The sequence below is a fragment of the Aptenodytes patagonicus genome, chromosome 6 (assembly GCF_965638725.1).
Source record: "Aptenodytes patagonicus chromosome 6, bAptPat1.pri.cur, whole genome shotgun sequence".
NCBI lineage: Eukaryota > Metazoa > Chordata > Aves > Sphenisciformes > Spheniscidae > Aptenodytes > Aptenodytes patagonicus.
In genome coordinates, this window is record NC_134954.1 from 37746692 (window position 1) to 37885617 (window position 138926).

Genomic DNA, 138926 nt, shown 5'->3' on the forward strand with positions numbered 1-138926 from the left:
GATTTAGGAAGAAAACAAAATCTCTTTCTACAGCTTCATCAACAAGGGCAACATTAAACCTTTCGGGGTGGGTGGTGACAATAATCGGATTCCTAATCTTGTACAACTCCAAAAGGGGTTAGTCAAATTATTGTATTATCATTACATCAGCTCGGTGTCATGTATGACTATCAGGAATTTCTTAATAAACGCGTGCCCAGGCAGCGGTCTGGGATCATCAGCACTGCCTGCCCGTGAGTTTCCTGGTGGGCTTTGAGGGTACAGACCTGGAAATTTAAAGAAAAATATTACAAGCCCATAGTATCACACAAAGTCACTTCCTAGAATAAGTAAGCCCTCAGTGGGGCTGAGGCCTAAGGCGAGGATTTGCCCCTGGAGTAGCTCATACGAAAATTACAGAAAAAGTTTATTATTGTTATTACACGCAAGAATCACGGTAACCCACAACAGTGCAAAACGCAGCCTGAGGCCAAACTGCCCTCAGTTACTCATCTATAACCCCATTAAAAAAACCCCAAACAAAACCTCAGTGGCCTCGCAGTGCCGCGAGGGTGAATTTCAGCGGGAGGTGGCTGGATAACCCTCCCAGCTCTGGGGATGGCAGAGTGGCTTTATTTGGGTGCAGAAATGTAGCAGCATGATGAGAGCTGCAAAGAACATGAAAAGGGATTGAGGGCTTTGTTCCTGCACACTTCCCCAAAAGGAAGCTGAGTAAGGAACTGCTTCCAGACGGCTGGCATTAATTTATTCCTTTGTTGGTTCTTTCCTTACGCAGTGTCTATTCCCCCCTGCCCTGGCTTGTTTTTCTCTCGTGGGAGTCAGATAAACAGCAACGAGCTTAAGAAGCAAGAGCTGGCTTTCTGAGATGCTCTGACGTCCCGCTCAGCTGTTAGAACTGTACATTAGCAAAACTTCGTGGCTTAAAATAGGTGAATGTATATATTTTAAGTTTAAGCTGGAAGAACTAAATGACTGAATAGAAGTTTTACCTTATTAAAAATAAAATTGAAATTTGAAGCCTTCTTTGCAACAGTAAGAAATGCACAGGGGTTTGGCCAAGACGAACGGGTTGTAGCCAAGGCACTCCCGAGTGCATTTGTTAGCATCAGTTCTATCCTCAAGTGCTATAGTCTCCCTTTAGGTATGTAAAACATCCCCATATATACATCCCAGCAGCTTACCTCTATGAGGCAGGGGATGTTTAGAGGCCAGAGGAGACACAGGGAGGACGAGAGCCCAGCTCAAACCGGGTAGCATCTTCTCTGGCTTGGGGCAGTGTTCAGCAGATCAACAAGTCTGTACTTACATTTCTGAGAGGAATGATATTAAGTAGATATTGTGGATGCATATAACTCTATAGTTTGTTACGACCTGTTGAGAAATGAGTACGTGTCTAAAACGAACAAGGAAGAGGTGAAATTCAGAAAGGGAAAATTAAAGCAAAGATCAGGAAAAAAAATGCGGAACAGATGTCATTTTTCCTGGTCTAACAACTACCCTGATGATGAAGGGCCCATGTTGCATGGCACATTTATATTTTAGATACCATAAACCCCATTGGCACTGTAGGGAACAGCTTGCGTTAGGCTGCAAGCTCTAGGTGACATTATTATAAGTCACCTTTTCCCTTTCAGTTTGCATGTTCTGCCAGACCCTTCAGACCAGCAACCTGCGGCAGTGTTCAGAGAAGACGCAAGCCCATCCTCTGCTTGGTGGGCTTCCCATCGTCTTACTGGTTCAGGCTGCCCAAGTGCCCCGTGGGCTGCTGTTTGTAAACGAGGTACTATGTTTTATGGTCTGCTCCTGCCCATTCCAACCGAAAAAAAGTGCAAGCATGACCATATCTATTCAGGCTGTTCCTAAGAAGAAAACTGGCTGAGATAAAAATACTTCTTCAGAACAGGTTTTTGCTTTCCTGAACCTTTCTGTAGCAATCTCAGGATTACATACAATTTAATTTGCTTACATATACTGCCTTAAAAAAACAAACACAAAATCACAAACCAAAAACGATGAAGAAACTCACCAAAAACAAACCCCTAAAATACTTCTTACACGGCTGTTACTAAAACCATAAAACCATTGACTTAGAGAGTCATAAAAATGGGATTTATTGTACATTTCCTGTTCCAGCCTTGTTTCAGTTCCTTCAGGTAGACAAAACACAGGGGACTATTTACTTATTTTAATAATCTTTCAAGCCTCTACATAGATGACTTGGAAGTAGCAAGGAAGAAGAAAAGGTTCTTTTAATGCAGTCTCTTTCAGACTTGTAATTTTTGGGGCTGTTTTTATGAGAGAGTTCATCAACAACTATCCCGTGCCCTCGGGGTCTGCATGCCTCCTAGAGTAAATTTTTTTCGTATTAATATTTGCTCACATTACCTGTCTTCTTGAGGTCCCAGCAAAAAAACCTGTTCACCCAGTGTTTTGCATCCTATGTTACTGGTAAAATTAAGAGTATGGCTAGGAAAATATGCCGCTTTATCTTTAAAGCCCCACTAACATGCATTTGAAAGACAACATTATGCCAATAGCAATTCTGTTTAATATTGCCTATCGTAGGCTTTCAATCTATTGACATAGACATACACTCATATGCACCTCCCCTGTAAGTCTCATTTTGCAGGGTGAATTTGTTTGCTGCTTGGGATTTTCGCAGATTTTTGTGGCCATGTCAGGGCTCACAGCTTCTCGATACTGAAGTTTCCTACCTGCAATGCTGATTTTCCACCTGGACATTGGAACTTGTATTGCTGTTCCTGCAGAAAAGCACAGCCAGATTTATTGCAAGCGATTTATTGCTTTTCAAAGCACTCAGCCATGCTGAAGAGACTTAGAGCAGAAGACAAAAAAGCTGAACCTCCTGACGTGCCTTTGCAATCCTCCTCTCACAATCCTCGCAGCTCATTTTAAGTGCAATAGTGGTGGATATATTGTGCAAATCTGAGCACAAGAGATGCCAGTGGAAAGAGAAATGCTCCCGTTTCTTGTTTAGCTGGAATTGTGACGTCCACAACTTTCCTCATCCCCGGGTTGTACACGCATTAAGTACACATTTGAGTAAAGCAACGGATGGAACTTCCATCTTTTCCTCTGGGAGAGCACATCTTCAATTCAGAGGCAATAAATGCTTTCTATCTATATTCTATAGCTGCTCAAATTCGCGACCACTGCACAAAACTAAAAATTAGTATCGGAGAACTTTTTATTGTTCCAAATCTTTAAAATCATCTAAGTATCATGTCCACTGTAATTCTCTTTTCTTTGTAAATGAATAGCCTAAAGCCTGTGATCACATTCAGAACGTTTTCACATTTCACAATACAGAAAAGCGGAAGTACTTCTTCTGATGTATCACCATACATACAGCTCTGTTTCCATTGAAGAGCTTCTATGAAGATATCTGAATGTTTTCACAGTCATGCAAGTTTATCACTAAAAGTATAGGAAAATAAGGCAAAAGCATCCGACAGGTACTTAAAACTAAGAAATGTGAGAAGAGCCTATTTTTCAGAGGCATTAAGAACAGAAATTTTGGCCCCAGTTCCACAAAGGTGCCCCTTCAGGTAACAGTACTGCGAGTGCTGTAAGACTACCATGTTTGTCTAAATACTTGCAAAATAATTTACATTGTGGAAAATACTAAGAAAACGGCAAAAGGGAGCTGAGCTGATCACACACCCAAAGCAGTCGGCTTGGATAGCACTTGGGCTTGCAGACTTAAGACTGGGAAAGCATTTGCCTGCGTTTCAGAGCAAAGTAGCTCCATTTTCATTCCATTCCACCGTTCCTCATCAGTCTGTGTTAATACAGCAATTCCCCAGTGCAGAGATGAGGAGCAACCATCTACAGCCACTTAACTGTACTGACTGAAACACAGTTAAGTGTCCTGAAGACAGTTCTTGCTCCGGTGGCAGAAACCTGCTGCTGCACCAGAGGGGACACCGGGGAAGATGCTCCTCTGCTTCACTTCCTGGCATACATATTTTTCTTTCTTTTTTTTTTTTTCTTAAACTATTGCTCAAGTATTTATGAATGCTAGATAGCCTCTGTGGTAGTATTATGTACAGACGTTCAATTTAAATATGCATTTAGTTCGTTATTCTAATGCGACAAATTGCTATACCTTATTACGATGACCATGCAGATAATGAAAAATACATCCTTCCCTCCCACTGTGGGCCATACTAGAGACACAACAGAATCCACTGAACCCTCTCTGAGTTATAATCGGCTCCAGATGGAGCGCTTAAGGCAAAAAACCCTGCAAAGCTCTCTAATACCATATACATTACGCAGCATTTCTAGTCTGGCCCCTGCAGAAATAACTTGAGATGCCTAGCTTAAAGGCCATAACCACTCAGAATTTAATTTTGTTAAACCATAAATTTACTATTTCAGATTTACAGCCTCTCCGGTTGCACAGCCCGAGTCTGCCTCTGCTCCCGCTTACCCAGATTTATTAGCAGCACCCAGCAGTATTAAGTACCAAAATCACACCCGTGCCTAAAAATAAGCCCTGCACAAACAGCTGAGTTTTACAGTAACAGCCTAATATAGCCAGGTGCTGAAACTCAGACTCACCGCTGATTTCAGTGGGAGCTGATTGGGTTTGACATGCCCTAGGATCAAGTATTACCTATAAATAGAAGCCAACACAGTTCGTGTGTGTTTTACTCATGTTTTTAGCAATTACTGGTGGGATCACAAAGGGCTCTGTATGGGAACCTCAGCAAGTTTAGGAAAAGAAACATCACCTTTCCTGAGAGCATTTACTAACACACCTGCGAGCCACACAAACAGCAGATGCTCTAGAAAGCCGAAATCTATGACATCTAATCCTGTAAAAGCAATTTCATTTTAAGAAGTCAACCCACGCACACAGACGTTTTTAACTCTACCGGGTTAAGATTCCCAGCTGCCTTACGCGTGCGCCTCGATTGCACCCTTGCTCCATCAGACCCCTTACAGCAGTAAGCATGCACAGCCGACGATGCTTTCCAGATGAGTAGCTCTGTGATGCCTATTTTTAACTTCACAACTCAGTTTCTTGTCCCAGTTCTGACTTACTGAAAAGCTTTAAAATCAGGCAGTTGCTGAGGCTGCAGCCGCTGCTGTGACTTCGCGAGGGTGTTCATGTTTTGCCACTTTATTTTTACTTCTGTGAGAGATAGTAATGAAGGTAAAAAATAGGTATAGAAAGATTCACAAAAATTAAGGAAGAACTGGTGGTCTATAAGCACAAATACCACAACGTTACTTAAGTGTGAAGCCATTACCCAATAACATAATCCACAGCCTAGCCTAAAGCAAGTGCCCAGTCTCTTCGAAAAATCTTGTTTTTCTGCGGAACCCTTTCCTTGCTCACCGGATCTTTTAGCCCTTTGCTGCAGTCCACAGCATTCAGTATGTCCGGTGATTTACAATCACTTCAAAGTAGGCACTGGGCCATGCTAAAGTTCTTCCCCCCCAAAAAAAAGTGATTTGGGGGATATTTGGGGAACTTTGGGACTTTCAGATCATAGTTCTTAATCCCACACATACTTTGGTGGTGGCAGAAGAAAAATCACGCCCAGGAAATTATTAACAAGTTTATCTTCCTCCAGCTCCCTGATATAAAGAATGTTTTTTTAACCAAAAAATTGGAGGAAAAAAAAAGGAAAAAAAGGTGAAATAATGGGATGACAGTGTTGATTACTAAGTGTTTTACAGTTGCTTTACTTCTCTACTCAACAAACTTCCATAGCTCAACTAATACCAAGGGAAAAAGCTAGTGGCATTTTTCCAGAAAATATTTACAGGTTTTAATATTAATAGGTTTTAAGTGTGGCCATTTCACTATCCCTCCCCTAGCATTTCTTTCACAAGATCCATAAAACTAACCTCCCAACAAGCTTTTCTCAGGCTAGTTTTTGGTGTTTTATTTTTCTCCGCACATTTATAGATTGTTCATACAACAATGCTGCTTTTTTCCTCTCCTCAAAGCCACAGGCTTGCTCACTAAAATTGGAAACACAAATCCTTTTTTAGCAGTATAGCTCACAAGCATACACACAAATACTAACTGGACAGGAATAAACTTGATCAAGGTTTTGTGACTTAGAAGAGGTTGAGTATTTTACCTGCTCACTAAGGACTAAATACCCAGTGAGCCCGTCCTCTGTTCACAGGGCTGTCAGTCACCATGCTGGAATCATTAGAATACAAGTTTAGAAAGAGATGTTTTCCAGTACGACAGGATTTTTTATTGGTAGCTTTCCTTAGGGAGAAGGCAGCAGGGGTTTCATCTGCTTTGCATCTCAGCTCCAATGCTTTTGCAGACTACCCACACCCTCACAGCCCCGTCCCACTTAAATCAAGCAGCGTATATGGTGGTTTTAAAACGGTCCTCAGTGGTTATCACTGGCTTTAATTTCATTCTCCCCCTTCACACTAGGGTCACCGAGTGCTTAACGGCACATAGACCTAGAAATTGAGGTCTGGGCATGTCAACGTTATGCCAGAGGCTGCGTCCTTACTTGCTGCTCTCCGTCCCCATCACCTACTTGCAAAATTACAATATTGAGGCACAACTTCTCTTTTTTGCTGCTTGGATCTTCTGCCAGTAACTAGGATTTTGAAAAGCTCTACGGTGATGTTGGTTTGAAATGCTCCAGGATCCTTCTTTAAAGGCATGGGATACCTACTGCAACTATGCTAAGTGTCAGCTCGACCACCAAAATCCACGGGACGGTGTTCATTTCCACCAGCTGAAGAGACACGTTTAAAACCAAATGAACTCTGATTCCACACACCCCTTAGCAAATGATTGTAACCACTTTCAACCGGCGCCTGTGCCACCATGGGTTTAGCCAGCAAACAGTTAGTATTATATGATAGAATTCAAATGCATTATTACTGCCTTGTTGCTATGGTTTCCCTCTGAGCTTTTACTAGATAAAAGTTGACATATTTTCTTGGCATTCAAACAAAAATCGTTATGAAAATAGTGGTGCAATTATTTCCCTAATAAAGTTACCTCTAAAGCAAGTGTCACAGGCTCAGCCCGTTTTCTCAGCTGCTTTTCAGCAGTGCTTTTTCAAGTGCTTTGTTATCCAAAGTAATAAACTGCCAAGATGAAATCTTTCACTTACCTGATCTCATTGTAACACTGAACATCATTCCTGACATCTTCCACTTTAAAGACATAAATGGAACTGAATCCAAATGGCACAGACCATCTTTAGCGTTTCACTGTAACAGGCATGAGAGAGATGTTCCTATCCAGTTCTGCTGGCTCGGTCTTGGCAAACACATGCTCATACTGAAATGCCTCGAAGTTTTACACTTTCAAGCATCCTTTATTTACAAATGATCCTAAAGCTGGACAAGCTTGCTTCATGTACAGAGTGGAAAACAGAGGACACCTCAGTTGAAATTTTTAAATGCAATTCTGAAGTCTGAGAGATACAATCTAGATTTAATCCATGAAGTGTCAAGTAAGACTTCAGAGTTACATACTGGACTCAGAGTCACTGAGCAACGACTTTCCCAACTTCTCTGAGCACTCTGTGATCACCACTTTCAACTCCCCTCTTACCTCCCTTTTCTTTTCACTCTTTTGTATCACCATAATTAGCATAAGATTAATTTACAGTGCATGCTTAGTTTTACTTCTCTTTCCTTTGTGTGCCTATGCAAGGAATGGTTTCATTGTTGTTGCTATTGTGTCCTTTCTATTATTAAAAAGATTATCGTTTAATTTGTATTCAGAAATAATACTGCTCTTGCCAAATGCAAGTCTTCCGTTCTCTGCACTGGCTGCCCATCGAGTTTACCTCAAATTTAGCCAAACTCAAAGGCTAGTGACAAGGGCAGGGAGGGCAAAGGCAGAAGAGTTTGCAGGTAACCTGCGATAATGCCTTCCCCATCTTCCGCTCGCAACCTGAAGTGAGTACTAACAACATATGAAATTATGTTGTTAATGGACGATGAACTGGATTTACTAGCATCAGGGTTTTAAACATTCAGCTGTAATAGCTTTGCAGCTTGCATCTGTACTCACACAGGTGTCAGTATAATCTTTTTATTATTTACCTTCATTATTTGTGAGAAGGCACTTTTTGATTACTATTATCATGAACAAGGCAATAGCCTGAAAGTCTACACAAGAAACTATTCAAATCCCCTTGCTTTACGCTAAGCTCAACATACGCTTTTCATTCTGATTTTAATACCAACATTTGCTATTACTGAACTGTGTAAGACACACTGACGCTATCTCCAGTGAGCAGGTCGTTTTGACCTAGTAGTACTAGAAACAGCATGACTAATAGCAAATTAGATATGGTTTTGGACACAGGTCAGGGGGCCATTTTGATTTTGTTATGTGTTAGTACAAATATTTACAGACTTTATAACATGACGAATAGCAAAAGCATACAAGGAGTGATCAATTCAAGTAAAAAACTTCTGTTATTTCAGGGGAAGATTTACCTTTATCATAAAAACGATTCAAAAAATTGCACTTAAAGAAAAAAATAGGCAGAACTTCAGTATTTTGAAAACTGGTTATTTGACAACACTGAAAACGGTGGTCCTCAACCATGAAACCAAATCAAATGTGTGTAACTGTCATTTAAATTACCTTGCTTTGCACAGCCAGCCGTGTCAGTGTTTCAGGGCTAGCCACAAGGATTGAAATGTATTCATACCAGTTTCCCTGTATTCATACCAGCCAAGTTTAGCAGTGACTATAACTAAAATAAATTACTTCTATAGTATCCAAAATGTATTATGGAGTTAAAAGAGGCTTGAATTTGAATATGAAAACAAGTTGAAACCTATGTCTAAAAAACTCTTTTATTGATTCAACAAGATAACTGGCTACACCTATAAACCTAGCTTTGAGTTTGGTTCAGCTTGACGGAGCGGTTCACCAAAAAAATGTTACAGCATTAGTTCAGACATACCCGAACTTACAGAATTTATAATAGTTACTGGTAAGTAACTGAGAGCTCACTCTTTAGTATGAGTCACAGTGCTGAATCCCAGGACCAGGGAAACTTTTGGCAAAAATACAGTTTAGAGGCAAGGCATATTTACATATGGTCGAGAATTCTTGAATCTGGAATGAGTAAGCTCTGAAGTCATACAAGCCCATGATGACCTGCTGAAGAAGGCTCATATCTTTCCTCAAATCACCGGCCTCATTTCAACATTTTCTGGGGAGAATGCCATTCTCCAGTGCATCAAAACTAGTATACTCCAAGTGTCAAGTTTGGTTACCAATTCCTTTTCCTATCTAGAAAACAAATTGCTACAGCAAAAAAGGATTAACAGTAGCTCTTGTTTTCAATGGTAATCTTTTGTCCTGATGGACACGTCTTTTTAAATTATAAAAATAGTTTTCTGGGCAGCAACAGGACATTCTTCTTCCATGCTCTTTCTCACATGGGGCAGAGCCCTCCCCCGTGAGTTAGACACTTGATCCAAACTGGCTGCATATGGGACCAGCTCAGTCATCTGTGCTTCGTGCTCCAGGAATTACAAACATATCTGGAAATGCACAAAAGGCCACCTGAGATGACTCAATATACAATGTCAACAGTTGAACTTACTAAGTTGTGGACATGGTGTTGCCAGCTCCAGAGGAAGAATTCCTTCTCTACCTTCTTCCCCAACAAACTTGGTTTGACAGGCTTATTACGGTTTGTGTAGGGCATGGACACAGGTTGCCTTGAGGACTATGCTTGATGTGCTCTGCCTTCCACAAGCAGGCTGAACCCTAAATAGCTTTGTGGTAGCTCAGCTGAAACCAGAAATAATAGAAATACAGCAAGCAAGAACAAAGCAAGGACACCCTCCCACCCCCACCCAGAAAGCCTCCAAAGCCCAACCGATACGTGGATGAGTCCACGTAATTCTTCCCCAATTTTCCCGTTCTTCGGTTTGGTTCTGAGCTTGCTCTGAGCTCTTGCAGGCAGGGTAGTTAAAAAGGCATCATCTCAGGCATTTGTGTGCCGGACGGTACAGCACAATCATGTAAGGGCTCCCACAGAAACTACTGAGTCTAAAAGGTTCATGGCTAAATCTAATCTGACTGCGTCAGAAGTAGCTTCTTGCAGAGATACTGCACTCGTCATCTGTTTGTCAGAGATTACCTATTTTCTAGGCCTAGTTCAGTAACACCTCAGACAGTGGAAAGCTGACAGGGATCCGAGGTAAACAACCGAGTACAAGTGCTTTGTACCTAAAAAGATTAAAGTCACAAAACAGGTCATTTCTTAAACTTGAGTTTTTCAAGAGTCAGTCTTGAAAATAGGCATTATTTTTCCACAAAAGGCTACATTACAATCAAAATCTTAATTAAAATCAAGACATTTAAACGTATTAGATTATAAATATTACAGAATAGAACTCTTAAGTCTCGCATTCGACTTAACTTCTTTATGAACAAACTTATTCGTTATGGTACTACGTTATCAATTTAAAAACAGTTCCATGGTTATAACATAAAATGCATAATTAGGAAAAATATAGATGTACTGTCTTACTTCCTTAGGACAATTTTATTCCAGTACTTTTTTCCTCTGGACAGAGGAAGCTATTGTAACTGAGCACAGAGCAGCTCTTTCATAATAGGAAAAGTTACCAGCATGCACATAAGTTGCATCAAGAACAGGGGCTCTATACAATGTCCAGAGCCTGTTGAGAAACACATAGCTTTTATATGCTGTGGATTAAAGAGCACAACCATCTGGTCAGCTTTCAGGCTAAATGAGCTGATGCTATCCTGCATGCCAATTTGCACGATTGATAAAAAAGGCCTATTATACATCTGTCTCAGTAATGGCTGATGTTACCGTTTTAGCAACACTCTCCTGTTTTATAATTATTTCAAGTTTTATACTTTAACAATACACTTATTTCTATGGGTACAACTGGCATCGCTACGTACTATATAAATGCTTTTCTTGCTTTATCATGTAAAATTAAGATTTAAAGGATAATGGCACTAAACTGACACTTTTTACCTTGTTTTTAATTTCTTCTTCCAACTTTTTACAAGATTCACTATTGCAGAAGCCAAAAGGTGAAGGATTAAAAGAAGTCTTCACATAAAAGCTCTAAGGATTGATATTTAATGAACTGTGAGATGTAAATCAATGCACAACAGCACAGTTTAAGCTTAAAATACTAGGATAACATTTATATTAAAAATAATTCACCTACAGATAATACAGTCTAGTGTTTATTGTATGTTATGGAAGGTACACTTGAATTTCAAAAATTTAAAACATATAAAAAGTGGTTAAGGGCTAACATTTTATCAACATGTGATAAATGTGTAAGAATGTTTATTATACAGCAGGGTACAATGGTAGTGTTAATGCCAACAGGGCACCACAGAAGTTAGTTTAAAAAAAATTTCCACTATGCTTTATACAAACAACACCACTTGCTGTTGTTTAAGAATATCGGGAGAGGTTTGCTGTCTGAAGGATAAGCAGTCCTATAACATTTTTAATGTTAGATAGTGTCACAGTATGTAGATTGGTGAATGTTTCAAAATAAAACTAGAAATGCTGTAATTACTTCACAGAAATGCACATCCAATATTTGTTTTCAATAAGAACAATAGGTACAAGATTATAACTCTCCCTATATGAAATAATTTACACACAGATGAAAGCTACACTATCTAAAATAATCACTAAATACATTTTTCTTCTGGGAAATAAACAAGCAATTTTTGTTTTGCATGTTCAATATCAAAAAACATATAGCAGAAGTAGTATTTTTTAAACATAACTGATGCTCTAAAGTAAAAAAAAAAAAAAAAGGAAGAAATGAGAAAAAAGATTTTCCATGAATGTGCAACCTAAAATCAACCAAGCTTATATTGTAGTACAACCATATTAAGAAACCACTGATCAGAAATACAACTTTATGGAAAAAGTTTATAATCCACAAAACTGTTCATCAGGCCATAAAGTAAAATAGCTCCACAGTTTACAGATAAAACTGAGGCCACATAGATGCGTGCTATGTCTTATCTCCAGTAAGTAGATACTTAGGCAGAGGATGTGACACTTTGTTTGTAGACAGCATGGTATGCATTTCTCAGCAAGACGTAAGGGAAACAAGACTCCAAGAGATCCATTGTCAGGAATGGAGACTCCTGCACAATCTGAAAAATACCAGAAACACAAGGTTTTGCAGAACACCTTCTACTGGCTGCTGCTGCTAATCTATTTCATGGAGATACTTCTGGTCTGCACCACACCACCACTCGCATATTTCATAGCAAAAAGTAATAATACAAAGTTTAGACATCGGGGAGAAACACATTACTATAAACTCACTGCTTCTCAAAGCTAGTCATACAGCTTTCCTATACTTGTAGTCATATAGCACTCCTGCCACTTCCAAAAGACACAGAATACTGCAAGGAGAACCTCTTAGCAGAGAGGATTTCCCCCCCCACTCTGAACAGTACTTCTTTAAAGTGAAATTTCCTTTTAGTATCGCATGAACTAAGTGAACAATTAAAACGATCTGAACAATGTGATACAATGTTGTAGGCAACAAAGGACAATGATAAAAATGTGTGTGTGTGTTTGTGTTGGGGGAATGAAAAAAAATTAATTCCCAACATTAGAATGCCAGGAAGAATGACATAAAAAATTATTTCCACTGGCTGATGAGCTGCAACACCCAATGTGACACCCAAAACTCCCTTGCTGAATGACACATTGTGGAGCCTATTCCTTAAGTTAGTAACACAAATAGACAAAAGCTTACCATGTCTAGTAGTAGGTAAACAGATTCTCTGTTCCTTGTAGTAGTTTTGTCCGTCTCCTGGCCAATCTTCAGTAGACTAGACGATGCAAGCTACATAAAATGAGTATTTCAAAGCAATAAATAAAACAATGCATTGATCGGCTTCTGCTATTTCGCTATACACACACACAAAACCTTTCTGAAAAAATCAGTATCCTAGCCAATGGACACTGTGTTGTACTAGTAACTACAAAGGTAAGTTAAGTAATCCTGAGCACATGAATCATCACTGGGCTTTAGTCTCAGGGAGCCATTTTTGTTTATTTCTAGTAGTGTTTAATAAGTGATATGTGATATTTTAATACAAAAAGTGAATTCATTTATTGCAAAGAACTTTTAGTTGTAATCCTTGGTTGACCATTATAACAGTCTACTGAAATCAATGACAGAACTCCCATAGGATCAAGATCCCACTTTCTCTGTCCTTCCCAATACATATGTAACTTACTGCATTTTTGTAAGATTTAAAGTGATTGAGGTTTCTATCGTTTGAAGTTATACCCATTTTGCAATAGACGAAAAAGTTGAGTTTTACTTCCTGAGCTGTATTTTTAATTGAAGAAATGTCATCCTAAATGTAAATGAATAATATTTTATCAGACCATGAGCAACCCTACAATACTAGTTTTAGAAGATATCCAGAAACTTCTAACATGGACTTAGATATTTACAAGCTCAGGATGACAGAACACAGTAAAATACTTAATTTGCAGATGCATTGATAACCCATGTTTTCATACGTTACAGAAATTTGAGAAGACCCCCCTTCAACTTTCAGATGTACAATCATCATTTCTGTCCTCACATCAAGCAATAGCAACGTGCCTAAACCACCTGTTTACCAGCAATGGATTTCAACTTAAAATACTAACTTTAAAAATCTAAATCAATATTCCTCTTGACCAAATTCTGTCATGAATCAACCTGTAATGTAAAGTGACTATGCATACTTCAAAAGAATCTTAGTACATACTAGGTTATTTAATACTGATGAGTAAGTTTTTTCCATATTTAATTAACTTTGACAGGAAAGCAGATCATCTCCAGCAGTATATTTTCTTCTTGAGAGAAATGTTTTTCTTTCAGGCTAACAGTAAGTGATATACAAAAGGTGTTAGAAAAGAAAGATTAACAAAATATCCGAACCATCAAGTCATGGTCTGTGCAGTAAAAGCAGTGGTCTGAAACCAGTTCGTAAACACTGAAAAAATGCAAACCTCATACCAAAAGTGTTTTTATCACATGAAACTATACTGGTTTCCTTCACTTGTCAAATGTATGCAACTTGACACAACCATTTCTCTTTCATCTTTTACAGCCAGCCGTTGCATTAGACAAGGTCAATGGCCAAAGGTTTTTTCTGTTTTACAAAACGCAATGAATTTCCAGAAGTGAAAGATCCTTCTAAGAAAAAAAAGAAAAATTGTTTCTGTAGACTTCTAGTTACAGAAAGTTACCATTATCTCACCCCCATAAGTGAGTAAGGCACCTAAAATAAGGGGAGGAAGGGATATTTTTTCACATTTCAAGGCCAAACAGCAAAAATCACGAATCACTCAAAATCAGTAGTAATTTTTAGAAATTAAAGTGAAGCTGCTGTTTTAGCCTTTAGTTTCCCTTCAAGTATTGACTAATTAAGAGCCACTTTAAAAATTCTGTTTCTACTTAAGCAGCGCACCAAAATGTATTTAAAGTGCATCACCACCACCTAAAGGCTTTTCATTTTTTTTTCTAAGCATCGCTAAGGATTTCAGAAGCTTTGATCTTCAACCTACGCTGAAGCATAAAAATCCCTCTTCCCAAATATCCCTGTAACATACCGCTATCAGACAGTTACTGTGCTTAAGAAGGGCAGACATTTCGAAAGGTACAACTCAAAAGCCACTCTGGAGTTACCTTCTTTGAAAAAGTAAAATAAACTAGAGAGTCCAACACATCATGGAAAAAGTCTGCTAGACAGAATCTTGACTCTATATGCATTGCACAGTTCTTTTTCCAGTCATGGGCCACACAATGTAGGAGATGGTATCTACTAAAATACTACGGATTATACTGAAAAAAAATTATGACACTTGTACTGATTTGCTGCTGTTACTTTCCAACATCACACAAAGCTGACTATTGCTAAAGGACTACTACTAAATTTAATCTACATATAGACTTGTCTTAACGATACGCTTTTTTCTCTTGTGCACCAAAACCAGATTTATATGAAATCAATTGCATTGCATCCCAAATTAATACTACATTTTCTACCTGAATTTGAAAATACTTCCTGAAGTCAACAGATACTTTTCTTGTTAAGGTACGAATTTTAACCTATTGCTAGACTTCAAAAAGTAACTTACCCACACGTGACCTTCTCCTAATCAAAATCACCACTGTATTATACAATAATATTAGTTTCTCTGCAATCTATTACTACAGGAAAATAAGTAACATTACAAGCATTATGAAGCAATATTGCAATTGGAATAGATGTTGGTTAATCAATACTCATCCATACTAATCTAAATGTTTATAGTATGCCCTTGTGATTAAGATTACTCATGGCTGATTGCCACTGTAAAGGTAACACTTGCAATGACAAACACCTTGATAATTTAATGACAGCAATGCGCAAGCAACACTATGTATCAAACGGATTGAGGGGCATTAGGGGGTGAGAGTTCCCCTCTTTTTAGAGGAGCTAGCTCTAGAAATGAAGTTATACATACAGCCAAAAATTCTTTAAGACGATCTTCAATGCTTCCCTTATGGATGGTAAACAAAGCTGCAGCAATCTGGTTGATAGCTTTTGCCAAGCAATGAATGTTGTTGCAATGCCCTAAACAAAAACATACACAAATTACCTCAGCATCACGTTTGAAAATTATATTTTCCAAAGAATACTTTGGAATACATCACCAAAGACTAAACAGACTTGTCACAATGAAAGATCAACTTTTAGCATCTTACACAACAGCAAAGTACTCTTTCACACTGAACTTGGTATCAGGGAAGCCACCAGAAATACAGATCTCCCTTCTGAATGCTGTAATGGCCACAACAACCTGACAAAGATCCCTGTGGCTTTTAGAAATAAGGAAAAAGAATATAGTAGAAGTTTATTTGGTTTCTACAAAACTTGAGAGTATTACCACTTGACTAGGCTAAAAAGACACGTGCAAGCAGGATTTTTTCAAGCTAATTGGCTGTCTTTCTCCCCTTTGTGTAAATGAACAAGTCGTCATGGCCGGACAGCATTCACCCAAGAGATCTACAGGAACTCAAGAACAAAACTGTCTAATTGCTAATTGCTGTACATAACATCTTGCCTAAAATTCACCCAGGCTTCAGAGGCCTGGAAGGTGATTAAATGACACCAGTTTTCAAAGAGAGCAGAAGAACTGTTCCTCAGTAAGCCTGGTATCTATTCTAGGCAAATTAAGTCAAATCTACCACTCTAAAACAAAATTAATAGACACCTGGGCAACTATCTTGGGAAAGTCCTACCATACGAAAAGGAGGTGGTCTCTGAAGGACTTAACAAGCATTCAAGCATGCAAACACTGCTGATTCTTACCAATTTTTTTTGACCATTGCTGAGCACTGAGCTCATTTTTTCATTCAGTCATTTATTGTAACTCCAAGATCATGCTTGAATAGCGAGGTCAACTAGACCCCATCACTCCACATGTGAAAAATTAACCTTTTTCCCCATGCGTATCACTGTTGTTACTTAAAATGCATTTTATCTGTCATTTTATTGCCCAATTTACTCAGCGTCATAATATCTATCTGCAGATCTTCACTCCTCTAATACCCTCAATAACTTCACATGATATGAAAATTTTCTCACCTCACTCTTCAGCCCCCCTTTTGGGTGTTCTGTGAATGTGCTGACTAGTAGGTCCCAGCAAAGATCCCTGTGGATCTCCACCAGCAGGCCCCCCGGAGTTGATACTCCTACTACATCTCCTATTTTTTAATGAAATATTGCTGCATGAATATGCTAGTCCAAAAAAGAATAATCACCACTTTTCTTGAACATCAGTCAAGAACATCTGTTCTGCTTAATTCTGCTGACTTAAGTTTATATTTGTTTTTGAACTGGCTTGATTTTTTGAAGTGACTTCATTTTTATGTCTGAGACTGTAGAAAAAGCATCAGCAAGGGAATTCAACTGACGAATTGTCCTCCAACCTGCGACAGGTTTCAAGTATTAGAAAAGGCTACGTCTCTTGCAGACTAGTGTTCTATTCTAGCCTCTAGACAACAAATGAGTCCTTTAGCCTGATATTTCACTAGCAGTTCAGGTTTCTTACCGGGAACAAAAGTAAAGGTCTGTTAAGAGTCTGGGCCTTTATCTGGAGCTAGTGGAAGAAACCGGCTTGATCTTGAAGTAGGCAGAGAGAACGCAGACATTGCTAAAGCTGTCCAAGAACTGTCTGTATTTGGGAGGTATGTCTTGCCAGATTAGAAAGCTGAAACTCCTTCAAATCTGTGACTTGTTGATGGATAAATTCAGGATTTGTCCAGGGAATTTACTTCATAAAAAGCAGCATTTATTAAGTTCTCATTCTGGAAATAGCATCTATATTAAGTGTCTAAAACCAGGTATTCTACAGTAAGGGCAGAACACAGGAAAAAGTAATATGCAAGGAAGGCAGGACTGACAAGGTCTATTCTGTTTGTTCAGTTATTTCTGTAGAGCGAACATATTTTATATATTCCTTTTGCCAGACTCTTTCTCTCAATAAAAAAGAGCCCACTCAGTAAAGAATTACATAATACAGAGGCCACATCTCAAAATCAGTAGCAACTCTTAATACAGGCTTTATTTAAGTTCTAGATGTAACTTCTCTCCAGTCACAGTTTTATGAGACCGTATTAACTGTACTTACTTTAAGAACCCACTTTGAAACTGACTGACTTCATGTTAAGAGTTACTGAATGTAAATGAAATCACAGAAACTGGAATATTTAAGCTACGTGATATAAAACAGGCAGAAGATAAGAATTATCTGTTGTTTCAGCCTGCTAAGAACCTGAGGACTAAGAGGGTCCTTGGAAGAGAGGGGAGTTTGAGGAAGGCAAACCCGCATGAGCTCTAACCTGCTGGAGAACCTCTAGCTAGCTTGACTGATGCTCTTAGAAATAAATTTGCAGAGGGGCGAATGTGAAAATACAATCACCGTTAAAAACTTTTAGTTCTGTCCCCCTGGCAAGTAGTATAAGTTTTGAGATTCTGCAGTAGGTAAGATGCTTTTGAAGGAGAAACTGGTAGCAGAAAGTGCTTCCAGAGGATTTCTTTTATGAAACTATAAACAAGTCATATTTAAGAAATGTGGTCTTAAACACACATAAGCAAGTTCATTTGGACTGAGTTAAGAGAACTTGCTTCTTTAACAAGCAAGTTACTAGCCGTGCCCCTTGCCAATCACATTTGATGTTCCCCGTTTTTGCCTATATTCTGAGATTTTCATTCGGCCATCATGACTTTGAAAAAGCTCACAAAAAGCCGTAGAAATACTGTAAGCGTACAGATAACATGAAACAACTCTGTGGGTTACAGATTATTCTCCCTCTTCATCAGAAAAAGCTGTTAGCTTTAAAATTCATAACTTTTCAAATACATGTTCAAGTTCTACTCATTGCATCAGAGATTTATCCAACTTTTTCACAATTGGCAAAAGGCTACACTATCTGTTTAAAATGAAACTGGAGTTAACAAATCCCTAATCTCTCAAAACTGAAGAAAACGTTGATTAACCCCATTTAAAACAAGAATCTCGGGTCTCTCAAAAAAAGTGATTTGCATACTACGCTAAGTGATAAAGGTGGCTTTCAGAATTTTTGGTCTTTTCCCGATACTTTAAATTTTCAGAAGTCAGTTTAGACATTCTTTGTGAGTTAAATTTTGACCAGGTTAAAAATAATGCAACTTTTAAAAAAATAGAAAACACACGCTGTACCCAATAAATGGATGCAGAATAAACATGGTCTTTTATGTAAGCCATGCTACACATCACAAAGGAAATAGCTTGAACAGCTGAAAGGTGACTTTTGTATGTGTTGGAACAGTTTTGTCAGTCATTTTTTTTTTCAACTTAATTTTGTCTGAAAGAGAACTTTTTTTTTGTGGATTACCTGCAAAGAATTTCCTCGAGGCAAAGGTTTTTATTTTTTTTTTTAAATAAGACAGTTGAACTACTGCATAGGATGTAATTCTGTTCACAGCTTACACCTTCCAGATTCTGTTTTCAAAATTTTTATGCTGTTCATGTTACTGAGCATATTAAATATAGAAAAGACACCTTGTATAAGTGGCCCAAAGCCAACGTAAAGATTACTAAAACATCTATACTATTACATAGTAAGTCTCACGCTAATTAATGTAGAATATATGCTCTAGCAATTCCACATATTGGCACAAGATTGCCCCCTACAGTATCTGAACTGCTCTTAAAATCTCAAGTAGAAGACTCATTTTTCATAGAAAGTAATCTCAAACAAGAGTTAAGTAAATGCTTTTTAAAGCAACTTTCAGAAGAACCTTCCTGGATTAGGGCTAACTGATTTTTAAATTTTAGTTACTTAAATGTTCACTATAAAATGTAAAACAAACGTATTCAGGAAACTACCAGGACTATTATGAAGAAAGCATTCACAGCAAATATTTAGCTGACTCTACATTACCTTCAATGGCGGGGCTATACTGAGACATCACATTACTAGCCAAAGTCGGCAAGGAGACTGCCACGAAGACCATGAGAAGGCAAGCAATTTTATATTCTTCTTCTGGACTAATGTTTTCTAAAAACAAAACCAAAGTTCTTTAATTAAAGAAGTAATCTTAAAATATTTCCTTTCAACTGCAGGTAGTTTAGAGTATAAAATGTTTGACCAAACTGAAATTTAAACCCAACAACAATAAACTTGTGAAAGGAGGAATATTATGGCAGCCTTGCCAAAAGACACAGGGTGGAGCTTCAAAATGTCCAGTTTGTTATCTACAAGAATGAAGGCAAGCCGCTGCCACTTTATCACTTCTAACCATTTAGTTACTAAGACTAATATGCTGAGCAGAATAGTATTTTTACATGCTGGTGTAGATCCAGTTATTGCTTTGAGGTGAGGAGAACTTCTCTTGCACTCTTCTTTTGATGAACAAACAGAAGGTGATGTGCGCTCACCTCAATTCACACTAAAACCTTGTGTTTTCAAAAATAGCAGCATCACCACACATTAGCATAAGATTAGTTTAAAAAAAAGTCAACAGTTGGTGAAATACAGTACTTGTATCTATAAAAACTGAATTACTAAAAGCAAAATACCACAAACTGCAAAGGTGAGAATCAAAATACAAGATCCTAACCAATCATGAAAATACACAGAAATTCCGTCTTGTTCACCCAGCTTCAACATTTCACAGCTGCGCCACAATGAAAATAATCTATTTAAAATGCCATTTCAGATACTAGCTATCTTCCAAAGATATACCTACGTATATTATACATATAATGTATATAAAACAAATAAACTTTTTTTTTTTAAGGGATACAAAGAAATTGTGCTTGACATTTAAGTTTGAATATTAAAATGCCCCTTGGAATTAGCTGTATTTTCCCTTCCCAAAATAACTACTATTAAAGCAAGAAAAAACAACTTAGGCAGCATTTAAAATATTCACGATCTGATTATAACATTAACTATCCATTACACACAGGCAAAAAAGCAATAAAGCGCTCAGCAAGGAAGACAGGGAACAAAGCTGAAGACTGTCAAAAAGCACTTAAGAGTCTTAATTCATGCCTTCGAACCTGCCAGAGTAAACAAAACTGAAAAGCTTAGACAGTGTTGCTTTAAAGCAAATAAGAGGAAGCACTTTACATGTTAGAACATTAACATGTTTATTTTACCATGTTTCCCCTTGTAAGCTTCATGTTAACACTTGTATAACACACCAGTAACACAATGTTGTGAAATTCATGAAGAGCATTCAGCTGGCATTTCAGCTCCTAATGCCTCTTACGTGACACAGATTTGTTAAAGATCTGTACAACAGCACTGATCGTGTCTGTAGTCGTTCACAATAGAGTCCTATTTTCATTGTCCTTAAATTACAGCAGTTTTCACCATTAGCTATTAAACTCCTTCAACATCTACTCGTTATCCTTTTCTAGGTCAACAAGTTAATTCATATGTGGTTGAAAAGACTCTCAAGCTAACACATCAGTAGGCAGCAGGCACAAATAATACATGTTCTTATGCTATTTATGAAGTTCATCGAAGGAATACAAAGGACCCAAGATATAAAAGTCTCCTCCTAGCACTTCAAACACTTCCATGCCTGGGTGCATTTATTTTTTTGCGCGCCCCCCCCCCCCCCTTTTTTTTTTTAAAAAAAAAACACTTGTAGTTTTTAAGTTGTAACTTCTTACCTGATTTTTGGGAAGACAGTGCTACAACCAAGGCAGGATCAATCTCACAAGGTAATCCAGCAGCTGATGACAGTTCATATACATTCATTGCCACCTGAGGACCAGAAGAAAGATAATTACAAAAAAGACAACATTGAATGCTTTTTGCATAAACATGATGAAGCACAGTTTTGCTGTCATGTTTAAAATGTTTATACTAGAGTCTGAGGCACTAAGGAATTTCAGAGACTTGGCTAAAACAAGATAGAGACACTCTAGATTTTTGTTTGTTTCTAACCTACATTGAACAGCTGGGTCAGTACTTTGTGTGCTAGATTATAATTTCTTTTTGTCAAGCCAAACAAAGCTTGTATTCTACACTACCTCCAAAGCAAACATCCTGACTTCCAATTAGCTGTTTCTACATCTTTACTGTTCAAAAGAAACTAACAGATTTTCTCTACTAGATCTAAAGTATCAGCTAACATCTGCAAATATAGCATTTTTAGACAAAAGCCAAAAGTCGCAAGCTGGTGAAATACCAGAGTAAGGCAGAAAAGAAATCTTGCAACAGCCAAATTTGATACAGATTCAGTGTCCTGTGATTCCAAGTGCCAAGAATTAGACTCTAAGTGGCCCTAACACTTGGAGGAACTAAGAACATTTTGAAACGTATTCTATTTTCCAGCCTGTCCCAGGCTGTATCTTTTATTGCCATTAACAAACTTGCAACACAGTTCTCTCTTTCCCCAGTTTATATTCTGGACGAAAGTATCTGAAGCTGTAGTTCAGATGACTCTCTACAAAAGCAGGTTTATACCAAGTACAAAGGAGTACGGGAAATGCTAGCAACGTGTCTTACTGCCATTAACATTTGAGAAGTTTTACACTTTGCCCATAAATTCTCACATATAGTTGGTCAGCTGCACGTAGGGGATATTGTGCAAGATTATCCTTATTCGTGTGCTCCAGCCTGGCTACCCGAGGGCAAGTTCTGATATGAAAAGCATACAATTTTGTTCACACAGTGCTATGCTGTCAGCAAGACATATGATATTAGCTTGAGTACAGTCCTGCATTAAAAGAATTACAGAGCATCTGGACGGGAGCTGGTTCACAACAAACTGGTTAAGGAGCAACAGTGGAACAAACGCAAGCCTGTTTAGAAACAAAGCCTGTATAGACAGCCCAACAATTTAATATTAAAAAAAAACAACAAAAACAAATAAAAGGAGAACAAATCCCCATTTTGTCGGTCACCCCAAACCATAAGTTTCATGGATACTAAAATAAAAATAACATTTCATAACAAGTATTTATTTCATCAACAGCTTTAAAGCTATTTATGCTTTGTGTTGTAAACTCAATACGTAGGAAATTACTATGTTACTATGTCCTAAAATATGCCCAATTGGACAATTATCCCAACCCATTGTACAAAGCCTTGTAAAGATCTGTCTGTTGACATGCCTTCATTTAAGAAAAAGTAGTCTGCCTTACTGTCCCAAAAGAAGTCTTTGTTGCCTACAATTGCACTGCTGTATGTGACAAGGCCAGGAGAAAGCTCAGACAGTGCACTGCTGATTGTCCACAGGGCTTAATTGTTAGCAGGCTCACAGCACAGCTCTGGCCCTTCCAACAAGCTGTTTTCAAGACAAAGCTCTGGCAGAGTTGCGGGTAGCACATGTCAGAGTTCCCAGTATTCCCAGTAGGCACTATGGACAAGACTACACTGGTCTGGCTCTTTCTCCATGCAGAGTCCTCCAACATTATCCAGGCAAGCTATGTACTCTCAAACAAGCCTACATGGCATCACGTCACACCACAAAATGTGACATCTGCAGTTGGTATCACGTGAACACCAGCACGGTGGACTGTACCACAGCACTTAGAATTTATTCCAGACACTTTGAACTAGAAAAAAAACCCACACACAAAGTAAGTATATTCAAGAATCACAGTGGAACTACAGCAGGCTCAGAGAAGGCCAACAGCCAAATATTACGTGAAGCATGGGCAACCAGGTGGTGCTACGTGGCATAAGCCAGAGAACAGTCCTCAGCCTGGTTTTATTTAGCAGTAGATAGCTTTTTTTGCCATCCAATTATTCCAGTGACTCCAAATTACTCCAGTGACTTTCAGAAGAGAAGCAACAAGTACTATGCTTTCTTGTATCTGCTGACACAAATGAGTTCAATGATGTCTTTAGAGATCCACTGAGATGTTTAAAATGATCTGTTATCATCAGCTTAAAAATATCAATGGTAAAATACTGTCTTCAATGATTACTGTTGCAGCCTTTATCCTACCCTATTTTTCAGGACCCCTTTGATACCAGAGGCTGTAAGGTGCTTTCTGAAAAGATCAGGCAAAGTAAGGAGTGAACTTCCCTTCTCACCTCTTCTGCATGCTGACTCAAGTCCAATAATGGAACGTGATGCTTTGGTGACCAATGATTTTCTCTGTAACTATAGGTGAGAATTTTAGAAAGGCTTTTCCTGAGAAGTGCGAAGGCACTTGCACTTTGATGTGCAAAATGATACTACTTGCATCGTTTTGATGTAATTTTTATCATGAGCCGGTATCCTTGATGGTAATTTTCCATAGCATTTTCACAGAATTCCTCTATTGTGGTATGAATTTCAATGTTTTCTGGGACATCAAACATTCATGGCTTGTTTATCAGCATTGCAAGTTTCAGAGAGCATGTGATTATATTTTGGAGTGAAATAGCATACATGTGAAATTTCAGTAACTTATCTTACTCATGCAACCTCTGACTCATTTTTAGACAGACTGCTAAACCGTGTCTTCTGAAATCATGAGGCCCACCATAATGGACTCTGAACTGTTCTTGTAATGTATTTTTAAAAAGGAGAAGGATTTTTTTTAATTTAGTGAATCTTCATACACAACAGAACTTAAGTTTCTTTCCTCAAGAGTAAACAGCAAAACATAAGCTTCAAATTCAGGAACAACAACATATTGTGGCCCTCAGAAACCATACTTTGCTCAAGAGCGGATTTCTAAAAATTGTTTCTGTAAAAGTGAATCAAGAGTTGCACAATGTATATACCACTACACATTTTCTGCAAATCAGATTGCCACAATACCATTAAGAAGCTTGCAAACCTTCATAGGCTCCAAGCTGCAATGAGAGATTAAAAAAACAGCTAGGCTGCAGCAACTGTGCATACATGTCCAGAAGCCACGTGATGTACCGACAAGGGTTTTTGGATGGAAAGGTACTACCATTCAGAAGCAAGGCACCTTATTTAAGCTGCTAGCTTTTTTCCAAGCATTTCAGACGGTGGGTTCACAAGAATTTACAATTTAAAGTCAGAATCAGACTTGTAGCTATTGCACGCACAGAGCTCCAACCACGTACAGAGTCCTCGAAACATTTAGTTTTACCAATTATACTGCTCACACTACGAAGCAGCTCAGTATTCTTCCCTTTATTGCTTAGTCATGTTTTAACACTCGATAAATTTCACTCTTAATTCTTTCCATGAAGGTTCTCAAATGCGATCACTGGCAGATAGAGACTTGTGCTTATCCTATCAGTTGGTTGGTTGTTCCCCCCACACCCCAGAACATTAGGAGGCTGCAGATACACAACTACTTAGCTCTCTGGGAAAAAAGGGTGTTCTTTGTTTCTGGATTTTTCACACTAAGCATGAGTCTTGCCCCTTACATATTTTCAGTAAGCTCCAAAAAATGACTCCATCACCCTTTGGGCCAAACATTACCTTCATGTCAGTCTCTCTTGGAATGTGATCTTTAAAGTCCTCGATGGAACTTACAAGGAAAGGAATGTGGTAGGATAAGACCTAAGAGACACAAACACATACAAAATGAGAAAAAACACTTCCCATATTAATGATCAATTAGACACTACCATTATTTTACTGGATGACTTAATTTTTTTAAAATGAGTTTTTATTTTATGCATATGAATTAGGTTGCAGATTTAAGACATTAAAACCTAATAAACTTAAAATCACGCTGTTTGCAGACAAAGTGAAATGAAAGCTTTTGAAATGTACTAAACACAGAAAACATTCAGAGGCATGCTCAAATTAAAACCTGTATGTTTTTATGTAACATTTCTCTGAACAGTACTCAAAAAGGATGAGTATTGCCATTTTACCCACATACCAATCTTTTAAGAGGTAGCATTTCTAAATAGTGAAGCTTCAAATACCTTATCATTCCATTAAATTAAATACAAAGAAAATTATTCAGAAGATATTCAGTTATTTCTTACATCTCTAAGTGCTTCCTGTGCCAACGACCGAAAAGACAAGATAACACCAATAATCGTCATTCTCTTCAAAACACTGTCAACAGCTGAAGAGAAATGAGAACAATAGTGAACAAGAACCTGTTTACAAGCTCAATTCTTCAAAAAAAGAGAAAGAAAACATTTAGCAAAATACTGAAAAACGCAAGGTACTGAAACAATGGCATTCCTTAAAAAAGCCAAAATAAACAGTGCTTAAGTAGGTTTTTATAGCTGAGTTGACAATCGGATTTTCAGTATCCTGTTAACCACTTCATGGAATGAACTCATTACACACAGCTGACAATACTGGATGCTAACACTAGTTCTGTGTTTTCCTGAGGCCAAAAATGTCTATAATAGTTATTTTTAACAAAAATAATTACTTATGTTAATTACATGTAAAAATCCTTCCAAAGAATGCAATAACTTACACTGTGATGGAATCAATTCAGAAACGTGTGTCAAAAAAGCCTGTGTTTTCTTTTCTATGGCTACATGCCTGGTTGTTATAGCTATGTGTTATCATCCCTGAAGAGAAATGATGCTCAAAGCTCATCACTACTATAGTGCCCATGCACTAATTAACACCAAAATCTCATTTTGTCTGTACATGAGAAGACTGGAAAATTTTGAAAAGACGCATCAGTTTATACGAGCTCACATACATTTTGCTGCTTCTGTATACTTAATACAGAGAAATTAATTTTTCTCATTTCCTTTACAAAGATAAAAAACAATTCTAAATCTTTAGTAGGACCTTGCTAGTTACCCACATGATAATCTTTTAAAGAGTGCTGCCATCTGGTCTGGCTTGTCAAAGCTGGTCCTCATTTGTGTTAGAACTTCAACATTCTCCACCACAAGTTTCTAAAAAGAAGCAAGGATTCAGGTCAGCTATAGATTTCAGTATGTTAAGAGGATAAATGCATGGTTTAGGATATTTCAGTCTGGCAGAGAGGCAACTAAACTCGTGGAATACAGATGTACCCACTGTGTTCTTAATGGGACTACAATATCAGTATTATCATCAGGCACTGCTCTACACAAAAGCAAGCTCTGAATCAAAAAGCAGAGGATTAGATACCCCTTGGAACATGATTTTTATATTCAGCAACACATACAATTTCTTAAAAACAAGGGAATGAAACTCAGTAAAATCAGACAATAGCTCCTCATGCTATTCAGCTTTTTAAAGAAAAGTATACATATATCAATAAAAATGCAGATTCACAGAGTAATCCATTCTTTTGGGTTGCTCCTTTCACTAGTTATGCTGTAAGGATTATAAATTTAATGTTGGTAAAATTGAAAAATGGAATGAAGAGTATAAGAGTCAGATTGTTAAATCTTGGTGCAGTTTACTTGAAATTTTCTTCCATTATAATATAAAATAAAAACAAAGACATTCATTCAAGTCCCAACACTTTAGCCTGAAACAGTTAAACTCGAGTGCAATATTTTTCATGTCAGTTTGACCAAAAGAAAAGAAAATGTGTGTCTGTTTCTAATTTGTAACAGCTCTCATACATGCAACTTGTAGCATTAGGGTAAATGTAATAACTTTCCTGAAATCATTCTCCAAATATGTATCAGATTTAAGTTACAGAGATTGCATAATCACATCTATAAAATGTCAGATCCAAAAAGGGTTTCTTGCTAGCTGAGGAACTTATGTTATGCCAAGTAGTATTTTTAAACTCTCTTCAAGCAAGAAATAGGTACTTTATTTTACAAAAATATTTTTGCAGTTTGAATGCACAGTACCCTATTTCAGAAATGGAAAATATGATTCTCTCTCTTTAGGTAGAAGACAACCAGCAGCTAAGAAAATTTAGATATCTTGTGTGCTTCTGAACATTAAATGAAGAAAGCATTTCCCTTCTTTTAAAGATGACTTAATTTAGTGCTTTGTATACTAAACAATATCAACGTAGAAAAGAACTGAAAGATGAAGGAAGAACACAAGATATTCTGGATTGGGGGTGGTCTTCCAAAGTGATTATTAGTAGTTTTATTTTTCAAGTGGATGCATTCCAGACCCCTCATTTACTAGGCAGCACAAACAAAAGGAGCAATGAGGAGAGAGCAGGAAAAACTACTATTCATCAAACATGTAGACCATTGTAAACCTGCAACATAATTTAAGATATATCACATAAAATCTAAGAAGAGACACACCTGCAGGAATATAATGCTAGGGATCCGAGAACATTTCACCTTTGATGGTTCTGGTAACTGCTTTAATAGTTTTATTTTACTTCACTTCAACCCATGCTGAAAACAGGGCAAAACATAGCAACTGACAAGCAGGGAAATTAAATTTCAGAGTAGATATTCCTGTGACCACAGGAGGAGAAAAAAACAACACAACTTAAACTATAATGCTGCTATGAAATAAATGGTGGTCTGTGTTTACTCCCACCCAGTCAAGTAGCCTGTGCAAAGCAGATCTGTCCAACAGCTTAGACCTCTCAGATTCAATTACATTGTGTCATTGGTCATGCTATTTCCACAATCTCAAGTCTATCCATAATCCACTCGGTCTTCTCACTTTCATTCTTATCTTCAGTGAAAAGCAATGAAAGAAATAAGCTATACAAGATGTAGCAAACTAACCACCTCCAAGAATGTGTGCGCATGTGCACGCACATAGACACACAAGATGTACTTCTATGCTGAAAGCCAAAGCGAGACTGGTTTGCGCTGAAATCAAGATTGGCAATTTTAAACCAACCGACGAATCAGAACTTGGCAGATGTGTGACATTTTAATTTAAATCCCTCAAAGCTCTCCAGAATGCAAGATTGAAGGCAATAGCCCACGCACATTGTTACTGAGTCAAGCTTTCAGCTTTACGAAAAATAACCAGCATATTAGTTTAAGATTTAAAAGGAACTGGCTGGAATACAGTTCAAATAGTTACTTAAATGAGGCAAACTTCCCCTCCTCGCCCCAGTCTTAAACTTCAGATATAAACCCAACACCTGGTCCCATTGCGGGAAGCAAAGCAAGCACGTTGAAGCCTACTCTTAATAAATTCCCCATTCTATCCCTCTTGTTGCTTCCTTCACCAAAACGCAGATGTTTCTCAGTGCTCTCTTGCTAAGCCAACTGCATCTCAGCCAAAGGGATGAACATTTTATTACTTTATTTTTTTCCTCCAAACATGTGGTCATGTGCATGTGGATCTACACTATGTTCTGCTTATCCTTAGCAGTATCAGAAAATAACAAATCTCAGAGACAATTTAAAGTTGCTTTTTAAAAAAACACACAGAGCTACAATATCAATCGCGCTGATTTTGAGGAAGTATGACAACTCCACAGTAAGTGGACAAAGACAGCAGCGGCCAACAAACATCTGCCCAGCAGCTTTGTGTTTTACTTGAAATGTGACAGATGTCACTTTGTGCATAGCCAAGAGTTACATAATTTAACCTTAAAATCACAGCATTCTCACCTGGAAAATCTCATCCTAAAACTCAAAAATTGGAATGGGCATAAGGAATCAACTACCCTGTCTGGCTGGTCACTCAGGTCAGGGTTGCTGCATGCTCTTGCGGCAGCTGGGAAAGCATGAGCAGCCCCTCTCCTTAAGCTGTAACATTGAATAAAAGGCTTCAAATCTTTTAGGGCATCATACGTCCTAGCAACTCAGCAGCACCAAAATTCACAATGTTTACAGGGAGAACAAGACCTTCGAAATTGTAACATGGGATATATTAAAAACACACATTTTTAAAGGCCTGGTATGCTAATAATAATAAATTGTTGTTGAAGAAAAAAAATGAAAGTTCCTTAGATCTCTTAAGTATTCATGTGCATTTCTGAAAACACAGCATGCATGAATAGTTACCAAAAAATCCTTATTGTAATTAGCGGTTAAATAAATTGAAGATGATGCGATGTAATAACAACTTGGAATTAAATTTGGAAATGACACTAAAAGAGTAAGTCATATGAAAAGCAAATATATGCCAATTAGTGGCATTTTAATAGTATGACTATCCTGGGAAAGTAGTACACGTTATTAAATTTGTTAAAACCTCTTTCCGGAAAAAAGAGTTAATTACATAGGCACCAAGTGCTTCCCCCTGTCATTGTTCTGAATATACATGCAACCAGCTTCCTTGAGATGCCCATGTTTCTAACTTTCTTCATGGCACCAACTTTATTGTTTGTTTGTGTTGCTGTAGGTAGCAGGTTTATTTATCAGAATAGAGACATTTATAATAAATGGATACTGTTCAGCCAGAGGGAAAGATATGTCTAAAACCAAAGAAAACTGGCAAAGAAAAAAGACCTGAAGTCTCCCATCCATGTAAACTGAACAATAGATGCTAACACACGTGGTGAAGAAAGTAAGTCCTTATAGATGACTAAGATACATTTGAGATTTTCATGCTAAGTTTTGAGAGTCAACAGACTTTGGTAAGCACTTTGCAAGCACCTGGAGATCTTGAAAAACATTGCTCCCACTGATGATAAGAAGAGACTTGACTCCTAACTTGGGGTATCTAACATAGAAATCAGAGCCTGCATAAAGTCCTGCCCATTCAGCTGTTGAAGAATGTGGGATACACACATACTACATGTGCAAATGTACTACAAAATAAGAGTAAAATTCACAGCTTTGTCAGTTTGTTTGACGCAGTCATTTCAAAAAGATGGCATGCAGAAGCACAGCTATTAAATATCCTAAAGGAAGCTTAAACAGAAAACAACCCGTCTTCCCACCCACCAGTTTCCCAAGGTTACCTTAAGCTCAGCAACCTGTGAAGAAATGTGCCACATCAGACTTTCACTTAGGAACTTCATGCCATATGGTCCCAGAAGTTCAGAAAGGGCTCTCATTTCTGAGAAATAAAACAAACTGTTCTACTTCAAACATTCCTTCTTCGGTTATTTGATGCCCATCATGTATCTAGCAATAGTGTTTTAATTGCAAAAATATTGTATCATAATAGAACTGAAGCAGCAGTCACCAACACATTATACTCCTATCTCTGTAGCTTAAATGCAACAACCCTGCTTTGACCAAAAATAGGAAAAGCAAGCTCTCTCAAGGCATATTCAAAACATGAATAAAAAGTACTTAAAACACTACTGAAGGTTAACAAATGCTGTCTATAATAGAACACTCTAAGAGTTGCTGTTATTCCAACTACTCAAGCGTACAATAACTATCCCTCACAAATATTCAGTAGAAACATCAAAGTCTACCTGATATGTCAGAGTACTCCTCAGCATTAAATGTCAATTCACTTTCTGTAGGCAAATTCACAAATGCCTTCATGGCTGGAAAATAGGCTATGTGACCATTGCTGACTTGCCGTAGCAAAGTTTCCAAATACCTTATCAGAAAGGGAAAAAGTTTTAGATTACAAGACACGTGTTCATAGATACTCTATACAACTGAAGTACACTTGTGTGACAAGGGACAGCAAAGCCTATAGACTAAAGTTTTACTTTCATAGTTCAACTGATATCTGTATCTTACCCTACATCTCCCCCCTATAAAAAGTGAATTTCACAATAAGCAAACTTTAAAGTGCTTTTAACAGAAACAGGGAGAAGTAAACTTGAAGTGGGAAACTTAACGAAAATTTCAAACAACTCCACTTCTCCAATTCCAGATTTTTAATTAAATAAAAATAATATAAAAAACTTGCAACAAGTGTTCATATAATTACTTACCAATTTGTATACAGACTGGTAATGGTTGGCTCACCATGACTATCTAAATGCTGGGTTTGCTGAAGCAGAACATTGTTAAATACTCGTGTAATGTCGATCTGTACATAATTTTCTATTGACTGGAGGACTGTCATATAGGCTCTTACACTGGTTAACAGCTCTGAAGGCTTTGCAATCTCTTGTGTTGCCTGATTATACATAGTCATTCCAACAATTGACCTTGTAGAAACAAAAAAATTGGAAACAAATAAATTGCATTTATTAGTAAAATTAAACAGAGACAAAGATGCAGCTATAAAAATGATTTTATATTCAAAACTTTTCTCTGAACACTTTTCCAATCTGCAAGTATAAAACTCTAATCAATGAATATACTACACCAGCACTTTTAAAAATAGTTCTAGATGCCAATGACAACCGTATTCATGGTTCCAGCAAAAATTTCATGAGACTATAACAATACTCACTGAATATTTTTAAAATAACACTTTTTTCCCCTCATATAAATAAGGGCAATCCACAATGTGGAAGACTTATATTACAGCTACTTTGGTAAATAAATTAATGTTAAAGTCTTAAAATGAAAAACTTCTGGGAAATGCAAGAGCAATGATGTGTTAAAAGTGTTCAAAGCATACTAACTAAGGCAAAAATTCTTTGACTAAAGTTGCTGTCACAGTTTTAAATATCTGTAAAAAAAAATCATATAGCAATAATTAAGTACGAATTAAAATATTCAAAGCAAAACTTCTATCTTGTGTTGTTTTGCTTAAGTATTTAAAGGCACATCTGATTATCTTAACTACGCCTACTGTATTTGAGTGCATAAATTTTGCAAGACAGACCATACCATTTAATCTCTTCTTTCTGCCTCAGCTCACGTAGTATTAAAAAAAAAAATCTGTTACCTTGAAAGATCTTATCTCTTTTGCAATACGGATAGCTTTCCTAGAGCATACTTTTTTTTTTAAAAATTACACTTTAACTGTTTTAAGTAACTTTTCAAGAAAGTTATCAGAAGCTCTGCTTTCAACAGCTAATGCCTCTCAGCAATTATCGTCGTGTAAGTAGATGAAAGGGAGTATTTTTACATCATTTGGTAGGTAGGCTGCAGTTATATTTGTACACCTAATTTTAAAATTTTGGGTATATGTTAAGTAAATAAATAGGAATTTCATTAATGAAAAACAAATCTCCCTTTAGCTGACACAGTGATTTCTATCTTTAATCAAAAAGCCAAGAAATTGCAGGACATACTTTGATTTGCCCAAATTCTCACTATAAATAAAAACAGGCTCCTCATAGCAGATCTCCTATACATCAGGCTACCTTTCAAGCTAGATCAGAACTGCACAAAGGACTGCATATTCCCTTTTAACACAAATGGACATTAACTTTACCCAGTATCTCACTGAAACCAGGCCCTCAAGCAAACTGTATCATGGGGTCCTTAAAGCAAACAAAGTCTTCTTAGTAAACAAATACTTGTTGTATTCATTTTAGGCTTATAATGGTCTCAGACTTTCAGAGCTAAGCTTTTGAGCAGTATGTACTTTTCAAAGGCAGAACAGCAACAAAACAAAAAAGTAAGAAATTGGTAGATTACTACCTTCATCAGAGGTGAAGGGGATGAGTTATTCTAGAGGAGAACATCAGCTTATTTAAGTAACATTTTTGTTGTTGCTTGGAAATGTGCAAATAAGCCTATTTTCACAAGTTTACTTCTGAGACAGACTCTCTCATTTTAAAACCAATTCAAAATTGGTATTATTACAAGACTAAGTGGCATAATAATAAGCTTTAGTCCAATCATATGTGGAAACAGAGCTGGTTAAAACAGTAAACAAAAAACCTCCTAACACTGGAACACTAACACTTTATTTAAAGGTAAACTGCAAACCTCTGGAAGAAATGCCACTTCAATATCTGAAAAATAATTATAAATTGAACATTTATTCTCTTTGGGTAACAAGCCTCATTTCTTTCATGAGGCAAGAAATAGGAAAGCATCTGCCTGTGGCTTCAGCTCCAATCCACAAGCCAACCCCCCCTGCCCCCCAGTGAAAAAAAAATAAGCAAATATGACCTTCACTGGTCTAGGTTCATAAACCTGAAGATTACAGCTGACTTCTTATAAAGTCATGAAGTTATCTTTACTTTTATGCCACCTTGTCTTACTTTAAAGATGGAGGGCTCGAGACACCTAATATTATGTCTTGATGAGTAGAAGTTTTAAGTCTTTATACCTTGTATGGAATACATAATAAGTAATCCTTGGCATAAAATACAACCAGGATAGCTGGCTGTTTTAATATGAAGTCCTCTCCAGAAGTTGCCATTTGCCTATTTCTGTAAACAACGATGGGAAGATCAAGGTAGGAACAGACAGGAATATCAAGTGGCAATACTTTTTTTTTTTTTTTTTTTTTTTTTAAGAAAAAAGGTAATTAAAATATCTTTTCAGTTGGCTTTGTCAGGTCTTGAGTTCTGATTTTTAGATTTCCCTTTCAGCAAGCCAGTAAACTCAAACACTTGAAACAATCCAGCACGTGCAAAAGAACGGTGGGAAGACAGTCTTTATAAATGCCTAAAAATAGGCGTCACGAACTCCTACCAAATACATAGGAATGCAGGATCAGGATATTGTATAGGTGATATTAATTTCCAATATATTTTGTTTTAAAGTAGGAACTAACAATTGTGTATGTCTGCACATATAACTTGTCATTTCAATCAGAATTTGACTTACGGGTTTCACAATCCACCCCTTTAAAAACTAGTTTTCCATAGTAAGTATACAATACTTTCAACATCAAATCAACAAAGACTTATCTTGCATATGAATACTTCTAACTTTACAATATTTCTTACTTGGTAAAGCGGATTTCCAGGTGAGACGTTAAATATTCTCTTGGGGTAAACGTGTGTTCCCAAACCACCATGTTTGGTACGTAATTGATTGAGAAGCAGAGCTCAGAAAGTGCAGTGTGCAGTTTGTCCAGGCTTTAAGAACAGGCAACAGGAAATTAAGAAAAACATTTAACGCAATGTAAGTATGCATTATCATGGAAAGCACATGCTGGATGGAAGACGCCTCAAGAGCAGGTACAGCTCTAACTCTTCCTTTCATTATCTTTTTCTGCTTTGAGACACTCTTCTAGCTTATTTTAAAAACAGTATTTTGGGTAAGAACACATCCTACAACTGCATACTGATCTGCATCACATACAGTGATGTGAGAGATATACATATTTTTTATAGATAGATATAAGGTGTGTGTGTGTGTCCCGAAAAAAGAACAGTGTTAAAGTGTTTTTTTCCTAACTGAACTAAGCAACACAAGTCACATTTGCTACTAGCCAGTACTAAAAACCTGAAAATATTGGGAGAGGGAATCTTAAGCTACAAGTAAGTTCTTTTCCCTCTACTTCTCTGATTGTTACAGTTTTCTGATGTTTGGTTGTTGCAACTGTAGCAAAACCACTTCCCCTTCAGCAGTGTGTGTGTTTAGCCACTCCCAGCCACAACACTAAACATTTATTGTTTCCTTTTCTTAGCTTCCTTCCTCTTCATACTTTTATCATTCTACCATCTTGTCCTGTGATCTTTCCCAAGAATTATCTTCTACCTTCTCCTCCCCTACCATCTCTTATATCCCAAACTGTATTTATTAATCTTTGTTATTTCTTTCAGGTGGGTTTTTTGGTTTTGTTTTTTATTTGCTGGCACTTTCAATTTTTCTATAGCCACTAACAAGGACACCTTCCCCAGTTGGTACAGGCACTGGAGCCTCAACTCCATCCCAGCAGCTGAAGGCAGCAAACAGCCTTTTGGCAGCAAGAACTTCCAGCCCAGCCTGTACGTTATCTAGTTAAGTGTTAAAGCAAGGCAGAATTGAAGACGCCGTCCAGTCCTCGGACTCCCACTTCCACAACAATTAATATGACTATACAGAAAACCTAGCTACAGAACAGGGATCCTTTCTGCTCAAGAAAGGAAACAGCCGAGAAGATAAATTCGAGATACACATTCCTATTGCTCTACATAACAGAATTCAGTCTCTATACAAGCTACAGAAGTATCATATGCTCACAAACTACAGAGTCGTCGTATTTAGAGTGAATTAAACTTACTCAGACAGATTAAGCAAGAAGCATTCAATATGTAAAACACACGTTTTGACTTGGGATTTTAGGTGAAAGGAATATAAGAGGCTTACTTTGTCACAACCAATCTGTTTTTCCTCATGCTTTCTACTCCTGGTTTCTCCCTTTCAGGTTCTCCTTTCTTTCCAGTCTGTTTTTTTGACTTTTTGTTCACTGCTTGACTGATGGTTTTGGCACAATGCTTTGGCAGCAACTAGTAGAGGAAAAAAATAGCTCCCTAAATTAAAATCCAACTTCTTAGCAGTCATGAGATACAAAATAAGTGTGATGAAGTCTCCACCTGGACCATAAACAAGTAACACATTCTTCCTTTGACTACTAACTACACAATTCTAATATAAAAGGTTTTCCTCAAACCACCTCCATTTTATAAACAGAAAACTTTCCCAAAACGGGGGGGGGGGAAGGTGAACAGGAAATAGAACCATAAAAATTCAGAAAGTCCAACAACCTAGAAAATCTCAAAGGAGAATTAAAAGAATAGACACAACCACACCCACCTGATCGCTCAGCGTACATTGTTCTGTGCAAATGTCTGTGATAAGATTTCGAGCTTGCTTTGCCATTTCATCCAAGAACATGTTACACAAGGAAAGACTACGATCTCCAATATGATGTCGCTGTTAAAGAGGAAAAAAAAGAAAGTCTTATCTTCAGTTTCCTGTTAGTCCTGCAATATTCAAACAACACACACACTGCACTGCAGTTAATGGTTCACTAAATCATAGAAGTAGGGTACGAGAAATAATAAATTAATTAGTCCTTAATAATCTCAGCTCCAGGATTTTTTTTTTTTTTGGAAGCAACTTGAACCATGAAATGTTCAAAGTCAAAGTGGCCTATTATCATTAAAAATACATTGCTTACTGTATTTTGTAAAACATTTTCTGTAAAAGGAGGCAAAATAAATTTTAAAAAGTAGGTTTTCATGTTTCATTTTGGAATGAATCTACTTTAAAGTGTCCAATACTCAAGGTTTCTGTGAATCTCCTCTTCATTAATTTGTACCAGTACTAAATCTAAGAGAAAAAAAACCATGCAACTCAAGCTATAGAGAAAGCACAGGGTCATTCACACCACAAAGTCAGTAGTGAAGCTCTACTGCATTAATTTCTGGATTCAGTTCCTTTGTCACTGGATCTGCACAAGCACAGCCTTCTGTCTCAGTGAAATCCTTCTTTCACCACTAATGTTTACTTTCTAACAGCCACACTACCACACGTTGTACACAGTACAAAGATTATTTTTCCAAAATGATAACAGTTACCAAGTCATACAATTCAGATATTGAATTCAAAGTTCTGCTGGCTGTGGCAAAACGTGCTTGCTGCAGCTGAATTCACAGTAACTAGCGTACAGTGGACTTTGGCTACTGATTCCTTACTGTTACTATAATTGTTCTGAAAGACATCTCTTGTCCTCAAGGGAAGCTTTCCTGGAAACTTTTTAGTGGTTGTCTAGTATAAATAGAGTTTGCAGCTGTTTAAAGCAAAGTATACAGGGAAAATAATGATACAGACATATATTGAGATGAAGTTTAATGGATTTAATGTTTAAATAAGAACCCACATCGTGCATATTACAACAGATCTTATTCATCTAATTGTTTCAGATGAGCACTGTTAAGAATGAAAATACACTTTCATAAGCACTACACAAAATTGGCCAAGTTAACCCCCGGAGTAATTCCAAAGTCAATGGACGTACAGGAAATGTACTAAAGATTCTATTTCATTACGACAAAAATAGAAAGAATTTCCTCAGAATCAAACTACTTCCTTTAACAAAGGGTCCATTTCTTTAAGCAACATTCTGCATTTTTTCGTTTCTAATTCTAACCAAAGAGGGCTTACATTACCCAGTTCTGACCAAAACGAATGCTTGCATTATACTGTATATCACTTAAGTTTTTTTTTAATCTTACTCAAGAAGCACTATTTATAACAAGCCATACAGAACTGCCAACTTCCTATTTCCTTTTTCTAACTATGGGCTTATAAACCATTTGAAAGAAACACTGTTGCTTGTGAATTTTAATAGGCATACAGGATTTATTAGCATCTAAGCCTGAATGACCCCAGAAAAGTCATCTTATCTTTGTACCTTAGTTTAATCTCTCTTTAAAGCAAAGATAGTAATACTTACTCACTTGAGAAAAAGATTTTGAGATCTATGGGTGAAGAATCACCTAAGAAGGTTATCTATTTGGTTTACTTCCCTTTTTACCACTCTCCTCCCTCAAAGCTTGTATTGCTATAACAAACACTTTCTTGCAGTGTTCAGCTCTAGTCCTCCCTACTTTAAACGAGAGACGAAAATAACTAAGACAATATATTTAAAAATTACCTCTTCTGGGCATAGTTCATGGGTGCAGCTCATAAAATGAGTACAAAGCAGTGGGAATGCAATTGAGTATCTTGACTGAGAGGGAAGCTCCAAACACTGCTGAAACATCTTCTCAAAAGCACGACTATAAAAACTGATCAGAAATAGACATTTAAATGGAATACATACATAATTTTGCCGCAAATAAAGTCTACTTCACACAATCAAATACGCTATTAGTGTCAGATTTGTAGTTATAACTTATACCAAAAATTGCATCATGCTTTCAAAGAAGTTTGTTGTCTGCATTCACTTCTTACGCATTTTATTTGCATCTCTCTACTATTACCATATTTATATTCTGATGTTTGCCACATAGGCACTGGAAAAACTTGCACCTTTTGCAAAAATGTATTAAGGAAGAATCTGCAAATGACCTCAGATCAATTATGTGACTGAAGAATCTCTCTGACGGTTCTTCAGAAATACCTTTATCAAACTAATTCATACAGAAACCAGAAATTCTAATTGATTCTCCCACTGGCCTATCTTCCTACAAAGTTTGCTATTTAAAAATTACACTTGCAAGGGCAAACCAAACAATAAATAAGAAAAAGCTTCTACAGTCAGGTTAGTAACATACCAAAATATAGAAAGATCCGAGGTTTCAACCAACATCTCCACCAAGGAATCTACCATTTTTGTGTGGAAAATGATTGTGTTCATCATTTTTCCTAGTTCTCTATGGTCTGCAAGACTAAGCGAAGCTTTAGAAACACTGGTATAGGCCTGAAAAGACACAAGAAAAAAATTTATGCTATATCTACAGCTGCTTTTTTGCAAATTTGGCTACTGCCCAATATAAAGGTTAAATACTGATTATTGCTATACATAGGAGTACACGAGTACACGTATACCTGTGTACTTAAAGACTGGGGATAGACTATTTTATCTTTCCAATATGGCTTAAGAAAAGCAAATTGCCTTTCAATGAAGTCTCCATATGTCATTTGAATACGATACCAATTCACAGATAAACTGTAGAACAAATGTATTGACAAAGCACAGACACGCACTTGTGAGCCCCCCCTTTAACAATCAAGTTTTGGAAAGCAAGAAAAAGAACGCATATTTTGAAAATATAAAAATAACATGTCTATCTAATTTTGAGACAATTGATTTAGAGTCTAAACAGTACTCCCCCCTTTATTAAGTCAATTGAAGATACTGTTATTGCAATGCACAGAAGCGATCTCACTGAACATTATTTTCTTGCTGAACAGCCTCTACCTTCCCTTGGCTGGGCAGGCTGAATCACACCCCACACAGTGCACAGCTGCCAATAAACTGCTCATCCTCAACACATTCTATTTCCGAACTGTTATAAACACCCCGAAGAATGATTTGCAAAAAGTATGCAATGCAGACAAAGTTACATCAAAATGTAGCAAATTATCAGCTTAAGTATTTGTTTGATTTTAAAAGAGTAGTTTATCCTTAGATAGCCTGTCATCCACTTGCAGTGAGAGAGTAATCTAGAAGAGCAGTAATTTATTAAACATTTTGGTTTTAAGTTAGTAAAATGTCACACATATTTACAAAGCCTTACCTGCAATCTAAACCAGTCTAATCTCATTCCTCTGAAGTCAAACACCTCTCCATCTTCAACTGCATCAGGGAAAAATACAGAACATAAAACCTTTAGGAAAACAACTACAAATTCGGATATAGTATATCAGACCTTCTAAAAAAAATCCCAAAGTTCTCAAGAATTACTTGGGTGTTGAACTTCATGCATTTACCTAAGAATTTCAATCCAGCACAGCCACGCTAATAGGAATTAAAATATCTAGATGAAAATATGCATAATACACTTTCTAAATTAAAAGGTAGGATTACTTCCCAATAGCATTCTTCAAAAGCTCTATCGGTATAGAGCTGCCCTGGAAAAGGGACATACAATAAGATGCAGATACCGTAACGAAAGAGAAACAAGGGAACAAATTCAGATTATGCACGTTATCTGCTTCTACCGATTGCATGAAACAAAAAGCAATGAAGCTTTCCAGAGGAATCTGTCATTCTGTTACCATTTTCCCAAGTTCATTTAAACTTACCTTGTTTCACGCTTAGTGAAGTCATTGTGTTTACAAAAGAGGACATGATGATTGATTCATCCTCTGGGCACACTGAAAGATTCTAAAATAAACGTTGTTGCTATTATTATTTCAAGCTTGGTTTACGAAACAACGTCAATACCCATGCGCAATTTATCAGCTATACTCTGAAATGTACGAAAATTTACAGAAGGTAACTTAATCGATGGAATCTCTCAGATAGTGCTATTTAACAGCTGTCACTTTTTACTTCATTGCTTGATGACAAATACCTAGAAAAGCTTGCTTCCAAACAAACATCTGCTCAAAATGGAAAAATCTGTCAGTAAGTGCCCATGCATTTTCAGGCGGTAGTCATTTACAAAATGGACACCAAACATTTTTCTGTTATATATCAGAAACCAAACATTTTTCTGACTGCTACAGGCATCTGATCTGTCTACAAAGAAAATTTGGCCATGGCAGGACATAATGGAGCCCACATCAGCATCACTTTGCTTCCCACAAAACCCCCTCTCAACAGTTTTTTTTACTAACATTGATTTGAATGATTTATACCACCTGAAAGATGGACTATCAAGTTTTCAAATTTTACAAAATGGAACAGTTCATGAAAAAAGCAGTTTCAGCAATTGATAAGATCATATTTCTATTAAATAATACAACACAGAAGTTTCTCATAATTCCAGCTATGACTGACGTTGACATTTTAACCTAAAGGTTGAAAAAATCCAAATTATCACTCAATCATTTGTCTAGTTTTGTGCTTGATACCTGTTATGAATTAATTACAACTAAAATTCAAGCCAATTTTTTTTTCCTCTTTCAGTTTGATGCTAAGGATTATCCTATCTAAACACAGAACACTTGTGCCACTTGTACAGCATTTAGAAGTCATTCACTAAATCTAGGAAATAATTTCCCAGGAATCAATGACATACGCCAAAAACATTTAATTCTGTCACTCTAAAAAAAAATAAGTCTGTTTAACATGTAAGTATATAGAGTTATAAGCAAAAAAAGACCCCAAATACATTCATTTTGGTATTGAAAGTAAACCAAAGGATTCAGTTACATTTAATAATTTGAACAGTGATACAAACTGGTATTTAAACTGTTTAAATAGTTCGTTTAAATAAACAGTAGAGTATGTAAGTTCCACCTTCTGGTAGTTGATGTAATGCTGGGAGTGTGAATTTTTGAACACAACAAAAAAGCTTACAGTACAAACTTGTCAAGTTTGAGTAGCTGACCTAGTCACGAAATTTGGGCTCCATCTAGTGGTCACTAGGGAACAAAACCAAAACAGTTCAGAAAGCCTATCCTTCTTTGTCAGGCTAAATAAGAAAAAGTTTCTACAACGCTCCTTCAGTGGCAGTACTCATTTCATTGTCTCTAAACATAACATTGCTTAATAACATTTAAGTATTCATATAACAACCAAAAGTACAACTCTAAATCCCAGAATTAAACAGCAAGTTAAGTTAATTTGCCTTACTCCATAATGTTCATCAAAATCCACAAACCAGGATGAGTTTCATAAAGACATTTTGGACAAAAAGCCCTTTTTAAACTTTGCATTTGAGAACCCAAAACCACAGTCTTGCCGTACCTGAACAAGCTCATTTAAGACCACTGCATCAAAGCCGGAGAGATACTGTACGTAGTATCTCTGCATCACGGGTCCGTATTTTCGCACATGTGCTCTGAGCTCCTCCATGTAGAATATTAGCTCAGCTATGTGTCTAGGCAAGAAGACAAGGAAAAGCTTACAAATAAGAAAACATCAAAAAATATTAAAAACAATTTCTACCGGTGGAATGCTTCTCAAGGGGATTTCCTCCTATACCTTGCTTTTAAAACTATTACTAATAGGCAATTTCTGTATGAAAGTATTTGTTCACATTGTAAAATGAGTTTACATAGGTAATTTTCTCTGCAAGGTAAAATCCACTCAACAGGACATAAATTAGCAGGATGCCCTCACGATAATCCTCAAAGATCTGTATAACTATCCACTTATTTTTTGAAGAAGCCCTTCTATAATGCTGAATTTGAAAAAAAATTTTTTTTCTCAAGAAGTGGTTAAATCTGAAAAATACAATGGTAATAACTGCCTTTTTGTTGGGTTGGTTTTGGTTTGTTTGTTTTTTAAAACCATGAGGATGGTTAAATACTTGCACAGGTTGATTCAGAGAGGCTGTGGTACCTCCATCCCTAGCACCTAGTCCAGTGAAGAAAACCCAAGGTTTTCCTACTCCAGCTGTAGAAATAGCCTTGTGATTGTCACTTGTTGTTTAAACTCCGGCAGTCAATACACAGACTTTCAGTTCAATCTTGTGTTCAATAATCTCGAGAACAACTCAAAAGACAACTAGTACCCTTCTGCCTATCCATATTCATACATCTCTTAAACCCATTTCTCATTTTTACCTTCTGTTTATGATGACACTAATGCTGTATTATATAAATAAATCTTATCTGATTTAAAAGACAGTGTTGCTACAGTACAGGAGACATTCTACAAATCAACAAATCAAGCTTTTTGACAGGTTCCTTCCCACCACCACTGACTTGTTCAATGCAAATCAATAACACTGAAGACACATGATGAAGCTTTTTTTGTTGTTTTGCTTTCTCAAAGGAAAAAAAAAATGCATAAAACTTTTATAAAATATTTTTATTTTATAAATACATTTGCTAGAGAAAACAAACTTTCACTGATGTGCTTCAGTTTCTGGGATTCCCAGGTAAAGATTTTCTGAACTGTCCCAACTCTTCCATATAGCCATCCTTTCCCAAGATTCCCTTGCCTTCAAATGCATTCCATCTGTGAAATTCTCAAATATTTAAGGTATCACACTAAAAACTGTTAACATACTTATCTATGAAATCATCTGCACTCTTCTTTGGCATATTATCTGCATGACGAAGAAGCCAAATAATTTCATCACGAGCAAAGGATAATGCCATAAATACAAAAAGTGCCTGAAAAAGAAAAGTTGTTCACAAGCTTATAGATATATACAACAGCTGCACACCTTGTGCAACCTAAGAGGCAACTAGTCTCTAAAAATCAAAGAATCTTAAAACCTAAGTATGTTTTCTCTCAAAGAGTGGGATTTTTCCCCCCAAACAAACTACATGTCATATTATCACTTGGAAACAAAAAGTGAGATTGCATAAATGCGAAACGTAAGAACCATAATTACCTTGGGACCCAACAGGCCTGGCTGATCAGACAGGACAGTAGCCAGTTCTTTGAGTGCAGAACGTAAAAACTTGCGTCTCTCTCTATGCATTGAACCGCTGCATCAAAAGAACAAACCGAAACATCATCCTCTGTGCTAACCACAGAACATTTGATTTTTCCAAACATTTAAGCCCAAGCATAGGCAGCTCATATCATACCAACTTCAAAAGTTCAGTATTTCAAAGGATGTCATTCACTTAAAATTGGCATCCCCATCACCAATGCTTTATATTCCTGAAGCATGATTAAATTTAAAAACCAAGTTCTCTGCCCCTGGTCTGTGATTTGCATTTGACCCCACTAAAACATTTCTGTTTAGTTAGCATTCACATTAAGTAACTAGACAAAAACTGGAGAATATATAAACTAAATGCTTCTGTCCTGAAAATTTGAAAAATAATCTAAAACTTGGGAAGTTGAATCGATAACGGCATACCATTAAGCAAATCCAGATTTAAAAGAACAATCAGTACATGATCTCATTTGAAAATGCACAATTCGTTCAGCATTCAACAAGTCCTGTTTATACATTCTTTATAACTTCACTAGAGAAAAACAACACTAAAATCTTTCAGGAAAACTTTGTAAGACACTTACGCATGTGAAACAGCAGCTTCTTTGCACTCTCTGATGTCATTAATACGCTTGTTGTAGCTGCAAGTAAAAAACAATCCAATACGGTAATAAGTATTAGTAGCACAATTTAGAAAGAGCTGCGACTTGTGAGGAGCCGCAATGCTACAGCAAGTAGGATACAGCAAAATGCTCACACAAGACTTATTTCCCTGCTCAGAGTTAAATGCTGAAACTGGATACCCAAACTGAAAATACTCTCCACTGAAGTGGTCCTGGTATTATCTGGTAGAGACCGACTCTGTTACTGCCTGAGTTTTCATATGATATATTGCAGAAACAGTGGCAGACAGTTGCTACTTTTCAAGGAAACTCTGCATTCATTACATCACTTCTCTTCCCTAGATTAAGATTTGTGGGCGAGATCATTAACTTTAACTTTTGCCATTTTAGAGACTGATTCACCAGACTTTTTCAGAACTGAGATAAAAAAAGGCATGATGGTTACAAAATCAAGCTCCTGGAAGTTATGCATTAAAGAAACAGTCAAGATATTAAGCAAAAATGCTTGTGTACTCACTATCCTCAAGCAGAACTTATACGAAGCAGAAGTAACATTTTCAAAACAATTCTTCAAGAAATGATACTTTTTTTAACAGAGGTTCTGAAAGGAGAAAAAGAGAACGAACTTACCCTCGTATGTTTACAAACAAGTCTTCTGCAGCTTTGTGAATATGGAATACTTCATCTCGAAACAGAGCCAAGCAAGAGCTGCTTTGAAGTGCAAGTTTCCAAAGGTTCAAAGCTGTAGCATCGCTATTTAGGATTCCATGGCATAAAATAAATCCAACTTCAAAAGTTCACATTGATGTATGTCACAAACCAGATGCACAAAGACAGTAAGAGAACAGTGAGGTTATTATGCATTTTCTCTTAAATAGTTCAAATAGTTCATTGATAAACTGTTTAATGGGTAACATCGTTTTATATATAAAAAAATACCCCACACTGTTCTAGTGGAGATATTTTTGTAATATTTTTGTAACATAAATTATTTAATGCTGATACTACTTCCGCTATTTTCATTAAAATTACTAAACCCCTCACTTGTAGTCAAAGTCTGGAATAAATTGATGACAAACTCCATTCCATCATGTGCTGAATGCTAACTTCACTGCATGTAGAAGTATGATACATACAAACGAGATTTAATCAAATTCTCTAGAATCTAATTTGAATACAACAGCTTTTGTACAGTACAGAAAAGCAAGTATTTTAAATTTTAACTAATTTTTTTTTAATACAACCACGAGTTGTTCCAGAATATTTTACTCACAAATGATCCATTTTTCCATTGCATCCAGAGAGAGGTATTCACACGGCATCTGTTGAAAAAACAGTAATTTGTAGCAAACTCCTTATATAAGAGACAATACATTTCATAAGAAGTACTTTTTAGAAAAAGGGACAAATGAAGCCTTAAACGCTGATGAACCATGGAAGACTGCTTCTGATTACTAACAGGGCATTGTTTCATCCCTCTAGAAACTGAGGGTTTGAACATTAAATTGAGCTTCCATACCCTGAACAAAACAGCGAACGAATTTTGACAAACGTTTAGCTTCAACAAACTTTGCATTTAAGAATATTAAAGAACTAAAGGCTTTTGATGTATACTAATCACAACCTGACAGCTGTTAACGCTTGAATTTTTTCAGAAAGATGACCATTCATATTACAACTGAGGGAGCAAATGCAAATAATAGAAATTTTAAAGGAAATATCAGTTCTGATTTTCAGTCTGTTGGCCCACAAACATCTGAAACAGTACACAGGATTCCTTCCTTCTACACTGCAGAAGTTAATATTGCTTCCCTTCATCTTTTGATTATCAAATACTGAAAATGAAAGCATGAGCTAACCAACAGAAGCTTTAATTAACGTGAGAAAACTTTTCCCCCATACTAAAGTATTCCGCTCTCCCAACTAACATATTTACTTCTCCGATTAAAAGCCACATAAAGGAAATCAAATAGAAAACAAAACATCGCTACATTATTTCATGGAAAACCTTGCTTAACTTCATCATATAATGCAAATTAAAAGGCATACTGTGTCAGACTGTGCAGGATTAAGCATTGTACTGGGGGCACTGATGAGGCTCAGTAGTTGTGCGTTTCTCCACTGGTCAGCTGAGAGATTTCTTCGAGGATAAACCATCTGGAGTGAAATCAGAGCATCTGAAAGGGACTGAAAAGGAGACCAATGATGAATTTGAAGATGCCCTCAAGGTTCAGTCTTGAATAAATACCCAAGTTCTTTACTTCATGTTGTGAACTGTGTATTGACATTGCTGTACTCCAAGCACAAGAGACACTAAGTACTATTTTATCAGTAGTGCTGTTTTCTCAGCATTATTACTAACAATAATCAAAACATTTTACTGAACTAGTTCTGAAATTAAACTTGAGGTTAAAACCCATTGCATCTAGTTTATTTCACATATAAAAGACTATTCCAGGCTAAGGCAGGAGGTTTTGGGGGTTTTTATTATTTTTTAATTAGAGTTATAAAATTCTGAGTTCAGAATTAGAGGACATGAAAAAAATCAATAGAGGACAACAAATCTGTCATGTACAACTGAAAGTTGTTCATTATTTATTCAAGCATCCCAATTATTGTGTTACTCCATTCTCTGCCACTTCATTTAGTATGTCCTTTCCTCTTCGTTGGCAAATTGTAATTATTTTGAGCAGATGCTGTCTACAGGAGCATCTTCATAGCAGATTAAGCTTATCCAAGTAAGTGCTGTCCCACACCTTCTCCCTGTCTTTTGCATCAATACTGGTGCTTGTATGAGTCCTCAGGGAGCCAGGTCTAAGCATTATGTCAGCAAAGAAGGTCACGCAGGCAAAAAAAAAAATTAAAAAAAGTCATCTGCTGAAGCTAATTTAAAGGACTAAACAACTGTCAGGTTTACTGCAAAGTAGTGAGATGATGGAAGGACAACTTCAGGGTGCAGTTCCATGAGAGTATAACCTAAGTATCTGTTTCTATAGCATGGTGCCTGAAGGGTTCCATGACCCCAATTTATACCTCTGGCACAAAACAAGCAGAAGAGCAAAAATCAGACTGAAAAAATGGCTTTACAAAACATTTCAAGAGAACAGATTGGTCCACTATTAAATATGAAAGCATAAACAAAAATAATATCGAAAAGTGAAGCATCTTTCCTAAAATGTGTACAAGAAAAGATTAATTGCAAATGAGATCCTTAGCTAAGTAAGTCTTCACAAGCCAGGAATCATGCAGAAGAAAGTATAACAAAAATAAGATTACAGATTATTTAGACAAATGAGTACTCAAAACTACGTCACTTCAAAGCACTTCGAGAAGTAGCTGAAAAACTCTCTGAACTTCTAGACTATCTTCAAAAGTTTAAGGAAATTAAGAAAAATCTCAAGAGAACTAGAGAAGGAAAACACAGCCAGTACTTAGACTTCAAAACAGGGAAAAAAAACCCCAAACCTTAAAAACTTCAGGCAATAGCTTAGTATTTAACTTAAACTCCTGCCAAAGACTCCAAAATAAGTTGTTAGGCAATCAATTTGCAAGCACCTAGAAAATAACACCTTTATAAATTACAGTTGGTCAGTACTGATCAAACAAATCTAGTTTCCTTTGACAGAGGAGCAAGCTTAGTGGACAAACAGGAAGTGATCAACAGGATATACATTGACTTTGGTGAGGCTTCTGTCACTTTTCCAAGGTATTCTCATATGAAAATACAGCCTAGATAAATCATCACAGAACTGCAGCACAACCAGCTGTGTAAGAATAAAAGCTTAAAAACATCTCTACAGAAAAGGCTAAAGGAATTGGGTTCATTTAACTTAGCGAAGTCAACCGAGCAGGGTACACAGTACAGCTTTTGAGTATAGGAGATATTATTAAAGAGGCAGTGGTCATCTCCAGCACCCCCAGTTTAAGGACAACCCAAAGCAAAAACCCTCAGGTTACAAAATAGAAAACCACATTCATCTAGGACGGTAAACCAGGAAAAAAACTGGTGTCATAGAAACATTAGGAATTTCCTTAATTTCAAGCTACAAACCAAACCAAAACACAGATGTAGCTATTCTCAGATGATCCACAACTGATTTTTGAACAATTTTTAATCATTAGTGAATAAAATGGAACCTTACCAATGGGTTTTAGCATTCCTGTATTTCTATAGGTTCTGTTATTTAATAGGATATCAATCCCCAGCCCCAGACATCCATTATAAGTAAAATCTCCTGTAAAATGTATACCTAATGGCTTTTGACAAAACAAACTCTTGCATATTTACTTTATCTCTGCTTCTCTCAATTAAGGTTACTGTGTTCCTGCGAAAAGTAGTTACATACTTTACTGTGAGGTACAAATTCCTCCATCATTTTCTTTAAAGGATTTTCATAATCCACAATCATCTGGCCAAGGCGTGGATATTCTCTGTCACTAAAAGCAACAACAAACAATTCACTCAGGTGTAGTTATTATTATTATTATTATTAAACACACTTCCTACACAACAGATTTTTACCTTGCTCCATGTGTCATTTCATGGGCATAGTTATACAATCCAATGATAGCCTTCCTTTCTTCAATTCGAGACAGCAATATCATTAGAGTTGTATAGGTTATAATCAAATCTAGGTAGTTCTTTGTTAAATCGAAGTTTACAGTCTATAGAGAAAAAACAGTAAATTATCATTCTAAAACTTTCAGAAACAAGTATAAAACTTTAACTTTCCACCAATTTTCAGCATTTTTTAGATACAATGGACTGTCTTGATCAAAGTTTTTGTTCTGGTTGCATGCAAACTTTGTATAATCTTAATTTATTCTCTCAAATCCCCAGAACTGTTTGTATTCATGAAAGAAAGCATGCAAATAAGTCTTTCCAGGCTCAAGTGTCACAGGTTAGCTGACAGATAGGAAAACTTTTCTTGGATGTTACTAAGCAGTCAGCAAGTGCCTTGGCCTGTGAATTATATTTTAATAAGACTCTGCAATGTAAAAAACCAGCACATATCTCACTGGCCTGGTAAGATCATTCCATAGGATATATACCTGCTCCTCTTTCATACTATGAAACTAAGCCAAAATTTAGAATAATGACTAAAACTAGCAAGGTGACATTATGAACATTAGAAAAGAAAGCTGAAACCAAAAAGAAAAGGTGTCTGAGGTTTTGTTTTGGGGTTTTTTGGTGTTTGTTTGTTTGGGTTTTTTAAATGTAACACTTTTAGCTGCTTTTGTACTTGCTTTAGCCAACACCAAAAGTGACCTCCTCACATGTCTCTTAGGTGGACAGCAGTAATATTCCTGTTTTGTAAGCCTAGATGGCTTAAGCATGTAGATGACAGTAAACCTCTAAGAATAAACTTGCAGATACAATAAAGCAAAAATTACAGAAAGATTTGTATGTCTGGTAATCTCGGGCTAACATAAACAAGTCCTTCTAATTCTCCACACAGGACTCTGATTAGAAACATTTTTAAGTGGCATTTGAAAGTTTAAACCCAGAAACTTACAATATCAAAGAAGACTTGGCAAACATCAATAGTGTTCAGCAGCTCACAAACATGGTCCTTGAAAAACAAGGGAATAACTTTAGTTTAAAAGACCTAAGTAAACCACTTTACTACGCTTAGTGATGGAGACTGATTTCATTTTCTTTTTAAAGAACTGAGCTACGAGTTCAGCTATTTCATTATATAGTGTTATTTCATAAATAAAAAGACAGAAACCTGATGTGACAGAACAACTGACATATTTGCAACACCTTACCTTAAATTCCATAACATCAACAAAAGTGAAGTAGTATAATGCCAGGTTCTTTAGAATCTCCGATTTTTCTTTCTGGAGCTGAGCAAGCTGTTGCTAAAAGAGAAACAAACATGCATGCTGTTCTTAGAAGATCTTGAGAAGACTACTGAAAAATAATACCTGTGAAGCGCAGAATAATCACCAGGCTATGCAAAGAAGCCTTAACATGGTTTTCTAAGACTGAGGTTCTGTGTCTCTCAAATACACACAGTTCACAGAACAGATCATTTTAACAGCTGCTGACTATACTTTGAAGATAAAAGTCGAATTAGTACACATTAGTACTAAAGTCATATTGTTTAGCTCAGCTAGAGATGAAAATGGGTAGTTAGGAGAACAGAGTTATCATATGTATAATTAGCAAAAGCAGAACAGTACGTGAGCACAAATCAGTATGACAAAAAAAACAATGACGTTACTTGAGGTGGGAGAAAAAGAAGATAGCAGGTTACAAACTTTACTACAGAAAAACATTATGCTTTTAAATTCTGAACTTACCAAAAAGAATATCCAGGCAAAGCCACGTTAAGCATGCAAAATAAAATGTAGATACAAACATAAAATACAGTAACGGTTCTTTGACCAGTTCCATATAAACACAATAATACATTCAAACAAAAGCAACAAAATAAAGAAACAAAAAAGAAGCAAAACACTAGCATTAGACACTGGTGGATAAAATGGAAGAGGCAAATGTGAATACAAAGGCATAAAATAGTTCACATGGATTTTTTTTTTTTTATTTTTTAAACAGACAATGAAATATTATTTAATTTCTGTATTTTTCAATGTTTTCTGGAGGAACCAGACAGACTACTTAATTACAATTAAGAACACAAAAAAAAGCAGCTGTTACTGAACAGCCATTCTGTTTATCTATGTATTACAGTCTCACAGCACTACAAGAATCCAATTATTTAACTTGCAATATCCAGCTACTAATTAAGTCCCTTTCCTGATATATGAATTGAAATGAGTTAAAGCAGTCATAACACTTGATATGAAAATGTGCCCTCCAAAAAGCTGCAAGATTTTAAATTAAAGACTGATCAAGTTAAATAGGATTTTCTTCTCAGCAAGAGCAATCAATTATAAGGAAGATTAAATAAATTGTTTCAAATTGATTAGCTTATTTTCATATGACAGGTTAGAACTGAATATGCTTCTTCATCTCCCTCTCTTTATAAAGCTGCTCTGTGTTCTCAGTTCTATGTAAAGCACTAAAATTCCTCTAAAATCAAAAAATAGACTGCCTGGACCACTACGTCATATATAAGATAATTTTTGCTTCTTTCCTGAATTTTTAGAGGCGATTATGATTTTTAGAAGCCTTGAGCCATAAGACTTCCATTATAGCCAAGGAAGACAGGCATAAACAGAGTTATAAGCAAATTGGGACAGCTACATTATAAAATACTCCTGCCTACTCTTAAACCAGAGCAAAGGCTTTAACCTTGAAGGTCCAACTTTGAACGCCTGCCCTATATAATATTTAAGTTTCTTTCACATAGTCATCAGCTGGGACTTAAATGAAAAAGGGGTGCAGGTACATGTGTTTATTCTGTAACTTCTGATAATCTCATGCACTAGGACATAGGTTATTTGCATTTAAACGACTGCTGTACAAAATCTGTTTTCAAATATAAGTCCTATGAATTGTATTTTGATCCTCAGTATGAACTTGCTACTACCTTTCCCAGCGTGTACCTTGAACTTTAACTGCCTTGTGCTCAGAGAACAAAGCATCTAGCATCATCATACGCAGCCTGGAGCTCCTGCAGGTCTGCACAGCTCCAGCAAACCTTTGGGACAACTTGCATCTGTATTTGGGACCTCCCCAGTGGAAAGAGCACTTTGTACTTTCAGGGCTGCTTCGTCAGTCAACAGTTGTTACATGGTGAACATTCACTGCCTAAGATGCTTGGTTTTAATCTTCATCCTGACTCTGTCATTTAAACTATTTATTGCAAGTGATTTGTTTTTAAAACACTACGCAGAAATAGGGTTTGTTTCTGTGCAACTAACACAAGCGTGAATTGGATGAATTTGAGTCGTTTCATGGTTTTTCAGGAACAGACCACATGCTATCGTTCAGACGTAGGAATAATTCTAGTGCAGAAAGACGACAAAACCAAAACTCGCATTACAACTGCACGTACACTTTAACAACTTTTTCCTACTGCGATCCTAACTCATGCTAAACAAGGTGCAATGCTAAGGGAGACTATCAAGATTATAAGTTGTTGTACACGACACCTACGTTTGGTACAACAAATAGCAACTGAGTGTCCACTTCTGAAGGACACGACAATTTCAAAGCCACAACACATTTGGGCCACAATAGATGAAGTGGGGAGATATTGCAAAAAGGGAGATGGTGCTGGGAACTATGCCTGCAAAATAAATAGTCTTTTTTGAGAAATTCTGTGAAGCTGTACATTAAATAAGAGAATATAGGGAGGTATTCATTACACTCAACCAAGAACTAAGGAATCACTGCTGTGCACTGTTAACTTGTTACCTGTATTCCCAGAAATATTTATACTTAAGTGATGCTAAAACTTTCGTACTGAGTTAAGGTGATCATTCTTCAAACTCTGAGTGCTGAGAGTGTAAGCAAGCTTTTATTTAAAATATTAGTATCAAAGTAAAACAATATATCAACTCTAATCACTGCTAAATCAGTATGGTGCAAACAGTTCAATTCATACAGCACAGCCCGATCAGTAATGTTTAAAAGTACAGCTTACAGCATGTAGGGTCTTGGATGTTTATTTGCATTTTTATCACTCAGGAATGTGGGTGTAGCTCTTTCCACACCCACTGCAACACAACTTTCCATTACTAATTTCCTAACAGCTGTTTAAGAAATAGCTGGTGCTATATCATTTTGTATTTGGTTTGAGGCTTTTTTCCTTAGCCTGCAATTCCGTTTATCAGGAAACATCTCTGTTTCCAATATTCAACAAAAGTTTTAAAATAGGACAAGCTGAAGAAATAACTCTTAAAACATTACTAGCATCAAAAGATTATTTTCACTATAGTTAACCATGCCTTGTTGATTGGCTAGACATAAGTGTTTTAATTATTCTTAAAGAATTTGAAGTACAAATTATACGAACAAGGACAACAGTATTTTTGTTGAACGAGCTGAATTAGATTTAAGACATATGAAAAGCTGTAGAAATTTTAGCATAATAACAAGATAAAAAAAATTGAAATAATTTATCTGAAATCATTTGTCTATTAACAAAATACCACATCTCCAACCATATTTGAATATTATTTATAAATAGGGATTTTAAATACCAGAGAGTGAAGCTGACACTTTGCCAAGTATGTTATCTACAAGAGAAGAAACTGACCTTTACCAAGTTGTCTTGTGTCTTTCGTCCTTCGTATTGATACCGGCAGAGATTAAACCTAACCTTATGTAAATATGCTAAACCCCAAAATCTTTACACAACTGACTATGTACACAGAGAAAGTACATTAAAAGAAGTGAAAAACAAATCAGAAAGTGCAAGACAGCCTCACTTAAACCTTACATGAACACAATGGCCCAGAGACAAGAAAGTAATGACACAGACACCGGCATATTAACAATGGTAATAAATACGAATTTAATATGAAGGCACAGGAAAAATACCAGACAACTAGAAAAGGTTGTTCAGAAAGCTTTATGTGTAGAAAACCAGGAAATAAAATAGATACAGAACTACAGTTATCGTATTTATTTGACTGGTATCAGTAGTATGTGAATAAATGTCTTACTTCACGATCCATGAATAGACGGTAGATAGGGGAATTTTCTCCTTCTTATTATCAGTGTGATATTTTTCCTGCAAGCATGATCATTAGACACTTGTATTTGTTTTCTACAAACCGACACTATAGATATTACAATGTCCTCAGAGAAAACACCATCAACTTAATCCTACTAGCTGGAATATAAGCCCCAAAAAGCAGTATTACAAATTCTGACTGCTAAAATTCTGGGGTAGGTGTAAATAATCACTGTCAGTATTCTTACTGTCATTTATTATATTCACTATGCTTGCACCTGTAGAGTCTCTACATGAAAATTTTAAAAATTCAACTTGTGAACAAAGTTTTGTGCCTACAAAATCCATAGTAGAACAGTGGGGAGAGAGAGAAGGATCTAATCAAATGAAGAAAATGAGTTTTAAATTCTGTAAACTAACTGTAGGAATGATGGATGTGTCCTTGGTTTTGTAATTTCCAATTAAAAGCAGTCTCTGAAGTGACATGCTGCATATAAAAAGATATAATAGAATATTTAACATATTTACTAACTAATGTTTCTACTGCAAGATCTATTTTTGGTTTGGTTTCAAATTTCTAGCACTAAGTTAACTCTCTTAAAAAGGAAATAGCCACCCATGACCCTCCATAACTGTTACTGTCCCCAGGGTTGACCATATTATTAATAATGGCAGACAATCGGAGCTGTGAGGCTCCTCTTAAAAACCGATCTACTTGTCAGTCATAAGGAACAGTTTCCCCATTCTCTCACTTTCTTTTACATAAATTCATACAGTAATTCCTACATCAGGCTCACTACATATTATTGTATCATACAAGCTTTGGCCACAGGTCTTGACATCTCCGAGGCAACTATTTACAGAATAAAAGTCTCATCTGTGCTATTCTACAGATAAAAATGTTTTGGACATATGTCTCTAGCTGCCTGCATACTTACATTTATGTCATGAAATCATGAAAGAACTATTCATTTAAAATGCATGAAAACTAATTTTGGAATGCCATCTCGGTAACGCTGCTTAACTAAAATACTGTTTAGGTATTAATGAGTTGGTTTTTTTTTTCTTTGTTTTTCAATGGCCAAGCTCTTAAGTTGTCAATCATCAAATCAAGAGAGGATTTCAGTTTTACTGGATGAAGAAAAGAGGTTAAGTATTACAAACATTCACCCCTTTGCAGGTATTGCATACACTATTAAGCAACAAGAGTGAGCACATGACTAGTTTGGTTTACCTTGGCAAGTGACTCATATGGACTGATTTGACTTACAGCAGTGTACTACAATGATTTATTACAAATAATGATAAAAATTGTTTTCGGATGCTACTCCATCTCAAATTCATCCACAATCAAGGGTTAAGCCATGAATATAAACATCGCTGCTGACAGCACTTACGATTTTGAAAAAAAGGTAAGTTACATTATGACAGTTCTGTTTGGCGAAACATTTTAAAGATATTTCAAGATTTCACATCACCTTTCAGAATCGCTATGAAAAAATGCTCACTTTCAAATGACTGTTAGGCTGAAAAATTTTACATAGTATTCTCTGATTATATTATAACATAAATCATTTTAAGCTGCGAAGGCAGTCTTATGCAGGCAACAACTGAAGACATCAGACATGCTACTGCGTACAAGATCAGAAGAGTAGGTGTGGTTGTATCCGAGCAAGGCATTAGCAAAGCAATTTCAATTCTGAATTATTTTTAGTAAAAATGTAGATAAAATTTTATTTGTTGCAGATATTTTGCAGTTTCTTCTGAAATAAACTTAGTACATCCTATTCTCAAGCATAAGAAATCTCAACTGCTTGTACAAATCTGAACATAGACTAGTTACTTGTCGGCTGGCTTTACTCATGCAGGGAGATCTCCCGTAAACTAAACTACTGCCCCAGTGAGTTTTAGAAAATGAATCTCATTTGCAGTCCCTTCGGCACTTTAAGTTTCTTGAGCAGTAGTGAGCGGAGTTGAACAGGCAGCCATGCAAGGAAAGCACGGCATCCTCTTAACTGGAAAAGATTTTAGTCTTCATGGCCAGGAACCCAGTTAGTTTTGTGGTGGAATATAGGGAGTTGGGTTTTTAATGCTTAAGTAAGCAATAAGGTGTCTGAAAAAAATCGAGTCTCCCAGATAAGAGATCTAGAACTCCAGAAAGCTGGGGAAAAATATTTAAGTTTACTGAATTTGGGGATTTAAGTTACTTTGTTTAAGTTAATCTTAAGAAATCAGCTGCCATAGGTGTTAATTACCCTATCATTTCCTCAAAAGTTTTTTAGAGAAAAAGAATTACCAACACATGAGGCAGCGTGGCTGAGACCCCGATTTTTCCTCGGAAGAGAATTTCTAAATTATCTTCGATAGCACCATGCAAATTACAATATTAAAAGCTTTGTTAGAAACAAGCAAACAAAAGACATTTTCCTTTTGGCACTGTACTCCTTGCAGGGGCTGAAAGGAGTACTTCAAAAAGCAAATGATTATTTGTATTTAGTTAAGTGTTTTGAAAAAGACTAATTATTGGAAGCACCTATCACAAATTAAAAACCAAGATTGGTTATAAAGTGCATATTTCAATAATTTTATTATAGAAGAACGCATTTAATAAAAGCATGCATTAATGTCTTCTAACAAGCTTTGGCCAAGGAGGTCCAGCCATGCTGTGCCCACAACACCTCTCCAACATCCAGCTAATTTGCTATGCAACTAGCTCACTATGAAGTGAAACTGTGAAAGACACAGTAAGCAGACCAAACATACATACTGGGATTCAAAAGGAAAAAGCCAACACACCCATGAAGAAAAATTAAATAAAATGTAAAGTGAACTAATTCATATCTACAAATCCTAACCCAGGCAGGCTGGAAATGCTCGCACCGCTTGTACTCTACTCTCATATGATCTTATTTCCAGTCCCTGCTGACATAATACAGCAGAAAATGATTACAATTAAATCAGGGACATAACACCCCAAAATACTATCTCCTAAGAAATTGAATGTGTAGTCAATACAAAACACAATGGAATTTACATGAATACTGGTAAGATAGCTACTAAAAGATGAAGATTAGCAGTATGTGGAAAACATGGACGTTTCTCCCACTAACCATACACTTACAAACTTGTGAATAATGTTTCACTGGTCTGCTCACTGCTAAGAAATGACTAAGCCCCAACTTCTCCAGCAGACATTTAAAAACATAGGAAGTTTTTCTACAGGGAAATTGCTGAGGAGCAATTTGAGTAAAAGAAAAACATATGTTCAAGAAAGAAGGCAGATACTCTCACTACTTCCCATATGTGGTGTTTTGGAAAGCAGAAAGGAGGCTAGCTCCATCACACAGAGCTTTACCTGTGCAGGCAGCAGATTTTTCAGACCCCACCCACAATCTACAGAAAAATCTATGTCTTTTCTCCCTGCACCTCCGCTTCCCCATCATGAAGTATTTTATTCTGGTTTTACAATGGCATTAAATGTTAGCATTGACTGAGAAAAGGGTAATTTTTAAGTCCTACTACAGTTTTTTGGAGCCCGGTATATTCTTTTTCAATTCCTCTGTGGTGAGAACCTTGCCTGTACGCCTTGTAAGAGGATGAGGTCTAAAAAAACTTCAGAAAAATCAGGCTGCTTCTGCATCCCTTACTTTGGAACTTTTCTTCTGAAGCTAGTCAAGGAAATACAGTAAAAATAAATGTTACCCTGAGTCAATGCTAGCACAATCACTTCACTGATCTGACCAAGAACGATAGTGCTATAAAGCTTTTTGGAAGGCCTCTCCAATTTAGGCAGCTTTTTCAAAGCAAAGCTTTAGTCAATTTAAAATAAAGACTAAGGTTTCCCAAACACAGAAGATAGATACTTCTTACTATTACATAGTTTCCTTTTCAAATAGGACTCTAAAATGTTTGTTTCTCACTTTGTCAGTGCTTCAAAATTTTTTGTTTACATACACTCCCTCCTTTGCAGGTATTTCGTATACCATTAAGTAATACTACATTGCTGGCCAACATCATTAACAGTTGATTGAGGAGCTCAGTCTTCAAACTGCACATTTTCAAGGTTATATGGCTCATGATGGTGATTGGAGAAGAAACAGCAAGTGTAAGAGATCACAGGGACTGCCCTCAGACAATGGGAGAGTGAGTTATGAACCGATGAGGTCCATAGTTATCTATAATCGATCCTTCGGAAGATGAACTACTCCATTTTCTTTTTCAGCCTGGTCAGCAAGGATTCATCGGGCATTTCACTTCTGTTTGAACTGCTCATAAACTTTCACTTTTGCTACAATATTGTGAAAATCAGCGATTGTCAGACATCGCTCTAGTCTGACTCAGCATGTCAAACACCAAAGGAGGAACAAAACCAGGAGCTGTATTTTTTGTGAACAAAGATGTAAAAGCTACCAATAGCAAACATAAGAGAATCACTTGTTTCAAAAGCCTAAAAATGCAGGCTTTTCAAGATCAGGCACCTATCTGATTACAGCAGACTGCTCATACTCTTCAATAAAATGTGTTGTTCACCTCTGAGACACAAAACACTGTAAATGACGGCACCTGACAAAAACAAACTAGCAGCTAAGAATAAGTAAAAAAAAAAAAATCCAAAAAGCAGGCACCACTGCTTCTCTCACTGAATGCAAGCTTGTTTAGCAACACCACCTACTGACATGTCAGTAGCTATAACTAACTGTACAGATGCACAATGCTAAGCTATGGCAACCGCTGCAGCTGAACATACAAAATCCAAAACGCCTCCCTGAAAGGCTGTCCTGGAATTTTCACTGCCAGGAGGAAGCACAGGTTATGATTTCTCAACTATTTCCCCTCCAATAATCCTTCATAATATTTCATTAATTGATGTGTCCTTGTTCCAAAAAGCTTTTTGCCCTTTTAAATCTCTGATCACCCATTTCCCTACTGAAGGAACTCACTGGTGTGCCCTGCTAATATATGGTGAGCTGGTTGTTGGCCAGTGGGAGGAGGGAGACAAGGGAAGAGCAAGGAGGGGAACATCTTCCTGACCAGGAGCTAGATGGTTATGCCTTTTTGAAGCTAAGGTTTACAAACAAAAATTTATCTTACATCAAACTAGAACTTTCTCCGCACATAACATGGCTCTTGTCTCATTAGGGATCTGTTATGGGTAAAGATTTCTTTTGGGAGATACAACACTCTACAGGAAAACATCTATAAATAACTAAGACAAGCAAACTGCCATCAGCTCTGACCACAGGGAAGGAAACCTCAGCTGCCTATTGCCAGAACTCAAAATCCCTACTTTAAACAGTGCTCGTAGATAAAGAGGGTAGGCTTTTGATAACTGTGCTTAATAAACACAGGCCTGGCTGGCTCATGGTAAACACACACAAGGCAATGACAAAACATTATGAGCGTGTCCTATTTTAGAAACTGTGATTGTCAAAATATATCAAGTTAGCTTTGAACTCTTTCCATAAACTTCACGGTACCAAATCCTTAAATATCTATCATTAGTTAAGCTCCAAATTCATAGTCAACAACTGGAAGACATATAGAGCATACATGCAACTGCATTAAACAAATTCTATGTACATAATCTTTTATTTTTAATAGTAGATCTGCCACTGAAATTTATAGAATACAGAAGCATTGACCAAACATGGTTTAAAGGGTTTACTATTTTTACATAACTTTGATAAAGAATTTGCCATATTTGTTACTAACACAATCAAATTCAATACAAAGATGAGCAATATTAAACAGTACCAAACATGTACAAATTTTAAAGTGAGAAAGCATTGTTACCGAAATAGTTTCTTCCATAAGGGAAAGTTTTTCAGGTTTTTTGGGGCTTTTTCCATTGGTATTACTGGAGACATTACATAGAAATTCTAGTTGGCATTATAAAGGAAACTAATTATTCCCACTGCTATTACCACTACCATTCTGCAGAAACCTGAATGCTTAAAGCAAGCCTAAACCTCTCAAGCACACATGCAAGTAGTTGCATGCAGGGAACATGCAAACCCAACACCTACCTCCACTTTCCACCTTTGGAAAGAAATATAAGCAGGTAAACCAAAAATCTTTCCCTTGACTTTCAAATTGAAACAGAAGGGTGAAAAATAATTTCCTACTGCAACTGAACTCACTACACCCGAAGAGGAAACAATCATATTTCCGTATTTTTGTACTTCACAAGGTTTCTCCTTACATACTAAAGCATTCTTTGTTCCCACAGGGACTGACCCCATAGGCAAGGGCACCTGTAAGGTATGAGCACCTGTAAAGTACAAACACATTTTCCCACTTTGCAGTCAGGTGCCTTTTATTGATCTGCTGGTCAGCTCTCATCACAAATAAAGTTATGCAACTTCCATCTTCTGCAATCAGCCTGGTCACCAAGAATTCCTGCTATCAAAGTAAGGCATGATTTTTTCGATGATTACTTCCCATTGACAATTCTTTGAAATGGAACAGAAGAGAGCAGGCATAAAGAAAACCAGAAAGTGTCCTACCGTAACAAAACCAACCCAGAATTACAGTGTAATATTCTCTCTTTAGAGACAGTTCTTTCTGAAGTATCCTGTCAGACATTTGAATCAACAACTATATTCCAACTGCAACTGTCAGCATCAGATGCTTTATAAGAACACATAAAACCTTAGAGATTTGAGTGAGTGCTGAAGGCTATTGAGAAAAATACTATATATAGCCATTTAGTTACTTACATTGTTGTTGCGTGTTTCTACTGCTGGAAACTTCCTGACTATGAATTTGACAGCAGATTCCAGGTTTTTGTCAATAAGATAGGATGGTTTGGCTTTGGGGTCACCGCATGCCTAAAAAAAAATACAATAAAAAATGAAGTAAAAACACAATCATCCATCTAAAGCCAAGTCATAGTTGCAAATCTGAAGACAAACTAGAAAGATTCTTTCTTTGTTTGTTTGTTTTTAGTGAGCAGGTGATAAAATGAAAGGCAAAGTGCAGGGACTGTCACAGCTGAAATATGCAATGGGAAACAGTACAGAGATGCTCTTCTACTGAAAAAGATGCATGGAAGTATCAAAGCAGTTAGTGCAGAACAGCAGTGAGGGGAAAAAACTCAATCCTAAAAGAAGGAGGAAAAAAATGGTTTCCTTTTAATGCTATTCCTGGTTTGAGGTAGTGTTGTATTCATCTGGAGTTAATAAACTGTTAGAAAATTCAATCATGTCATCATCTGTGGAGGACAGTGCTGGGCACAGTAAATGATTAAACTATCCTTTGTGAAACAAAACTAAAAGCCCCACCACCAACTGCATTTAATTTTTCTTTAAATTGTTAACTGCAAGACAATTTTCCATCCCACAATAAAACCACCGGTACTTGCCTAAGTATCCTATTTCATTAGATTAAAAACTCAAGTTTTGCTCATTTTCTTCACTCCTACAGTAGCATAGGCTGTGCTTTAAAAGCAGCAATCAAGAAATTTCATTACATTTTGATTTGAACAGAAGTCGCAACTAAGCATTAAGTCTCTTAAATAACTTACACAGACATATCAGAACAGCTTCTGTGGACAAACGACTGTTGAAGCACCTACTTTTGCCAGCTACAGTGCATGCTGTCAGACACACTACTTCTCAACTACTCTGACTAGCGAGCCATGCTATACCGTTTAGTTTGGAGAAACGTACTAAAAGCAGCGTTATTTAAGTGACAAAATTTGTGCTCAAATTGTATTTTCTCTCAAATATTCATTTAGTTTTTTAGTCCTCACAGGGATTTGCAAAGGAGTTTTGTGTCTCATGCAAAACTAAATTACATGCTAGGCGTTTCTACACAACATAGTGAACTCGAATGACAGCTCATTTAAAAACTTTTCCACACTGATTTCTATGACTGAGTTGTGGACTGTAGAGACAGAAGTCATGAAGTATGAGACCGATTCTGAAAGCGGGCAAGCGGGCAAAGGGAAGGTGAAAAGCTTTGCAAACCTTCCAAACTTGTCCTTGCTGGGAAAGCAGTGTAATAAAAAGAGAGAAAAATTACATATAAACAAATTATTCTTAAATTCTAAAATATGTTACATTTAAGTGAACTAATACACTATTACCTACATCCAAGAGAACATGACAATCACCTGTCACTCTAGGCAGCATACTTTCTTTTGGATTGGTGATTATTCTAATACTCACAAACAACTTTACATGTACTTATTAGAATTTTAATATTGTGCAAAGTGCTGCTTATATGCTGAAACATGTAACTGCTAATAGCATTTCCAAACTAAGTTCACGTAGGGAGAGAAAAAAAAGGAGTTAACAAACATCACATGCAACTACAGGGGGAAAAAAGGAGAGAAACTCAGTGAAGTTTTACATACCTGAAAAAGAAACGGTAGCCAAGAAAAAAAACAAAAGAGTCATTATTGTAAGTTTCTAAAACTCCTACCAACAGTACATGACCATCATGATGCATGCTAACATACCACTCTACTACCAAAACTCTGACATTTGCTAATTTTTCCACAAAAACACTAAATTTTATTAAAATGTCATCTATGATACTCCAAGAGGAATTTATAATGAAAATAAATTCAGCAACATCCACATTATCTATTAAATAGTTGCTTCGATATTCTTACAGCAGCAAACCACACGTGCCACAGAAGATCTATTCTGTACACACTTTAAAGTCTTTACACAATTCCAAAAGTAAAAATTATACTGTAAATAGGTGTCAAAAAAGTAAACAATGCATGCTTCAAATTTACGAAGTCTTAATTAACTAGATGCCATGTGTTTGTCAGAATATGTGTCAGGTTATTTCAGTTTTCTGTCCTTGCCACACATTATATAACTTTCTTTACTAAAAGAAGGATTACAAGCTAAGAAAACAGCTTAATGGACAACATATATTTGTGGCCTGTTAAAATCCGATATGGTTGCTTTTATATAGGAGATGAGATATCTGCCACCATTGACTTCCTAATGTTTTCAGTCTGAATTGAAACATTACTTCCACATACACTCCTTATTCTTCCTAGCAACAGATGTTTTTCCTCCTATAAATCAGCTCTCCAAAATGTTTACTAAATTATGTTCTACCCAAGCCCTTACAGACAGATCATTCACATGGAAACAGACGTCTGAAAACACTAACATGCACATCCTCACATGGCTTCAGGAACTCAGTTCCCAGAGATGACGAGTATTATCCTCAGTCTAACTGGCAATCCCCTCAACATATCTGAATATGCAAGAGAGCTTTGCTCCTTCCCATTGTTTGTTTGCCAACATCACACTTAAAGCAACTGTAATTCTTCCTACTAATAAACGATACAAGATTGGTCCATAGATAAGAAAGAAAATTGCTGCAAGATATAAAAGGTTGAAGGTATCCTTCATACATTTCAAAATTCCAGCTTCTAAAAAACTGTACAAGCCTACCTATGTGAACTGAATAGAAAGAAGACAACAGACACCACTGAATGAGTGGGTCAATGCCTTTTTCTTCCCTCTCCCATATTCCACAGCAGCTCAGCTCCTTTCTAAGAACTGGTATTATTTGATTTCTAGCTGTTGTTGCATCAATACAGTTTTCATCCATACTGTTACCTGCATTCAGCATCACATGTAAAACAGTCTGCATAAGCTAAACCTCTCCTAAAATGGCAAACAGACCTATGAAGCTCAAGCTCACTATGGTTTACTCTAGAAAGCGTAAAAGAATGAAAATACAAACCCCAATCCTAGCACTTTCGCACAAGTGTGAAAGTGTGATAAGGCACATAACCACAACTTTGCACTGTAGAAAGAACAAAGACATTGAGGGCAAAGGTCTTAGAATATAGTTAAGAAAGGTACCTTTTGCTTTTAATAGTTGTATTGGTCAATACAAAATCTCTTGTCAGTACTGTAATAGGCAGGAACATCATGGTACAACATACAAAGATCACTTTGCCATATACAGCTCTCCAGCATTCAAATAGAATTTTGAGAATTAGCCAAATGCAGTAGCCCTTTCTCAATCAGCCTCAGATATCACTTCTTCCCCCCCTAAGTGGGATGCAATAACCTTTTTTCATTTCTTATCTTTAAAACAAAAAACCAGAATGGCTACGTTTTTTGAGCATTAAAAAGAAATTCAGGAATTAAAAGTGTTCTTACTAGTGCAGCATTCATGGCATACAGCTCTGAAGCTATGAGATTCCAGCTGCTTCAGCCCGGAAATATTATACTGAAAGAATCTCCCAGCAGCCATCTCTAAATTCCTTTGTACATTACTAAACAGCTGTCAAGCAGTTATGCTGAAAGATGATGCAAAGCTACCGTTAGAGACTAATCTAAGTTTTTTTTTTTTAATTAACTAAAAAGGACTCAGACACTGGATTTCTATCAAGTTACACAGCATTTCTTTCCACAGTGCTTTAGAATGGTACCCTGCCACGGTAAGCTCTCAACTAAGTGAACATATTTTCCTCATCTGACTCTGTGCATCCAACTCTAACAAACAACATGATTTCAATAGCTAAGAGATTCATTACTCGGAATACATCTTTGTTATCATATGCACAGGCCATCAAACTTCAGATAAGACAGATCAGACTACATGTACTTTTTAGAGATACTTCACTATGCCATATGTTTTGAATTAAAGCAGCGTTTTCCTACCTACCCTAATAATCTAGATAACTAAATTATTATTAAACAAAATTCAGACTCTATTCTTCACTTGATGCTATTAGGTTCTTCTATACTATTTCCACTTTGAAAGTGAAGAATACTACATAGCTTCACTTTCTAGGCCGTACTCATTCAGAAGCGACCAACAAGAAAATATCCAACAACAAAAACCTGCTTAAGGTCTACATTTAAGGTAAGTAGCCTCTAAAGAAGAACACAGAATCCAGTACAACTGCCTTTGGCCCAGAGTACACCAACATTAAGAGATACAGCAAAAAGACCTTTTGCCCCAATACAGTTACAGCTATCACTGCAAAAATCAAAGCTTAACATTTTACTTCCTACTTGAGGACAGAGGATGTTGGATGAGAACAAAAACCCATCCATCAACAAAATTACTACACATATCCAGCTGATGTGACACGAATAAAAGGAAGTTTATGTTCAGGTACAATCATTGTCAAAAGCCAGTGCCACGGCACAGTATACACAAGGTGCAAAGTTGCACTTAGAAAACCTAAACTTCACTCACGCTTTTTACCTAAACCTGCCACGTGTCCTTGAGTAAGAACATTGGGAAGTATTACTTGAGTTACATGGTGTAGGATGATTAAAAAAAAGCCTAAATATGCTACTGTATTACAGAAATACCTTTTATATCCTTCTTTTTGATGCTAAGTTCAACCTGTTCCAAATGATTAGCAGGGTTGTTTTCCAATAAAAGAGAAACAGGGCCATTTGAATCAATAATTTCCTATTTTCATCCCCCAAACCTCTTGCATCAGAAGATGATCATAAAACAAGTCATATTTTGCAGCAATTTAACGTTTTTATTATTTCAAGAGATCCTGATTTACTGTTACTGCGGACTTGAGATAAAACACTGCTGAGCACAGTTCCACTGGACTGTGACAAAATATACTGAAATAAATCTTAGTCAACAAATCACCTCACCTTCAAGTTTCATTTACAAATGAATCTGCACTAAAAAACTCCGTGAATTTAACGAGCAAATTGATGGAATTTCAATAACAGCAAAAAATATGCCAACCCCTGAGCTAGTAACTTTCATTAGTAAATGGAAATACGCTAAGATTTCTCATGCTAAAAAAAATGGGGGAAAACTCCTGTACGTACCATTTACAGTTTACTACAGCACATTCTCTTGACACGCAAGAAAGGCATGCATAGTAAAACCGTTCTTCTTCCCTTGTAATAGCTGCTGACATTAAAGACTTCACCCTGAAAGGTATCTATAAGTTTGAATGCCTGGCTTGTGGCTATGCATCCTATAAATTATACTAAATAGTACATGGCAAAGAAACATTCAGAGACAGGTTCATCATTAACTCTAGATTTCTGTAGGATAAAATGTATTATTTATTCTTTGTTTCTGTCATGCATTTAAAATAATGAGACAATCTCTAATTTTGAAAAAGAAAACTCCTGAGAAGGAGAGAGAGGTGAATAATCAATAAAGAGCTGCTCTGAATGGTGAATACGTAAGGAAACAGTTCACACTATGTTTGCCTTAAGACCTCTGTTGAAGCCTACCACAACTGCTTTGCTGTATTTTAGGTTTTGTGGAAGCCTAAGTTTATTATTAAACAGGCTGGTCCCAGATAAGCTTTGTAAATGAAGCCTTGTCCCTCTCAACAGCAATGCAAGCAGATGCAAGAATTAGTCAGCTACACATGGACAAATTATTAGGGTATAGTTTAACACTTTCGATGGCTAAAATTTAACTGTCCTACACCAGTATCACTTGGGTAATCTTGTACCAAGTAAATAACATTACTGATGTTTGCAGTTACATAAGTGATACTTGTACAAAAGGTAAACCTGTATTTTTTATATATAAACTATGCTAATAGATTCAACCAGAACTGTATTGTTCCCATGATCCAATCAGGATCTGGAATCAGAAGAAAGTCTCTAGTTAACTAATTTTTTGATAGTCTCTATAGGCCTTGGACATATCCAAAATATGGCTCAAAATTATTATAAATTTAACAGCTATTGCACCTTTCATGCACGAAGGTTCAAAAGTTTGAAAGATAATGCACTTTCATATTAATTCAAAATTACAATTAAAGGTGTTAAAAGTCAGTCCAATGTTTCCTAGAGCTAAGCAAGACATCTTCCCCACCATTATTATTTGGTATGTCTTGAACCCCAAAGTATATACTTTATTTTAAATCCTAGTGTATCTCTACTCAGAGATCCAACCCATTAAAACATAAACTCATGTGAAATCAGAAGAAAAGGCTAGAAAGGACCTCGAGAAATTGCCTACCCTACTTTCTTGTTCCAAAGCAGGATCAACTGGATCTATGTTGCTCCTGGGAGATGTCTGCCAAATCTTTACTTACAGGTCTCCAACAGGCTACATTTAAAAACACTCTCACAGTCTTTTCCAATATTTAATGACCTTTTTCATTAGAACTTTCAAGTTCTAAGATCTGAACTGAACTTTTCTCACTACAATTTAACCCATCACTTCTTGATCTCTGTGGCCGTACTGAATTGCACAAACTATTCCCCTTCTCTCTACAGCAGTCCTAAATACTTAAAAACTTGTATCACTTATTAATTTACTTTAAAAAAATCTTTGCATTTTCTTAATGGGTGAAGTTTTCTGCACGACTGGTCGTCTTATTCTGCTCTGGACTTTCTCCATTTTGTCAACATCTTTCTTGAAAAGTGTGTCAAATCAGATACATTTTGGATGACTCTCAATGCATGCCGTGTAGAGCAAAAGGATTACTTCCTTTGTCTTCAGACTATCTTGCTCACACATTTATAAAACCTCGTGTCGTCCCTGATTTTTTGCAGCAAAATTAGTTGGCTCACATTTGCCCTGGCATGTCCCTAACCTCTCCTGGCTATTTTCTGCAGACTTGCTATCTCGTTACTTTTAATTTTGTATTTTAAATTTCACTAAGCATAAAATAGCTTACAATCATACTTGCTCAGCCACCTCCAAGTTTGTTAGACCACACCTACAATTTGTTAAGCTCAAACTGAATCCCAGTTAGGTTCTTCATTATTTCTGTAGCTTCTCCCAGTTTCCTACCTACAAACTTATTAAGTACACTGTAGTCATCATCTAGGTTGTTAATACAAAGAGTGACTGGAACCAGAGGTAAGACACACCCCAACAAGACCCTGCTGAACCGCAGTCTGACAATGAGATCTTTGTAACTGTTCCCTAATATGGTTATCCATCCGCTTTCATCGTTACAATTTCATCCAGACTGTACTTCCTTAGATTGTTCATGAGAACAATCGGATGAGGTAACGTCAGCAGCCTTGCTAAAGTCAACGTGTTAAATTTCTACTAAGTTATCCATACTAGAGTGACCTGTCACCTTGCCAATGAAAGAAATATGCTTGGTTTGACACTATCTGTACAGTGATAAATTCACATTGTCCTCTTGTGTTTGTAGCACCTGTTTAAGTAAGCACTTGGTTCTATTAATCAAATATGGGGCAGGTGAAACACAAAGAAAAAAAAAAATGAAGAGAAGTTTCAGTGCCACAAAACCTTCCCTAAATGTAACTTACAAAGTAACATCTTAATAAAAGAAAGCAAGGCAATGGGAATGCCCTGTTTATTCTGAATCTAAAATGGGAACTGTTAAGACTTTTTAGCTCTATCTCCTCTGCACACAATCTTAAAAATCTCTTGCAACTAAAACTGGATTTGTTTTTGTGTCAACGCGTGGCAGGGCAAATGAAGAGTAATTGGGGGCGGCCTTGTAATTTGTATTTGTAAACAAAGAAACAATGCAAGATAATTCTGGGCATCTACACTTGATGCAAAAGGATAAATCCACCTGGCTTTCTCTCTGTGTATTTTAGAAGATATCATGGGACATTTTGATACTGTATTAGAAAGTCTTATTGTTTCTTTACAAAATTAGTTGCTTTTCTGAGTTAAAAAAAAATAATGTGACATGGTCTCATCAGTTTGTGTTTGCTTCCTGAGCAAAGGAATTTTTTTTTTTTTTTTTTTATTGCCAGCACTGACCGTGAGTTTGTCTGGAGCTTCCTCCTCTTATCAGCGGGACAGTATTCTGAGCCATTCCTCCAAGATCACAGACACAAACAGACAAACATACACTGTCATCTTAACCTTTAAAGAACTGCTGACATCTGTCAAGCACTGGAAGCAATACTGCCCCACCCTGATGACGCTTCCTGATGACCTGAAGACATTATCTGTTCTTTCCAATACCAACCTTACAATTCAAAACTAGATTATTTGCAAGCTTTTCCTCTCAGCTCAAAGCTCTGCACGCCAGCACAGAGCTTAGTGTCAAAAGGGTGATCTAATTCTACATCCTTCCAAACTTCAGAGCTCTGCAGATTGGAAATTTCTCCACGTTCTGCCAGTCACCTAAAACCTCTCCTCCTTTTTCCTGAAGGACCACTCTAGTGCCTGAGCAAAACAGTACACTTTATCGACTGGTTCTATTAATCAATTAATCGACTGGCTTTTACAACTGGGCCCTCCAATGTTTAGACTTTGTCAAGTCCTCTCCAGTCCAGTTTCGGAGCTTTTGGGATGGTTTTCTTCACCCCGATCTCACAAGCAGCGTAAAAGACTGGTGAAGTAAGATTTGACCTCTATTCAGCCTTGGCTGATCTGATCAACTTGTCATCGTTTTACCACAGGAGACCTGATGTAGTCGTCCTCTTTCCCTCACAGCATATGCCTTCTCTTGCTCTTTTGAAAAGAGTATTACTTTAACTGCTGCAGAAGAGAAAATAAATAGGGAAAACAAGAAGTACTCAGTCTTTAAAATGGCTAACAAGTAACATCCTCAATACAGGTAGAAATCTAATATTCCCACTATTGCATCTTTAAAGAACTAACTGGCAAATAATTACCTGCTAAATGATTTTAAATCTGGCTTCATACTAAGCTATGTGGTGCTCACAATAGGATTGGGACCACATTTTTAGTTTAGAATGGTAAAGATAAAGTCAGCTAAAGCCCCTGCAAATATTTATTCTGCTCCTTATCTATGACTTCAGTTTGGTTATGCAGTTCATATCTAAGAATTGGTTTAAGATTCTCATTTTTCAGATACTATGTAATCATCGGAGCTGTGAAAGTCAAAAGAATTTGTTTTGTAATGACATTTTAAGAAAAAATTTTGCACACAAAGGTAAACCTGTACCATGCAGAACAACAGAATATTGCTAGCAAAGCAATCAATGCTAAATAACAGACTCAACATTTGAATAACATATACTCTAAATAATTCAAAACCTTAACTTTTATCCCTAGCAGTTCTGTTGACAGTAGCACTGCTTCGACATTCATCAAAATCACACTCTCTTGATTTGCTCTGGCTAAATCTATACTTCAGATATTTTAAGATGAAATCTCTTATTGTAAATACTTCCTGGTATCCAAGGATTTTATAAACAAACAAAAGACAGGCCCACAGAAAACACGATTATTTCTCTGCCACCACTCTTGAACAATACACTTATTTGACAGTACTGGTAGCATTACACAAAGCTTATCAACACAGCCTCGGTCTGCTCTAAAAGGTAACCACAAAATCCAAGCTTCACCTGAGCCAGGATGGCATGAAAAAGCGCCTGCTGTCTTTGATTTATAGAAGTTTAGTTGTAGACAAGTAATGACGAGAGTTACATGGAAAACAGTAATACAATTGTCAGCCTGGATAATTGAGGATAAATTCTTAAAAAGTAGAAGGAACAAACCAGGAGAGAAACCGCAACAGTAAGATTCCCAAGTTCCGGACTAATACTGGTCCCAGTACAAAAGACAGCTGAAAGTAGCAAGTAAAGGGTCATCCTTCAAAATAACAACAGCAACAAAAAAATCCACCTCCATACAGATCAAGTGTGAGTTTTGCCTCATCATCCACTATTACCTTAGTAAATCCACTTTTCGTATTTTCCATGTCACTCTCAGAGGCAAAAAACCCCATACATTCAGATACTCTATCTTAAAATCAGCAAACTTTAAACTATTTCAGAAGACAACAGCACAGAAGGTCAGTAAACAGGAAATTATGAACAATTAACAGCTATAAGCACAATGACATCAAAACTGAAATTTATACAGAAAGATGAAGTATAAAAGCAGTTAGAAACTTGGTATTTAACAACTTCTGTAATTCCTTGGGAAGTAAAATTTTCCTGCTTCGTTTCTAACAGTCAAGAAAATTCTTAATCCTTTAAAATCTCTACTCCCTAGACAGCATCTACAGCAATCTGTGAGGCAGCTACAAATACTTCACCTCTCACTTCCTGCTATTAAAAAAAGCCTTAACCATTTCCTTTAACCGCAATACCACATATTGTGTGGTTCTCTCTAGTAACTTGAGTTTCGATATCATCTTCAATGGAGGAAGCCATGAGAATCTTAAACAGCAGTTTTGGAATCGACTGTTTTCAGAGAGGGGAAAAAGTGAAAAAAAAAACCAAAATAAAAAAAAAATAAAGTGTTCCAAGCAGCCAGCTATGCTGCAGCTGAGCTGAAGAGAGATCCACAAGAAGATACAGTAACCAATTCCGAGACTTCTGGGGCTCACCATCAGAGCTAGCCAGTTACCACTGTCAAGCAGTATAGACTGCAGCTTAAGAAAACAACTATTTGAATCACAAATCACTGTATGAATACACAGAGTTGTGTCTGGGACATCTCCAGATTTGCAAAACTATACGTCACACAGCAATCAAGCCACGTGGTCATGCCTCCTTTCTCTCTGTATGTAAGACATACGCAATTTTGGACTCAGGTCATGGCATTTGCAGGAAAAACCGGTGTCACCTCTAGTACTGATGCTCCCCTACTGAGAGCCTATCCACTTGCACCACTTCACTAACAGGAGTAACAGCAGAAGCTACCACCATATGGGCAAACGTGCTCAGGACTCTGCTATCTACACATGCCAGCAGAAACGTCTCTGTAGGCAGTGGACCGCTTAACATGAGTAAGTGTCCCCAAATCAGAACACTGTTAATGAAAACAGAGTCTGCACTCACAATGGCTAAGGCATAGCTGCATGTCAAGACGAGGTTTAATTTTTCCTGTCTTGTTTCCTGCCTTCTCCCCCCAAAGCATGGCGATGCTCAGGCGAAATTCCCCTAGCCTGTTTTTCACCTGGTATATTTCTCTCAAAGCATAACAGGCGCACACACAAATGACTGCCCCAGTTTGATGCTTTTCCCCATAAACAGGGAATTTCTGGTTTGTGTTAAAAGTGTGATTATATTGTTACAATTACTAAGTTGAAGCAATTTTCCAACGTACAAAACTGCAAACTAAAAGGAACCTCAATTCTATTTCGGAAAGATAGGAATTCACAATAATTTAGTTAGAATGCTTTATTTATGTCAGTGAAGATTTGCAGAAACACACACGTGCACATCAACTACTGACATTGCTTTGCATCAACACTGACTTCTGAATACTTCAATCATTTGGGTTTTTTTCCCCAGAAACACCACCTTAATTAAAATCCACATTGCACTTGGTATACCCAAGTAGCCCTTACTACTTTTGGAATACAAGTCTCCCATATGAGCGAAACAATTGACAACACACATCTTTTAGCTCAGATCTATTAGGCAGGATCACTCCTGACAGAAACCTGAGTTCAGAATTCAGAGCGATCAAGCAAGCACCTAAAACTCTCAAACTTCCTCTGCTGTTGCTGCAGCGCAGGCCAGCTGAACCCAGCATGCGAACGGCACAGAAATTTTAACACGCTAAACCTGCAAAGGTATGCTCATAGCTTGAATGTAACAACTAACGTCTTCTTCGAAATAAAAAAAGACGTCTCAGAAATAATTGCGTTCAGGGCAAAGCAATAAAATCCTAACTAATATTCATGACTGGAAGTGGATTGAGCAGCCGTACACGTTTAGATGACGTATCGCACGTTAGGAAAATTAAGCTGGTAACGATACATGAAGCACCCGGAGCAGGGGACGGCCATGAACTACGTTCTTCCATATAGGAAAGCACAGCGATTTCCTCAAGAAGAGAAATTAACTAAGCACGGAGGCGTAACCCATCCTTTCCGTCAGTTCCGAGACCTGCAGCTTCCTGCACCGCCGGACCGCCTCACCTATGCAAACACCGACTTACTTCATTTCGGGAAGGCGGGGAGCAGTTCTAGCACCCACGACAGCTTCAAACATCTGCTCCATCTCACGCCGGGAGCTGCTAAGCAACCGCGCGCCCCGAACTTATTGAAATTAAACTTACTAATTTTACCCCAAACCCTTCCCTTCGATAGCGACAGGTTTCGCAACTCGGCGTGGGAAAGCCTGGGCTGAGCAGCCCACTCCCGGCTCCCGTGAGTCACGCACGGCGGGGCGGGAGCGGCTCCGGCTCCCGCGGGGGCCGCGCCGGGCCTAGGCCCCGCGGCGGGGGGCGCCGGGCCTGCGGGCGCCGCGCAGCACCGGGCCTCCCTCCCTCCCTCCCGCCAGGTGGCGAGGCGGCGGCCGCCCGGTGAGCCCCGGACCGCCGCCGCCGCCGGGCCCACAGGAGGCGCAGCGGCGGGCCGGGCCGGAGCGTCCGACCGCGGCGGCGACGCAGCTCCCGCCGCCTCCCCGCCCTGCCTCTCGGGCCCCGCAGCTAGGCCGCAGCGCGGCCGGGCGAGCCGCAAGCCGCGCGGCGACGGCGGAGCGCCGGGCCGGCCGGGGCCCGGTCGACCGGCGGCGGGGATCGCGCCGGGGCGGTTCCTCCCCCCGCCTCCCCGCCGGGGCCCCCGCACCTTCTTGATGTTGTAGAGCCGGGTGAGCATGCCGACGCCCCGGTCGTTCAGGATGGTGAGCTTCTCCGCCAGCTTCTGCTGGCTCGGCTGCAGCACCGACCGCGACATCCTGCCCCGCTGCGCTCCGCGCCCCCGACCCGGGCCCCGCCGCTCTGCAGCCCCGCCGTGGCGCGGCCGCCGGCCCGGCGCTGCCTCTACCCCCCGCCGCCACCGCCGGCCTCGCTCGCTGCTGCCTCCGCGGGGCGTGGCCACGGCGGCGCGGCGCGCGTCACGTGGGGCGCCTCTCGGCCGCCCCCTGCGGACGGGCGGCGGCGCGGGCGGGCTCGGGGTGCTCCGGGCGGGCTCGGGGTGCCCCGGGCTGAGCCCCCGCTCGCCGCCCGGCTTGCCAGCGCGGGGGGGGAGTCAGCGCTCGGGGGCTGAGGGCAGCCCCTCTGCCACCGCCGCACCGCTGAACACCACGGGGTGTGAACGTTAGGTGCGCTTACACGTGGTGGTGGGTCTTTCTGGCGGGTTTCTCTTGCTGTTGTTTTTGATAGCAGACCCATTAGGCTGCATTTTAGGGAGGATCCCGAGGCGTGCTTCAAAACCGTGAAGAGCATTCATTTTTCTTCCAGGTTGACGACAAACCCCGATTTCTTTACTTAATCGACTGAAATCAAGAACTGAAGCTCAGAAAAGCATTGCACAGAGTACATCGACACAACTACCACGGCCGGTGACCCTACCTTCCTGAGGGCGATTCTGTCGGCACCACAGAGCCGCACCTGCGACGGGATCCGGGGAGCAGAGCGCGCCCAGGGCCACCCAGGGAGCGGGGGCTGTGTGGGACCCAGCGACCCCCTGCCACTTAGGAGGCTCTAACCGTTCCCCTGAGCCGTCGCGCTAGACCGATGTACAGCAAATTCAGAGGAATACCATTTCGCCAATTAGATGAGTCACACCACTGCTATTTTTTTCTCTTGAAGCCATGGGAATTAAAAGCATATATTTTTTAAGGAATAGCAAAAGTTCCACGCCGTGAACGTCAACGAGAGGCTTCCACCAGAGCTATCCCTTACCGCGACCTGCTACTGAGACGGTTGCGCTGCCGAGCGGCCAGCACGACCAGCTGGGATGCAGGGCTCCCGAGTCTGGTTCATGGGAGATAGGCTTGAGAATCAACCTTCTAATCTCATTGTTTTATAACGGCACCCCTGTCTGTGCCTTTTTTGCATATCAATACTTCTATTTAATTTTCAGTTTGTATTTTCACATTAGAAATCAGAATCAGCCGATCTCAATCTTTTAGAGGTTTTAAACTAATAGATTTTAGAAAGCGTAGAAACGAATGTGAGGAGCCTAAATGTAATTAAATTGTTACTGACCTCCTTCTTCACTTTAGCAGTTACAAGATAATTTATGATTCAGAATGAAACCGGGAAGCAAGAACTTAGAGTTCCAATCTTAAGTGTGCTATTGACTCATTCTTTGGCCTTTATCAGATGATTTTCTGCCTCAGCTTTGTGTCCAAGAGTCGGGAATACCTAGCAACAATGCTGTAATGATTAATTAGGTTAGACCTGACCTTTCACTACTGGAGTCGCTGGAAAACATCAGAAACATTCAAATCGGTATTTAAATTTATAAAGCATAAAATGCTATGTAATTTCAAAGTATTTAATGAATAATATCTATAGTAATATTGTCTACACAAAGCATCTTCCTTCTATTATTCATTAATTTTTTAAAAATATCAAATATAATATTTCTAGTTGCAATAAAGATGTTTTCCATGCAGTTGCACTGCCAAATAAGAACAAATACTATTGCTGAGAGCAATTTTTTTGTTTCTCACCTACAGCTAAAACAACCGCAGCCAACTTTTAATTCCATATTCAATTATTTTTCAGCCATATTGGGTCTTCTGGAAGCTTCAAACATTAACGATCACAGAATTTGTAATTTATATATAGCCAAGCAAGTGGAATGATATAAACATCGTGACAGCTCGTTGGGAGTATTTGTGCATCATATTGAACTGTCTATGATCTAATATCCCAATCTTTCTCCCTCTGGAATTAGTAGAAAAACTATGGATTACAATGGAGTCAAAGTCGCTTATAGAGCTCGCTGGAGAACTTTCAAGCTCTCTGTAACTACTAATGTAGTTTTCAACATGAAAGCAATCACAGTCGCTCCCCACACTGCACCGATAACAGGTTGAGGCACGGAAGGGAAAAATGACTGGCATTTTCTCCTTTGTAGTAATGGCAGAGCATCCTGTTTTTAAACTCCCACACTATTCAGGAGGCTGTTTACAAGATCCTATTACAAGGAGCCCTTCTGGCTGCTATAATTTTTTTAAATGCAAATGGTGCTGAGTTAGCTGCATTTCTTGGAAACATACTGAATATCGGAATAGGGAAAGAATCAATATCAGTAAATAAGAATTTCTGATACAAGAAATTTTTACTACCATGCAGCCATACAGACCTAATACTAAATAGATTATCTGAATTATCACTGTAACATGGTGAGTCACAGACTTTTAACAATATTCTTCTAACATGCAAACAGATACATTAAAACAAAAAATAATCTCCTCTTTAAGTAGAGCCTGACAAAGTAGACCAGATGTTTTCAAGTACAGAGTGTCCCTTACCACCCTCCGCAAAATGAGGGTTTTTCAGCAACGGTATCAGCGAGGTGCCAAGACCTGATTAGGAAAAGGTGGTGTACCATATCTCAACTCAGAGAAAGACATGAAAGGTGAGTTCAAAACTCAGTGACAGAAGATGTTACTGCCCACGCAGACACAAGATGCCGCTGATCACATAATTGGCAGCATCTTGCTAATCTGGTGTCAAGTTTGGAACTACAAAGCATGCATTTTTTCCTCTTGCTTTTAAACACTTACTGCTTATTAGAAGGAGAAAATGTGCACATCTAGGGAAGATACGGTATAGCTGAAAAGTTAGGTTTCGTAGAAACCACATCAAAAAAACTTGGAAACCTTTTCTGTATGTGAATGGAGAAATCACAATAACACAATAATCACAATAACAGAAAGCAGATGTCACCGAGATCAAACCTGGTTAATGTGAATGCATGTACTTAAGCAGTCAACAGTTTTGTCGGCAGTTTTAATGGCGGCAGGGTAAAGCCCATATTGTCATAAAACTTCTGCTGCAACTTTATGTAGAAACTTCGGGAATATGTATAGGTTTTTGGCAGGAAGATTTATTGCATATTAGACTATAAAAGCATCTGCATTGTACAATCTGGGTTCACCAGTCTAGCAGCAAGCATAACAATAAAGTGGAAATACAAGCTTTGTCAGTAACAGCATAGCTCTTACAGGTGTGGCAAAATTAAATGAAGGGAAGAATAAGGCTAAATTTTTTTTAAAACACACAACTACTATTTGCTTGGTGATTTATTAATGATTAACGTTTAAACAGCTTTCTATATTTATTCCAGAAGTATGAGTTTAGGGCAAGTTTCAAACAGCACTTTAGATTTGGCTTGAGCTCAGCTCTGGTCCTTTTAAAGTCAACTTTCTGTTCAGTTCAGGGTTTAATCATGCACCATGGGGCTTTCAGGCAGTATTGAAAGTGTTGTTTGAGAAGTTTCAAAAGAATAATCACCAAGTAGCTTCATATGTATCAACTCCACCTGGTGTTCAGTGAAGCATGTAAATGGTATGTATATTTTTCTAGCATTGCTACTTTAAAACATGTAATGGACAATTTACTGCTTCAGAGTAGATTGTATTGCCACCTAAGTCTTTGCTACACTCCTAACTTACATTTCTGTAGAAGTATTTTTTATTTTTATCTATCTATCTATCTACCTATCTATCTATCTCTCTCCTTTCCTGTCTGCATTTTTTTCCTTGGTTTAACTTCTTCTGACCTGGGGACTATTCAAAACTCCATGACCAGGAGTTTCAGTGAAATGGCAGCCATCAGGAGCTGCACTCTCCATGAGTGATCTAGCATGGTCCACTGCATGACTTCTACCCATTTGGCCAACAGAAGCCAAGAAGCTATTTTTACAGACTCGTTTTGTTCAATATTTCCTTTTCAGGTAGAAACAATTCAAAACACAAAGCCAAACTGTTATTTGAACAGACCACAATTTTTAAATGGTCGTCATAATCCCAATTATTTGGGTCATGCCATAGTATTTATTTGTTAATAATACATAAATATTTATTACATTGTTAAACTTGCATGTAAAGGCATACAAGCTGAAAACTTTACTATACAAAGGCTATACCATTGTTCAGATCACCTGCAAAAATAATAAATAGCATTGAACAAACAGTTGCCTTTATCAGACAGACTTTTAATCCTATCTGAAGGAGCAAGAGGTTAAAAAGTCCTATCATCCTCACTAAACCAAGCTGACAGATTCATTATATTTTAGTCTACAGTTTTCTTGATGAATCCAAACCTTTTTCATTATTTAATCTGCCATGAAGCCAACATGTCTGTAATTTCCCATGTTCTCTTTTTTTCCTCTCTTCAAAGGTATTTGGGCATTATTTTAATCTATTCTCTCATTAACATGCAAACTCATATGTGTGCCAGCTCCCTGTTCAATTTTGTGCATGTCTCTAAGTCCTTCTAACCGAGGTTGCGTATGACATACAGCAGTTGCTCAGAGATACTAAGCCTTTGAACTTAAAAGAACACGGACGTTGGATAGGGAGGACATAAAAGAGGTGTGCAAAGCCAGTTTGAGACAGATGATGAATACTATAGCAGCTATTCTCTCATGCGCTGCAGAAAGCTGCCAGTTTGAGAATGCATGAGCACTTCTGCTCATACTGGAGGGAAAAGTATGATGAGCCTGCTCCAGATCTTCTAGTCCAACACTATGCAAATGAGCCTTAATCAGTAGAGAAGCAGGTTGTTATCAACATGTGAGAGCTAGCTCGGTATGTCCCAGGTCCATGACTAACCAGTAATGCTTAACTGGCAAATCAAATGTCAGCCTGGGGGCTATGGGAGTTTGTGACAGCAGGAAGAAAACTGGTTACGTGTGAGCTATCAGCATGGCTAAACAGAATGAGCTTAGAAAGTATTGGTGGGCTAAGATTTGGCTTGTTTCAGCCTGAAGCACTGATTACTTTTAGAACAGAGGTGGAATCAAGATGGTAGGTCAGATCCAATTGTATAGTTTCAGAGTTAGGATTACAGTTAACTCTTGCAGAAACCATTGAGCAAATGGATTAAGGAGTTTTCTCGCTGGCGATCAAACAAAGCTTAGGAGGGCTGTCAGAATGAGTCACCGAACTAAATTAAAGTCTTGAACTGATATGGGTGTAGACCTTAAGTTAGGTTTCTAGGCAGGGGTTACATCACCAGCTTTAAAAACATCCTGGTAAATACTGAAATCAGAAAAGGCACTGGATTAGATTAGAAAGGGCATTTTATTTGCGGTTTCCTTACAGGCTGAAGAGTCAAGAAGAACCAACAGTGATCTCCGAGATGTCTGTGAGGCCACTAAATAGAGACAGGATGCCTAATGGGCTTGCAAATCTTTATCAAAAAGATGAGTTAGCCTATGCTAACTGCCCCACTGACCAGAATAAATCATGAATGATCAGTTTGCAAAGAATGATCTCTGTCCTCTCTGAAACTGGGATGTGGCCAGAAAGTTGTGCGTTGATGCTGGAATACAGATGCCAGCTAGTCAAACAGGACCCATCAAGGTGGTCCTGCACACAGAAAAATTGTGGGGCTTCTGTTGGCCCCACATTTTTCAGTATCTTCATCTACCTGCAGAGCCTTCTTTGGCAGGCACATACAAGCTCATGTGCTCTGACCTACTTTCTGTAGCCTCTGTTACACTTCTCCTTCTGTCCTAGATAAATGGGATAGCACCAGGGACTAATGTGTGGCTACAGTTATAAATATACAAAAATAACCTATTAGAGGTTTCTTTGCCTCCTCCCTTCCTCTCCCTTTCTCTCATGAGAATCCAGGGGAATAGCACGCACCTCTTTAAATAGAATAGCTTTTATGGTCCATCCAGCAAAGCCTAAGAAAGAAGCCCTCTGCCTTAAACTTACCCTACATTTAGGGGAGGAAAATTTTAGCCAAGGAACACCCAAAGAATGAAAGGTTTTCCCCCACTGTTTCTAGGAATCACATTTACCAGTCAGTGGGGATCTTGAATACTGATTATAGTAAAAATCAAGCTAAAATATTCCTTTTAAAAAGTTTGAAGTTTACATATGACAGAACAGTCCAACTGTTGATTTTTCTAGATAAAAATATGTGTGGAGAAAAGCAAGTTAGTGGAGAAGGATGACACAAGCATCACCCAAATTGTCACACCCATGAGCTATGATCAAACCGGGGGAAAAAAATTTTGAAAAACTACTAGAGTTACCTTCCACATTTCCATCTGTAATGTTTTCTCCATTTGACAAAGAAATATGAATCATTTGAGGGTATAAAAAAATGACAGTTGTTTCACACAGCACAGAAATACACAACTTAAAACAGAAATGGAAACAATACTGTGATAGATATGACAAAAGTCTATCTCCGGTATGCAGTGTGGAGAAGGGCAGCAGGACAGGATAAGGCTGTGAACACTGAGGAGTGCTCATACTTCAAATAATTGTAGCTCAGAACTAAAGCTCAGTGGTTATTAAGATTGCTATGATAAAAATTGTATGTGGTCATCACTTCAAATTTACATCACTTGAAAAAACAGATGGGATGACTCTGTGTCTTAACATTTGCTGTTCAAATAGCTTATTTTGTTGAGCTCTTCTTTGAAATAAGATGCAGAAAATTTTGCTCATGGGGAAACCAGGTATGATAATTTTACTACAGGGAGCATAAGTACTTCAAAAGTACTTACTTCCTAATGATTTGTTCTCTAGGGAAACACTGCATGATTGCCTTCACTGAAGTAGAGGAGTAGATATCAAAGAATTTGCTTGTATAGATTAGTTGAACAACTAATGTTTTGTGTATTTTTAAATATTTTTTCAATTTAAGTAATACTTTTAAGAGTTATAAAGCAGAATATGAAAGAATACAAACACAATTTTAAGAATGTCTAAAGGGTGATAAAATCATCAATTATAAGTTCTATACCAATTATTCCTAGGGGATCTCCTTAGATAGACTAGTTCTACTGCATTTAGGGCTTTTTTCACTTACATTTCTTCTTTGGTGATAAAATTTTCAGGTTTTTTGTTGTAGTGTTTGGGGTTTTTTGGGTGGGTTTTTTTTGTTTTTTAGGATGTTCCCCTAAATACCTTTTAATGTGTTTGAAAAAAGTTTGGCTTACAGGTATAACTCATTATACATATCTTCCAGGGTTGGGTTTTGGTTTTGTTTTCCCTGCAATATTTTGTGACATTGATAATGAAACTGTCAATGATCTAGCATGTGCTACTCGCAAAAAATAATAAACTCTAATCCAGGAAAATCTTTTCCCTTCATAGATAGTGCTCATGTCAGAAATAGTCTCTCGTTCAACTTGCTGAATTATGTTCCAGTAACAAAGGATGCCATTAGCAAAGTAGCATCAGAGGTTTCATCTGCTTGAATTAATGAAGCTCATTGTTTAGGGTTGGACAGAAAACAGCTATTCCATCTTATGAAATTGTGAAGTTCTAAAATTACGGTGAAGCCAAGAACTCTCAGTGCCGCTCACAAAAAGTCATTGACTGGTACTCTAAATACTAAACAGCCTTTTTGGTAGGACATTTGTCCTGACAATCAAACTTGAATGGAAATCTTTCACATTCAAGGACAGTGTTATTCAGTACACCTTTGGTAATTTTGAAAATGTTTAAAACATGTTGCAGAAACCATTGAGCAAATGGATTAAGGACCCGACCTTTCAGTCTGTCTACTTATTGAAGAATAAAAGAAAAATATTAAACACTAAGAGACAGTTTAGGTCAATCTGGGTTATTCTTTGACTCTGCAGTATACCAAAAATGATTTGTTTTTTCTGAGTGTGTGTGTGCATGCACGTGTATATTCCAGGATGTCACCTCTTTTTCTAGAAATGTCTTTCCTTTAAGTTATCAGTTTTCTTCTTGTTTTTGAAGCCCTGGTTTTCAAATACTTTCAGCTATCCCCCAAATATTGATAGATGCATCTGTCTCAGTCCTCACAGCAAAAATAAGTCTCAGCAGTATTGCTTTCTTTGCTGACACATGCAATATCACATTAAAAACTTAGTTATGATGGTAGTTTTTATCCCGTCAACACTATTGACTAGTAAGGCTTTACTCTGTCACCTGAAACTTGTATTCTCTTACAGTTCACAGATATAGCCTCTGGGGTCAGGGATTTTATGTAATTAAAATATGAAGTGATTTTACAGAATTTTTAAACTTTATAATGCTAAGCTTACTCATTTTTATTATTCATTTGACCAGAAAGAAAATAAAAACATAAGAACTTGGTCAGACCAAAAGTCCATCCAGCTCAGTATCCTGTCTCTATCCCATGACCAAAGAATGGACCACTAAGGAAGAGTGTGAGAACAGACTAAGCACATACCACTGCTTCTGCAGAATATACTCCCAGACTCCAACAGTTTGTGGCTCACGGACTTTGTGAGCCAGAGACACTGTCTTGCATTTAATACCTGTTGATCTACTTTTCTTCTATGAATGTGTCCATTGCCTTCTGAACCCATGCAAACTTTTAGGATTCTGTAGCAAAGGCTCACTTAGCTTAACTGTGTCTTGTATATAGGAATTTGAAGAAATAAAGTAGGCCAGCTCCTGCCTGAATATATTTGTATTTTGAGAGGGAAAGGAAAATTAGATCTCTCCTTGTTAGTGGGACAGAAGTTATTAGGAAGGTCTGGGCTGGCTGGATCAAGCTATAGATGTAGAATGACATAGGGAACAGATAGCTTCATTTTCCTTCCCTGCCTTCAGGGAACTTCTTCCCACACACAAGCATGCAAGCACAATGCAATATTAGCAATATGCTATTGCATATTGCAATAAGGCAAGAAAAGGGCATGCTGAGGAACCGTATTCTCCAATTGTTTTTTTTTTTTTTTTTGCAGGAAGGGAGATGCTATGCTTATGCATATTCCACTTCACCTTAACCCCTATTTGTAGAAGGCATCTCTTCATGGTAAACATTAAGAATAGGTCCTACTACCATGTCTGACTAAGCTAACCTACAAAATAGTTCTCTTACTGCATTCGGTTTATGATCCTGACTAGAAGCTGTAATGGTTTCCCTTCTTGAACTCGATGAAGCTAGAAAAACTTGCTATGCATCCTGGTACAAATTGTAACATATTTTGTAACAATAACATATTTGTAACATATTTTGTAACAATATTTTATTATGCCTGTGGAAGCTACACATAAGCAAAAGCTACACATAAGATGCTACAAGAACTCTGAAAGAAACTTTGATTTTACCTTCTTTAATTTTAACTTTCCAGGCTGTAGGCTTGGTCTTTTCTGCAAGAGAAACTTTCGGGGACTTCAGTTCTAAAGTAGCTCTCATGTCTTTGAATGACCACTGAAATAAACTTGTAGAGAAACAGGAAGGTTGGGAGAGACTAATTGCATTTATGCAGAAGTAGGCTGCTAGAAGCTGAAGTGCAGAACGGAAATTGCTCTTTTGAGTGTTCTGATAAAAAACAAATTGTGAGTAGTCATAACAGTCAGCCATTGAAAAATCATAATTTTACCTTTTACTTCACCCCTGCCCCCTAAAATGGAGAAAGAAAACCATGCTTCGTGTTTCAAAGGAATTGAAAATGTTACAGAAGCTCACCTATGTTAACACAATTTCTCTTGAAAAGCTCAGATTTTCTCTTCTCTTTTTGAAGGTCCTGACACTCACAGGTTCTTTTCAGGCCTTACTGCAAAGTTAACTTCTCTTAAGTCCGTTTTTCTGAAGTGAAGGTATTCTTAAAATGAAATAACACACAAATGGTGGAGAACAACTGCCTTGGTGACTGATGGTCTGTGCTAACTGTAGAGTTAACCATCACTCCTTTGCAGAGCAGCTAGCCTGAATGGAGGTGGTTTTTATATGTACATTTTTGTTAAAATGGGTCACGTTTTTGTAGTCTCTTACTAGACTGCTCCTTTCCCTGATTAACTTTGCCTGTGTCTCTACTACTGAGCTGACATATCTGGTTTTACACCAAGGTTCATGTACACATGAACATTTTACATGTATATATAAAAAAAATATCTCTATCTCTCTCTCTCTCTCTTCACTCGCACATGACTGCACTGAAGCAAGTCGAAGTGCTCCGGGAGAAGAGAAACCTGAGTGCAAATGGGAGTGGAATTCAGATCCTACTTAGGTAACACAGACATGAGTTGTGCCAGATCTTCCTCACACCAACAGGTCCCCAGGGATACTCCCTATGGCTATTAAACATTTCAGCTTTGCATTCTACCCTATTCCTCAGTGCTCATTATTCAGCATAATCCGTAACATAATATAAAAATATACATCTTTAGATCAGTGAATCAGCCTTCTCATTTGCATGGATTACTCACAAAGCGTGGTGAGAGCAGAGAGGAATGCCCTGATAAGAGTTTGTAGGGCCATGCCTTTGGTTATGGGCATGGCTTTACTTCTGGGGAAATTTCCCCGCAGCAACATGAAGAGATATGCCAGCGGAAACACCACTGGTTCAGGCTAGCTTTGTAAGAACCAGCAAACAATGCTGCTTGAAATAAATAAATAAAAGAAAAGCTGCCTACCCTTCAGGCCAGGGATAGAAGGTAGTGTTTGGAGGAGGTCCACAGACTTACTAATATTATTAGGGGCAACCACTGGGCCTCTGATTGCTTACAGTCTTTTGCAGCATGGACTGGGCTTTCATATGCATGTTGTCAGAGTCAGATCACCAACTCAGTCCCCCAGGCTGCAGACTGAAAGACTTGAGGAACTGGCTCTATTTCCAGGCTTGACCAAGACACATCCTCTGCTCTCACCTGAAGAAACACTACATAGGTAGAGCTGGTCAAGAATGATGTAGCATACATTAGAAGCATAGCTTTAATGGATGTTTTGATTTCTATGTTAAAGGGGTCTAGGAAGAGAGGATATGTAAATGTGTGCTTAGGATATATACTAGCCCCTACAGTGGGAAACCCTCTGCAGCAGTAAATGAGCACCACAATTATGCAGAACCAAAGCACAAACAAATTTCAAGACGACTCCCACCACCTCCGGCCTCACCCCGTTCTCACACGCAAGTAACTGCGCATTGTTTAGCCAATAGGGTCTAGTGCTTCTAATGTGTTACAAACTGGCAGAGCCAGAAATCCAGAAACAAACTAACACCTCACACTGAGGCTTGGCTCACTAACAATCAGGTCACAGCACATGTAACCGCAGCAATATGTGCAGGAATGCCCTGTCAACTTTTTGTTTTGGTAACTTTCTGTACACGCCCTTCAGCGTGGTCCTGCTTCCCATAACTTTCCCTATTTGAACCAACTACTACGGCAACACTTTTAAAATGCCATATACTTAATCTGCCCCTACCTTCACCCCTTCTTCCTGCCATCCTAGAAGAAAAAACCCTACAATAATTGGCAAACTTACAGTTTCTTAGGCCTATGTGGTTCACCTCAGTGATGTTGTGATCTCAGTACACAAAACTGAGAATCCTTGCAGACTTTTTACTATATTTAGTTCCAGGAGAGGCTTTGCTACAAATTCATTCTTCCCCATAAACTGATATTTCAAGATTTTGTCTTCACTTCGGTAGCTTTTTAAGACATACGTTTCACTTTCCAGTCAAGATCCCACTTAAGATAGATTTTTCAGGCATGTTACTGGATACCAGGACAAAAGAGGTAGTATCTGTATCCTCATTCAGGATATGGGAGAAAGGTACATAACCAGGCTGGAGAAGAGGACAAGTCATTCTCCATCAACCTCACTCTCACTTTGCTGGGACTCTAGTTTTCTTCCAGAATATTCTTTCCATGCCTACCAGATGTAGACAAGTCTAAAGGATGGAAAACAAATGGATGAGAACAAATGAGTGGTTGTGTCTCAGCCAAAACCTCTCTACATGAGGGAAAGTGCATGGAGCACAGACATGTGCCAAAGCAAATGCCTCTGAAAGGAAACGCGATTTCACCCCACACCCCCTCCCCCAGCATGTCATGCTCCAGCCATCCTCTCACGTACCATCTTGCCCTGTTGCTTAGGGTGTGAATGATCCTGAGCTTGTGCCTCCAAACTGCTCACTTCTTCAGAAATAGGACAGACAGCAGGAGTAGGCATCATGTCTTGACAACTTTGCAAAGCTGAAACTGAGACTCTGCATCAGGTAAGGGCCTCCATGCTGTGTGGGGCACACCATTCTGGAGTGTATGAGGCAGACATGTCATTGCTAGAAGTGCTTATATGTGCGTTGGTGCAAATGGTGCTGAAATAGTTACTATGCCAGGGGGCTACTCCCACTCCAGTCAGTATGGACAGGAGCTGCCTGTCCCAAGGGGTCCAAGTACCACGGAGTGCTTTGATGAGAGGGTAACACATACAGTGCAACTTCAGCTTTATGCTAGTCTTTGCACTTGTTTCAGGTGCGAGATCATCTTTCTTGAATACTGTCATCCCCAAATAGCACAACAGACTTCCAAAAAGGCTTATTAGAACTTTATACAATAGCATTATTACTTCCCTCTCTCTATTTTAAATACCTCCTGATGCATTCTATGGTCACGCTTGCCTTTCTCATCACCGCGCTACATTCATGATTCACAGTCATCCTGTGACCAACTGGTGCACACAGTTATTTTCAACTAATGAACATACAGCCTGCAGCAGAGGCTTGTGTTATTAGTTAGCTATTAGCTGACAATATTTTGATTTTTGCCCCATTTCTCTTATTCCTCAAAGTCATCTGGTTATTGCAGTTTGAAATGTGATGTAATTAGTGTACTAATTAGGATTTGATTCTCCACTTCAGTTAAATTACTGACATAAGCAATCAGCTTTCAATTTTTGGTGCATTTTACGATCAAGTTCAGCCCTCTAACATATGCATTCTTCAGAATGCAAGGCTGGTTTCTCAAAGTCAGCTATCTGGAATGTCTGGTTATCATTTCTCTGATAGAAGCTAACTCTTTTGCATTGATAAGTACAGGCAGTACCTAGACCAAAGTGAATAGTGGAAGGAAACAAATACAACAGAGAGATGACATTATCATATGAGCTTTCTGAATGTGTACAAGCTGCTTTCTGTAATAATTAGTGTAGTTTATACCCACTAGAACAGGCTTTGCTGAATTTCTTGACAGAAAAAAACAGAAGAACCACGAACTTAAAAATGACTTAAAACTCTACTGCATTTGCATTAGTAGGTAGCTTATTCAAAACTTGAAGATCCAGCAATGCCATAAATGCATTCAACCAATGAAGTGGAGACAGCATCCAGCTCCTGCCATATCGTTAGAGAATTCTTCTACACTCAGCAAAGCATGCAAGAGGAAGCGTTAATCTGTGAACTGAGATCCCAATTTTAAACTCTAATCTCACAATTATCTTCTCTTCTATCTTGTAATGGAAAGTATGAGCAACTTGACAGCAGCATGTAAACGCCTGCATCACAAAAAATAGCATCTATGAATATTCAGGCTAGATCTAATGCTTAAGATACAGACACACTAATTAAATAATAATATACTAATTCTGCATATAAACATCCAGATAAGAGTTGCATTTCGGAGAGATAACAATAGTACAGATTTTATGTCCAGTAGTGACCTCTGGTGTTTAAGGTAGTTATAACAATGATAAACATTCCTGGCAGAAAATGAATCAATTACTTTGGAATCAGTTGCCTTTCTCTGTCCACACATATTGCAGACTCTTCCTCGAGGTTAAGGAACAACATACAGTTATATTATTAAATTTAATTTTAAGTATCTTACAGATCTGTCACAGCTTAGTCTTGCAAACGCTTACACAGCATGCCCCATACATATACGGGGCAGAAGATGGTTACAAAGCACATCCTACAGCCTTGCTACTCTAATGGCAAGCTTCTGGGTCTGGACTGCAAGCAAATTTTGCTCAGGCCTTGGCAATTTCCTGACACATGAGGCTCTCTGCATTCTTGTGGGATGCCCTGCTGTTCTTGGTCTTTCACCTTTGCTACAGCTCTAGCAAGCCAATGCAGCTTGAAAAACATCCATGAAATACTATGCAATTGCCGGCTTGACCCACAGACCTAAAGCTCTCCATTGCCTACTTCTGATCAATTGCATCAAAATTATTGATTAGACCTTAGCAAAAATGAATGAATCAACTTCTACATCGTTATTGTTTTAAGTTAACTGCTATGAGCCACAGTCCACTTTCAGAGAGGCTACTGAATACACATCTACCATGCAGAATGTTACAAAACCTCCTACTTGCATCTAAAATTTAATTTTTGTTGCAGAAAGTGGTTGCTGAGAATTATATTTTGTCCTGGAGCCTTCTGTTTGGCACCTTTGTTACCTTGATCTCTGATCCAACCTAGATCTCTGTTCTGTTCCTCTCCCTGTCCTAAGCACCTTCCTTGATTTTATCTCTTGGTTTAGACTCTTGCTTTTCCAGACAGTGTGTGGGGTATTCTGCCTTTTTTAGATGAGCTTGATTTTATGTCTAATTCCTGTCAGAAGATTGCCTCTGGCATTCCTAGAAATAACTTACTTTCCTGTAGTTCCTAACACTACTCTCTGCTTCTTGAATTGACAAGGCATTTGTAGACCTCTTTACATCAAACTAAGTTGCCTTTGTTCTGTACTGCATTCTAGGGAACTATCAGAAGGATCTTTTCAGAGTCATCGTATCCTGCCAGCATAGGTTTGAGGAATATTATAACATCAGAGAGGAAGTACTATAGTGATACATCCTTATTCTACAAGCCAGCATGGAGGGTTGTTAAAAAAATGAAATATATTTCTGGCACAATTTAAGTTAACATTATTACCATTTAGCTTCACAAACAACAATTTCACATATTTATGTACTAGCTGCGTAACACTACAAATAGCACTCTGTAGAGAATACATGAAAACATGGGCATTAAGTGGCTTGGGAATAAGGGAAAACCAGCCCCACCTTGCCTCCCTTTTCTTTCTATTTTGCCTCTTCGGTAGATGTAAGAAGCTGATTTTGTTTAGCCTTTGGTCACTAGCCCAATGACTCTGAGAAAAACAAAAAAGTATTTAATTCTAATATCTTCCATTTAACTGCTTACAATATTTTCCCATGAAGCAAGTCCCTATTACAGTCAGACAGGCATTGCTGCATGATTTGTTTTTCAAAACAGCAGCACTTATTTCAAAAACCAGCATTTTCAATTGAAAGGCTGCTTTAATTACACTTGCTGCATTCATCACTGGCAGACCAAAACCCCACAAATAATAATAATAGAAAAAACTCAAATAAACCCCCCAAAACTTTCTCCCAGGCTTGTAAGTACTAAAGAAAAAGCATTGGCAAATCCTCTGTGACTGACCCCACCAGAGACCAGGCCGCTCTCTGCTCTCTAGGGCATCCCGAACACCTCACAGGGAGTTATTTCCCACACCTGTCATTCCGAGGGCTCGACACAGTGGGTAGGGGGAGGCTGCACGCCCAAGCCCAAGCCCAAGCCCAAGCCCAAGCCCAAGCCCAAGCCCAAGCCCAAGCCCAAGCCCAAGCCCAAGCCCAAGCCCAAGCGGGGCGGGACACGCCCCGCTCCACAGCGACAGCGACAACCCCACCTTCCCACCGCCGCCTCACCCCTCCTCACAGCGGAGGGGAACCTTTATCGCGCGCCCCCGCGACTGCGCGCCGAGGCACCGCCCCCGAGGGGCCGGCAGCCAATGGGGGCCGCCCGCGCTCGACCAATCGCGGGTGGCCTGTCGCAGGCCGGAGGCAGGCGAGCGGGGCCGGCCGGCGGTCGGTCGGGCCGCCAGTCGCGGGGCGAGCGGCGGTGCCCGGGCCATGCACTCCCTCACCCAGGAGATCCGCAGCTTCTCCAGGGCCAACCTGCGGAAGCAGCGCACCCGCGTGACGACGCTGACCGGCAGGAGGATCGTCGAGACGTGGCGCGGCGCCTGCCTGCAGGTGGAGGAGGAGGCGGAGGCGGCGCCCGGCGGCGGCTACGTGCAGGACCTCAGCGCCGACCTCCAGGTCGGCGTCGTGAAGCCCTGGTTGCTGCTGGGTGAGTGGGGCCGGGGGGCGGCGGGCGCGTCGCTGCCGCCCGAAAGGCCGCCGTTCGTCCCGCAAAGCAAGCGCTTGCTGGGGGCGGCGGGTCCGGGAGCTTCCCGAAGCGGCAGAGCTGACGGCGCGGTGCTGCCTGGCGGGAAGGGGTTTAGCGTGGCAACCGGCTCGCTTTCTCTTCAGGGTCGCAGGATGCTGCTCACGACCTGGAGACGATGAAGAAATATAAGGTAACGTGACAGGGAAATAAAAACGCATCTCGCATAGTGCGTGCTAGTGGATTTCTTTTTTAAGTTAAAAAGTCTAACGTATTCTCAAATAACTTTAAGAAAAATTGTATTATATTCGCACTTTTAAAAGGCTGCTCCGCTTGCAGATGGATGGATGCCTTTGAGCTTCACAAGAAGCCGAAATACTTTGCTGCAAGACTAGTGATTGTTCAGAGCGGTTTTCTGGAACGGATTCCTGCACTGCCGTATGCGTTTCAGTTTCAGGCACTAAGCAGCATCAGGCCCCCTTGCCTTATGGGGATCGATGAAACAAGAAAAACAAAGCAGCAGCTCTAAGTCTGTCCCAAACTTTGGTCTTTTTACTCTTCTCTGTTACAATAATGGGGCGATAAGGCCTTCAGACAGTGGTGCTTCTGCAGGACAGAGAGTGCACCAGCCTGGCAGCTGGTGCCATCTAAATGTCACTTCACCGTAAGTCAAAAGAACCCACAGCCTGGCCATAGCCTGAGCAGAGCAAAGATGGCAGGAGGCCAGAGGTGGTCTCGCCTGCCAAGGGCAGGTATAGTTTACTCTGAAACCCTTCTGCTCCAGTAAATGGTACTGGTAACTCGGTAGGAGGAACATTAAGCTGATGGGTTAAGGCAGGCTTGAAATTTGGGGGATTCTTGGGTGGTCTGCGCTCTCATTCCTATTGCTTTCCCTTTTATATTCTGTCTGTGCGCTGACAACTCCCTTTTCTGTTGAAAATCCTTACTTTGGTCTGTGTTTGGTTGAGCACAGATATTTTCATTACCTTTCAAAAAACCAAGGAAACTGAAATTTATCACAATATATTTTAACACACAATTAAAACTTTGCTTGGAGGAAAGCATACCATAGACAGCATATGTATGTAAAACTGAACATTGCAGTTGTGTAAGGTATAGTCTATGTATGCATAAAGAATAATTCACCTTTGCTACTGCTCATTTTGCTCGCTGTCTTCAGAAAACGCCTTTTTCTTTTTTTTTTCCCCTTTTTTTTTTTTTTGGCTTAGGTTACTCATGTTCTAAATGTGGCATACGGAGTCCAAAATGCCTTCCTCAATGACTTTATATACAAGACCATTTCTATTCTGGACCTCCCAGAAACTGATATTACTTCCTATTTCCCAGAATGTTTTGAGTTTATTGAGAAAGCCAAGATCCAGGTATGATATATCAATAATTAATGTTAGTAGTTATCCTGTTTAGATTATTTATTACACTATTTAAAATCTCAAGCAGCTTCTTTTGTCAAAAGAAAGTATGGTACCAAATGAATAGTTTTGCCATTGCCTTTTTTAATTTTAAATAGAGAACCCAAGCAATTTCTAAGCATTCCTAGAGAACGTGGCACTGCTGTTAATCCCCATTCCCTCCAGTATTGTTTTTTCAGAATGACTATCTTGCATGTTTTAGAGAAATGCTTCTTTAATACAGTTGGACCAGTGGCTGACTTTAGATAAAGAAATCCCATCGTAAGTCCAAGTCACTACATCTGACAGAGGGAAAAGGAGAAACTTTACTTTCTATAATTTATCCGTCGGGGATGTTGTTTTGGATTAGAAGCAAGCCTAACAGGGCTTTTACAGATCTGTGTGGGTTGTCAGCAGCCGTCCACCATCTTCGTGCTTTTCCTTGATCATCCATTGAAGATGCAACATGTTGAGTTATGAATCCACGTATGATTATGTACCAAGACTGCCAGAGAATGTGGTAGTAGTCTTGGGGCCAACCAGTGATTTTAACTGCTAACAAACCCCTGAAAAAGACATGACATAGGAAATAGGGTGAAGGGACTCCTCCTGGGGTTGCTTGGCAACCCTGTCTGTAACCAAGACCATCCCTGACTCCTATTTGTTAAATTCAGGCTTAGTGTGTAATTTATGACAACCATTGCTTTGGTATCAACACTGTGACTTGACAACCAAACCGTATTGCATGTTATTCCAACCATATCTACCGTATTCATTATTTACATAGATTGGGATAAAAGAAGATAATCTTGCCCCGGCTTTCTTTGTGTCACACAATGTTCTTTCCTTCCCTCATTTATCATTTATGAGCGATGTGATATGCATTGACACTTAATGATCTTTTCAAGGTTTCTAGTTACAGTTTCCACTTCATTTCTAAATAAGACTTGCCATTCATAACTGCAGTGTTGCTTTCTGCCTCTGGTGTTTATGTTCCAGTTACTATTTTGTAAGCTAAGGAGTTTTCCTGAAAACTTTTAGAGCAATATTAATAGTTTTTTAATGGGAGAGCTGGGTAAAAGAGCAGGTAATTGATGGAATAGATGTTCTCCAGGATCAGTTCATGAAGTGTGTGATAGTAGTATGCGGAGGCAGATCTCTGGATGGTTTGAATCACTTTATTTGCTTTGTCAAAATAATGTTAAAAGAGCTTATGATAAATTGTATCATGAAGTGCTCTTCTGTTTAAGTAATCACAAAGAGATACTACTGTTTCATCTCCTAATGTGGGGCAGAGATGTTGAGAGAGTGCGATATGTGAGAAATTATTACTAGAACATGGTTAACGTAATGAAGGAGTATGAGAGTACTTGAATTTGAGAATGCAAGTAAAGCCTGCACTGTTCAGTAAGTCACTGCCAGCTGGTACTTGCAACAGACTTTTCTAAAACTGTAGCTGCTCAAGTCTGTAGACACCATGGTACAAATTCTGATACTGATCAGAGCTCACCTTTTCTTCCAGGCTCCAAATTGGCAGGCAGATTTTCCATGACATGTTAGGTCACCCATGTCAGATCATAGTGCTATGAACGAGGGATATTTTTTTATCTTTCTGTTTAATATCTAATTATAAAACCTCTAAAATCCTGTCTTTTCAGGGAGGAGATCTTAGCTCATTCATGAACATCTCTCCTTATTGTCCCCTCTGTCCCTCCTAAAGAAAAAGCCCTGGCACTACTGCAAAGTAAAGTGGATCCCTAAGGAACTACATTAGCCCGTGGCTCTTCACCAAAAGCTTTATGCCTCTTTTTCATTTCTTTCCTTGGTGAGGCTTTTCGCCCACTGTGTATAACCACTGTATAATCACCTTTTCTCTTGGTGGAAGGTGATTTTGCTTCCCTCTGTATAAAAATTTAAAAAAAACAACTTGGTCTTGAATCTTAAGAGCTTCTTGCAAGACCATGGACCATTTCTGGGTAGGTGAAGGTTAGGCTATCAGGATCAGAGCATGGAGTTCTTGGTAAATAGAGATTAATTCCATATCTGCAATCTGTTTCTCACTTTTATTCTGTATTCATATCTAATAGAAAATTAGTTAAGAATTACATGCCAAATTCATCTTTGTATAAAGAAACAATGGGGTTTAGCAAGGAAAGATAAATGTTCTCAGTATTAAATTTGGTTTAATGTTATTGCCCACGTTCATTCATGTTCAGTAATTTTCAGGTCTGTTCCATGGATATCACTATATAATTTTTGGCAATGTACAACAAAGCAGTCATAAAAAAAAAACTTAAAAGAAATGTGAAAGAGGAAAACAAAGCATGAACTGTACAAAGGAAAAAAAAAAAAGGATCACTTTCAATGCTTATTTTTTACCCTTAGTGCCACTGCTAGATATTGGTCTTGATTATGGTATGTTATGTCTGAAATAACTCCCATTAAATCAGTAAAAACTACTCCAGATCTACAGTGGATAAGCTTTAGCGAGCGCTTCATTAGCAGTGGCATAAATATAATTTTTAACATCATAATTTTAATGTCATTATTATAAAGGAGATAGTGGATTTACAGGTCACTACTGGCACTTCCTCAGGTAGTTGAAATACACGTACAAGTCTGCTTTGCACTCTGCTGTGGTCTGTGTGATCAGGAATCATGCCCCTGTGAATGTGAGAAAGGGAATGGAGTTTACAATTTCCAACAGGCAATGCAAAGGGGATGTGATTTCCATTGCAAAAAAGGGTGGTATTGTGATGCATTGTGCTGGGACGAAGGAGCTTAGATTCAGTTCCTACCTCTGCCATAATCTTGTTGTGTTAACTTAAGCAAGTCATTCTTCTAGTCTCAGCTTGGCATTTCTTCAACAAGGATAATAACACTCAATTTCATACCTCTTTGTCTTATTATTTAAACTGGAAGATTTTTGGAGCGGGAACTATTTTCTGCTTTGTGTGTTTATTAATATACCAGATAATTGCAACTCCCAGGTCTGTAACATAAGCCATCAACTTCCTGGAGAGGAGCCCTGGTGGTTATAAGGTCTTTTTTTCCTCTGGGTAAAAGGCCCATTGAATAATTTGTGCCTGTTAAGGGCAGACAGAGCAGGCTGTTTATATCTGGAATATATTTGTTTAGCCTCAAGTATCTGAGCACATTCTGTCGTGTTTCAGTATCTTTATTCAGAATATGGAGATGCTAGGGCTTTGGAGTTGTGGTTTTTTTTTTTGTGGAAGTGGCATTTGGCAGACATTTAGGACCAAGCCTTTTCCAGGTCATAGTCTGACATACAAACATGACAACATCACGAAGCCTGGGCATTGCAAACACTGCCTAAGCCACACTAGATTGTCTAGTTGTCTTTGTGTTAACTCACGCCTGTTATTTCTTAACGAAACTTGCAGTGTCTTTTTGAAGAGTCATTCAGGTGTCTCAAAGATTGTGTGAGAAATTTTTAAGTAGGATAAAAACATTAATTTTATAGATAATTCAGGATAAGCCTGAATTTAAACCCCAGGAGAAACATCTGTGAATTTATAGGAGGTTCAGTAGTTCTGGATTTCGCACCTTAGTCCCCCAGTTAAGGAACCTTAGTTGTACCAGCTGTACCAGCCAGTACAGTTGTACCAGCAGTGTGATAGGGAGGTAGAGATTTGTTGCAAATCACACAATATCTTTTCTGATTTTTCTGTTCCTATGCGTGATCCTGCTTACCCAGAATCTTCACTCAAGAACTCCAGAGTGCACAAGACGCGTGTGACTGAAACTACAAGATGTTCTAAAATCTGCCTCTGTGCCTAGCTGTTTGCTGCCTTGCTATGTTTTTAACCTGGTAACAAGATACAGCCAAGTTCCTTTCCATGTTACAAATAAAATCTATTTTAAAATTGGCACCCAATTAGATCAGATATCTTAGTATCCCAGACATCTGTGAGTTGGTTTTTACATGAGGGGGCTGCTGCAAGGTCTTGGGGAAAGGGACAGAGGAATGTTTTCTTAGTTCTAAGGTATGAATTAGGTTTGAAGTATTTGATAATTCTAAAGTGGCTTTGGTTAGAAAAATATTTAATTTGGGGCTTATATATCTGTGTTTGGAGTTACTTACATGTGTAAATATTTGCTTTGAGCTCAGCAAGGAGCTTTTAATAGGTCTTAGTAGTTTTTTAATATAAAATTTCTAATACTTGTTGCTATCTACTTAATGAGTATCCCAACTTACGTTTCATTTGTTTCTTCAAGGATGGTGTGGTACTGGTCCACTGTAATGCAGGAGTCTCCCGTGCAGCGGCAGTAGTCATTGGTTTTCTAATGAATTCAGAAAGACTGAGTTTTGCTAGAGCCTTTTCCGTGGTGAAAAATGCAAGGCCTGCAGCTTGTCCAAATCCTGGCTTCATGGAGCAGCTTCACAAGTACCAAGAACAGAATATAAAGGCAAATGGAAGCATAAATGATCACTACTGATCAAAAGGGAGAAGTGAAACAATCTGTTTTGACTCTACAGTAACAGATGTTGGATGTACTTTAATCTGTCATTTTGCAGTCCCCTTTCACATGTGCATTTTAAAGTCTTTACATATTTTTCTTTCTTAACCCCCTTTGACCCCCTTTTTTTCAGCATGTAGTCTAAAGGCCAAATGGTATTCCACTGACTTCAGAGATGATTTTGCCCAAGAACAAGCTCTTCCTAGAGTGCTAATGAAAATATCAAGTTCAATTTTCCTTGAAATGTTAGAAAAAACCAGAATGATGGTTTTTTTATTGAACCATCAGAAAATGCAGGCAATAGAGAAAGGAAATAAAATAACTGAGATAAGTTGCCCGGTTTACTTTAATACTAAACCAAATCTGCATTCTAGTTGGTTGTAAAATCTAGGTAATAAAATGTTCATATAATAAAGTACCTTGATATTGGATTTTAAATTTATATTGCAACTAAGGAGGATTTTATTGAATTTTGTGGGCTAGCCAGCCATTAAATATTTTTGGAAATTAAAACAGATGGTCTTTTGAGGATGCTCAAAATGTGTAGGATGCTTTAATGCTTCCTGTCTTTCTACTGTTTCTCATCAAGTAGTGATTTGAAGTGCACTAACGTGCTGTTTTCAAAGTGCTGGAACCAGGTTATTGGGGTTTTTTTGTAGATCATTTTGGTGGAGATACAAAAAACATTTATAACAACCTATCTCTGACTTGCTGCTACTGCCTTTTCTTTGCATTCGGTCCTCATTTGCTGTCCCCTCACTCCATTCCGCATCATGTATAGAGAACAGACATCATAGGATGGGTAACTTTGACGCTTGTGACAGATCTCGGGCTGGAATTACTGTCTTAAGATGGCATGTTTTAAAAAAAAAAAATCTGTAAAAGATTTTAATAGTATTTTTTGTGGCCTTCATGCCAGTTCTAAATGGTTTGATATATTAATATACAATAAAATAGAAAGAACACTGTGTTTGGATAAATTTTGTGCTAACATGATTTGAAAGGTTTGGTTTCAAGCACTGATACAGTATTCTCTCCTCATACCACTAGTTTGAACTGTAGCATGTCATTATGTACGAACTACACTGTGTCTTGTTCTCAGTATTAATTGCTCATGCTAAATGCTAATGCAAGGTTTATGTTACACCACTCCCACCTCCCCCTCCCCCCCCCCCCCCCCCGCATCTGATTGCTATTCTGTGGTCATTTCCCCATTTCCACGGGGGAACCGGTCATCGCATTGCCATTTCAGATGCGGGTGGCGGTGTGTGCTGTCAACCTTGGGAACGACTGACAGTCTTTTCCCTGGTGAGTAAGCTTTCCCACTTCACCTCGGTGGCAGGTTTATGAGTGCGTAGCCCGTAGAAGTAATCCGGGACAAGCGTTTGTAACCCTAACTGCGGTTCTTTAAGTCGTGTGTGTAACTATCGCAGCTCGCGACACCTGACCCTCAGTACGAGCGCCGGGCCGGCGCGGTGCGGCGGGGGCGGCCGTTTGTCGGGGAGCCGTGGGGCGCGGGCCCAGCCGCAGCTCGCCGGCAGCGGCGCCAAGACGCGAAGAACGCCGGCGAAACCCCGGCCCTCTCCCGAGCAGCTTGGTCTGCCGCCTCGGCGGCCCAGCCGTGGGTGAGGTAGGCGGGGGGGGGGGGGGGAGAGGCCCGGCCGCCGGGCGGGGCGGGAGCGCGACCGGGCCCCTCCCCGCTGTGAGGTAACACCTCCCGCCCCGCGGCGTGGGGGCGGGCCGCGCGGTGGCGTCACACCCCCTCCCGGCCGGGGCCGCTCACAAGATGGCGGGAGGGCGGGTCGGAAGTGACGGCGGGGGGAAGTTCCGTCCCGTTTGAAAGCGCCCGGCGGAGCTGCCGGCGGCCTTTTCCCGCCGACATGGCCGCCTTCGCTATGGAGCCGCCTCCCGCAGGTGAGCCGGGCCGCGGGGCCGCCCCATCTTCCCGGCGTCGTGCCACCGTCGGCTTTGCCGTGCGCCGCCTCGCCCCGCGCGCGCCGTTCCGTGCGGCGGTTGGGCGCGTGCGGGGCCGTTGGGCGGCGTGAAGCGCCTCAGAGGTCTCTGCTGCCCCGCCAAGGCTGCCCGGCTGATCCCCCCGGCGCTGCCCGCGCTCCTCTGGCCTGGTGAGGGGATTGGGGCCGGGGCTGGTCCCCTGCTCCAGGCGGGGGGACGCGCTGGGGGAGTCCGGACGCCGCCGGGCTGAAGTGGGTGATGGGAGACCGCACCAAGATGAGCGCCTTCCTCTGGGGGAAAGCGAAAGGGGGCGTGGGGTTATACCAAGCAGCTGCCGCGCCGGTGCTCCGTGATGTAAGATCCGTACCTGAAGCGCCCCGAAACCCAAGGACAGCTCGGGGGTGTGGCGAGCCCGCCTGTGGCGGCAGGGCCGCGGGGAAGCCGCGATGTGGCTGGCGTGGGCCCGCGATGCTATGTCGGAGCACGTTCTCCGGGCTGGGGCGCGGAACCGACCGGCAGGGGAGGAGAATCCAGCCTTAGCATGATTGCTTTTACATAAGAAGCAGCTTTAAAACAACCCCAAAACCATATTGCCCTCAAAACAAGAAATCCATCCGTAACCGAAGTAGTATATTTTAAGAACGAAGTCTCAGCTTGGCAGTTCTTGTAGTTGCAAAAAATGCAAGATTGTGATAAACTTTGCTTACTTGGAAAATAAATGATTAGAACTTAGTCACTTACTGTATATTGTTTTACGTTTCTTTAATAGAACCGCTATTTAGGCAATGTAAAAGGCTAGATTGCTTGGCTCCTTCCATGTTTTTAAATTTTGTTTTCATTAACACAGGAGCTGAGCCAATGACTCTTGGCTCCCCGACATCTCCAAAACCAGGAGCTAGTGCTCAGTTTCTTCCTGGATTCTTGATGGGTGATTTACCTGCGCCAGTGACTCCACAACCACGTGCTTTAAGCGGCCCTTCAGTTGGTGTAATGGAAATGAGGTCTCCGCTACTTGCAGGTCAGAACTGGTTCAATGCGGGAAAAATTGTCCTGAAAGTAAAACTTTGGTTTGTCTTATTGCTCTACATGACTGTTGCAGACTTGAATTCCTGTAGTTTTATAACTTGCTATAAATAAACTCAAGTCATTGAATAAACAGTGAACTCCAGTGTTCAATGGCTAAATTCTTCGAAGTAGACTTAAGTTTAATAAATGTTTTAAACATGGCAGTTTTGGTACCAGGAAAGGTTGCTTTCACAAGGAAGGTAATATGAACCTCTCCTAATATAAAATCAATTTATACAGCTCTTTACAAGTCAATTGCACATACAGCCTTCAGTGTTTTCTCTTTGTTTAAAACAGAGATGTCTGCTGGCAAACTTAAATGCAGCTTGTGCAACCTGCTGACTTCTTTGCAATGAAATTCCAAAAAGTCATTTACAGATTGTCAGACTTCTAAAAACTGGATGGAGGAAAAACTAAAGAATACTTCTTAATTATTATGTAGTGGTTGTATTTAGTCTTGATGTCTGCTGTAATTGGGCTGGAGTAGATGCTCATCTCTTTCCAGCCACCTAATTGATCTGACTAGAAAAAGTCCTTACCCATGTTTCTAAGATGGTGGTATTATATGTCTGTTTTCTTCTCTGAGAAGTATGAGTAAACAGTTAACAGCTTCATTGATTTATTTCATGTCATGAGTGATCTTGGCTTTTGTATTAAATCAGTTGGTGTAATCTAAATACGGTGTTAGTGTGCTAGTTGTTTTGAAGGAGAAATGGAGGATTAAAGTACTGCAAGATAATTTTAGATATTCTTTTCTTTCAATTTCAAGCAGAATTGGACTCGATGATCCTTATGGGTCCCTTCCAACTTGAGATGTTCGATGACTGGTGGTCTGGTGGTCTGCTTCTTGCTCTTGTCCATCCCCCCCTCTCCTCCATACATACAAGCCTCTTAGGAAAACATTTATGAAATGTGAATTTCACCTAATTGTTTTTAAAAGGGTTTATTACAGCCTCAGAGTGTCAATTCTAGAAAAGGAGGAACCAGTAAGATACTAACACAGGCCTCCCAAAATGAGTAGTTAAGTATATCACTTAAACTGAAAACCTTGATAGGATAATACACTGTAACAGTTCTTGGATGTGTTAAACAGTTCAGATAGGAGTCTTGAAGCTCAGAATTTAGGATTGAAAAGTACTTTGGAAAAGCTTAATTTCCAAATGTTTTGCAAGTGAAAACTTAAGTCAAACTACTTTTTTTTTCCCCCTGGGGTGAACCCACACAAAGTGTTCAGAGATATGTCAAGTTCTCTGTCAGTTTAATTCTCTGTTATACTGGAAGTCCCAAAGTTTACAAAATGGGAGAGCAGCTGGCTTAATTTCATCCTGTCTAAATGCAAGCTAGTCCCTGCTCTCAAGAGCTTACATTTTTATTTAATGTGAAATTAAATGGGAAAAAAGGAATTTGGACAGTGGGAGAGTGACAGCATGTGCAATGTCTGTGTGCATTTTGGTATGGTTATTTAGCATGTAGAATGTCTCAAATCTTAAAAACCTTGCTTTTGCATCTCTGCTACAGGGAAGTTAGTCTCTGAAACAATTAAAATACACTACTAACCTGCCTTAAAATAGGAAGGTGTAGTTTTCCTCAGAACTTCGTAAAAAGAGCAAGTGCATGTAAGTAGTGCATATACTGAGTTAATAAGAGGTCTTAAAGTTTTAGATGATACTTGTGTAAGGAAGCAATTTCTGACACATAGGTGATATTCTTATGTAGAACATTCAAACCTGAACGGTTTGGTAGGCCAGATGGTTTTGCGAACAAACCCCCAGTGAAACAATCAACAGTCTTTCGTGGCTGAATTTACTGTTGACGTTTCAAGAACAAGTAGCAGTGGAGTAAAATTACAAGTTTTCTCATGCTCTTCATTTGTTCCTTTTAATTGCAGGAGGATCTCCCCCACAACCAGTAGTTCCTACGCATAAAGATAAAAGCGGTGCTCCACCAGTTAGAAGCATATATGATGAATTATCTAGTCCTGGACTTGGATCAACACCTCTAACCTCAAGAAGACCAGTAAGTGGCTTAGGTACTGGCCTATTCTTAGCAGAAGATGTGAGGTAGCTTACTGCTTCAGTGAATTCTTTAACTCAGTTGTATAAACTGCTGTAGCAAAATGACTGGTGAGTCTTCAGATCATGCTGTTGCTTAATCTGGGTGATTGGTGTGCCTGTTCCTGTGTAGTCTAAATGAGAGCTGCAGTTGTGGAGCTATCTCCTGTCGTTACTGATTTTCGATACTGTAGAGAATGAAAAATGCATATCATGCCTCTGCTATGCTTTGTACGTGACAAATGCAGACTTGTTGCAGCTTTTCACCTTCTTGTAAATTTATTGGGCTGCTGATTGCCAGAAGGATCCAAATATGCGTTATCTTTTCTTTTAGTGGGCAATAGAGGCACTTACTGAAATAGAAGGAATTTTGTGCTGAGTAAAATATCTAATCAAAATTTGGGCAGGGAGGTGGGGTTAATTTTGAAAGAGTAACAGTAAAATTTCTATGAAGGTCATTCTAATAATAAGCTCCACTGCTTACCTCAACTGAGCAGTCAAGCGTTAGCAGGTTCTTTTTCAGTGAACATGATTCTTTTGATGCAAGGAGAAGGCCTTTCACTGAATGAGCAGTCTTTTTATTGAGTGTTGCCTTCTGAAAAGTTTATTCTGGAAGTTCAAGTTCTCTGTGAAGGACAGAATCCAATATTGTCTTAAAGGACTGGATATTTAAAAAACAAAATAATGAGCAGCTATCAGAATGCATGTTGCTAGGTCTACAAGTGCTCCAGTTTGTTTGATCTTCTATTTAAGAAATGCCATGATTCAGGCTAAAAATACACCAAAATTGTTTTGGATATTGAAATCCTTCTATGTCAAAAAGAAAATAAGTACTAGCAGCTAAAACTCAAAGTATACTTTCCTTCAGTGCAGTTGCACTAAGTAGTTGAGAGGAAAAGTAAGTCTAGTGATGAGGAATACAAGTGGGGGTTATGCTCCCATGATTTCTAAGCCTTTTAGACAGTGAAAATCAGATGCTGGTAACTTGTGATACTGGCATCCTTTCCATCAGGATGTGTGTGAATGTGTGAATTACTATACTACAGCAATAGTGAGATGCCTATTTTGAAAAAGTTAAACTATAAGGTTTGTGAGTATTGATATCTAAAGCTACTTGGTTTCACAAAGCATATGTGATTGGTGTTAGGTAATGGATTTTTCAGTTCCTATTACCTGAAGCTCACCCTAAGCCTAAATAAGCTTTCTTCTTGCATACCAGTAGCTCTTTCTTGTTAGATGATAAAATATTGTAGACAGACCCTGAATCCTGTTGCTTGTTGTGCTTCTCTTCTGTAGTTTGCTCTACGCTCCCATACTATCTCTGATAGTTGCATTTAAGCCGTTGATCAGGAAAGTTAACTGCATTCACTTCTAAGGCTTAGTAATCAGCTGGAAGTTCCAGAATGTAATAGTTGAGGCCTACTGGATGTCCAGGCTATCTGCTGGGCTGTGTGATAAAACGTAAAAACATTGTCTAATAACTTTTCATTAACAACTTTTAATAATCTTGTATTAAATATACATGTAAATGTCTGTTCTTACTCTTGAAAGTTAGGAGTAACTTAAGACAAACAGTTAACATTCTTGCCTGATGCTTAAGTTGCCTGAAAATGATCTCTTCGGATCTGAGAAGTGTACCTGTAAGAATGATTTGTTACTCTGTATTTTAATGCAGGCCAGCTTTTCTCTAACACAGAGCCCATTGGTTGGAACTATGCCATCAACTCCTGGAACAGGTAGATGTCCTGTCAAAATAGACAATTTACTTTCTTACTGCTTTCCTTAATACACACAAATCATCACTGTTCAAGCTACATCAACTCCTTGCTAATGTGCGGAGGAGTTGCATCTTTATTTACTAGCTTTTCAAAAGGTATGTGGATGTGAATAGGAAATACTTTTCCACTCTGAGACTGACTGAATTTCAATCAACTTTAGTCATTCCTTATTCAAAACTTGTTGAACTGAGCACACTGGTGGTTGTACTTGAGTGAAGCAGCTGAGACTGATGGGTCACCTTCCATCTTCATAAGGTTTCCTATCTTGTGTATGAACCCGTGGCTTCTTGCTAAGCTTAATTCTGCTGTCTTGTTCCTATTTGGCTTCTGTATTAAGCTGCTGGTGTTTAGAGGTCAGGGAGAAAGCTAGGTTGCTAGTCATAAAACTTACTAGCATGCTTGCAGACGTGAAGTTTGAATTGACTTACTGTTTGTCTGTGTCTGCAAATAAATCTCCATCAAACTTCCATATACAAGTGAAATGCTTGATACTGAATTTATTCTTTTACTATAGGCTCTTAAGCTTATCTGTCTTGCAAAAGTAATTTGTCAAACAATGCCATTTCAATTTAACAGCTTCAAGTATGTTCAGTCCTGCAAGTATTGGGCAGCCTAGGAAGACTACTCTGTCTCCTGCTCAGCTAGATCCTTTTTATACTCAGGGTGATTCCCTGACTTCAGAAGATCAACTTGATGACACATGGGTAACTGTATTTGGGTAAGTTGATTTCCAAAGTATTAGAAAAACCATGGGTGAAGTCTTTGCAGCATATGGAAAGAAGTACCTGGATGCTGGTGTTGTCTGGCATTCCTGGGTTCTGGAGGAAATACAACTGTGGTTAAAGCCAGCAAATGCGTATATTTTAGTGAAGCATCTTAACTTAAGCTACATGTCAGTTTTCTCAAGTTAAAAAGGCAGCCTTCTACCGTTGAGGTGTGTGGTGAAGTAGAAATGCCTAGATGGTAATATTCCTCAAGTCACTGCTTCTAAAATGGCATTAACACACTGGTCTCTTTTGGATTTCTAAAAGCCATTCATAGGGTTGTATTTTAACAACAGAATTCTTAAACTACTCGTTATAATTTTTTGAGTATTTTTTCTGTCTTTCAGATTTCCTCAGGCATCAGCTTCATATATTCTTCTACAGTTTGCTCAGTATGGAAACATATTAAAGCATGTGGTATGTCTTAGTTTGAGACTTAGTTCGGAAAACATTCTGGCTCATTCTTTAAAAGGCTAAATTTCACAATTTTCACTTAATCTCATACAGATGTCCAACACAGGAAACTGGATGCATATTCGATATCAGTCTAAGCTTCAAGCCCGGAAAGCCTTAAGCAAAGACGGAAGAATTTTTGGTGAATCTATCATGATTGGTGTCAAGCCATGTATAGATAAAGTAAGTTAACAGCTGCTTTTATTTAAATATAAGGCACTCTGCTTTTGGGCTTCCTCTTTATTTTCCCTGACCTCTTTGATTTTTTTCTTTTTGAATTGCAAGCATAGGTAGTTCAGTTATATTGGTATAGTCTATTATATCTTACACGAGCTTTTCCTAAGTATTTGACAAAATTTCCTGCTGAGAAGGATCTTTATGGGAAATCTCTGTGCTCCTTGGATGTTACAATGCACAGAATTATATTGCTGTACAAGATGTGAAGTGAAACCATAACATAAGAGGCAATTGAGATAAGAATTTCCCAGACTGGAATTTGTGGCATTTAGGGGCTGCAATAGATACGTGATGGCAGATTAAGACTGTTATTGCTCCTAATTGTCCCTCTCTTTTATGTGAGTATTTATCTGATTCTGGCTTGTCAGTTAATCTTAGTACATCGGACTGAAAATTTGTTAGCAAGACAGTCCTGATCCTATTCTCCCACCTGCCCCCACCCCCACAAAAACATGTCCCTTTCTTGTAAGTAGTGGTTGGGGTAGGCATAGCTGTACTTCAGTCTAATTTTAGCATGAGTTACTAGTTTCTAGGCATTGACAATGCCCTGACCGTTAATTCTTGCAGCACTTTGCGTTGGGTACTGTACCTTAGCTTAAGCAAATGACAGTCATTCTTTTGTAGTTCACAGATTATTTTTTTTGTGTCCTCTAAGGATAAGTGATGCTAAAGAGTAAAATAAGCTTTCAAATGTAAACCATTCTGAGAAGGCAGCCCTAGAAACTGAGCTTGCAATTACTTCAGTTTTTATCAGTGCGAAACGTTTCTTATACTGATTAAAACTCAGAAACAAATGTACTTCAGTGCCCCTTTCCTCTGTGGGCTGCTGATGGTAGGACTTCCAGTCTCTTCTTACCTTATTTACTATTTTGGTGTCCAGTTTGTATCAGTGACTGAATTGCCTGTAAGCTGAAACTCTAGAAGTAATGATCTAAGACACTTAATTGTCAGGCATCTGATCTTTTGTTGCTTTTGAATTCTGATTATGTCTTTTGTGGATAGTGTCCGCTTTCAAATACCCATAAATAAACCCATAATCATTAACCTGTATTTCTGGAGGCAAGAGAGATTTCTGGAGACTAATCCATTGAGGGTTTGGCATTCGCCTGTAAAACTCTTCCTTGCAATTGAAAACTAGATATGATGGATTTGACATCAGTGCTTAGGCTTCTGATTTAAAAGTAGCAGTTAGTTCCATGGGTTCCCCGTGTGCTGAGCAGAGTCAGCTGCCACCCACACTGCGTACCAATCCTATCCTGTATTTTGGATAGCTGTCTCTGGCCAGATGTGCTTCTGAATTTCTGCTGTCTTTAGACTGGTTGAATGCTGTACTCCGCTGAGTCTAAATGCAGCTATTTGGGTCTCCCCAGGCTGGTTATCATTTCCCATCTTGCTTTCTGTGGGTTCTTGTGGAACTCATGGTTCCCATCAAGTCACTTGCTGCCTCTTCCATTCCACATGCATTCCTTTCTAAACATAAGCTTACAAAATGGAGCCTTCTGACTCCTTTTCTAGCATTTGCTAAGGGGACTGAGTGAAACTCCTTGGCAAGTTAAATCTGAGCAAAAAGCTGCAAGTTGGTAAAGGCTTGGAGACTGTCCTGTATGGATCAAGTAAAATATTTTAGAAGTATTTAGAAAGAGCATGTTATGCTACTTAGTTCAACCAGGCTTGAAAAAAGTTACTGCTTAAAGTTTTTGTTGCAAGTCTTAACAATTTATTTTCTCTATACTGTTTCAAACTTGGCTGACATTTAGTACATACAGTGAACAAATTACAAGCTTCCACTACTTTGCAATGGCATAACCCAACATATAAATGATTGCAGTGAGGAAAATGCTTGGTGGTGGTGTGTACTTGAGTGCTCTGTACTGACAGGCAATTTACCTGTGGTCTTTGCTTGCTTTGAGATGTGAACATATTTTATCAAACAATTCTAGGTAATTCTAGATAATAAAGGTTGAAATACTGCTTTTTAGTATTTGTTTACATTATATTAACCCTCTTTTTAAGAGTGTGATGGAAAACTTTGAAAGAAGCTCTACATCCTCAATGTCTTCAGTTTTCACTCCACCTACAAAAGCCGTTGGCACACCAGTACAACCTGCAAATAATACTACAAGGATTTCTACAATGAGACCTCTTGCAACAGCATATAAAGCTTCCACTAGTGACTATCAGGTATTTTAAGGGAAACAGAAGCACGTGTTTTTGTGCTATCTCCCCTTAGTTGTATGAGGCTGTACACACATTAACTTCAGTGTGACCTTAGCCTTTATCTTCTCCTGTCATTTCTTTAAAGATGTGGTTCAAGTACAAACTCAGTCTGTTCAGTCTCTAAAATAATAATAATAAAAAATAATAAATTAATGACTTGTCACTTTTCCAGATGTTAAGGCCTTGTTTTGAAAATCTCTCAAACATTTTGTCAAAATATAGTAGCACTTAGGAAAAGAAAAGAAAAAAAACCTGGTTAGTATAAAAAGAACTAACCATATGTTGACTGATTCTCTTTATTTTCTCTCTTCCTCTTTCCCCCCGCCTTCTAGGTGGTTTCTGACAGACAAACTCCTAGGAAAGATGAAAGTATTGTATCTAAAGCGATGGAATATGTGTTCGGCTGGTAATACATAAGAAGTAACACACTAAGTTGGTCAGGGTTTGAAATATGCTACTGGCATCTGTGGTTAGTTGTATAACTACTGGTGGCAGTATTTTAACTTGCATCTCACCTGTTATGCCTTCAGTTAATTCAGCAGACATGTAGCTTGCACTTTAAATGATGGCAATGTACACATGGTTTTAAAAACTGAGTAAGTGTAAATATAAGTGCTTTTTTCCCATTTGTGCTCTGATTGCATGATTGTAGAAAAAATATCAGCACTGACTTATCCACTGTAATTACTTTCTGTGAATTACTTCCCAGTAAGTTGGAGATATTTAAAATGGCAGCTTTATTTACTGATGCCTTTAATTTTATTGTTTGGTTTTTTTTTTCTGGAAAGATGATGAGCTACTTGCAGGAAGAACACTATGCGCAGCTGGCTCCCAAGGACAGGGACTGTTCTTGGTATATGTGATTTTAATTTTTTTTTATTAGGATTCATTGCTGTTTTATTATCTCTGGCATCATGTTCTAAATATCATAGCAACCTTTTAACTCTTTGTTTTATTAATAAAGCTAAATAAAGTCAAGTTTTTCTTGGGTTGTTTTTTTAAACAAGTATGAGTTCTGTTAGGAAAAACTCTTTGCAGTACTCTTAACTATTAAGTATGATGCTGCCTAATGTTTATTAAAGTGTTATCAGCAGAGCAGATGCTGCTGATTTTTACTGAAGTAGTACCAATCAGTGTTAAAACTAGCTAATGTTTAAATGTTGTCTCCATGGGTATTTTATAGCAGTGTGCACTTAACAGGTAAGAAACTGTAGCATTCTAAGCTATAAAATGTTGAGTTGAAATAGCTGAATAGAAAAATGCCAAGTGTCAGTGACCGGAGCTGCTTTCATTTCAAGACTCTTCTAAGAAATTTTCTCTAAGGTATTGGCTGAATGATGATTTTTGTTTTTAAATTGAACTTCCCCCCTTGAAGTTTTCTTCTGGAGGTGAGCCTCTCAAGTAATCGTGTCATGTAAGCTTATAGTCTTCAAGATAAAGTCTCTTTCATCTGGGAAGAGAGCATTTTTTTTTCTCCAATACTTGGGAAACTACATGCAACTTTTTTGATTTTGTGGCTGTTAGTGTGGGTCAATAGTGTGTTGGTTAGGTGAATATCCAGTCATACCCATTCCCATGCTTTGCTTCACACTGCGGTGCGGTCTGAGTTCTTCAACTGCACTTCTCTGATGAAATTAGGTTGAAAGATTAATCTAGGAGCATGCCTAATGTCCCTCAGATGCTAATGGGCATCCAGCTTACAGGATTAAGCTAGAGATAGTCCTGAGTAAAATCCCCAAAGCACTTAGTGAGGTCAGGTTTCTACCTCAGGGCACTTTGTGCTTCATTGTATGCTTTAGAAGTAACCTACATGCAGGCAGGTTCAGAGTTTTTTGAGACGCGTTTTACTGTATTTGCTGGCTGATGCTTTTGGAATATTGATTGCTACTCATCCATTTGCTTTTGATCAAAGGGAGCTGCTCAAACCTAATTAATATCTGAACGTGTTTTCTCAGAATACATCTGGCTTTTTCTTGGTGAAAAATATTTGTCATGCAGGTGACTTCAGAAAGAAAATAAGTAGTTCAGCTAAATTCTTGGTTTGCTAGTTGCTTTGCAAAATACACTTCTGGTACACTTCAGACTTGTAATGATGTGTATAGGGTTTAGTGAAGTGATGAAGGATAAGATTGAACTTGGATCAAGTAAGTCTGAAGCTAAATACATAAGGAAGGAGTTGGAGCCAAAGTCAGTAGTTTGGCTGACCTATTTTACCAATAAGTACCAGACTTAAAACTGTGCTAAGTTGGTTTTTTTTCCCCAGTTGTTTACCTTAGTCTCTTGTTTCTCATAGTTTTAGGAATGATTTTACTAATAGGTCGTTGCAGCTTCCTGTAGACTAAAAGCACTTGGGAGTAGCGGATGTTGTTTCCTTTCCTCTGGAGGTAGTAAATAGGAGGAGAAGAAAGTTTAGAACATAGAAATCTGTACTTCTGGACAGTATCATTAAGAAATTATCTTCATATGGCTTCTGGTGGTACAGACTGCTGGTAAGACTGAATATGTTGTCTTAGTGTCGAGCCCTAGTTAAACCCTGGTATCAATGATTTGGGCTTATGAAGTATGAGAACGTTACAGTCCCACACTGCACAAACCACTGCACAGCTTTGTCGCAATGTGTTCCTGATAATACTGTTACTGTATGAGTGTACAGGGGCCATGTGTGAAAGGGCAGAGGATATTGAGAAGTACATGTGTGAAGAATCTCTGAAACACTTGGAAGGTCTTCAAGTAAACCTTTTCAAGGCTAGCTACTGTTGTTAACGTAGCATTGCATTTAAAAATCCAGTTCTTCCTGTTTGTTAACTATGTACCTGCTACTTTGCAATAAGGAAACATTCTCTTCTAGCTGTAGCTAGATGTGATTTACATTAAAACCAAAGTTACAGACTTAAGCTAGTGAATACTCATGAAACTCAGTTCTGGTTTCAGTAGTATGGGGTTTCTTGTAAGACTGCGGACTACATTTTCCATAGAATTACGGCTTTAGTTTAAAATAAAATTCATGAATACTTATTTTCTGTTGTCTGCCTTCATCACAAGTATGTGACTCGGGGATCTAATTCACTTCTCTTAGGATCTGCACAGTTTTAAATTCTAGAAGGATTTGTTGTATTGTTTCAATGGTAATTTCACTACAATTTTAACTTTTTTTATGGTAAAGACTTCTATAACTTGGAGATAGTGTTTATTTTTGTCCTCCTTTTTCCCTCTCACCCCTCCTCAATTTAGCTTTTAGTAACTTTCAAAGTGAGTGATGTTTATTTGGGTAATCCATGTACACAAACATAAAATGAAGATGAAATAGAGTACATCATGTCTGCCTCTCATTTCAAGTTGTAGGCATCTGCCTCCACCATGTGGCAGTTCTTCAGAACTTTAATGAGAGGTTTAACTGATACTGAATGGAATATGGTATCTTAAGTATAATTTAGTTAGGGAGTGCATAAACAGTACTGTGAGAAAATAGCAGTGCTCAAATGTCTCTTATTTGAAGTGTTTTCCTAATAAGAAAGGACAAAGATGAGTTTACTAAATATCTTAATTTGGGAGTAATTCAGACTTCTAAATATTGCTTCAATGAAATAGTTCTTAAACTTTGTTTAAAATCTTTCCAGTATTCACTCATCTCCATTTTGAGATGGATAAATTGACCAAATGATATTTTAGCAGAATATACCACAATATCCATTTTGTATGAACATAATTGCCTTTTTTCTGATAGTCTGAGTACATGTGTAAAAATACAAGACTTGCATCAGTTTTCTTTAATTTGACTATAGATGACTAGACCACAGATGAGTCTGCAAAAATGTACTGCTTAAGTATGTTTAGAATTAGTAAGCTGTTCAGTTGTTAAGTGAGTGAAAAGAAAATAAACTGGCTTACAAACAACTTGGAATCAGGAGTTGGTTTACTCAATTTCAGACTGCAGGTGAGAAGGCTCTGGAATAAACATTCTAGATCTCTAGTAAAAACATCAGTCCCCGGGCAACTTCATGGCTTTTGTGGTAATACCTTTTTTTAATTGTTTGGACAAGAGTAAAAGGTGTTCTTTTGGTGTGGTGCATCTCTCGGTAAGTATCAAAGTGCAAACAGTACTGACTGTCAAACTTCTGTTAATGTTTATAAATTAGAGTTCAGCTGGTGAAGTTACCTTTAAAAATGAGTGCATAATTAATAACTTTGTAAAATGTTTTTGACCTTCTATTAAGGAATCCTTTGACTCAAGTACGTTTTTGTGTAATGCGTATAAACTGTGCTTCTATCAACAAAGTCATTATCTTCCACTTTTCTGCAAGTAAAACTTGTGTTGAAATCAAGAGCATGTCTGCGAAGCTGTAAATTCTTATGTGCTATGTAATGGCAAATATCTTGATTCTCCTTCAAGTTCTTCAGTTTTGTAAGTGAACATTCTGCTTAAATAGTTTATTGCTGATGTAAGCAGATGCAGTTAAAGTGACCATGAAATTCTGGTCTCCGTACATGAAGTGCTGTTTTTTGTTCATTACAGTCCTTTTGTGTTTGAAGTTGGAGACTTTTGTGATTAGAAACAGCATGAAAGTAAGGAATTGCTCTGAACAGTCGTTGTTGTATTTTGCTCAATTGTTTATCGCATCAGATTTTGGTGGTTTACTGCAGAAATCAGTTTATGAACATATCTTTCATTGTACGGATGAATTGAATTTTCAGTATGAAAAATAGAGAACTTTTCAATGATTTTCTTTTTCCTTTCTAATGTGTATGTCAGCCATCTAATTAGCATCTTGTTTAGCTGCCTTTGGAGCCCCGTGTGTCCTGTGAGAATCTGTCCCTTGTTGCAAAATTAAGTTCCAAAAAATGCTGTTTTCTTTTTCAAGGATCTTACCAACCCCCTGGTGTTAAGAAGGTAACCTTGACTACATGAAGCAAGGATAACCTGGCAAATGGGTGTCTGGAGATCTTGGAAACAATAGTTCTGTAGTGTGGTTTATTCAGTTGATTTTAATAGACTATATTTGTTTTGAAACCTAAAGATAGTCCAAAATACCTTTTTCTAAACTGGTTATCAGATAAAGTGCTGTAGCTGAATATTTTAGTTGGAACCCAGACTGGGTTTTTTTTTTGCGTGCTGGTATGCTAACTGGTGGTTGTTCTTTTGCCAAAACTCCTGTTTCTTCCTGGCAACTAAACATATAGCTGGCTTGAAAGAATCATGGTTGCAGCACCGGCTGTCATGACATAAAGCACTGTGAAATGAATTTGTTAAGCTGTTTAGATCTTTTAATATGTTAATAACATACATTATTAATTCAACTAGTGTCAGTTTCCAGTCTCCTGCTCAAAAATGCTCAGCAATCCAGACTGCAACAGAAGTCAGACCTTGCCTGATGGGCATATAATGAACCTGCATACCAGACATTCAGAGTATCATTAATGGAATACATAATGTCACAAAGACAAGGTGAAGTATAATTGTTTCTTCAAAAATGAATAACAAAATTTGTAAGGCATGAAGAATAGTCTGAAAAAGTGATTGGGGAAACTCTTCTGCTGTACAAATACTTATCATCAAACTACTGTAAAATTCAATAGGTATTGGAAGCTTATGTTCGGATATCTTCAGCCATTTCAGATGCGTTTGAAAAGTTTAAAACTCTGACTTAAATTTAACTTTGACACACAACTATAACAATGGTGCACTTATCTCTGAACCTTAACACCTTGCATGAAAAAAACAAGGTTACATAAATGTCATTTGCTTTCAGACCTATCACAGCATAAAGAGAGTAAGAAATACGGTTTAGCAACATTTTCTTAGTATTCTTCCTCTGCTCTTTTTCTGTGCAGTTAAAGTAGCGTGATAAAAATTGCCGCCTGTTTCTGAAAAAATTGCCACCTCTGCACTGCGTTAAGTGGGAAGCCCATGAAATATGGTTGACATAGCAATGCTGTAAATGCTTGTAGTGAAAGAAATGCACAGTGTTTTCTCTACATAGCATGTTCTTGATTGGCATTCTATGCCAGGTCTTTATTTGCTGGATGAAGGATTTCTTTTTAACAACTAGTAGTGGTTTTGTGGGTATCATTCTCTGACCATCTGGAATTGCTGACATTTGAGTCCCTGTAGGATGGACTGGGAACAACTACACACGTAGTTTCTCTGAACTCTTTGGACTGGAGAAAAATTCTGTGTAGGGATTTGATTCCACAATCCCTGTGTTAGGTTCTGTAACATTTTTCTGTCTCCCCTCTCAAAAATTCTGCATTGTGAATTGGGAGAGGTCAGTTCCACTGAAAGATGTGTCAGCTTTGTTATAGAACTGAAAGAAAGGAGATAATGCTAGCTGTTGTTCAGACATAAAAACACAATTTCTCTCCTAAAGAGAAAGATGCACCAAAGCTCTACAAGCTTCCTTGCAGCGGTATTACTGCACCAGTATTTTAGCCTACTGAAATTTGAGCTACCAGTGTAAATAACATCTGGCAGTCACTGTGTTAGCTTCAGGTCAAATATTGCTACTGAACATGAATGATGCTCCCCATAAGATTATGGGGTTTTCCTCTAATTCTGTATATATAAATGCTATATTGTGGTAAACTTATACAATAATTTACAGATGTAATTTAAAAGAAATTTTCTTCATAATGCATGCAAGGCAGAAAAAACTGAAGGTGTGGTTTGATGGCAGGAAGGAGTTCTTGAAGATATATTATTAAAAACCTGAGGAACACTGCCACAAAAGTTAGTCAATAGGAGTAGAGAACTGTTATTCTTTAAAAAAAAAAAATCAAACCCCAAAACTTATTTATTGCAAGTAGTGTGTATAGACTTCGATTTTTGGGTAGGACTGATCATTGACCAGATCATTTACTGTTAACTGCACTTGAAATTCCAGTCACAGAGTATATTGTAATTGTTCTCTGAAGCCACTAAGAGCCAAAAAATGATTTTACTTCAACTGTAAATCCAATTATTCTTTTCTGAAGTCTTACAATATTATATTTCATATTCTGTGGTTTTAATCATAAGAATATTTTCTCAAACTTTTGTCTCCTAAAGTCAGTGGGAATCCTAAAATTGAAATCTCCAGCTATGTAATGACGGGACTTAAATAGTTGGTGAGTTTGACAGTGTGTTAAATGAATTGTGGGTATATTTTCTTATTTTAATAACCTCATACAAACAAATGTGCTAATAACATAAAAGAAAATTCAGTAAAAGCAGGGTAAACTTCTTTGCAGCTCACAAACTAATGGAAGACGGTCTCAAGTTTTCAGCACTACCTCTTAAGTTGTCTTAACATTTGCATTAAATGTTTTTTGGGTTTTTGTTTTTGTTTGGTTGGTTTTTTTGCAACAGCAGCCCAGCACTGTTAGAGCTAATGGTGTAGACTTTCCTTGTGTTCAGTAATACGAGGAGAACATAAAATTTCTTTCTAAAAGTGAAAGAAATTATTATGGCTTACTGCAGCAAATTCAAGCAGCAACATGATCTGGCATATTAGGTCAGAGTGCTTGCGTAGACAGGATCTAGAGTTTCACATATATTGGGATTAAGTATGAACATCTTTTCCTACAGCTAGTTGCAAAACAGAAGAGTATCTGTTATTAACCTGCATGCTATCATTGTGAATGGTTGATCATGATTCCATCTTGATCATGATTTTCTATCCTATCCATTATTTTTATCCAACAGTTTTCTTCCCAATTTATTGCATGGTCAAGTTCAAAAGAAATACTTGTACTTTCTGTGGGATACAAGTAAATGTTCTGCAGTGGAAAATGTAGCCTACCATTGCACTGCCTTTATCCCTTTCTTAAGGGTACTTCAGTGGGCATATAAAGCCTTTTCCTTTTGTGTTGTGTCAGTGTTCAGAGATTCACTGATCACATCTGTTCTCATTATATCTCAGGTTGACCTTGGCACAGCAGGAAAAGCCTTCCTCAATATAAAGAGATGCCAATACCTGGCAATTCATAGGATAAAACAGTGAATTCTTTTTATACATTTTAACTGCCAAGATTCTAGGCTGGGAAAATGTTGCCTGATCTTTACCATGCAGGAAGAAAAAGCATGGGAATAGGAAATCATATAAAACATGATGGCCTAGAAGCTTTAGGTTATTATAAAAGCATATGTTTCCATATTAGTTTCACTATTATGTGGAAAGGATCTTGCTCCTCCTATCAGCCAAGAATCAAGAGCGATACACAAGTGTTGTCACTGCAATGCAGCTGTTTTTGTGGAATAATAGCAAAGAAGAGACTAGAAATAGCAAAGGGGAGCTGGTGTGTCACGGAGCAGTAGCAAATATTACGTACATGAAGGTTAAGTCCTACTCTCGTGCAGAAACAATAGAAATCTCTCAATAAAAGAGAACAAAGAAATATTGTGTTACACAAAGGAGAGAGGAGAAAATACTCCCATATCTGAAGTATTAACTGCATAATACAGCTTCTGTAAGTGAGGGGAAAGAAGGCTTGTTTTTTTTTTTTCTCCCAGCAGAGGCCCTGTCAGCTTGAGATTTAAATGCCCAAGCTACTCTACAAAACTGATATATATCCCAGTATTTGCATAAAATATTTATTAATTTTTTGAAAGCATAAGTTTGGTAGGAGTGTGTGTTTTGGTGGATTGAGATTTCAGTGACAAATAGAAGTGATACACCAAACTTCCCATTCTTCCTTTTTTCTTCAGTTTTTAATAATCTGTATGAATATACTGTATATATTTTCTTCCCAAGGATAAGGAGTTTAAGCTTAAAATTAGCATCTTGGCAGTAGGAAAGAATGTATCTTCTGTATAGCCTGTACAAAAGCAGAGTGTGTGTGTGAATCACAGGCTTTGCAGGCCTTGACGTCTGGAGAGGCCTTGTGGGTTTGAAAGGTGGCAGAGAAGATTGCAAAAAGTAATGAGCTCATGACCCGGCGTTTTGAAGCAGTGCAAGAGACTGTCTCAGGTATTGATCCAGACGTGTCTAATTGGGATCACAAAAGTGGCTGCTGCAGCTAAGAATTTTGCTAGATTTCATGTGGTCTCTCTACTGGCAGCTTGGTTTTGAGCAAAGGTCTCCACAAAAGATTCCCAGATGAGAAAGAACTGTGCAAAATGTAAAAAGGACGCCAGGCCTTGAGGCACCAGTGCTGTTTCGGGTAGTGCTGCCAACTGGGCACCTACACTTGCACATTTTCCCCTTGGCGTTTTCTGGTCAGACACATTAGTCTTGCTTCTACCCACTAGAAATATGAGGGAGAAAAGGATGTCACTTTGTCTGACAGTGACTTCAAAAAAGTCTGATTCACTGAACTCTAAAATTACTGTATTGACTTCAAGATTTAGGTCCTATTAATAGCGGTGATGAGAGATTGATTTTGGACTGCAGGTCCTGTATCATATAGAAGAGATAAAGAATTGAATCAAATAACTGAAATGCTCACGTGTTTAAAAAGATAAAAAAATTGGAAATAGATTGGTATGGGGGTGATAATTAGGATAACTGCTGTTGTGGTGAAACTAACTTCTTACAAAATTGAGCCAAATAATCTAAACCGTGTGTGCATCTACCCCTTTATAGTGTGATCAGTTTAGTGATGTCATTTAGATTTATATTTTCTTTCATCAGATGTTGGCAGTGTAAGCTCTTGTTTTGCTTCTGTATCACCATGAGGGCACACGGAACCTAGTTCTTCAATGGACTGAGTACTTTCACAGGATAACGCCTTGGGTAAGGGTGTTACAGTAAACAAAAACAAAAAACCCTAAAGCAGAGCAACAAATAGGTTATCTGATGTCAGTTTACAAATTCTGTGTCAAGCTGACTTAAAAGAAAGGAACAGTCAGTTTGTTTTGGTGGTCTTATTTTATGATGATAGTCTAACTCCGTTTTTATGTTAGCGAAATTGAGGAAACTTTTACAGTATTATTAGTGCTTGAAATACAAAATTTATTATGTTGTTTTAAAATGGGGAATCTGCTTTCGGCCCAATCAGAAGTTAGATATTCGATTAATTCATAACTGATTGTAGTTTCCACTTGTAAATCCTTCCCTACTAGACGTAGTCTTACTGGAGAAAAAAGTGGCGCTCACCTATGTAGTCTGTCAGGTTGTCCCATGTCACTTAATGCAGTTGAACAGCTCATTCCTTAATTGGCCATCCTTCTTCTAGTGCTGTAGAGAATCCTTCTATTCATGGAAATACAAAGTAAGTTTATCAAAATAAAGTGCTAAAAATATTTTTAAATTTAATAAATTTTGTTCAAGAAAATAAATCATATTTTGAATTATAGGGGGTTTATGTTCTGCTGTCTCGTGTCTGGCTTAACCGGTTTGCAAATACTGTCAGTATCAGGCTGGTTTCGTGGGGGTACCGTTGTCCACCTGGGATTACTAGTTCCAGTGTCACATTGTGTTAATACAGTTCAGGAAGGGAGCTGGCTTCACATGATCTTGCTGTGCTGAAACTAGTAAGTTGTCCTGGCACTCGGCTTGCAGGGGAGCAAGGCACAGAGGCACCCAGTCCTGTGTGGGCAGTGGGGTATCTAGATTTGATTTGTCCCAGTTGCCTACTACCCCATGTAATGGAAGACTAGTCATACAGGTAAGGTAAGTGATCTTATGTTTTTTATATTATATAAAAATATATTTTCCATATCTATATATACAGAGATAAAATTGTCATTCATCCATATGTAGATGTTTATGCCTTGCTTTATGTCCTAAGAAAACTTAAAGCAAAAGAACCAAAGCAAATGGAAGAGAAAAAAGTTACCAAAAAAAGGAGGAAGGTGGCACTGGCACTACTGTGATTGACAAGGAAGGCTGCTATGGGGAGACAGCAAACTGTCCACCCAGCACTGTTTCAGTTATTTCCACTGAATGTTTTCAGTTATTAAAATGTAGCGTTCTTGTGTCTTGCTATGTAAATTCATTGAGGATTTTCTTTTGAATATATTCTGGTATTAATAAATAAAATCTTTGGGGTATTTTATACCTTAATACTATTGAAATGAACTGTTGAATACTGCTCAACTATTTCTTTATTTCTTGTTTAAACATATACTGTAGAACAGCCTGATAACAGTCCTGGATAATACTGTTTCTCGGCAGTGATCAGTTCAGGTTCATGTTCAGCCAGTCTGAGGATGAGGGTCCCAATTCAAGGAGGGAATGTGTAGGTTCTTATGATAGCCCCATTTAGCAAATTATTCGGGGATATGTTCCTTCCATAAGCCATGTGCTTAAATAGTGTTGACTTAAGCATAGGTATCATAGGAAGCCTAGTGCTTAGGTTTTGCATTGATACCTTGCTGAATAAAAAACAATTAAAATCAGAATTATGTTAAAAACTGAATTATATTTGGTAACAAGAAAATACATACAAATCTTAATTTTTCATTCTTTCATTTGTACTTACATGCATTCATGTGCAAAATTTACCTGTTTTGTAGTTTTCAGGTGTGAAAGTATGTTTGCAAAATAATGTACACAAAGCAGAGGTTTGATTGCAGTCTTTATTGAAAATTAGCCAAAAGATAGTGTTTTAGGTTGAAATTCAAGGGTTGTTTTTTCTTCTAGCAATCTGAATGCGAGGTGACAAAGACCAAAACCTGTTTTCATTCTATTACTTAAGCGATGTTATGACAATACCTAACCTGTATAGAACAGGATATGTTCCCAAGGTAATACTTTTTAAAATGCATCCAGCAACAGTTTAAACTAAGCAAGGTTAGACTGTAGAAGTAAACTCTATTCTATCATTAGCTCTTTATGGTTCATTAGTTTTAACATCTGGAATTGGAATGCCACCTGGGTAAGAATGCATTCGATTATTTTCTGCAGTGCTGTCTGTCTTGATATAGTGCTGACTCTGTTATTCTTGCGTCTAATGTATTCAAGTTGGCATGAACGTGAAAGACAATTCTCATTACACGTGCTAAGCCAGGCAGCGAGGGAAACAAGCTTGACTACAAGCTTGGATTTTAACCAATGGTGCAGCAAACTGATGTCGGTTCTGAAAATGAAAACTGTTACTGTATATTCATCAGCTGGAAACACTGTGAGCTTTAAGAATCAAAATTTTAAAAAAGAAACCGAGGACGCCATTTGGCAAGTTAACACTCTTCAGTTTAAAAGCATTGGAATGAAAATTCCTCTGAATAATAAAGGCACTTGTTACTAATAACAATTGCTGATTTTTATGCTGAAGGACGTATTGTGCTACACTTTTATTTTGAGTTAGTGCTTTCCTTGGCAGCAGCAGACAATAAAAATGGATAGAAATTTGCAGTACCGGTAGCTGCTTCAAGAACTCTTGGAGGTCAGTTTTTCAGAATAATGCTTTAAAGCTAAGAAAGTTGCATCAGCAGAGTTCCAGTTGTCCTTGAGAGCTTGATACCAACTTTGAACTCCTCGCTTTCACCGCAGTATGTAATTGTCCTGCTGTGTTTGTGGGCTGGCAGTACTCTTATTTAGAGCACTGCCCTGCTCTTGGAAACAAGCTATTCCCACTTACGCAGCTCAGCTTCTTCTATAGCTTAAAAGCATTTGCATTTTTTTTCTTTTCCAAATGCCTGCGGAATGTATGGCTATTTGTTAGCATGTGTGACAGCTTAAATGGCTCTTGTCAACAATTACCCATTTAGAAAAGTGGTAGTCTTCACTTGTGATGCTGTAATGAAAATGATCTCTAAAGAAAAGTCTCGTGTGTTTCTTGAAATATAAAGTGATATCCCTAAAATGTATTCTGTGAGGTTGAAAACAATTCAAAGAATAATTTGTGCTGTATAACAGGTCAGTATGGAAAACAATGTTAACATTTTTTCAACTTACCTGTGGAAGACCAACTTTTTCTTGTGCTTACCAGCAAAGTTATGGCCCCACATAAATCCTAGTGGTTATAACAATACTGTTTGACAAAAGTAGTCATGTTATAGGGTAAAGGGGATAGCATTATAAAAAGTAAAATGTGCCAAATGTAAAATGAAGGGAGAGAAAGAAGGGTTTTCAGTTCCAGTAATATTTATTTCCTGGAATACTGGCTTTTCTCAAACTCTTCCAGTGTTTTTTAAAGAGAGCAAGAAATTCTGCCACCACTGAAACTAATCTTTGGTAAAACACTGATTCCTGTGTGACCAGGGTTTGATCCCTAGAGTCCCTGTACACTGCTGACTGTGCCCTATGGGGAAATTGGATCTGCAAACTGAAAGTAAAGATTTGCCATTGTTCTTTCTAAATAGCTTTGTGAATAACTACCTAGATCCAGGATGGATTCAAGATCACGAAGTGATCAGTAAAACAAGGTGGGGGGGAAGTGAATGGATCTGTTTCCAGAATATTTGATATGAAGCTTTAGTTGGGAAACAAATAGAGAAAATCATGCTGTGTGACAATCATACTCCCATAGTCTGAAAGCATATAAAATAAGTAGCTGTGACCCAAAGTAAGTTAACAGGCAGCCTTTTCATGAAGAACATAGTCTGTATGTGTGTCTCCCCCTCTCTGTAATAGCAGCCACCTCTCAGTTACGTATGTGTGACTGCAAGGAGCCCAGTAGTATTTCCCAGACATAAGTAATTTTTTTTGGTAAAAGTTTAAGCATGAAAAAGGATTACTTGAATAAACTTTTACCCATCTACTTTAATGTAAACCTGTTTGTTATGTGCAGGTGAAATCAGCCTCAAACCTATTCAATTTTTCTCACACTCTTACCATTCTCTCACTTGACAATAAAACTTCAAGCTGTTTATAGCTAATTCCAGAGCAGAGAAATACTTCGCTTACATGGAGGGAGAGCGTGCATACTTAATAGAGTGTCTTTTTGAAGCAGATAATGATTAAATAATTTTAATTGTTCTATGATTTTTGTGCATAATTACATGCATCGTGTGTATAACTTGTGTAGACAAGGGGGGAAAAAAATCCCTTTACTGGGGAAGTAGGACTTAGAAAATTGAGAGGTGAGCTAGCAAGATGTGAGAGATGACAGCAAATTTTAATTTCATGCTTTCCCTTTTCATACTAATTGTTGCTATTTTATGAGCCTATTGTGGAAGGGTTAGTCCTAACCCAAAACTGTTTCAAGAAGAAACCTGAAAGCTAGAGTGGAAGTATGATGGACTTTGTGGGGAAAGAATTTGAAATGTTCTGTGTGTATGGTACATCTTACCGTATACCATATCTTCCTAGCACAATGGGGTTTACTTGATTTTGTTTTTTCTGGTTTATTTTTCAAAATTCAGTGATGTCATTCCTGATTGCTATAATAGTTTGGTGTTAACAGTTTACCAACGAAGTACACAAACCCGTGAGATCAAAAGGTCTTCTCATGGCTCTGTAAGGGTGTTCCTATCCTGGAAGTTTCTAGACACAACTAGAAACACTACTGATATAAAGCTTTCATGGAAGTTTATAAGTCATCCTGTAAGCCTTTATTAAACTGGAGGAAAAGGTGACCTACTTCATGAATAAAGAATGGACCATACTGAGCAGCCTGGAAACAAGTCAAAGAAAGCTATAGCTGTTGTTTTTAACCAAATTAAAATACTGCCCTTCAGCACTTCTTTATGCTAGCCTGTAGCCCAGAATTAGGGCAGTGTAACATAATCTTTTATCCTATCCCATGCCTTCTTTTCTTTCTTAGGTTTGGTTTCTTTTTCTGAAACAACTATTCAATTTTTCAGGGTCTTTCCAACAATGCAAAAATATATTGTAGGTAAACTGAGAATCCATACTTTATGAACAAAGTCTCTGATTTAGGAAAATATTCAAGAGGTAAATGTCTTTCACTTCCAAAATGACTTGTCTTTAGGTCGAGATTATGGGCTGTGAAGAACGTTATTTATTGTGCCTCTTGGTTTTCAAGTAACTTTGTTTTAAAATAGGGTAACTTTTTGTTGTAGTTGTTTTCTAAAGGACAGTGACATACCAAAGTAGCTGCCTTAGGTTTAATAAATATATATACAGACAACCAGACTGTGGACATATTTTAACCTTTATCTACGGTAATAGTAAACAGTTAATATGTGGTGTGTTAAGACCTAATTTAGTCTTTTGTGCCACTGGTATTTTTGCTTTAAAGAAACATTAACTCACTTGGCATTTCTATTAACAGCCACTATTTTTCTTTATTTCTAATGAAGCAAAATCTTAGAGGGCTGCACTTTACTACCTTTTTCCCCTGCTATTTTTGGGGTGTCATAGTGGCTTTGAAAACCAATTTACTTCACATTCCACTTCTACTACCAGCTTTACTAAAAAGGGCCTGATTATGTACAAAAATATAATAAATGCACAAGTGAAAAGAAAATAATGTTAAAGAACATACAGATTACAGTAGAGAGTAATACAACTGAGTGAGTAGAGGCTGTTGTCAGAGCTCAAGAACAGCTGTATTCAGATATTTATAGTTGCAGTTTTGGTACTTTGACTGTGTCTTAGAAAAAAAAAAGGTGAATTCTGAGATGAATAAGAGGTCTCTTAGTCAGAATACCTCTGCCAGGGTACCTCTGTTCCATTTTGAGATGTATTTGGTGGGGATGACCTTGCAGAACTATTCACTCTCAGGTTGGAGTTTGTGTCACTATTCTGTGTGGCACTAACAGTAGTAAATTGGTTATGTAGTTCCTAAGTTTCTTGCTGTTACAGGTGAAAGAAACAAACTTCTATGCATTGTAGGCTCAAAAAAGTTACAGAGCAATACAGTTTCTTAGAGGAGTTAATTTTCTGCTTTGGTAGAAAAGAATCAAAGAAACTGTATAAAAGACAACCTATCTATATGCTTTTACATGTGGCATGCTAAAGATAATAGTATAATACTATAGTATAAACATAGTATAGTATAAAGTATAATAGGAAAGCAGACCAGACGAAACAAAAATTTTCATCTGTGCTGCTCAAGGCAGCTCCATTGCATTGGATGGAATTATGATAATTTAAAATAAATAAGGCTTACCTTTGAGGTGCTTCTTGAAATCTGACAAGCTTGTCAGAAAAGCTGTAGGGAGAACTGTGAAAACTAGAAACAGGAACTAAACATGCCTGGTTACAGCTTCTCTGCAGGGGCCCGGTGGACAGTGTGGGTTTATTTACAATGGAGGAAAGAAGTCCCTTAGCTTTTGCCCTAGGACTTTAGAATATGATTCTGTAAAATTCAGAGTAACTTCTAGAAGTGCTAACAAAACTTATCTCCCGCATGAAGTCTGTGTCTGAATCACCTTTTGAGAATTTCCAGAAATAGTTCAGCAGCTTTTGCTGTGAATCGTAAAATAATCAGCCTCCTTCCTCCTTTTGTTTGAGAAGGAATTAAAGGTTTAGTTGCGTTCCTATGAATGTTACTGGTTATTGCACTGCACTGTGACTACTGTTTAGCTGCTGTGTTTGCCAATGGTAGGGTACTTAAACTTCAGAAATGTAGTGCTAATAACCTTCAGGATGCTTTCCCTTGACCCTGTAGTGAAACAAGTGTTTTCTCTGTAGTGGACCAAAGATGTTGAGCATTACTAAAGATTAGGCTGTGTGCTGCAGAACTCACCTGATCTTTGTGGTATAATATGTTTGCCTGTTTGTACAAATACTGTGCCCTGAAGAGCTGTGAACACAAAGCAATCAAGTTACAACAGAGTATCTGAGCTCAACAGCTGTAAGCACTCACATGTTTGAGAAGACCAAAACCTTGCAGTGATAGATGCCGGGAATTATGAGGTGCTAAACTGATAGAAGTAAACAGTCATACTTGTGTGACTTGCTTATAGAGTAAAATTTTGTTGCAATATGAGCAACAAAACTGAGCTGCTCAGTGTATCCATGGTGAAGTGCCTTTAGTCTTGGATCACTAGTAAAAAGCAGAGGATATGGTCCATATAACCAGTTCAGTCAGTGTTGTGTCAGAGAATATCAGGGGTTAACAAAAATGGCAAAGCTGTATAGATGCTTTTCACAATAAAGATGCAACTCTAAAACTGGACAGAAACTACCCAGTTTTAATCTGGAGGATAACAAACTCCAGCTACTGCAAACCTGGAGTTTATTTGGAGGGGCGGTAGATGCAATCCCATAGCCATTCCTTTCAAAGCTCACTTTTCCTATCTTATGCGTGCGAACGAACATCCAAATGCTTATTCTGCAGTAGCATGGGTGCAGAAAACAGGCAGACAAATTTTAATTAAACTTTTAAATAGATGAGTACTATAAGGCATTCTTTTTAAAGTTTGACATCAAATGATCTCATGATTTTTCCAGGTTAGGAGTAACTAGTTTATAAGGCCAGGAAAAACAATCGGCTTTAGAGTTGAGGGTATCTACTCTCTTGTTTGCTGTACTACCTACTGTTTGATGAAGATTAATCAATTCACCCCATGTTCTGTGCCGCAAATATAGAGGCTATGAAAGCCTCTTAATCTAAGTCTAAAATACTCTTGCTGTTACCGAAATTGAATGTGCTGTGACCCGTCACCAAGTAGATGCACTAGACTCATTTTTTTCGTTTTATAACGTCTGTAGTTTTCCCATTGCTAAACTGGCCAAATGGTTTGTGGTGTTAATTTGCTTAGTAAAGACTCTGTGTAGCATGGGAAGATTGAGTGAACTGCTTTCCATGGATACTCTCCCACCAGTCTATACAGGAACTGGGGGGGTGGGAGGGTATTGGGCATGTGTAGGGATAGCAGTTTGAGAAAGATTAAAGCACCAGTGGTGGGCATCTTTCCTTCAGACTCTTTCACAGTAATAATCCACAGCAAAACCCAGTGTTTGGATTTTAAGACTTTCAATATTTTGGTATAAACCACCCCAGAGAAGGTGGAACCTTCCTCAGATTTAAGCTTTGAGGTGACTGAGTTTCTTCTTCACAGTATAACTTAATTCCTAAATACTTAAGAACCATAAATTCAAAATCCAGCAGTTATAGCTTGCTTTTTTCTCCAGGCAAAGTAGATAAATAAGAATTTGGGTGTTGTTTTTCTTGGGCAGACTGAAGGTTTTTCAGTCTTCTATTTTTTTATATATATTTTTATATATGACTGTGTATATATATATATTTATATATATGTGGTTGTATATATATGTATCAGGGATCTATACCAATTTCATCTATGAAAAGTACTCTTCTCCATGACATGATGTAATGTGTTTCATGCTTGCTGTTTTACAAAAATGCTATTTGTCACTGGGTCTGTAGATTGCTGTTGTTCTGGGGATCCTTTGAACTGAGAGACAGTGGATAAAATCTCAGTGTTGAGACTCTTATTTTCCAAACAGCCTTCAGAAGGAGTACGGCACTGCCCGCATCTGCGGTCACACTGTAAAACCAAGAGCTTGCTGGAGTCCTGAAGAGAGTGAGCACTCACTCTATAGCCTCGGACCTCTGACAGCAATCTGGCGAGAGTAATTTTTTCCAACAGCAATGATGGAGTCTTTAAAGAAAAAAAAAAAAGCTTAAAAAATAAGCTTTGAAAACTCTTTTGCTAGCTGGTTAAAATTAGCACAAAAAAGTACTGAGAGGCAGGCATGGTGGTGGAGGCAAAAAGGCATTTTGTTTAGTTTCATTGTGGTTAGAAATAGTTATCTGTGAAGGCGAGACTTGCCGCCAGGATTTTGTGTTTGTCAGCCTTTTTGAGATAGAGACATCAGCTACAGAAAGACCTCAGGAGAGGGCTGTTGATGGTAAGACAGTATTCCCCTTTCCTTTTTGGTATTTATCCGAGGTTTCAGGTCTGTCACTCTGCAACTGAAGAGCTCATGCTTCACTCCTTCCAAAGAGACTGTAATCAGTAGTAGCCCATTGAGCTAATTGTTTGCTTGTTTGAGTGTTTTGAAACAACAAAATGAAGAGAGAAATAAAAAGAGGCAGGCTGCCTTCTTAACAAAATCCCAGAAGTAAAAGAGTCATTTTCTGTGTGTTGAAAAAGCCTGCAGCCCAAGTCTCTTCTTGTCTGAAAGTGACAGATTATTCTCAGAGTTCCTTAGAGAAGAGGAAAATTACTGGCCAGTGGGGCCATTTATTTTTGTTTCTGTGTGCTTAAGGAGAAAGAAACACAGTAGCTATTGCCTGAATCAAAATGAGTAGTTCGCTATAGATTCCCCCCGCCCCCCCCAGCTCCTGATTCAGAGAACAAATACCCATGGTGATATTTTAAGGATGTTGTTCTGAATTTTGTTGCCCTCCAGTTAAAATAAAATATAAACTTTTGTAACTGCTGAGGAATTGGGTATACATAACTCCATGAAATAATAGATTCATGGTTGAATTTCTCTCTTAACTATTTCTTTATCATGTTCAGGGACTCAGCTGCATACCAAAGAGCAGAAATTCATACACAGGTTATTTTTCGACCAAATTTCCTCCCTTCTACAAAGCAACCTGCAACTACAAGAAGTAGATACAATTCATGTTGGGTAATAGAGCAATAACTAAGAAGGCATTAAACTCTAAATTTTTAGTAACTCTTGGAACAGGGGGAAAAAAAAAAAAAGCTGGCTGAGAAGCCTGTTCCTGCTCCCAGGAAGCCTTTTGTGGTGCAAATCCACTGATGCTAGGAGGTAACCTAGACAGAGGAGCTGTGGGGAGAACTTAATGGCTACTGACTCTTACTCAGTAGCAATCCTGGCAACTAGATTGCAAATATGTATACTTTCTGATTTTTGGTTGTGACTATTGTAACTTCTAAGCAGTCCTTTTCTACTTAAAGGCACTGAAAAACAAACAAATATTCATATTGGGATAATCACTCATTTTGCTGCCTGCATATTTGGTTTTGTGATAACTATCATTAAGAATTATTTTTTTTTGTTATAGTAGGGGCTATAGGCTAAAACAGACTGAGGGATCCACCATCCCTCCACCGACAGCAAAAATCAAAATGCATGAGAGGAACAGAAGGGATGGGGGAAAAAAAAAAAAGATGTAAAGAGGTGAATTAACCTGTCTCAGAGAATATAGTGGTAAAGCTGGACTAATCCTTGAGATACAGAGTAAAGATTTAACGCTCAACTTGACATACAACAGTGTTCACCACAGCTTGCCTTGCCGAAGTCTGTCATTTGACCACATTTTTTTCTCTCCTGAGTGTATACTTAATTTTCCTGATGAGAATGTGGTGGTGATACATGCTGTGGCTTTTATGGTAAACTGAAGGGGTACATACATGTATTTTACCTGTAGTATGCAGAGGTTGATCTGTTACACTCAACTTAGATTTTAATTTTAAGTGGTTGTTTGGGTCAGGCTTCATCAACAGCAGTTGTTCTTAAAGAAGTGGCAGTTTGGAAGGGTTCTGTTTTGTGCACTGCTTGTTTGTCTTCTAATGTCGATGATTTAAGCAAGTGGGGTAGAAAACCCAGGAGGATGGCAATGTCAGTGTGTGCCAGCTGTGAACACATCCTTAAGGCTCATCCTTCCTACTCTCAATGTGCATTGTCTATCTGTATTAAAAATATCTGGGATCTAGATAGCTGTGAAATTCCACAAACAAATGAAAAGCTTCATGCAAATATGATTTTCTTAACAGCAGAACTTTCATCTGCTTTGACTTACCAAGCTTTCTTGTAATTAGTGGAGAAATCCTCCACTCAGTGTATACATGAGGGCAGTGTGCAGGATTTATATTCCTCTATTTGAAAACCTGTTCTGAAGTCTCTGAACTTGTTTAACAAATCAGTGGAGCAAAGTGGCTTTTGTGGAATTATTGCTGCAGATAAGACAAGAATCAAACCCACTATCTGGAGAATTAGATCTCAGAATAGGTTTTACTCTGAACTTGCACTCTGTTTTGCAAAACCTGGTCTCAACATGGTTAAAAACCCTCACTAAGGGCTGTTATTCTGCTAGATATTTATGAACAGCAGTCAGTGAACAGTGTGTACATATCTAAAGGCTGATTTGATCCTTGGGGAAGTATGTCTATTCTTGGATTTCAGGATGTTCTCAAAGGATTGGTTTTGGTTTTGTAAAAATACTGCAAAAAAAGCAAAGAAGGAATTTTCTGCTATTGCCTTCTAAGCTTCTCCTTGGACGATTATGCTGGCTAGAAAGTTCTGCAATATGCCGAAATGCAAGCCTGTAATGTTTTAATGCATTTAACACACAAAACAAAGTGCTTTTCAGTGCAATCACGTGCAGGTAAGTACATACATTTTTCTGCATTTTGTAAACCTTATTTTGTTGGTCTAGCTATGGCAAGTATTCATTCATTTTTTTTCTTGTGTTTTTTAAATCAAGTTCAAACGACGAGTGGGCAGAGCACTGTACATATACAGAAACTTGCCATCTGTCAGTACCTTTTCTGCTCTGGAAGCACCATCACCGGCAGCGACACACCGTTAGATGTGGGGTATAGCAGGGTGCTCAGTAAGGTGTTGGGAGTGTGATCTGCACAGACTTGTGTTGCAGGGGAGCCAGTTTCCCAAGGCCCTACTACACGGTCACGAGACTCATGGTGTTTAAAGATGAAGGACTTAAGGTTCAGCTACGTAAGGTAGGGCTGTGTTTGGCTGTAATTATCAATTGGACTTTCCCTGGGGGATTTACGTAGAGCTCCCCCTAACGCTGAGACTCCTCTACACATGCATGAAAGCACTGTAGACATCATCAAATTCTGCTACGCTCGTTATATAATTTAAGGTGACCGGTGTGAGCAATAGCTTAGGACATGTACTCTCTTTCGCTGCTGGACATCAAGAGCACCATATGCCTTTCCTGGAGCTCGTTGTGCACAGGAGGGTGAGGCAAGCTCCTGCTAGTGAAAAATGAGTGAAAACCAGATCTTACCATATTGCCTTTGTACTCGATCTACATTTTCAGATGTGTAGCAGCAAAAAAATTTTGTTTCTTTGATTACTAAACACCTTACATTTGAGGAGTACAAAGGGTCTGTTTCCAGCTCCTGTCTCTCTTGGGCTTCCTATTCTGTCTTCTCCTCTGATACTAGAGGAAGGGCAGTCTTCTAGAAATCAAAACAAACCAGATATTAAACTACTGATGAAGTCACAGTTGTTGCCATTTCTTGACATCTGTGGTTCTGGTAGAAAAGAGACTTTCAACAAGTGATTGCCACTATGGCTGTTGTGTTACTTATGATGATATAAAATGCTTGGGGGAAAAAAAAAACCCACCACCTCACTAATGTATATTTAAAATGTGTTATGTGCAAACTGTGCTGGATATTCTAAAATGGTAAGCTTCAACAGAAAGGGTTTCTGGGGGAGGGATTACTTTGGGGCATTTTTTAGTATGTTTGTTTCCTGATCTAAATACAAAGAATTCAGACCATGCTAATCACTTTCTGAAATGATTCATAATTCCTTCCCGTGCTTCAGCAAAACTGTAGAAAATGACGCTTTCTTAAATCTGTAGGTTAATTTAAAATCCCGCTAGAGTTTCTGTTAAAGAAAGCAAAGCCTCTCTGTTCACAAAATGTGGCTTTTTTGGGAGGGTGGAAGTTTAGAGAGTGGAGTGGGCGTTGGATTCTGCTACTCTTTTCCTTCTTTCACCTTATTTTTGCTTAAACCAACAGCAAGATTCTGTCCTTGTCCTTCGTGTTCATGAGTGTGCTGGTTTTGGCTGGGATAGAGTTCATTTTCTTCATAGTAGCTGGTATGGGGCTATGTGTTGGATTTGTGCTGGAAACAGTGTTGATAACGCAGGGATGTTTTAGTTACTGCTGAGCAGTGCCGACACAGAGTCAAGGCCTTTTCTGCTTCTCACCCCACCCCACCAGCGAGCAGGCTGGGGGTGCACAAGGAGCTGGGAGGGGACACAGCTGGGACAGCTGACCCCAACTGACCAAAGGGATATTCCACACCATATGGCGTCATGCTCAGCGTATAAAGCTGGGGGAAGAAGAAGGAAGGGGGGGATGTTCGGAGTGATGGAGTTTGTCTTCCCAAGTAACGGTTACGCATGATGGAGCCCTGCTTTCCTGGAGATGGCTGAACACCTGCCTGCCCATGGGAAGCAGTGAATGAATTCCTTGTTTTGCTTTGCTTGCGTGCGCAGCTTTTGCTTTACCTATTAAACTGTCTTTATCTCAACCCATGAGTTTTCTCACTTTTACTGTTCATCCCACCGGGGGGCGGAGTGAGCGAGTGGCTGTGTGGTGCTTAGTTGCCGGCTGGGGTTAAACCACAACAGTGAGTCTCAGGAGAATGGCACATACCACTTCTGTGCTATTTTTATTCCTTCCTCCTGGTATCTATTGGTACTTTCAGCCTAAATTGGGTCACCTTGAGGATTAAATAATGGCAGTATGGGAAGCCATTTCTGGAAGAAAGTCAGTTGGTTTCTTTTTTCTTTTTTTTTTCTGGATGAGAAAAGGGAAGTTTTTGTCCTCTGGAGAGGATTCTTGAGTAGCTTTTTATCTTTGGTGTTCTTAAGCTATAATATAAAGGTCTGGGACACTGTTTTTCACACTAACAGAATAATTAATCTTAATTGCATTGATTGTTTTACTATACTTTAGTGGGTAAGTGATTAGGAATGGCCTTATATCACAAGACAGAATAAGGTGTCTTATCCAAATGTCTATGAGTTGGCAAAAAAAATAGCTACCATTTGGTGCATGGAAAATGGAATTGCATCAGCTACATTGCTCTAGTGATACGACCTTCCGTCTGCATCATTCTTCAGCCTATTTGTGTGTAGAGATTCCCTCATGAAAACAGTAGATGATTTATTGTAATAGCATGTTTATGGCTCCGCTTCCCCTAGATTAGAGACAACCAAAGTATGACTGAGAGGGTTCAAACAATGGCTCTGGTTGTTGGCCATCTGTCAAGAGTGTGGCAATGCACACATGCCCTGGTGATGAAACAGGGTCCAAACCTGCTGTTCCCTCGCAGGGACTGAGAACTTGGTATACCATCTCCTTCTGGGACCACTTTGAGGTTTTTTCATTATTTCAAAGGTCTCTGGATGCCTTTGAGTATAATTTTTCTTTGGAAGAAGAATTCAGCTGATGAGCAATTTTTCTTCTGCTGCTGAGAATACCAGTTCTGGGGTGTGTGTGTGTGTGTATATATCTTCTTCATTTTTAAACACTGTGGGTCTCCTTTGCATGTATTGCGACCTCTGGAAGCTGACTCCCCTCCAGGTCTGTGCTGATCTTACTCCAAACACCTTACTGAGTGCATTGAGACTATATATATATATATAAAAAAAAAAAAATAAAAATAGGAAGACTGGAAAGTATGGAAATGCATGTGGAAATTGCGTGCAAACTCTTGGCAAGCAGCTGGAGCAAAATGAATATCTTTTTTTCCAGATAGATGGGCAGCGTTTGGTACTTGGGGGTCTCCTGGGCAGTTGGGGATGCACATATGTGCAGTAGAGCTGTAATTCTGTGTATTTCCCCATTATCCTTAGCTCTAAATTTGTCTTCTAGCAACAGTGCTGCATGCTGAGAATCAAGTGGGGCTTTTTACACCCCTATCCACGATGATGTCTATTCTAATGAAATACATTGTGTACTTAATACTTTTGGTTTAGGGCATGAAGTCGTTAGCAGGAATGGGGAACCCAGTTCTCCAGCCTCCCAGCTGAGTACTTAATAAGCCCAAACTGATGCTTTGTCAGCTCAGTGAAGCCAAAACTACTTTGTATTTTATTTTGTCTGGCTATGATTTCTACCTGGATCATATTAGTGTCTAAGCTGTACCCATGTAGTCTGATATACACGTAAGGGATGTCAGGATAAAAGATGCTTGAAATGATAATCACTCATATTTCTATCCAGTTTATTTCCTAGAGGTCCTGCACTTACTGACTGCTGATTCATTGCTGTACAATTTTGGTTGGATCTCTAAATCCCTTCTGAGTGCCCTCAGTCTTGTAAACCCTGGAAGCTGTTTTGTGCTTGCAACAGCAGTAGAGTCTTTCAGCCCCTGGAGACCTCTCCATATACGCAGCCGGTGTCAGGACTAGATTATGGAGAAGCCAATTAGGACCCGTACCCAACAAATTCTCCACTAAGATAAAACAGTTGGCAGAGAAGTCGTGTTGTTTCTGCTTACAGAGGTGTTTCTTAATAAGCTCCAGCAGATCTAGGAACAATTTGGTTACTAGGGAGTTTCTCAAGGGGGCACTTGAAAAATTATGGAAACTTGAATTTTCAGGATGATTTTCATGCCTGCCTTGTCTGCATGAGGCAGAGTGAGCTAGGATTTCAGTTTTTCCTGGATGTTTCTTGCTTTAACTTCTTTCTCTGCCTGTGAACTTGCTGCAACTGAAGGAGGAGGGGAGGAGAGGGCAAAGACACTCAGCAGAAATCAGTCAACTACATTGAAAATACAGAAATGTTTTAAAGCTGGTTTTACTGCTGAGACTGGAGGGAGGAAAGGATTTTAAAGTGTCACTAGGGTATAAGAGCTATTGCAGAGTCCAGTTGTCCCTGGTTTTGAATTCCCAAACAGATTTTTGAAATAGTGTAGTATTTCATGTTTGACTTCAGCTATTTTAATCTCTAACAAGGAGGAGGAATCCAGGGCAATGGTGTCAGCTGAACTGTATGTGAATAAAATTACAGGCTGGGGCTGGAAGAGATTATTTTCAGTGACATCTTCTAGAATAGCCTGGGATTGCCAGGCAGGATGCTCTTCTCCCCCTTCAGAGCCCCTCTCACCAAGAGCAAAGGAAATGTAGCTTTCGGGTACTACTGCCACTGAAAAACAGTGTAAGGTATTACTTAGCACTGTTCAATTATTTATTTGGCCAGTAGTATACAGAGCTATTGAGATGAAGATGTGACTTCTCCATAGTCTAGAAGGAGAATAATGGGGTGCTTGAGCAGAAACTGACTTTGAGTCCCTGACCACTGGGTTAGGGGCAAGACAGACAAATACAGGGAAGAAATGTTGCATGAAATTCCAAACATGCCAACCATCACTGCTTTATCTGTAGCATCAATCGCTGTGATGCCTAAACTGTTTTACAGGGAAATGCAATCTTTATGGTACGGTCTTTGGGAGTTCTTAAGCAGGTTTTTCTGCTCCTCATCCTCATTAATTGTGTTAACTTTTAATACCTGCTTCTCAAAGGTCCAAATTTAAATGTAAAACCTGTGAATATAGTAATTGCACTTTCTTATGTCTTTTCAGACTTGCTGAGAGAGCATTCAGGGACAGAAAAGGCATAAAATGAACAAGCAGGTGATAGGCATGTTTTTATGGAATTCAAAGTGCGATCAATGCTTCTGTCAGCTGAAAAGTTGTGTCTGAAATGAACTGCTAACTGAAATGTAACAGCCAGATAAATTTAAATGTAAAAATATAATACTACTTCTCCTCCACTTCTTCCCTTCTGTCCTTTTTAAAAAAAGATGTTTGGGCATTTTGGATGGATTGATGTAGCGTATCCCTGTGTCAGGACTGGGAGTTTTGAGCCATGTAGGGTTTTCCGGTTAAAACCGACATCAAAACATGGACTAGAAATCAGCTGAATTTTTATCTGGCAAAATAAAAATAATCTCCATGACAGTAGTGGTTTTATTCCTGGAGTCAGGCTGTATAGCTATTGTCGTGGTTTAACCTCAGCCGGCAACTGAGCACCACGCAGCTGCTCGCTCACTCCCCCTGCCCCGGTGGGATGGGGGAGAGAATCGGAAGAGTAAAAGTGAGAAAACTCATGAGTTGAGATAAGAACAGTTTAATAATTGAAATAAAGTAAAATAGTAATAATGATAAAAGAATATACAAAACAAGTGATGCATGATGCAATTGCTCACCATCTGCTGGCTGATGCCCAACCAGTCCCTGAGCAGTGGTCGCTGACCCTCCGGCCAGCTCCCCCCAGCTTATATACTGAGCATGACGTCACATGGTATGGAATATCCCTTTGATCAGTTTGGGTCAGCTGTCCTGGCTGTGCCCCCTCCCAGCTTCTTGTGCACCTCCAGCCTTCTCAGTCGGTAGAGCATGGGAAGCTGAAAAGTCCTTGACTTAGTATAAACACTGCTTAGCAATAACTAACACATCAGTGTGTTATCACATTATTCTCATCCTAAATCCAAACCACAGCACTGTACCAGCTACTATGAAGAAAATTAACTCTATCCCAGCCGAAACCAGGACAGCCATATAGCCCATTTTAGGATTCACATTCAGGATCCTGTCTGGATTCAAGTTATCTGCAGGGCTTGAGGATTATTTTTTTTTTTTTTTTTAGGACCCAGGATTTTTTGTGACACAATCATACTAAAAGTTTATATAAATTCTTCTAGACCTGCCAGTGAACTTGTAAAATTGATTTCCTATACCCCCAGGTTTTAACGATTTCAGATTTTTAAAACCTATGCAAAGATTGTTTATATCTGCCATCTACTAGATACACTACCAGTTGGTATGAGCTGCATGTACAAACCTGTCAAAGAGGTGGGGAAATGTTTGCAGCAGTGGGAAGTATGGCAATAGCTTTCTTAAAAAAAAAAACCAAAAAACAAAAAAAAAACCAAAAAAAGCCTGCTGCAAGCCAGTCTTCTGCTTTGCAGATGCATGGCTGAACGTTGTTTGGAGAGCTTGGTCATCCTTCTTTTTACCAGGCTGTCATATCAAAACAAAGTGCTCAGAAGCATTACCCTTGATGTTGGTAAACTCCAGCTTCACTTTTACCTTTAGCAGAAATCTTGAATCTCAGAATGATATTAAATGCTTGCAGTTACTACATTTTGACACAGTACTTCTGCCTGAGTTCAGGGTGTGAAATAAGCAGCCTGTACCTGTGGACAGTGGTTTCTTTTTCAGAACTTGGTTTAAAAAGTATCCAGTAGATGGTGCAATGTGCTTTTTTTAGCTACAGAAATGCTTAGATCTCAAGGTTTCCTTTGGGCTGAAAATAAATGAAATAATTTTATATGCTCTGATCTAAAGCTAACATTTTAAGAAATTAAATTTTAGAACTAAGAATATACAGGTTCTGTATTTTTTTGCTAAAGATATCAGTTGAATTTGATATGCAATTCTCTAATACCTCCCCTGTCCTTATAAACACTTCTGAAAACAGAACGAAATTTTTAAGGAAGCCATGACTTTGCTTAATCCCTGTAAATGGAGAAGTGCAGTCTTTGTCACCCATGACTATTGCAGCATCTGACAAAGTGGGTTTTAGCACCTTTGCCTCCCGTAAGAAACGAGTTGCTTAAAGCTGTGTCTGTAGGAGAGTAAGTCAGTTCCTAGTATAGTATGTTTGCAGTTTAAAACCGGTCGGTAGTTTAAAAGCAGTTACTTTCTACCCCCAAACAGTAATTTCCTGATGTTAATAATCAGTGCCAGACAAGACATCTCTATATTTCCACTTAATAACAATTAATTACAATTAATTAGAAGACTGCTTTTTGCACAGATAAATAAGCGGTCTGCCTATTTGTTCCTGATGCTGCCCTTCTCATACAAAACCAAAGGATTAATTTGGTGCTGGAAATGGCAGGCCAAAATGCTGTTGACCAGCTTTCTACAGAATAGCCTGAGATATCACTTCTGGTTATGAGCAGAGTTGATCACAACACAGGCCCCTTTACAACTCTCACTCAACCCCCCCCAAACAAACAAACAAAATCCCTGCACGCACATATATATATATATATGTGTGTGTGTGTGTGTGTATTTCTATGTTGGGGTCACAATTAGCAGAAACCACAGTAACATAAAATCTTGGTAAGACAGCAGCGCAAAGATATGGATTAGTTTTCCTTCTCTGATTCTCTTGAAATGTGCCCTCTAGTTTGTCAAAACTTCTGAGAGGCTGTGATGTTGAAAAATGCATGCTGAGGAATCAAGAGAAGTTGTAGAACTCTACAGAGGCTTAAATCCCTTGCAGCAGATGCTTATTCTATGTTCTCTTTTACTCCATTTCTAAGTTTACACAAATTTAGCTTTGAAGCCAGAAGTGTTGTTAAGGAGAAAATCATGTCGTCTTTGGAGATAAGAGTCAAACTCTATCTAGAAGAGCATGCACAAATTCCTTCTGGGGTTATATGGGCTTGCTTCAACAATTTGGTCATAGTATTTAAAAGAACCATTAAATTACTTGCCAATCTCGCGTTAATAATGGAAAACTCCTCATAGAGCTGAAGACCTGAACAATGGAGATGCCCCAAAAGTGCAATAGGTTTTATTGTAATCATGAAATTGCAGTCTATAAATATTTTAAATCGCTTAAAATTGTGTTTCTAACTCTTCCTTTTGTGGGCTCCTGAATGCAGCGCTAATGTGAGTGAAATGCTTCTGGGAAACCCAGTGAAATGCAATCACATTCAATTTAATACCGACCTACCTACTTTCTTGTGTCTGCTGGATTTTGGTGGTAAATCAGCCGTAGGGCATTTAGTGTTTATTTTAACAAATGTGAGTACTGGGATCCAAGTTCACATCCAGAGTTCAAAGACTAACTTTTTAGGCTGTTGTGGGGTGGAAGCATGGAAGAAGCAGTGAGCTTAGCTCTTGTAGGAGGAAATATAGCTCTTGTTGTCATTTTATAGAAATCTTTTAGTTTAGCAGGCACTGATGCAACTCCTGGTTATGAGTGACAAGTCACGGAGTATGATGTGTCTTAGCTGGAAAGTCTTACTGTGGCACAGACATTATGAGGGTGCAGAGTAGTACATCTGTCACGTCTTGTGGGCTGTTACAGAATATGTGATGTTACTGAGTTTTGAACTGTTCTTCAGCCTTTAATTCTGTGACTATTTCTGAGTTGGGGAGTTTCTCGTTTGTCATACTGGAGGTTAATTTGCAACATAACATCAACCTGGCCTTTCACTGAGAGGCAATGGCAGATTTGCTGACTGATGTGCTTTCTGGAAGTGCTTCCCTGCTAGACTGGTCCTGATTAATAAAATATATAAAAGCAAAAGAAAAATGAGTCTTCCCTAGCTGCTTTTTTGTACTTATAACTAATTTACATTTGTAGCACCTTTAAGACCTATATGGTCTTTTTTTCAGCTACACTCTGCTTGCATTTTAAGCCATTCAGATGCAGACCTGGTCTAAACTGGAAACTCTGTAATTGCATTAGCACAAGGCTTTGTCCAAGCTAATAATCCTTGGTGAGAAGCAGAATGTTACAGCAATAGTGTAATGACTTTTTGATTGGAGATGTTCAGGGTCTGACTGATTCAGGTGATAAGCTCTTCCACAATTGTTGCCAAAAGGCAGTAGTCCGTAATGCTGGAATTTTTAGGAAACCTATGAAAATACTTTAAAAACCCAAGCAATGCACTTCTCAATGTGTAATTATTACTGACTCAAATCCTGAAGCCCATTGATTGTGTGTTGTCTGTATAAAGATAGACTCAATACCTGATGCTGCAGTAATCAAAATCTGATAAATCTCTTAAGTCAGTAGTTCTTTAATAAGACAAGTCACCATTTTCTTTCCTTCTGTTTTGTCTTCTAGGCTAGAAGCAACACTAGAATTTATGTCAAAAGCCACTACATGTGGCTGATCTGCGTGGTCTTCATGAACAGACAGGAGTATTCCTTTCCCCAAGCATCTGGTTTCCCGTTCCTTGGAAGATCTGCAAATAGATATGCAGTATAGCTGGAGCTTTAGCAATACTTAAACAGGTGAGCATCTTCCTCTCATGCAGCATAATGGGGCAAAGTTAGTAAGGAATAATAAGGTGATGATAGGCACACTTGGCATTCAGTGTAAATAAGCACAGAGATAAAGTACCTAAATGGGCTGTCCAGTGTGTGAATGAGCCTGTCTTCATTTCTTGGTTGCTCCTCAGGACATATGTCCTCTCTTTCCTTGCCATTTTGCCCCTTGGCTGGCAGTCCCCATATTTTTTTCTCCTGGGTCAGTGTTGTGCCCACATGGCTGTGAAATGCAGGTTGCTGCAGATGGTCTGGATTTCTCTTTTGTGAATGATAATTTGAGGAATTGCTTCTTTTTACTCTCCTTCTGGGAATTTGGACACAAGATGTTTGTTTGGGGAAGCCAGCACAGACCAGTCAGTTACCAGACCCTTGCTTTCCAACTCATCCAGTATGACTGCAGCAGGCATTCCTGCTTTTTAAGCTCACAGGACGTGTATGGACTCCTTTACTGCACAGGCTCTTTTCCTCTTCCCACACTTTGCAGCGAGGCAAAGGCACTTGCTGTTTTACACGCACTGCAACAAACACGGATCGGTGACTCCAGCAATTGATTATAGTTAGTCAGGAAAAGTAAAACCAAGTCAGAGGCTTGCAGAGTTGTGCTACTTATTAAATACTCTTCTAATACTCAGAAATCAAGTCTTTTAATCTCACATATTAATGCCCCAGGCAAACTCTTAATTACTAAATTAAACAGATTATTTACCTATTTGGTATTAAGATTTAGGAATAGCACTGCTGATTTATCTGTTCAGCAAAGGAGAGGGAGGTGTATACAGCCCACTATTTCCTGATAAAATTTATGCACTGGTTATATAGAAAGCATCTTATGTTTATAATTTTAAGCCTGTCATTGTCACTTAAGCTCAACTTTCTACCACACCCCAGTTATGGTTAGGAAAGCATATCCAGGACTTCACTATAAACAAGTAGTAACTTTAGAGGTAATAAAGTGCCAGAGTTTTAAGTATATTTTATATCTGTAAAGCAAAGCTGGAAGCAGTGAACAAAAGTAATCGCTGTGCATTATTCTTTATCTTTTTGCATTTAATAGTCTGATTTGAATTCAGAATGCTTTGACTAAGCAGCAGTGCTGCAGGACTAGGACCCCTTCTGTCTCTTTTTAAGGATTTGATTTAGAATGCTAATTTTAAATAACTTTTCTGATGGCAACTGAGTTAGCCTTGTAATTATTTAAATAAATCTTAACTAACTTTTCAATGGGAAATATTTTAAGATTTCCCCTTCTGAAGCTCTGTGGTTTTTATAAAGCTGATTTCTTCAAACTGAAATATCCACTGCATTCACAAAGTCTCCCTCCCTTTTTCTTCCTTCCCAGGCAACAGGAAACTGGCATTTTCCATATATCTTAAAGCAGTAAGTTATTACTATTATGATCTCTGTAGGTTTTACAAAGATGACTTGCTCCCCTGGGTCAGGGCTTTTCCTTTATATCATTTGTATGGCCTTCACTGCAAGCGATAACGTGGCTCCTTGACTCCACCAGAACTGGGGCAGGGATGGGATGGGCAAAGTGAACTCACGGGCTGGCTCTTGCCTGAGACTGTTCTCTCCTACGTGTCCTGATGACATTACAGAACCTGGCTTTAGGTTCTGCTTCAAAGCAGAAGAGATTTATTGAAAAGGCTTACGGTTAGGGCTACACAAATTATAGCAATCATTATAATGAATTTGGTATAATATGGAATTCAGAGAAAAGGGCAAGTATCTAATCAAAACAGCATTGAGTCCCAAAGGAAAGATAAAATTGGTGAGGTAGGAGGTCAGGCTTGATTTTTAAAGATTTATAATCCAATTTATTCACTTTAATTCAGACAGATTAAAGCATAAAACCCAGCTATCACCATGCAAATATCAACAGGATTAAATAAGATAATCTTTGGAGACAAGTATTTAAGTCAAGTAATTTAGCCAATCAGTTAAACTTTTCCTTCCCAAACGTGTCTTTTAGCTCCCTTATCTGCAATGCAGATCACCTGCATTCAGTTCTGTGTTTGGTCTGCATGAATAATTTCCAGTAGGAGTTCAGGTTGTGAAACAAGTTGAGAATGCCTGTGGAGCACTGCAGTGGGCTGAGGAAATAGGACAGCTGTATTTTGATAAAGGGCAGTTCTGCACCTGTAGCTGTGTGATCCTGTATTTATATCTATATGTAAAATTACCCCCCTGTTTTTGTGTCTTTTGTTCCACTGAGGAGTTGATCTTTCCTGTTGCTGGCATTTGTTGGATTAGAGGATGGTGAGCCACTTCTTCCCTAGTTCAGGCCTCTGGTTGTACCAGCCTGAAGACAAAACTACCAGAAATATCCTGCCCTATCAATAGTTTATTAAAACCTTTGCCAAACTCAGAAAGAAAAATGTTAATGTAGTTGCGATAGAAACCAGGGGACAAGCGAAGCTTTTCTGTCCTTCTGTGGCATGTTCAGACCCTTCCTCCTTGTGATTTTTGCTTACAGGTCAAGTGATCCCATCTAGTGAGCCAACTGGCTAAGCTCTTTTATTCCCACTTTCTTTTCTTCCAAACAGGTCCCTTTAGCAACGTCACTGCCAGTGAGGCAGCCCCAGGAGCTGGGTAGAGGTGGTGGTCTCTGTATGTGGCACCTTTACCACAGCTGGGAAATGTGATGTGTATGGGGAGCTGCAGGATTGGTACGTGCATCTGTTTTGCCTTGAATGCAAATGTGTTTCGGTATTTGGTTTCAAAGAAGTCAAACCAGTTGCATCTTCTCAGCCCAGAACCGATGTGGGGAGGCAGCTGTTCTGGCTCCAGCCTTTCTCCTTTCTTCTCCCTGTTTTCATCGCTGAACAACCAACTTCTGCTTTTCTGAAGGAACCAGCTCCTTTTAATTGTCTTCTGAGTGCTGCAGGTTTTGTTTTTTCTTTTGTTGTTATTCATATTGCTGCTGCTTGGGTTGGCTTTATTATTACAGCTGTTAATATTGCATGATAAAATGAATTGTTAATTGGTGAA

The 138926-nt window shown here is 38.4% G+C and overlaps 3 protein-coding genes across 10 annotated transcripts; 2 read left to right on the forward strand and 1 right to left on the reverse strand.

The window, feature by feature from the left end:
- Positions 1 to 11103: 11103 nt before the first annotated feature.
- On the reverse strand, positions 11104 to 72902 carry NCKAP1 (NCK associated protein 1). Of its 5 annotated transcripts, none has more exons than XM_076342162.1 (32): positions 72746 to 72902; positions 61281 to 61298; positions 60030 to 60140; positions 49487 to 49573; positions 49231 to 49287; positions 48237 to 48379; positions 48061 to 48151; positions 45764 to 45901; positions 44988 to 45036; positions 44345 to 44501; positions 43676 to 43732; positions 43038 to 43134; positions 42707 to 42813; positions 41438 to 41570; positions 39826 to 39907; positions 39318 to 39376; positions 38352 to 38497; positions 37730 to 37862; positions 35884 to 36003; positions 35437 to 35576; positions 34089 to 34220; positions 31218 to 31436; positions 30744 to 30874; positions 30279 to 30376; positions 26295 to 26388; positions 25504 to 25586; positions 24986 to 25066; positions 21255 to 21348; positions 19510 to 19626; positions 15546 to 15655; positions 12790 to 12879; positions 11104 to 12175 (listed from the first exon to the last, which is right to left on the reverse strand). In XM_076342162.1, the coding sequence occupies exons 1-32, from the start codon at positions 72851 to 72853 to the stop codon at positions 12059 to 12061; spliced, it is 3399 nt and encodes a 1132-aa protein (XP_076198277.1). In that variant the 5' UTR covers positions 72854 to 72902; the 3' UTR covers positions 11104 to 12058. The 5 variants fall into 5 exon arrangements, with proteins under 5 accessions (XP_076198277.1, XP_076198276.1, XP_076198279.1 ...); XM_076342161.1 differs by having other exon boundaries at positions 49487 to 49579; XM_076342164.1 differs by lacking the exon at positions 61281 to 61298 and having other exon boundaries at positions 72746 to 72901.
- Positions 72903 to 88643: 15741 nt separating this feature from the next.
- Positions 88644 to 95822, forward strand: DUSP19 (dual specificity phosphatase 19). Its single transcript, XM_076342171.1, has 4 exons — positions 88644 to 88927; positions 89110 to 89156; positions 90193 to 90345; positions 94612 to 95822. The coding sequence occupies exons 1-4, from the start codon at positions 88708 to 88710 to the stop codon at positions 94831 to 94833; spliced, it is 642 nt and encodes a 213-aa protein (XP_076198286.1). The 5' UTR covers positions 88644 to 88707; the 3' UTR covers positions 94834 to 95822.
- Positions 95823 to 96105: 283 nt separating this feature from the next.
- NUP35 (nucleoporin 35) lies at positions 96106 to 106350 on the forward strand. 4 transcript variants are annotated; one of them, XM_076342168.1, is made up of 9 exons: positions 96106 to 96162; positions 97655 to 97825; positions 99761 to 99888; positions 101599 to 101659; positions 102278 to 102419; positions 102813 to 102882; positions 102973 to 103101; positions 105169 to 105336; positions 105705 to 106350. In XM_076342168.1, the coding sequence occupies exons 2-9, from the start codon at positions 97666 to 97668 to the stop codon at positions 105780 to 105782; spliced, it is 936 nt and encodes a 311-aa protein (XP_076198283.1). In that variant the 5' UTR covers positions 96106 to 96162; positions 97655 to 97665; the 3' UTR covers positions 105783 to 106350. The 4 variants fall into 4 exon arrangements, with proteins under 4 accessions (XP_076198283.1, XP_076198284.1, XP_076198282.1 ...); XM_076342169.1 differs by lacking the exon at positions 96106 to 96162 and adding an exon at positions 96431 to 96484; XM_076342167.1 differs by lacking the exon at positions 96106 to 96162 and adding an exon at positions 96667 to 96768.
- Positions 106351 to 138926: the final 32576 nt, after the last annotated feature.

Excerpts from the sequence above, each read along its gene's own strand:
- NCKAP1 (XM_076342161.1), bottom strand. The coding sequence starts at position 72,853 with ATGTCGCGGTCGGTGCTGCAGCCGAGCCAGCAGAAGCTGGCGGAGAAG. Across the intron at positions 49,288-49,486 it reads TTGATGTTATGGAATTTAAG|GACCATGTTTGTGAGCTGCT; the intron begins GTAAGGTGTTGC and ends TTGTTTTTCAAG. Across the intron at positions 48,152-48,236 it reads GAAATGACACATGGAGCAAG|TGACAGAGAATATCCACGCC; the intron begins GTAAAAATCTGT and ends TGTTGCTTTTAG.
- DUSP19 (XM_076342171.1), top strand. The coding sequence starts at position 88,708 with ATGCACTCCCTCACCCAGGAGATCCGCAGCTTCTCCAGGGCCAACCTG. Across the intron at positions 88,928-89,109 it reads GAAGCCCTGGTTGCTGCTGG|GGTCGCAGGATGCTGCTCAC; the intron begins GTGAGTGGGGCC and ends CTTTCTCTTCAG. Across the intron at positions 90,346-94,611 it reads TTGAGAAAGCCAAGATCCAG|GATGGTGTGGTACTGGTCCA; the intron begins GTATGATATATC and ends TGTTTCTTCAAG.
- NUP35 (XM_076342167.1), top strand. The coding sequence starts at position 96,735 with ATGGCCGCCTTCGCTATGGAGCCGCCTCCCGCAG. Across the intron at positions 101,660-102,277 it reads GCCATCAACTCCTGGAACAG|CTTCAAGTATGTTCAGTCCT; the intron begins GTAGATGTCCTG and ends TCAATTTAACAG. Across the intron at positions 103,102-105,168 it reads TCAAGCCATGTATAGATAAA|AGTGTGATGGAAAACTTTGA; the intron begins GTAAGTTAACAG and ends CCTCTTTTTAAG.